The following is a 122,787-nucleotide window of genomic DNA, read 5'->3' as shown; positions in this document are numbered from 1 at the left end:
TGTAGTAATCAATTGGATGTGCATACTTATACATCCATATGCAGAACAACATTAACATTCATTTGGAGTCATGTTTCTGACTACCTAATGAATGTAAGTCCAATAATCACTCTCTTATGGCTCTGTTTTTGGTCTCCACCAAATGCTGAGGGGAAAATGTGGTTCTTTAGCTGCTAAATGCTCCACTACATGCACCAGCTACCTTTGTCTGCCGTTTACTGACTGTTAGTGGATTTATCAGAGCTTTTACGCTGACAACAGCAGCCTGCAACAGCTAAGAAAAACAAGGTTGTTAAGAGCAGTGAGAGTGAATCAAAATGGTTAAGTTGCCGGCTGTTAAATCAAAACAATTAGCTAAAAGAAGCTAAAATGCCCCGTAGTACTGAGGTGGATCTGCAGAGTCAGGTGATGAACCTCTGTGGGTTTGTCACATATATAGGTTTCATTCAGACATTTGCAGTCCAACATCATACATACTGATTTGCACAGTATGTAGACGCCTAAAACGTAATTAGTACTTTATTGAGTTTGAAGATGTTTGTGAAAAAGTGAAAAATATATAGGAAAATAGGTCACATTTGTCTCATATGCTAAACATGTAATAATCATTTCCTTTGTCATATAGTATTCATTTGGTAGCCTAAGCCTTTTGTATCATCTCTTGACTGGAAGTCAATGACTTTAAAGCGACCATTTCATACTTGGTGGCATTTGGCATGTAAATAACAGGCCATATGCAATATTTATTATGACAATGATACAATATATATTAACTAGTAAGTACTAGTTCGTTTCATATGGACTTCCTATATGGGTCCTTTATATCTCCTCTAATGAGTTACTTTTGCCGTTGCTTTTCGCTCTGCACGCTGTCTCATTAAAGCACTGGCGGTTTAGCCTATTGTGTAACCGCATTTGCATTTAAGCTTTGATTAAAACTAAATAAATAGAAAAAGCGGCCCGTCTGTCAGCCTGTAGCTGCATCTCCGCCTCGCGACCTGCTGCGATTTCCTGCTACGGGTTTCCCTTTAAAAGGGGGCAAGGCTCAGTGCTGGGAATTCACGTCATTTCGCCGTTTTACACACATCCAGATCAATGAGAGAGAGAGACAGAGAGACAGAGAGAGAGAGTGCCCGTCCGTCTCTCTCTCTTCAGTCTCGCTCTTCCAGGAAGGGATTATTAACCAGCACGCTGCCGACATATGAAGGGAAAACACACGCAGACAAAAGAAGTTTTCACGCCGACAGCCGCGCTATGGAGGCGGCCAGCAGATAAAAAAAGAAGAAAAGCAGGCTACATGAAAAAAACAACTTCTCCCACAATAACAAGCCGAGCAGTCGGACTGCCGCCTCTTCTTCTTCTTCTTCTTCTGCTGCTGCTGCTGCTGTGTGGCTTTCTATAGGAGAAGAAGAGGTGATAAAGAGGAGAGCACAACGGAAAAGTGGAAGGAGACGGAGAGAAGTTGACGGGAGATAATGTCTGAATCCTCCTCCGCTGCGAACAAGGTAACACACTCGGCTCGCTTTCTCCTCTTTGTTGCCCTTCAGGAGACACTTTCCACTTCAGCTCGTGCGGCTCGTGATATTCTGGGGTTTACGAAAGCTGCGTATCACCTCTGTCGCCGAGGAGCACGAGCTGCAGCGCCATTCAGTTGAGGCGCGTTTGTTTTGCTAGTCATCTGTTGCTCGCGGCTCCACGCTCTTTTACTTCGCCTCCACTCCGCTGGTGGGGAGAAGTCGTGACTGTCTGTGTCACGCAAAATGTTCATTTGCCGCCCTCACCCCAACAAAAAGAAAAAGTGACCAAAGCCGGTGGGCGAACGTCTTAGTAACCTACGACATAACACATTTATAACTGTGAGCATCCGTAAGGAAGCGTTTGAAAGGGTTCTCGTCCTCGTCCAGTCACAACAAAACATTAGGGGTAAAGAGCAGCTGTTGAACTCACAGGCCTAAAACACACATATGGAATACTGTAATGGGATAGGAGCACTGCCATTGACAAACTCAGCATACTGCAATTGAAGTGGTCAAAAATAAATAAATAATAATAAAGTAAATCTATGCTACAATTGACAGGTTCCCTCTGTTTTAGAGCTGAAACGATTAGTCGACGGAGAGATAATGAATGGGCAACTTTTGTGATGATCGATTAATTGTCATGTATTGAACAAAAATTCCAAACATGTGGTTATTTTAGCTTCTCCAAGTGCTTTTCATTGTTTTATATCACTGTGAGCTGAATATTTGGGCTGTTAGTCAGACAACAACACATTTGAAGACATCCCCCTTGGAAATTGTGATTGGCGTTTTTCACTGTTTTGTAGACACGTTATTGACTAACCGACAACTTGATGAACCGGAAAAATAATCAATAGATCAATCATGAAGGAAGATAATCGTTAGTTGCAGCCTACTTACTTTTGAAAGTGTAATTATTAAAAGAATATTTTGGCTTTCATGGCTGCGGGTCAGACTGTGTGAACAGTGTGAAGACACTTTGTGCTCGTGATGACATGTGTCATTATGTATGACATTGCAATCTAAATATTTTGATAATCAATTTCAGCCATTTTTCAAGCACAAATGTAAAACATTTGCTGGTTGCAGCTTCTTAAATGTGAGGATTTGCTGCTCTTATTTGTTATCCATGATAATAAGATGAAGAGTCTTTGGGTTTTGGACTGGACAAAAGAAGCAATTTGACGTCACTTTGAGTCCCAATAGGAACTAGATCTGAAAAATTTGCTGATTAATTGGCAACTATGTTCATAATCTATCTATCCATCCATCTAATTGTTTCTGTTGTGGAATCAAGCAAAACACACACTCACTGGTTCTGGCTTCTCAAATGGGATCAAAAAAGGATCTGCTGCTATTGTGCACTTCTGTTTTCTTCATTTGAATGTCTTTGGGTTTTGGACTGTTGGTCAGACAAAACAAGACATTTGAAGAGTTCACCTTGGGCTCCCAGAACTTGTGACGGGCATTTTTAAAAAATAAATTTGACAGGTTTATGGTTGATCTAACCGTTAGTTGCAGCCCTAATAAGCAACATGATTGAAATATTCTTTGGGATGTCAAGGTCAGCATGAAATAACTAAAAAGCAATGCTGTTCAGTGACAGAAAGTGGAATATGGTGTTTTGTTTTATGAGGGATGAGGTCTCATTGCTGAGTCTGATGTCATGCTGGATTGCAGTTGATCCACTTCGCTCACATTTTTCACCACAGCCGCTAGTGGACCGGACTCCCCCTCATCTCCGTGCTGCAGCTCAGTTCTGTCACTAATCACTTTGCCTTTTCTGCAGCGTCTTTATCACAAGCGTTGTCCCAACTGCCCCCGTCGCCTTGCCACTCACTCAACCTTTTTCTGAGCAACTGAATCTTTAGAAAGTGGATGTGAAGCGAGGGAGGGAGAGGAGCCTTTCGCCTCTGAGAGGAGGAAATAAAAGACTTAAAGATTATTGCTTGGCTTCCACAGGAAATTCCTGGTGCGTACAGTTGGTGTGCAGGTCTCAGAGTGGCTGGGTGGTGACAGCAGGCTGAAACTGGAGGGAGAAACAGCAAAAAGCAAGCTTCGTTTCCTCAAGAAACTAAGGGGGCTTCATGCTCTGCCCTCATTTGCAGAAAAGGAAACCAGTCAACAGAGAAAGACCGCAAACTGGAAAACCTCATACCATAACCTAGATCCAATAAGTGTGCTGTACGATAGCCGAACTAGAGTATGTAAAATCTCAAGAGTATCCTGGAGAGGGCTGCAACTAGCAACTGTTTTCATTATGGAAAAATATGCTTGTCATTTTCTGAAAAGAAGTTACATATTCAAACAGCTGGTTTTGTCCAAACAACAGTCCAAACCCCAAAGACATCTAATTTAGAATAATAAAGCACATCTTCACTTTTTGGAAGCTGAAAGTGTTGAATGTTTGGCTTTTGAAACACATCTCAGTTGAGGGTTTATGTTCTTCAATACATCTAAATGCTTACTTGAGTATCCTCAGTTCAGACAGAGATGGTTGTATGTCTGTGTCGTGCTGATGTAACTGGCACGGCTTCAGGTGTTTCGGTAACAAAGATAATTGGGAAAACTATTATTAATTAAGTGCTAGAATTACTACTAGTTGTTGTTGCTGCTACCACATCTGGCCTGTACTGACTCATTATGAAAAGGGCACTGCACTGCAAGGGACCAAAATACAGACTGTCAGTATATATATATATACTATGGCTCATTTTCGCTCACTTGTTTTCTTGTTGTTTTTGCCAGTATGTTTATTTTAGGGTATTTAAGGCATCGGTTAATCAGCTGATTATGTAAATTAATTGATTGTGGAGTCTATAAAATGTCAGAAAACAGTGTCCATCATAGTGTAATACCCACAGATCCTCAGTGTAATCTAATATAAAACGAAGTAAAACGGCAAATGCTCATGTTTCAGAAGTTGGAACCAGCAAAAAAAGGACAAATTGGTAATCGATTAAATTACTTATCGTTTCAGATCTAGATTAGTCGATTAATTAAAATGAAAAACAATATTGTGAGCATTTGCTGTGTCTTGTCATTGTAAATTTAATATTGCACTGTCGGTCAGACTAAACAAGCAATTTCAAGTCATCACCTCAAACTCTGGAAAGTTGTGCCAGGCATTTTAGAGACATTTTAGAGACTAATCGTCTATCTATCAAGTAATTTGTTGTAAACTGCCTACAGTCTGTGTGTACAGTAATCAAATGTTTTTGCTGCAAAAAGTGCCAATTAGTGCTGAAACAATTAGATTTTTAGATTAGTTGATCTCCAAAATGTCACCAAAAGATTTGATTATATATAGTTTCATTTATTGAGTAAAACATCAAACATTTGCTGGTTCCAACTTCCCAAATCAGTTGCTTTTCTGTTTTTATATCACTTGATATTTAAAATGATATGTTTTGGACTGTACACTTTATAGATGTCACCTCAAGCTCTTCGAAATGGTGACGGAAATGTTTGACTATTTTTGGACATTTTACAGAGCACACGATTGATGATGAAAATCCAGCTGGGTTGTTTCTGAGCCACTAGTGCATCTCGAAGACTTGGTCAGTTTAGGACTTTACTGCTCTGCAAAGCAACACATGTGCTAAAGCATATAAGGCGTTCTGGATATTTGCGTCTCCACAGCATGACAGGCCTTTGTATCAGTTTATCAGAAGCACACACTCCTCTGTGTACAGAGATGAGACCAAGACTAGCCGATGTTGTGGGTGCACGGCGAGGTGAGGCGAGTTGGCGTGGGGCTGTTTGGGTTCAGGGCCGGTGCGTCGTGGAGCTTTGTGAGCCATGCTTTGTGTCTCTGTGTCTATTCATAGCAGGAGAGGAGCTCTTTCAGTCCTTCCGCGAACCCGCTGCCAAACTCCACTTCCTCCCCCGTCCATGCTCCCGCCGCGAGGCCAGCCAGCCGAATGGAGGACGAGCCTGCCAGGCTGCCTGCGCACCTGCGTGAGTCACACACACTCAAACACACACACACACACACACACACACACCCAGATGAGCAGTGACTCCTACACACATTGATCAGTCGGTCATTTGAAGAGGACACATTGATTTTTGTCAGTGTTTTTAGCATCTCGCACTGTAAATGTTTGGTTGAAGTGATAATCTGGGAAGTCATATTCTTATTTGTCTCATCCCTGAAATCACCTGTCAATCTAAATGTGTGGGGGCGGGACTGTGTCGCTTCCGCAGGTGGCGACATCAGAGAGTTTAGAAGAGCAAACGGAGGCAGAGTTATCAGAGTCAGAAGAGCCAACATGAATAAATAAAAATGTTGCGAGATATCGCTTTAATAGTTAAAAACCCATCACATTCAATTATGACAACACACACACACATCATTATCTCTGCATGAGTGCCGGCCCAGTCATGCCGGACCTCCCAGCTGGGAGGCGTCGAGGCAGATCTGGGGTCAGACACTTGAACCGTACACGATTCCACTGGACCAGAACTGACAGGCCAACTGTACTGGAATAACCAACAGTTACACAGCAGTCAGGTACAGATAATGTGGAGCGGAGGACACACGGGCTGGGAGTGATAGAGGAAGAGGAAGGAACGACAAACTTATAGGGAAGAGAAAGGAGAGAAAGAAGAAGAAGTGGAGGGCTGGGGTAAGACCCCTGCAAATTTCAGCAGGATTAAGAACGCAATCCCAACAATTTATTGAAAAAAAATTCATTGTCATTGTTGGAAAGCCAGAGCAAAATGATGCCTGGACTGACGCCTAAATTCATCTATTGTGCTGTTTTCCTCTTCAATGATCATGTTTTGATTAAGACCATTCAATACACAAGATGTTGACTTCACATTTCCTCTGACCATTGAATTAGAGGAGTCCTTGAACTTCCTTGAATACATCATCAAGGTGAATCAGTCCCTGCTTGCAACTGCATTAAGAGTAATAATGGGAGTAATGATTGGGAAAAATAAAGGCAGTGAAATGTTTGCAGTTATGGAATAAAATTAGGTCTGAATTGCTTCCGACATCTCAGATTTTGTTATTGATGGTTATAGCTTATGGTGGCTAATATTAGCTAATGTTAGCAAACTTTAGATATTGTGTAACTCACATTACTTGGAAGTCATGTGGCTTTTGTTTAGAGCACTGATTGTCTATTAATTGGCTTCTTTGAATCAGAACAAACCAAATATATAGTAAAAATACAACAAGGACAACTTCAGACCAAAGAAAACCAATTGCAGGTCTTAGATTTACCTGCACAGGTCAGCATCTGACACTACCTAAACTTTCCGGTGTTACTTGAGAGAGAAAGCGAAGTGAGACTGTCTGCAGGTGAGGCAGTGAAGGAAGTATGTTTTGAAAAGGTGTAAGTAAATGAAGTGAAGCAACACTGTGGCATTTACGGCCCTTCTGGGCTTTGGTTCGGTTGCATTGGCTCACTGTTGCTTAACCAATCATAGAGCAGGCGGGGCTGGAGCTGTGCCAAGAGATAGGCTCGATGTTCAAAGAGTAACCATGAGCTGCTTTGTCCAATGCGTCCGTCAATATTTAACCAGTTTATTTATTTGTTTCTAGCAAGTGTGAAGTTTAGGGCTTTTGTGGGGGAGCTGGGCTGGACGGTTGCACAGGCTGAGGCTGGAGGAGACGCACAGGAAACTCCCTCAGCCCACTTCCTCTTTTGCATTGTTGCAGAAAAAGGAAGAACGCTCAACAGGTCCGCATTGAGTTTCCTGTCGAGTAAACCGATGGGTCAGTTCACATCCGCAGACATGTGGAAGTCCTACTTTGTTTTAATCAGATTTCAAACACAGTTCCTCACACAGACATGACTCTCACACATCTGCAGGTCAGGAAAATGTCCCCCCACCTTCAGTGTTTAGTTTATAGCTGCCGCTGGTCGGGATCCACTCTACTCCCTCAGACAGACAGTAACATGTCTTTGTCACTGCAGCCTGAAACACCTCTGCTCGTCCTTTCTCCTCCTGCCTATCTAAACACACATGTGCTGGAAAACAAGCTGTCCATTAACCCCCACACTCAGAGGGAGTTCTGTCCTGAGGGGGGAGAGGGAAGGAAGAGAGCAGGGGGAGGAGGAGGGAGGAGGAGAGGGGGGGAAAAAGACAGAAAGAAAAAGAATGAGGGAGGAAATTGCAGTGTGGGCAGAAATCCGCCTTCTCCATTTCCTGGGGAGGAAGTGGATTAGATCGAGGAGAGTTGCAGCCTGCTCCTCACACTAAAGAATGCTACCAGGCTCCATCTTAACCCTTTCAGCCAGACATCACTGCAACCCACTACAAACCCTAATGTCGTGAAAATATCTCGCCTTCTTTTCTAATCACTCCCTAAAATATATTTTCACTTTGTGTTTAGATCCTTTGCTTCATCTTTTTTTGGGGGGGGGTTCTTTGTCATCCTGAGTGTTAGCAGGTTTTTCATATTGTTTTCTCCATCGTGGTTCCTGTCTGTTGTTCTGTGAAACACTGAATCTTCTGTGAAATAATTGTAATGATTCTATGCATCTATGCTGATTTGTGTGGCCAAATAAGGCATAGTAACTTGTATCTAAGATAACATCAGAGATAAGATTTAGTTGTTCTGAAGAAAGATTTTGTTCCCATGCTGCTCGATATCCATGGTAAAATATATACATGTGTACTATAAATATACTGTGTGCATACATAAAAAATAATAATATAGCTATGTACCAAAATAGATTAAAATGAAGGTAAATGGAATAAAAATCTCAACAAAAGAAGCACAAATTATGGTGCAATGCCTGAATTACAGTGCAGTTACAATGTTTTGAATTATAAGCAAGAAATAAACTGTACAGAGAGGTGCATCGACGTTACTATGCTACAAAAATATATAGTATATTTAGTTCATAAAGCGATGTTAAAATCACACCTAAATTGCAGTTTAAGAGCATCGTAACTTCTATAATGTGGTGCTGAATCCAGATGTGGGGGTGCACTATTCAACAATAAAAAAAATGTCATTACTAATAGTAGTAGTTTAATAGTTTCCATGGTATAATATCTAATAAGGGCCAGTAACAACCTCAGACAGCTTCCACTTCTGATTAGTTAATATAGAGCAACTAAGATCTGTGCTTATTGGTAGTCAAGCTATGGAGCCTGGAGAATACACTTCCTAGAGTCAGCGCTGGTTGCCTGGTAACGTCACAGTGACAACAAGACTTCAGGAAGTCAAGAAATAGTCGAGCACATAACCCCCCCGTAAAACCTTAACTTGTCATTTGTCATTTTTCTGTTACTTGAAATAGACAGAGCCCCACTACAACGCATGAATTGCACATTTGTAAAAAAATATTTTTTTGTATTCTATTGTGGCTTTAAAAATAAATTGACATTAAACAGGTGATTAAAGGAATCATCCAGCAGTATTAGTCTGTGAGTAGACAAATGTGCAGCTTTAAGCAGCTAGCGGAGGAGTGCTGCCAACCACCCGTGACGTTTTGCTTGTTTTTCTGTGTCGAGACAAGTACTAAAAGGCCTGGGAGGGTTTTTTTCTTACAATAAAGCAGTGCTGAGGTTCACCGATGAACTGGATTTGTCGGGATTTAATTCAGTCACAATCCAGGCAACGATATGGTGCCCACGTACTCGGGAGCATGACGCAACTGAGAGCTCATCAGTGGGAAAACAGTGAATTATTTAAAAATACAGTGTTATTTTACCATAAACATGCAGGAAATAGAAAGAACAGTGGCTGCAGGAGTAGAAATATCTTACTGGATGATTAAAAAAAAATCTTATGTCCATGGAAACAAGACTGGCTGGTTTCCTTGGTGTGTGTGTGTGCGTGTGTGTGTGTGTGTGTGTGTGTGTGCGTGTGTGTGTGTGTTCACAGCTGGGTTTGCACTATGCATGCTTGTACGAGTGGGTGGATGAGTGTGAGTGAATCTTGTGTCTTTGTGCAAAGCTTGCCAGAGGTAGTGTAGGTGTATACTGTATGCGTGTGTGTATGAATAAGTGTGTGTGTGTGTGTGTGTGTGTGCGCGCGCGTATGTGTGTGTGTGTGTTTTACTGTACATAACTGCAAATCCTCTCACCAGCTTCCTTGGGTCGCTGTCTTTTTCTCTGTGGTATATTACCAATTTTGCTGTGTGGGGGAATTGGTGTTATAAAGTATGGTGTGTGTGTGTGTGTGTGTGTGTGTGTGTGTGTGTGTGTGTGTGTTTGGTCTTTCTGAGGGGAAATTTCCTGCCCCTGGAAGCAGCTCTTGTCCTCAGGAATTTCCTGAGTGGGCAGACGGCGCTTCCTGAATAAATGTTGTTGTTGTTGTTGTGTGTGTGTGTGTGTATGTGTGTGTGTGTGTGTTTTAACTGGCTCTCTTTTCTCCTCTGAAAGGGAAACTGTTCTCACATGCCAGCGAGCGAGCTGAGCGCAGCCCCCTTCTCTTCCTGTTCGCAACACACTCCACATGGCGTTTCTAACGGGGGGGTTGCTTTACTCTGAACGTCACAATGAACACACACGACATCTTTCCCATTTGCTCTATAAACGCTTTAGTTTGGTTGTTGCTCTTTCCTGCCACACAGGAGGTGATGTGTTTTATATTTCCCCTATAAAAAAACTAAAAAACTACTAAAGTATTTCTTTGTATTCTTTGTATGCATACTGACTTATTTGAGTGTAATTAATGTTTTTCTAGCATGAACACACTACAGACTTAGAATTAGCATGTAGTTTGGAATTTGGAAGTGGTGCATGTCTTCTTTTTTTACATTTGACAAAGCTCCTCCAGAGCCACAGAACAGACACAATACAACTGTCACATGTTTCATAGAAGTCCCTGTGACTAGTATACTGATTGCCCCTTTAAAGGACAGGTGATTCTGGCAAACGCAGTGTTGGAACACTTACCAACAAAGATGGAGACGACATTCCAAAATGATGATTTGATGGATTTCCACTTCGACCTTCATTGAAACTCCTTTTAGCTCTGCAGTGTGAAAAAGAAATAAATGACATAAATCGGTGAGCAATGGTTCCCAAATCTGGGGAAAGGTCAGAAAAAGCTAAATGAAAGCATATTTCGGCTACATAAAGTTGCTCGTGTATAGGTTTACTTTAGATGAAACTATCTGAGAAGTTGTAGACATGTGCATCCTGGGATGAGCGTTCACAAGCAGACATGGTTTAAGACATAAAGGTTGTGAAACGCTGCTGTGGTGGCTTTGCATTTGAAGTGGATCATCTAAGTGTTACACTGCACAAAATGCTGACTTCACTTTGTTCACATGGAAAGAAAAAAAGAGTATACGTTGCTTATAAGGTGTGTGTGTGTGTGTGTGTGTGTGTGTGTGGGGGGGGGGGGGGGGGGGTTCAGACAAGCAGGGGCCTTTTGATTCAGTCAACAAATGTCTTTTGAAGCTTCAGCATTTTCAAAAAAAAAGAAAAATTGGCTCCTGAACAAAAGGACGAGTGGCAGTTGAAGCTGGATTCAGGAACTAACCTACAAGAGCCGGCTTGCTCCTGCGCTCGACAACAAGCTATCAAAAACAGGTCGCGCTACTTCCTGGCCATAAAAGCTGCGTGTGATTGATGATCTGTTTTATGTTTGTTTTGACTGGATGAAGTCCAGATTTGCTGGACGGGGACAAGCACGTGCATGCTGGTGGAGGAAGCAGAGGATGAATAAGAGGGGGGGGGGTCTGTTCTCTTGACTGAAAAGTAAAAGTGTGTGTGTGTGTGTGTGTGTGTGTGTGTGTGTGTACGTGTGTGTGTGTGGAGAGGTGGATTTTCCCCTGCCACACCCACCTGACAGGGAACCAATGTACAGAGAGACACACAAAGCCAGGGGAGATGAATAGTGTGTGAGGATTAACTGTGGAAATGTGTTGCTCTCATGTCCCTGAGTCAGGGAGTCGGAAGGTCACGGCCAGCCCTCCTCTTCCTCCTCCTCCTTCCTCCTTCCTTCTTCCTCCTCCTCCTCTGTCTGGAGAAAGAAAAAAACTTTTCTTTATTGAGATAGCAAGACCAATATCCGCCTACTTCTGCTTTGAGAGAAAAGGCAAACATTTACTGAAGAACTGAGTGACTAAGGAGCTTTGGGTTTGGAGAGCAAAGTCCCAGCCGTACTGATGCAGCAATGCCTCCTTTTTGTTTATTTAGTTATAGTTCAGTCAGTTCAGGCTCTGCTGAAATCCTCTGTCTGAGATTTTTAAGTGCATCTGTCGTGTCTTTGTGTGTGTTTTAGACTGTTGAAAGTCAGGAGTTTCGAACAGAAAACAATATCTCAGACTTTCAGATTCGTGTATGACTCAAAATACAGCATGTGTGCAGTTTTGTTCCACTTAAACAAATAAAGAGAAAGGAAACATTTGACGCACTAGAAAAGCTGAACTCATTCCATCAACAGCTGTTTCGAAATGATTAGACATGAATTTAAGCGTCTTGTATTATTTGTTCAGTACTTTAGTTGAGTTCTGACTTTTGTGTTTTTAATGTACATATGTATTGTTGAGCTTGTGTTTTATACTGTCTCTTGAGTATCTGTTGTTGAGTTTTATGTATTTTAAAGGCCCATCTTAAATTAGCTTAGGCTTTAAATGCTGTGGTGTGTGGCATTGATTTATGCTACTTTTTGTCCCTAAACAAATTAACATTAAATAAATAATACATGACCTATGGTGGTAAAGACATCATCTTGGGCTCTGGGATGGACATTTTATAGACTAACTTAATTGATTAATCAAAAAAATTATCGATAGATGAATTGATAATGAAAGTAATCATTAGCTTCCCTAGCTGGCGCAACACCAAAATTGTTTCACTTTTATCAGCTGTGAGTAGGTCCTCAATTTCCATGTATGTTGCATTGAGGAACAGTAGTGTTTCTAACACCACAATCAAATATACAGCGATTTTTGTTACGAGCATTTAATATGTAGTTGGCAACTCAGCGATACAGCTAACGTGTTAATTGGAAGACTTCGATGAGTTAGCTTGCTAACAAAGCAACATAACCTAACCTGAAATCAGTCAGATAGATCAGTGACGTAATGATCAGTTCCCAATCAGAAAGAGACAGAAAGAAATGAACCCTGTCTGTTCATCTTTGCTGAGCGTGGTAAGTTATACATTTTTTTGTCAGTCTGAGTATCAAGAGGCTGTCGTCGTTGCAGCTTTCAGCTGGGTGAGAAGAACATAAGCAGCAGTATGGCAGTAGTGTGAGTGCTGGTGAGACGCGCAGAGCTAAACTGTGATTCTGGACGGGACCTTTAAGCTTCACAGCAGGACGGACCTCATTAACTCGTCTGGCTGCGAGGGGAAGTTGAGGGCTTCTGTACCGCAACAACGAAACAAGATACCAGTGATCTCATCCTCCTCTTCCCTTCATTCATCTCGAGCGCTTATGAGTTGCCTTGGCAACTTGTGCGCGCCGTGTGTGTATGTGTGTGAGCGAGCGTGAGCGGGGGCCTGAGAAACCACAGAGTGAAAATTATGTGTCATCAGAGAGGATTAGGAGCCCACGGTTTAGTCGAGGGCTTGGGATCGTGCTGCTGTCGTGCTTGAGGGTTTTATTCAATGTAAACACACACATGCTCAGAAACACACACACCTATATACACTACCATGAACACTGTAAACCTGAGATGTGATACAAAGGCAGAGACTGATGACAAGGAAGACTGAAATTGATTTTCTTCCTGCAACCTGCAACGAATCTGTAACAGATTCTCTGATGGAAAACAACCACAGAGGACAAATTTATCTCGAGGAGTGTGAATGTGTCGAAGGAACAGAGTGTCAGGGTCGAGGGTGCTCTCTCTGTTCTCCTCGCACTCCCTGTCCATGCCATCCATTTTCCTTCCCACCTCTCAGTAAGCTAAAGGATGTTTCACTGGCTGCGCCGCAACAGAAAGTTTCCCATCATGTTTAGAGTCAGTTTCTGTCTCGATCACATGGACATAAGATACAAAATCAGATCCTGAAACTCTCAGCTTGAATGGGACTCAGGTTTTCAAAACTGCAGTCAGCCTTGACAAGACTGCAAATAAATAATCTTCGTGATTCACCTACGACTGTCATATTTTTGGCAGCTTGAGCAACGATAGCATGGAGGACAAAGAGACACGTCAATGGAGAGAGAAAAAATGAGCGACTTGATCTGTATTTGGAGAGACACTTGATGTCATTCAAAAGCTAAAGATTCAGACTGAAACTGGTTCGTAGGTACAGTGCAGTGATTCATCTGAGCTCTTTAGTTTTTTGTTGCTTTATAATACAATAAATGCAAAAGTTAATCTAAATGTGGTATTAATTTCTAATTTCGAACCGGCTATTAATACAGAACCTTAGATCAATCAGCCAACTCACGTGGAATTAATTATTATGTCAATACAGCATTGATATTTGCCGTCTTGGCGCTGGCCTCGTCACTCTCCACAAGTAAGCACCAAGTTCAGCACAGCAGGGAGCCCACAGGTGGATGCTGTGGTGGAGTTGGAGTGTTTATACGCTGTATGAGCAGCTGCAGCAGTGACGACACAGGTGTCAGGTGAGCGATGTGGCAGCGCGCAGTTCGGCAAAAGAGTGTGCACAGCACCGACTGCTTCAGTACACCACCGTAACCGAAGGGCACGTCGGATATATGTTGGAATAAGAATAGTGAGTGTGGCGCGGCCTCCAGTTGACTGCCTGAACTAGCTTCATATATTGGTTACATCACAGAATAGGTATGAACGGTCAAAAGAATCAGATATGAGCAGCAATTCAGGCCTGAGCATGATGTCCTCTTCTGTGGACATCTGAGTCGTGGCTTAGTATCTGTTTCCCTTCCCGTTTGCCTTTCCTTCCTCTTGTTAAGTCCTCTTTTTCCTGCTATTTTACCTCATGTGCCTTCGTTTTTTCCCCATCGTCACACACTATCCGCTGCCGCTCTCATCACTCTTTCCTTTCTGTTTCCACTCTTCCTTTTCTCGTCTGCGTCTCGCTGCTGTCTGTTTATAAACCCCTCCGGCGTCACTCTCTAACCTTACCGCAGGAAGTTTCCTGCGCTGAAACGGAGCCCACGCTGGATTGCTTCCTGCCAAAGTGCGTTGTGGGACACGTCTCCTCCTCCTCCTCCCTTCTGCTCCCCTTGTTGCTTCCTCCTTTGGGCTCTGTGCAGATGGCTGAGGCCGGCAGACCGGATCTTGGAGGGGTTTTGGCAGGGCTGCACCTCTCTCCGGCCCTGGAGAGAGCATACCGCAGCCATGACCTTGCGACCCGTGCTGCACTGCTGCCCGCCCCGGCCTCGCTGCTCTCACAAGTCAGCCACGAGAGACGAACGTACAGCTGGTGCATGCAGTGCAGATGGCAGCTTGATTCAATATTGATAGAAAGTCAATGTAGTCAGGCAGGAGTATTCCAGTGCATCCTAAATCTATTCCTGTCATATAGTCCAGTTAAATTTAAACATAAAAAGGGACACATTTTAGGTAAAAAGCCCCAAAAGTAGAAACCCAGTAAAAAAAATATGAAGAAATAAAGTTCCTTATCTGCCCACCAGTAGCTCCTGTGGTTGTGAAACACCTGTATCCCATTCCCTGACACTTTCTTAGGATGTCTGTTGACAAGCTGAGGGTCAGAGCTTGACAGGCTGTAAGCTGTGCTTCAGATAACCGAGGCCTTCCCGGCCTTATCGGCAGCGCTCGTGCCACTATCTGAATACAGAGGACTGGAAGGGAAGGGAAGAAATGGGAATCTGACAATCTAGACAGGGTTTCATTTAATATTGATTGCTCTCTGTGAAAACTTCCTCTGTTTGACGGTTGGGGTGGGGGTGGGGGGGCTGAAAGGGAGGAGAGGCCTGAAAGCGAGCACAAGGTTCCTATTACTTGTGTGACAGTGACATTGGCGGCCAAAGATAACAGCTGTCCGACTCCCAGAGGAAGTGTTTGAGGCCGGGCGATAAGTGAAATGTAAGAAATGAGTAGTAATGCTCCGCATGGGTGTCACGGACGTACTGATCGAAGCCATGCACTGTTGCAAGTCTGTTTTTGTGTGTGTATGCATGTGGAAGATAGAAGGAGATAGAAGGAGGTGAGTCTGAGTCATGCAGCAAATCATTTGGGCTGAACTGAGAGTGCAAAATGATGAGGTGGCAGTATCTGTGTGAACCAGGATATATAAGGGTCACAGATGTTGATGTGTAATGCTACAAGTATACGTCCTTTTATGTCAGATAATATCAAGTATATCAGCGTTTGAGAACATTTCAGAAATAATCTCTGGTTGAAATAAACCTCCAGCAGTATGGCAGTGGTGTGAGTCATCTGGCTTGATAACATTTGATTATAACTTGGACAATAAATGGACAATTGGTAAAGGAGGAGAAAGCAAATATAATGAAGCCTAGTGCTCTAGTATTAGCTCAAAAATGTTTTTATATTATAATATTTAGTTTGTTGTAGTTCTTGAGGCACAGTATCTGTGTAGTGGCCGTCACCATCACTGGTGCCAACTCTTTCCCAGTGAAAGTAGCTATCACTAGCTGCAAATGTCGCTAAAAGTCAGCAAACAAACTATATAGTCAATCAGTAAAATCAGAGAAGAATCCGAGTGAAAGTGTCAACGTAACCATAGAAACTGTGACTACTCTGAGCAACATGAATGGGAATGAATGTAATATATTTGAATATATTTCTTGCCTTTCCCCTGAAGGTCCGAATAAGTAAATTAAGTCGTTTAAGTTAAATTTGTCGTTTGTCCCTTTTTAGAAATAAAGTCGCTAAGAGGGTCTGAAAAGTGAGAAAAGCGCACACATTAGCCTTAGCATTTAGCCATGGTGGTTGCTGCAAGTGTCAAATTAGCAATACAATTGTGTTGCTTTCTAGGTAAGCTAGTTGGTTAGCACTTCAACATCATAAATGAATGAAATAAAATGTTTCTTTTTTGTGTTAGCTAACTAAATCACTCCATGTTCTGACAACTTAAATCCCTTTTGCACAACATTCAGATGAAATGATGAAACTGAGCTTCTGCTCGGATCTGTATTCTTGCCTCTAAATGCTTGTTGGTCACCAGTGCAGATGTTTGACACTCCTGTTCCCACAGCAGTGAAAGAAACATTTCAGAGTGTGAGGGAGGGGGAGAAAGAGAGACTGTCACTGCTGTTTCCTCTCCTCTCTTTCCCTCCATGTGTCCTTGTCTGTTTATACACAGACTAATAAACTGTCCGTCCTCTGATGTGCCTGTCTGGAGTTCAGAGAGCAAAGAACAGCACAGATCATAGCAGATCAAATAAAATAACAGTTTGACCGTCTTTCTCATATACTCCCCTCCCCCTCCTTTTTTATCCTTGTGATTCATTCTGTATTCTTCCCCTTAACCTATCATCTTTTAATCTTTTATTCTAACCTCCTCTCTCTTTCTGACTGTGTCTCCTCCTTCATCTTTTTTTCTTTATCTCCGCTGCCGTTCCCGTAATCACTCCCTCCTTTTGGCTTTTATCTCCACTTCCTCAATATCCTTTTTACTGCCTCTGCCTCCTTCCTCCTCCCCCACCCTCCCCTTCACCCTCCCCTCCTTCCTGCCTTTCCTTCTTTCTTCCTTCCTCGCCCCCAGACCCCCGTCCTTCTGCTTCTTCTTCTCTGAGCTCATCCTTCTTTTCTTCCATCCTTTCCCCTTCACCTCCGCTTTGTTGCTTCTTTACCAAACCTTGGTCTCGACTCCCTTCCCGTCATCCTCTTCCTTTCAGTTCAATTCAAAGGGATTTATTGGCATGGGAAACAGGCGTTTACATTGCCAAAGCAAGTGTGAAATAAAAACATGTACATAAACGGAAGTATTTTCCCTTCTGCCCAAATCCTTCCAACTCCAGGTTTGCAGCCAGTCTTTTGGAACAGGGAGGATGTGGCCCAGTGGCTGCGATGGGCAGAGAAGGAGTTCGCCCTGCGTCCGATCACCAGCGGCTCTTTCCAGATGAACGGCAAAGCCCTGCTGCTGCTCACCAAGGAGGACTTCCGCTACCGATCCCCTCACTCCGGTACCCGCCCTCTTTCCACCCCTACATTCATTTCTTGGACATATTAGAGGTGTATTCCAGGCTGGGAAAACTGAAGCCACCAGTGAAAGTTTTACAAATGAGTCACTTTCATTGATTGCATTAGATGTTTTTTTTTGGGGGGGGGGTTCACTCCAACTGGAGCACGAACAAGACTGGAAAACCAGATTTACCAACTAGGAAGGAAGAGCAGTTTTAGATCATGGAAACACTCAGACTAGTTGCAGAAACACATGGAAAACTGGTGCAAGTATACATAGAAGCTCCTTTTCTAAAGGAAACAATTGACACCTGCTGTCACAACATAGGACTAAATCAAATTTGAAATGGATAGTTTGGGGTCCTCACAGATGAGTGAAACACTTGATAAATGTATATGAACATGACCACATTTTGTGGTCAAACACACAGTCAAACACTTTGACAGCTGATGCCCTTTGTGCTTTAGACCAATATTATAGTTTAGTTGTACATGAGAACCTGCGGCGGTGCCGCTTTAAAATCAATGTGTTTACAGCAAAACTACACCCTTTAAAAATCAATAAAGTCAGCTGGAGGAGAACAGTGAAGGCAGCAGTGTCAGGCGACAGTGGAGGGAGGCAGCTGTCACAGCGAGGCTGCTGGGGGAGGAAGTAGGAGACGGTTGATCAGGAAGTACAAAACCAACCTCAACTGTTGCCCCGGCAACGCCAGCGGCCAGGCGCACGAAAATAAAGCAAAAAAAAAAAGTTCTCCTTTGCAGAGTTGTGGATGGTCTATTTTTCACAGGAATTGAAACAGGATTCAGTGTCTGAAAGTGTCTCCTGGAATTTCTACACCACACAGTCAGTCAGGGACGAAGTCAGAGCCGTGAGGAGTGATTCAGGATGAGAGTCATAAGAGTGGGATGAAATGAGCGATCAGCATTGTGAAATATAAAAATAAGACATAGGAAAATAAATTTTGACTCCAGAAGAGTGTGGAAATTGTATGGAGGACAAAAAAAAAAGAATAAATGCTGAAATGAATACAGGAAAAAAGAATGAATGAAGAAAAGAATACACAAATGAAAGCTGAACTAAACACATAAATAATTCAATGAAAAAATAAACGTTGCTAATTAATCAGGAAATAAATAATTCAGAATATATTCCCACATTTATGTATTTCTACTTCCTCATTTATGTTAATGATGGAAGTGTAACTAACCTCACTGTAAAAAGTGATTGGATCCATTCAGCTCTATTACTTTTGCCTTGCTAGTGGTACATAAAGCTGAGCTGTATGCTGCTACTGATGTTAGCTAGCTGCAAGATCTTGACCAATATATGTATTTATTCATTTGATTATGCGTCTTTTATTTATATATTTAATTAATTATTATTAATTATTTATTTATTGCTGCGCTTCTTCATGTATTCAATTTGAACATTGATTCCTTGAATAAGTCATTTTTAATCCTATTGAACAGAAAGTAAAGTTGCTCCGCTTCAGTATATATTTCCTACAATCAGAGACCCTGATGTGTCCCTTTAAATGAGGGGATGTAGTTATAGAGGGACGTGGCCCAGCTGACAGCTGTTGTCAAGCTCGTATCATGATTTCCCATTTCATTTATGCAAAAACGTTTTCCCATTCTGTGGAGAAATTGAAGTCTGGGAAATATCTTTGGGAAAATGTGATACATCATCGCAGGTTTTATTAGCTGGATTTAGTTGTCTCTAGGTGACACTGAGGTCATTTTGTTGTAAAAGTGTATCAGCAACTTTTGGTGTTTGATCACGTTTTGCGTAAAACAAAAACAAAGGGTGTCGAGAGATAAAGCCGTCAGTGATCGATTACATTTCAATATTGGTAGTTGTTTTGGCCGTGTTGTCGGTGACATCAGTGAAAACGTCATTTTAGGGAACAGAGCACTTTTTTTTTTTGGCTTGTGAAGTGTGCATTTCCTCCTTTGAGAGACTGTAAGGGTGTAGTTCCCATCAGTCCCTGCTGTGTGCCATAGTTTCCTTTTGTTGAAACTCTAATAATAATAATACTTTTTAAAAAATGTTTTTCCTGGAATGTCTTAACCTCACTTCCAATAATCAGCCACACAGTTTGTCGAGCCACATTGCAGCTACATGTTTCGACCTGAATATGTTTAATGGGAAAACTGTAAAGCCAAAAAGGGGGTGTTGCATATATCAGTTACGACAGGACACTTTCATCTGCATCTTTAATTTTCTAGTAACTGTGGTTCATAGTGAAAGTGATTTTAGACGAAATGTGAAGCTCTTAAGTTTAAAACCGGCGTTTTAAATCCAGAATCAAAGCAAACTTTAATGCACCAGCAAGCAGGAATTTTCCACACACAGCAACTCAATGCCACAGGACCAGAAAGTGAGAACTGAAAGGGGTGTGTTTGTTTGTGTGCGCATGTTCACCATCACTTCCTTTATGAGAACCATCTCCTTGTTATGGTAAGCCTGATCTTTTTAGGTTATGTGTGATGGCGAGGTTTGTTAAAATCACATCCACTGTACCCGTGGTTATCTGTGTAACATAACCATGTCAACGCACCGTGACGCCAGGAGACGAGCCGCGGCCGTCTGTGTTGAGGCAAAACAAACAGCTGTTAATCATTCAGTGAACTTCCTGCTCAGGCTTTGTGCCTGGTGTCAACACTACTGTATAACCACTTTAACTGAGAATACCAGAGTCATATAGACCCACAGCCCATTCACTTGTGTCAACATCTAGTTCATGTTAAGTAGTCTGCAATGCCCGTAGGTATGTCGTTTTTTTTAAACACACAGTCTTGTTGTTCTAAAAATCCAAGCTTTATATTGTGAACCCAAGAGAGTTTGCCTCTGGGAAACTTCCACTTCCAATCATAATAAGTAGAAAATATTTCCATGCAGCTCATGGTTACAACACAGATTTTTGGGGGGTTTAAATATGATGGATTATTCTGAAGGAGGAAACACACTGGGTGCAGTCACCTGAGAGGAAACCTACACTTTCAGCTGTGAATATCTAGAAAATGTTCTTTCTAGATTTGCCACAACAACCCCGTCCTGAAACTCGTCACTCTAACGTGGTGTCTGCCTCCTCAGGGACTCTTCCATTATTGCTCAAGCTCCCTGCTGCCTGGAAAGCAGAGCGACAGAAGGGAGAACATGATTCTGTGGATGACACCAGCGCTAATTTCCCATTCTATGCAGGCGTGAAATGCTACCGGGAAACGTGTCGTAACCTCTGGCCTTTGTATCCCTGCAGGGGACGTCCTATATGAGCTGCTGCAGCACATCCTGAAGCAGAGGAAGCCTCACGTGTTTTACCCGTCTGCCTACTTCCCTGGGAACTCCTTCCACTCGCTGCCTGAAAGCGCTGTGCAGCACCTGAAGCTTGAAGGTCAGTCCAATCAACGGCATTTTCAGCTCTTGATTCGATGGTGTTGTCTAAATCATACTGGGAAGCACCGATAGTTGACATTTACTGTACCATAACCCTTAGATGCCTAGGATATTGGAACCTGCGTTCCTCCATAAGTGGGTCCAAAATGATAATAAATACATGCTATCTTTGCAGTTTTGCTCAAAATAATTTAAATTCCAATCAAGAATGACTTAAAAACCCAGCATCTGTAAGACTGTATCAGCTGTATCTCGCAGCCATGTCAACACAGTAGAAGGAGAAATCTAAAATAAACAATGTACTGAATCCTAAATTGACCTGCCTGCAGCTATACACACGTGTCGAACTATACTGTCTACAATCAATGAAGATTTACACCCATCATCAAAAGATCAAACTAGACAATATTATGGTAAGTAGTTAAGCTACTTAGCTAAGTAGCTATATCAAGTGGGCTAACTTCATTATTAGCAGAAACTGTGAAAGGTAAAAGACATATAATGTAAAAATGTCTTGCTGTGTAAAATAATGTAGCTGAGTGTTGTTCATGCTAATGACAGTTAAGGTGTGGTGACAATACAAAAACTTGATTCTCTACTTTGCCAAGTCGCTAAACATTTGCAACAACTACAGTCATTATATTAGCAGCCATAGGAAGGCTAATTTGATCCTCTAATAGCTCTAATAGGCATCAATTAAGTGATGTCACGTTTTCTGAGGGAAAGAATAAAGATTATAATTACGTGTGCCAAATGTAAAATTGTAGCTGAGCGTTGATGATGACAGTTGAGTTGTGGTTCAGTAAATATACTATACCTGACAGAAATAACTGATCAGGATGGACACAGATGTCCCGAGGAGTTGTATCAGGTCCATTTTTGAACCACTTATGGAAAGTTGACGTTAAAATACAAAAACTTTATTTATTATTTGAGGAATATGAAATGCGGAAATATTTTTCTTGCAAAAACATAAACCAGACCAGCCAGGTCATTTTAGACACACCTATGCGTCTGAGCCATAACTCTGATTTGAGTGAAAATGTAGATCATTTGAGCTGATCTTTTTCGAATGTGGTGATTAAGATAGTGCAAGCGCAAGTCATCAGTTGGTGTCATTCCTTAGAAGCTCCGACGTCTTCACTAGGGCACCCGTGATTTGTTTTTGCCAAGGAAGTAATTATGAAGTTCAGTGAAATACCTGAGACTGTTTTCTGGCTCTGATCTGAGGAAATGTGACACAGCAACAATCATCACAGCCTCACATGTTGACGGTAAAACCCGTTCCACGAGGAAATGCTGCTTTATTTAAACAGGCTGCAGGACGACACTCAGCACGCGCTCCAGTGGCTTAGGCACAGATTGCCTCGTTGATATTTGTTGCGGCTGTCTTCCTTGTTTTCGAGTGCCACCTTGTAGATGTTTGTGCTTGTGGATGAAGGAGCAAAATTCCAACTACTTCCAAGAAAAACCAGAGAGCTTTTACTAAACCTCATCAAACATAATACAATGAGCACTCTCAGCCAAACTGTAGGATAGTAGCGACACCTAGTGGTCTTTTCCTGTGTGAAGCCAGCGTACCAGGAACTAACAGTAATAAACACCTTAACTTACTGGCAGTAGGGACAAATTATGGCACAGGTAAGGGAAATAGCTAAATGACACCACTTCATTTCATGCTCTGTTACTTTTCTAGTAAGATTGTTGTATTTTTTTTGGCTTTTCTGCCACTTTGGACAAAGTAGAGACCGGCTTGGTACAACTTGAGATACATGTACAATGAAAGGACAAAATAATCGGGATATCCTAGATTAGACTGAATGCATGCCAGCACCACAGGCCTGAAGTGAGCAATACCTCTAATAAGCTCATAATATTGAATTTGAGTTGTCGCTATCAGGGAGGTGTTGATTCAGGCCAAAGCCGGTCGCAGTCTGGTGCTGTTGCTGTTTTATTACTGTACTGTTGATAGCCAATATCTGTGTATGGTTGGCACACCTGTATGGCAAACACAGAAAATGGTATACACCCAAAAGGAATCACTGAAATGCAAGCCTCAGGCAAATGTGCTGAACAAACTAATTCACTGATAATTTGTTCTCTATCCAAGTTAATCAAACTGATAATGATGCCGATTAATCGTTGAGTCAGAAAAGAGTGAAAAATGCCCATCATGATTTCCTCAAGCCGCGGGCAACGTCTTTGGACGGCTTTTTAGTTTGACAAACAGTCCAAAGACATTCAGTTTAATGTAAAGAGGCTAACTGTCATGTTTGAGAAGCTGGAACCGTCAAATGTTAACATTTCTGGTTGAAAAACAACTAAAAAGAATCACTTTTTTACCTCAGAAACGGTACGGCGGGCTCCACGTGGTACAGAGCCACTCCCCCAGCATCCACCAACCATCGAGCTGCGGCACCGCTCCCGCTCCCCTCACCATCCAACCACCAGACGATCCCCTCCGGAACCAAACCACCCCCGCCCAGCCCATGAGGACCCCCTCCAGGCCTTCTCCCAGCTGCCCGACAGCAACCACCACCTGCCCGAGGAAATGTACCCTCTGTCGGTGTCTCCGGCTGCACCCAACGGCCGCTGCGCGACGCCCCGAGAAGCTCCATGCCCGGGCAGCCCTGGGGGCCAGGAGGCGGGCCCTCCTCGCGTCATCCAGCTCATGCCCAGCGCCATCATGAACCCCCTGCTCCTCAGCCCGAGCAGGAGCGGCGGGGGTGCCGCCATGGACTTCAGGCACAGCCGCGGTGGACCCCCGTCTCAGGCAACGCACGAGAACGGGCGTGAGGGGAAAATCCACACCCACCACCATCAGATACCACTGTCCCAGCAGCAGCAACAGCAGCACCTACTGCAGCAGCAGGAGGAGGCGATCTACAGGAACCACGTCATCATGCCCGTGTCTCCTCCAGAGGAGCAACAAATACCCATCGGACGGATAGCAGGTAAGATTCAGCCTTCACAAGGTTACAGGTTAAAGCTGCACGAGGTGGCATCTTTATTTAAAAACACATCTGTAGTCACAATGTGAGCAGATAATTACAGAGACAGCAGGACGTAACTTATCTAGTCCCTTTGGTAGTCTCTGACACTACGCGTCACGCGTAAAACATAATTCCATACCCAATACCCAATGCAAACTCTGCCTTTCCCTGTTGTGTCCTCGCAGACTGCAGGCTACTGTGGGACTATGTCTACCAGCTCCTGTCAGACAGCAGGTACGAGAACTACATCCGCTGGGAGGATCCAGAGAGCAAAGTCTTCCGCATCATGGACCCCAACGGCCTGGCCAGGCTCTGGGGCAATCACAAGGTAAGCTCACCGAACCGTGGGGGCTCCAGGTGTTCAGGTATTGCTGACTTTGATCAGGCTGCAGGTGGCTCAGTGAGCAGGGACCTCCCACATCCAGGCAAGAGAAAAGACTCTACAACAGTTTAAAGCTGCACTAATCAATAGTCTTTATGTCAACAATGACGTAAAAGATGACACGTGATATGAAATCTGTTGCTCATAAAGATGACTTCACAGAGAAACATCACCCAACTCTGCAGTTCACCTTCAGCTCGACAGTTTCTTTGAGCCGCTTTTAGCTCATTGTTTTGTTTTTTTACAGCCAACAAACTCTGACGCCAAGTGGCCAGGGTTAGGGTTCCAACCTCAGGCACAGAGTCCCGTGATGTAGGATACTAAAACATGAAAAACCATAGAGACACAACTCAAATTATATTCACTTCATAAGAAACAAGCAAATAAAATCTCCTCATTCATCCCATTGGGAATGAGGGTATATTCCTCTTGGGATGTACTTGTTGTGCTGGTTGCGTTCCCCACGTTCCCCACATGTGTATATTGATCATGTTTTGTGCCATTCCTGCTCTACAGACGAGGCTTTAAAGTGGCTCAGAGCATCTAAAGATGACACCACATTATTATGAATAATGACAGCTTTCTTCTCTTACCGCTTACAGAACAGGACTAATATGACGTACGAGAAGATGTCGCGAGCACTGAGACACTACTACAAACTGAACATTATCAGAAAAGAGCCCGGACAAAGACTTCTATTCAGGTACATCAACTTAAAGACTTCATCAGGCTATTCATGATATATTGAACTTTTCTGACTCTGTTCTTCCTGCGTGGGTCACCGGCCACACATGGTAAAAATACTCTTTCAATAAATGTCCTCTTGTTTCCTTTCAGGTTCATGAAAACTCCCGACGAGATAATGAACGGACAGACCGACCGGCTGGAGCACCTGGAGTCCGACACAGACGAACAAATCTACATCAAAGAGGAGTGCTGAGGAACTCTGGGGGGGGGGAACAAAACGAGTCCATGAACTACTTACTACTACTACTACTACAGCCGCTGATGCCTTTCAGAAGCAGCCAGAACAATCGTTGTTGCATCCAGAGCGCGGGGACGTTCGCTTGTATTGGACATGAAATCTGATCTCTCTTAAAGTTTGCCTTAGGATGATGTTTTCCTGAAGTAAAAAAGAAAAAAAACCAAACAGCATCAGTTGTTTTGATTTTCCCGATGGACCGAGCTGACAGGACTTTCTAAGTGTTCCCTTTTTATTTCGGATTGAACTGCAAGAAGCCCATCACCTTGTGCTTATGTCACTTTTATGATTTTTTTATTTTTTTTGTTCTTGTCCCCTCACATGCATTATACTATGGAATTTTGCTGTTTGTAAAAAGAAAATTGGGTGTGTGTGCGTGTGTGACAGGAATGTTTTCACCATGGAATAAACATTTTTGATCAAACTGTATTCTCTCGGCGTGGACTGTACTTTAAGATATTTACCTGAACATAAACAGCATTTTCTCTCGTTTCTCTGCACAGAGAGCGTCAGTGAAGTTTGGTGAAGTGCATCAAATGTCCACATGATGGCAGTACTGGACAAGTGTTGATGAGGCGCCTCAGGGTGTTCAACAGTTCATCAAACATGCTGCTCAGCTTCCCGCTTTAAATGGTCATTTCTAGCTTTAAATGTGGCTGCAGTTCATCATGTTGGATATATTATGGTCTTTTGTGAATTTCTTGCTTTTGGTGCCATTGATGTCTCAGTGGGGGGGGGGGGGGGGGGGGGGGGGGGGGGTCATCACTGTCAATCAAATGCAATTTATGACTTCTTAATTACCATTTTAGAGCCAGACATTACAATATTTTAGATTTAACACTTCAGTCTTCTGACAATCACAATAATTCACTTTGTGAATTATTAATCTAGTAATTTCCAAATGAGCTTTGTGGCGTAATGGTCACGCAGTCTGTTAGTTTGAGAGCGTCATAACATTAGTTGACCTGTTCTGCCTTTACATGTCTAATTAGATGGTGATTCATTGTCTCATTGGGGTTCATTTGGAGGTGTATCTGTCAGTGTGGCACTCGCATGAGCAGATCCCATCTAAATATGACACAAATGCGCCACCAGTAATCAGAGCGCTGTAACGCGTTACCAGCAGAGGCAGCGGCGGTGCGCTCTGCGCTCCGGAGTCTCCATAAAAGTTAGTGCGCGCAGAGCTGAGCTGTCAGACTGTGAAGAGACGCGGCGGAGCGAAGACTGGAGGCTGGAGTGATTGATCCGGATCGATCCCACTTTGAGAAATTCATATATTTATTTAAAGTGTGCGGCCCGATCCTTTGGGTGGCTGTCACCGAGCAGAGGCGCGCCAACAGGACGCAATTAAAGCGTATCGCCCTCCTGAGTTTGAACAGGCGGCTGGCTGTTTCTGGACTCCATCGGAATAAAAAAGACTCGGGAGGTCTGGCCGCAGGAGAGTCTCGGCGGAGGAGCCCACGCCTCCACGTCAGGAGAAGAATAATCGTGTCTGATTCTAATAAGGCTGTTTGATTTCATCCCTTGGGGGGGAAATAAAAAAAGAAAGCCACGACTCCCGTTTCTTCCGCCAGCCCAGGACGCAAATGTGTCCACATCACAGACACGCCACTGGATTGTAGCAGCAGCCCCGCCGATGGTCTGACAGGGCGTTAAGGTGCGGGAAGGGAGTGGGACAATTACAGGTAAGAGCCATTCAAGCGACCCCGACGGTCATGTTCTGCCCTCTTTCTGTTAGGAGTTTCCCCGCCGGTGAGAGCGCACAGTCAGGCACAGGGACCCACTCAGCCTCTGCGAGTGTTTGTAGATCATCAGCCGCATCAACATCCAGTCAGGGCTGAGACACTTACAGCAAAATGAGCATGAGGCCTGGTTCGACTGTCACTCCCCTTTCTTTTGGGGAAGGCATGAATGAAACGTGTTCATTTATCTGTGACTGGTTCCTAGAATATTATATTATATGAAGCAGGTGAAGACATTTCCCTTCCTCCCTCTGACAGACATCCCACAGTCTGCTTTCTTGCAGTCATTTCTGTACATGCTTTACGGTGCAGTGATGCCGCATACTTGTTTCAGGTATATTTATTTCAAGAAAACTGGTGTTTAGAGAAGTCTTTTCATTTTATTTGACTTTTTTATTATTATTATTATTATTATTGCAGGGTCTGTAAAATTGCAGAATCTTTCACGAGGCGCTCTTTGAAAGTTAACCTCATAAAACCAAACTCCTGTGTAAAAACTAAAGAATTTGAGTTGTTTTTGGCTTTGCAGTGATCCAGTTGTTCATCCCAGTTTTCTTGGAGCTTTACCATCAATTCATTTCACTTTATGACACTAAAGCAGTGCTGACTTCCACAGAGCCAAGTCAGTTTTATTTATATATATATCCTAATGTCACAAATCACAATTTGCCTCAGGGGGCTTTACAATCTGTACAGCATACAACACCCTCTGTCTTTAGACCCTCGATTTGAATGATAATAGGGAAAAAATGGAAGAAACGTCAGGAAGAGCAGCAGAGGAGGGATCCCTCTCCCAGGACAGACAGTACATATACAGCCAGGTTGGGTTGACAGACATCAGACTGTTTTACAAAGTCCACAAGTCTGGAGCAATCTTTACTGCAGCTGTGTGGTCTTATAAAAGTATTTTGTTTGAATCTACATACTGTAAGATCTCGGTTTTGGCTGTTGTCCTCTATAAGTGTCCAGAACCAATACTGTATGTAGAGCTACATCTTATGGTTCGGTGTTGTTGGTAGGCGTGGCGTGACCAGCACACACCCTGTAGGCTAAGTCTAACGACCAAACTGCTGTCAGGAATTCAACTAATTTTAATAGCGACGCATCGATTTGACCTCCTGCACCGAGACTAATGCCAGCTCACCTCAAGCAAATCGTGCCGAGTCCTGTGATGATGAAACGCAGTGACACAGTGGCAGGAGGCACAGGCGAGCTTCCTCCTCCACCTGCTGCCTCAGAACCGATGCTTTTAATTTACTCCATGCAACAGGAACAAAAAAGGAATTGGACATGCTGACGCTTTACGAGGCTGGTGTGCAATTCGGGGATGATACAGAGGACGGAGGACAACGGGAAGAGACAGTAAACTGCAAATGTGCAGCATGTGTAGCATCATTTGGAAATGTCTAAAGTAACTAAGTACATTTACTTAAGTACTTGTCCTTTACTTGACTATTTCCATGTAATGGAAATATTGTACTTTTTATTGCACTACATCTATTTGACAGCTATAGGTGCTGGCTAATTTTCAGATTCAGATTTGACATGAAAGACAAACGAATGATGAGCTTTTAAAATACACGGCAGTGGCTTGTTTTTGGGCTTGTGACCTCTTATAAAAAGCAGTGCCTGGTTGGGTCATGTTTCAGCAGTTCCACTAAAGAGACATTTCCTCTCTAAACTTCTCAGATGGTTTCAATTGTATAGCAGAACTTTGTTTCCTATTTCTTTGTTACCCCCCATTTAATCCTCTTGGGGCCCGACCCCTAGGTTGGGAACCACTATATAGAATATAACTACTCAATGTAAAATGTGATATCAGAATAAAAGGCAGAATTTGTACTTTTACTTTTGATACTTTAAGTACATTTTGCTGCTAATACTTCGGCACTTTTACTATTCTACATGAATAAGTTGGTACTTTCGCTTGAATAAAGGATGCGGATTCTTCTTTCACCTCTGCTTTCTCTCAGCACAGAACAGAGGGATGCAGCAAATCACACAATGACGTCATCTGGCAACTTCTAGCTAGTTTGTAGCAGCCAATTCAAGCTCCTTCCCCTGGCAGTCCCCAATTAGCTGGAAGCGTTAGCAGCAGCTCCTCCACCGTGAATGATCGGGTTTTTAAGCTCTGGGCCGCCTGGCTCAGGTCAGACCGGTTTCCTCTCCAGCTGGGCGACCCGGTGCAGACTGTCTGGCCAGCTCCGGCGGATCAGCCAATGTCACCTTTTTTTTTTCACGTGACCTCGTCCTCGCGCTGCCTCCCCATTGATCCAGAGCGATGACACGGAGGCTTCATGGTCCGCTGCTCCTCGCCAACCAGGCCGGCTTAGCGCTGCCTCTGAACAGCTGTGACACGCAATACACCAGCAGCGGGGGGTCTTTGAATTAGCCCAGGTCTTATTTATGAAACTTCTTTTTTTTAAATATTCTCATAGACATAGCAGATTTTGTACCTACATTGTCAGCTACACAAAAACCCTAACAATCCCAACAGTCAAAGGAACAGCAACGTTTCCATACGCTCTATCCCATCAATCTGATACAGAGGGACTGGGCACAGGTGTAAATAATAAAAATGAATGATGGCTGAATTCCATTTCGCTGCTTCAGTTTCAGAGTATTGTGGTATTGTGTTATCAATAACACCTGTGCTTTTCCTACTATGACAAGTCAATATGTCAGCTGTGATAAAGGTCCATCAGTGAGCTTGAGAGGTGCTGCCAGGTGGATTTTGTTACCTCTGGACAAAACCAGGCTAGCTGTTTCCCGCTGCTTCCAGTCTTTACGCTCAGCCAAGCTCACGTCTTTTCCCAAATATCAGAGCGGTATCGACCCTCTCATGTAACTCTTGACAAGGAAGTTTCCCAAAACAAAAAAAGGTCTTTATATAAGTGAAGAATGCCAGTGGGGTCACTTGTTTTCTGTCCAGATTAGCGCAACTCATTATCTTAACACTGGTGCAGCAATCTGCCTTCAACAGCACATCATCGCTTGTCTGGGAATCACTGGCAGGTTCTCCTCTTTGTTCGAACAAAAATAGTGTTGAAGATGAGACATTTTTTTTGCAGTAATGTATGAAAAGCTTGTGACCGTGTCAGATGAGACCAGTAAACTGCCCGGGGGTTCGTTGAGAAGAGGTCGGGTGCTCGGCCGTACCGCCTCGATAGGCGACTTTGCGCTCTCTCCTCCTGAAACTATTGAGATATGTGTAAAATATCGGCTGATTGGCGCCCACTGTGCGGGTGTTTGATGCAAGTCGGAAGCGAGGGCTCCCTCCCCCCCCCCCTCACTCTCTTTCACATTCTATTTGATCTGCGGCTCGCTCTGCTCTCCATCGTTTCATTCCAAGCAAAACAAATTCACCAGCCGCTGAATAAACAGGAGCTGTGTGGAAATGATAAAACAATAGCAAAGGGTTCCTCTACATATTTCACATTGACCTCTGTCTTCTTCTCCTGACTCTCCCTCTTCTTCTTCTCCTTAGATTTTTTTTTGTCTTACTTGCCTGCTGACAGTTTTTGGCAGGGCTTTATTTTGACTGGTCATTTCACTATTTTCCATATTGGCTGCTGTGGACTTCAGCCAGATGTGTGATAAATGTGACCCTAATTACCATCAGTGATTTGTACTTTCTCTTGCTTTAACACCCCCCAACCACACTGCTGTAAACTCTGAATACCCACACTGTGACCTGGGGGTTGTTTTGTAACACCTTAGTGTATATCTTTGCAGTATATTAACATTTGATAAATGGTTTAAAACATAATGTAGTTGGAAGCAGTTGTTCGCATTTATTAAAGTGTTTATAGTTGTATAAATATTCCTTTAATCCCTTAAATGCCCATTGCACGTGATTTGATGGTCTGTATTTCTTGTCGTTTACTGCCGTCCCAGAAACCTCCTCTGCTGGGACAGCCCTGGTCTTTGTAGTTGGTGCTCGCGCTGTACTCCCCCTCACCCAACAGTCCTACTCCAGTTAACTGTGATCCTGTTTCATGCAGAGGGACAAGGAAAGGAAGAGGCGAAAGAGGAGCGACAGAAACTGAAAAAGACGTTGAGAGGAAACGGTCTGTGTCCAGGTTTTTACCCCCCGTGTGGCCGTTTTATTTCGTCAGCAGCGTCTTAGCATTGCGCTGTGTGTGGCCCAGTGGCTTATAAACATGTGCCCGTCACGCAGGATAACTCCAGCCTCCGAAAAGCCTCCAAACAAACACCAACGCAACATTTTGGACTGCAGAAACATCTTTCCCACCCACCACCCCCTTCCCATCTCTCCTCTCCCACCCATCCCCTTCCCCTTGCGTTTCATTTCGATGGCTGATGCTTTGTGCAGAGCTGTGGGCCTACAGTACTTTCATGATGTGAGCCAAACCCATCTGGGACTCAATATCCTGTTTACCAGCTCTCAGCACTCTAGAAACCACAACAATACTGAGCTGAGGCAGAAGTTCAGAACTCATTACAGTTTGTTCAGGTCACGGCCAAGGTCGAAGTCTTCTCCTTCTCCGTGACTCCGTCATGTCGCCTTCAGAAAGCCGACTCCGTTACTGCTGCTTTTTTTCTTCTCCTTTTTTTACGATCTATGTATGTTTTTGTGTCTGCCCACAACCACGTCTGAAATAGTTATGGTGGTCCGCTAGACAACTGACCAAGCTCAAGAAAAGGTGAGCTATGTGAGGCTTGTAGATTTGAAACATTATCGGAAAAACATCTGATGTGTTGGATTTCTCTCAAAAATGCAGTTTACTGTGACCCAGTTAACCTTCATTTTGTCTTTCCCTGAATGCCTCTCTTATTTTGCTCTGGCCTTCATTCTTATCGCGCAGCTTATTGAGGATATTGTCAGCTACTGTATTTCTTAGTCATAAGGGTGATGATCTGTCTGCCACATTAAAATCAAATTAGACCGGAGGTAAGCCAACAGAATGAAGTAGAAAAGACTAGGAAATTGTCTATTGTGGTTACTGTGACACAGAAAAGCTAGCTTGCCTGCAGGCTCATGTAGCGACGACAGTGATGCCAACATTAAGATGGTCATGCTAGCTTGTTTGATAGCCGTACGTTAGCTAATGTGCTCAATACATGATATTGATAGTGGCTTGTTGCGTTTAATCACCGCGGGGGTCTATTCAGAAAGGAATGAGCTAAATCAGTCGTTGGTGACACAGACACTAGGCTACTTGTTCCAGAGTGAGACAAATTCTTTGCTGGTTTTGGTCTCATCATAGGATTTTGTTTGACAATAATCCATCAACAAGAAGACACTGGCTGTGTCCTAAAGGACTACCTCACTCATTATATATTCCTTGCATAGTAAATATTCAACAATTGACTCCATAGTGAGTAGTAAATTGAGATTTTGGACACGTATAAATCATAATTATTTAGCAGCATCAATGAGGTGTAGCGTGCACATGCACCAAAGGCAAAGCGAGTCATTGCATTGTGGGAACTTAAATGCTATGGATGCTACATTTTTCATTCATCTTTGTGGCGCTGAATGAGTCTGAGGTTATGGCAGAGATCATTTTACTGTAGGGAAGAGTGGTGGAAAACTTTTGTGCACCTCTGAACTCACAGTGTTATGTTACTCTACTCTTGGCTCCTCCTGGGATTTTAGTAAAAAAAAAAAAAAAAAAAAGCAGAAAACAGGCCATGTTAGAAAATTATTATTCTGATTGTGTACATGTAGTCTGTAGTAACTGTTGGCTCTTACGCATTTGGTGTGAGAATTTGGACAAAGTAGCAAAGAGGGAGGGAAGGGGGACTGCATGTATTCTAGCCCATGATAGTGTGTTGAGATCGTATGGCACCTGTCTGCCTGTTAGAAATCAGAGGGGAGAAACAGGCTTTGAAGTACCGATATAAACTGCTTCACAGGGAATTTGTTTTGTTCATTAGACATGGATATACAATAGGAATATATTCTATTCTATTTGAGCAATCCACATATATGAACAGCTTTTTGAACACAGAAAAGTATCCTCTCAATGAATCTCTCCCATCTTTATTTATGATGACGGTTAAATATTCATTTTGCTGTATGTTGGTTATGTGGAAAACATACAGAGGTGCCTTGTGTGTTTCCCTCTGGCAGAGTCTCAGCCCCTCCACACACTCGCACTGAGGCTGTACGCCTCGTTTGGCTCACTCTGCACCCCCGGGCTATTTAACCCGGGGGCTGTAACCTAAAGACCTGATACTGGCAGCCTGTGGCTTTCAATCTGACCGCTCTCCCCTACTTATCTGGCAAATAAGCCGTTTTAATTGCTTACACACAGAGCCCTATCAGGCCATGTTGTGAGCATGGAGATAAGGGTTACACAGAGTCAGGCATTAGTAACAGGATGAGAGGACCGCAGAAAAACAGAGCTGCAGGATCCCAAGAGGAGGAAGAGTCAGGAAATAGCTGTGGCCATCCTATTAATTTCAAACTCACAGAGCCGTTTCTCCAGCTAACTGTAGGGCTCAGGAGACGGCAGTCGTTGCACCGAAAAACACAGCAAATTTGACTTATCTCCTTAAGAAGATGGTGCGCAGTGTACCGACATTATCAATGGGCAGACTGGGAGAAGCAAATGTGTAAAATCAAAAGGTTATTGTGCAAAATGACCTTGATAATTTCAGCTTTGTTCGTGTATTTGTGCAGATAATAAAGAAATAAAAATGTGGAGCATTTGCTGTTAATTCAGAACCTTAATTCATCCAACCAGGGATTTGTCTGACAACTTACCGACGCTGAGTACACACAATACAGCAAGGACACAAAACATCATTAATGGCAACGCTTCACATTTTCAACTTCAATTCAATTAGACCGTATAGGTCATTTAGAAAAGAATGTGCATGGATTGCTTCTTTTTTTTTTACATTTCAAAGCTTTATTTTGGTATTTTACTGTTTCTTAGCCGACATCCATTCATTTCACAGCCTCCAGTGACCTTCCTTTCCGAAGAGATTTGGATAGTTGAAGTTTCACCGTGTATTGTTTTGACCCGTGTGGCCCGCATGAAGAGCTAGTCAACACAGCGGCTGGGTAAATGTCAGCCACGCTAGGCTTCTAATGAGACCAGAGACTAAGGAGAGGGCTGACACCATCATAGTGGTGTGCTGAGAGGCTCATTTACATTCTACCAGGCGACAGCTGGAGAAATGAGGGGAGAGAGATGGAAGCAGAGAGGAAGGGAGAGAGAGCTGGAGAGAACGAAGAGGCAGCAGGGGGAGAAAAAAAACGTGCGTTTTTTGGTTTGCAAACATTTGTCAGAAGAGGAAATGATTTCATTGGCTGAGTTAAACCTCAGAGGGTGGAGCCTAGATTGTCTGGTTAAAGCTGCACAAATCTATGTTTTTATGTTAATGGAAAAAATGACAATGACATTCCCCCCAGCAATAGCGTTTTAGCATCTTTCAGCTTATTGTTTTGGTTTTACACTCACAACTTTATTGTTTTAGGTCAGTCTCACCACTCTCATCATAGACAGAGTTAGCAACTGGCTGATAAACATGGTGGTGCATTTAGCAGCTAAAGAGTTGGTAGAGGACAAAAACAGAGCTAAAGAGACGGTGAAGATTGGACATGAATTTGCAAGGTGGACAGAAACACAACTGCAAAATGGATGCTGTGCCTGCTTAATGTTTAAATAGGCAGCCATATCAACTTAAAGAGGTGATAATATGTCGATACTAAAAGGGTAACAACTTGTTACACTGCCCCCAAATGGTAAAAAAAAGTCAGTTAATGCAGGTTAAAGTAACTTTAGACTGAACTAGGGGTGTCTAGGTGTTACAAAAGAATTGTGCCAGAGCTAAAACCACGAATACGATACCTTCTAAATTACTTTTTATTATTATCAAAAAGCTTAATTGCTATCATGCAGAGAAGAGCAATGTTTCATATGAAGTGAATGCATCATTGATAATGCTACTCTGAAATACATTTTCATAACCGCAGGAAGACGATATCGTTTGACATTTTGGGAAATATGAAGCTACAACCAGCGGCCAGTTAGCTTAGATAAGCATAAAGACTGGAAACAAGGGGGGAACAGTTAACCTGGCTCTGCCCAAAGGTAACAAAATCCACCTACCAGAACCTCTAAATCTCTAAAGTCTCCCTCCTCTTTAATAAAATAAAAATGTGTACAACAGAAAAGGGAGACAGATCAATTTTTGTATAAATCCAAATGATGGCAATAGCAATACTCCAAAAAAGTATTGATAATTTAGGTATTGATCCACCCAACCCTAGACTAAACCTCAAGAAAAGGCATGACATCAGTGAGCAGAAAGCTAATATTATAAAGCCTTGAGCTCCGCTGCTTAATACAGTAGACCTTTCAAGTTCAGGCCAGACAAATTAGCCCACAGCTATCAAGCTAATCTAGTTCACTAGCTTGGTGACTTTTCAACAACGAATGCCATGATCATGAATGAATAATGAAAATAAATCACTGTATATATATCTATATATATATATCTATATAGATATATACACACACACACACACACACACACACACACACACGCGTTTGTCTTTTGCTTTCAAGCTTCTAGTTCATGATCTAAACCTGTTAGTTTTGCATTTCTGCTTGAAAAATTAATGTAAAATTAAAACTCGCCTGCACTATGCCAAATCTGCTCTACTCTCGGCCTATTGTGTTTAATCAAATGTCACGCACAATGTCTTGTGTATGTAAGTGTGATCCTGTGCTCTTACATCAGCTGCCATTCTTGTAGTCTGACAGAAAAAATAAACAAACAGAATATCTGACAGAGAATAAGGAGCAGTGGAGGCGGTGATGAATAAACTCTACATCACGTCCTTGCATCTGTAGCTCCCTATCCACTCTGGCTCAACGTCAGGCTACTATACACTTGTGGGAGAGAGAAAAAAGGAGAAATGCAGTCCCATTGGCTCGCGAGTACAGTAACATGCCAGACATGAGTAACAGCAAGCCTCCAGACTGCAGAGCCCACTGAGCTCCAGTCTCAAGGCTCCGGGATCTGTTGATTTGTTGATGTACGTGCCAGATGTTCCAGGTGCCACTTGAGATGGTTGCCAATCTGTTATATATATATATATATATATATATATTATACAACAGATTCTTGTTCAAGTTATTCAATTTGCATTGTGTTTTGGCCTGTGGATAGTATCACAGAATGAAAAAGAGGATTATTATTTTTTTGTTTGTTGTTGAACTGAACAAACCAGCTTGAACCAGACACAGACTGAACTGTAGACCGTCAGAACCAGCACCAGGTCAAGGTCTTGTGCAAGGTAATCGCTTATGATAATGAGCGATAATGTTCAAACCACGGATCAAAGCGAGGTTTAAAGCTGCACCAATCAATATTTTTATATTAACAATGGGTTAAATGACTACGTGTAATGTAAAAGGTGTCATTTTTAGTTCCCCTTAGCTGTATCTTTGCTAATCTTTGAACTGAACAAGGGCAGGATGTGACACAGCGTCTGGGAAATGTGGTTTCATTTGGACACCCAGTTGCACTAACAATACCAATAGTGTGAGATAGAGGTGACCTATGTTCATGTTGAATTACAGGCTTTCATAACGGCTTTTTACAAATAACATTTCTTATATCTCAGTGTCCAACAGCAGAAGCCTGGCTTCTTAACCTTTTTTATAACAGGATTGTCCGACGTCATTCCAGTCCACTTTCAGGATTGTTTGTTTGGTACAGCAGATGTCATCTCTAGACAGGCTGTGGTGTAATCCAAGTCCAAAAATAAGTGATGTACTGCACTGATGGAGGGTGTCACATTTGTCTGTGATAGATGAAAAGCAGTGCCACACAAGTCAGTCAGTGCTGGATCTGACCGTTAGAGAAGGATGACCCAGTAAGCTTCACAGCTGTCTTCCTCTTAGCTGCCTGCACACTTTGGTGGAGGATTGGTTTGCTCCTGATAGCTCGAACGCGGCGGTGCACTTAATGTTTCCTTTTCCGTCAACCTTTTCTCAAATTGTCAAATTTAATGAGTTTAAAGCAGCAGAGGAACCAATTACATCGTCAAGCTCAAGGTGCTGACAGCTAATTACAAAACCCAGAGTGAGGAAACACTAGCAATGAGCAGTCTATCTTCCCCAGACAGCACACCTGACTGTTGAGAGGCATCACATTAAGGTAGTACTGTATGTGAAAATACACCTCTTATCAGTCGAAATTGTAATAGAAGAGACTGTCCCATCCTGAGCAGGTGAGCCGCTACAGATTCTCCACATTAGCCTACTAAGTGGAGATTTACATGTTGGTTTGCCCCACACAAGCTACTTCTTTTGTACAGATGAGTAATTATTTACACCCAGTAACCGCTAGATGTAACTGCTGCTTAGCTCACTGGTAAAACTAACGTTAGCTAGCTAAATAAAACACATTTAAACTGTCAAATGAAAGGGGTAATATGGAATATGGTTGACCAGTCAAAATGTTGCAAATTATATGGACAGGGAAGATTTTTCATTGAATTTCACAATAACATAAAATAGCTCAAATTACAAAACCCTTCCAAATCATGTCATTTAAGTTAGCACAATTGGAGCTTTCCCACTCATTCTAAACTGCATGACTACATATGTCCGCATGTATGGATATAACACAAAGTCACGCGTACATTTACGGTGTCTCTAGAGAGAGCTTTCTAAAGTGTGAATAAATAACCCTGATGATTACTGAGTTGCATTATGGGATCTGTAGGATTCTGCCTTTTTTGGAGCTTGACCTATACTAGAAATTGAATTGGTATCTTGGCATCTGCTGCATTGATTTTGATCATTCATTTGAATCTGCCCTGTGTTGAGTCCCCCACCTTTATGGAAGTGGAATACTAAAGATGTATTATGTGCTTATGAGTGAGTGGTTTTACTATTTCTGTCATTTCTGTTCTTGTTTAAGTGAGCTCAGTAAGACAATTCCAGTCAATAATGTTGATATGACAATAAAGTATTGAATCTAAAGGAGTGCCTCTTTAACTTGATTCAAGATAACTGTCGAAAGGAGCTGTATTACACTAAAATTGTGGTAATATTTCATTTACGGGCAGATTGGGTTTAGATCATGAAAAGGATATGAGGACAGAAGAGAAGACTAAAAGTTTAATAAAATGTAAATGTTCTCTTAACATCCACTTCATGAAAGCACTCAGGCTATCAACACACTCCAGCTATTTACAGTTGCTTCCTGAGGTGTTGTTTTCTTCACCAGCCTTTATTCAAAGGTGTAAGATCTGATACACACTGAGGATACAACTGCTCTGTATTTGTAATGAGACTGAGGAATGTGTGTGAGTGTGCACACGAACGTATCAGAGCCCTGTTATTAAGAGCACACTTCTATCCAAAGCTAACGACGATTCATCACAGCTATTAAGAGCAGTTTGGCAAACTATGTCTATTGATTTTTGATTTTGCTTGATCCTGGGGTGAATTTAAAGAGATTTGCGTCGGTGACATACGCGCAATTTGAAAAATACAACATCTGTTCTGACAGAATTATTTCTGGCATGTAAATGAAACTCATATCAAAACATGCTCTCTTGAAGCAGTCAGAGGATCTAATTTCAGATTTTTTAATTTATTTTTATTTTTAACACCCTAGAATGGCAATAATAAGGAGGGGCGAATCTGTGCAACATTTTCCAGCACGTCTTCCTTCCCCTGTATTGAACATGCCATTTTTGGTGGGTGCCACAGTCTTTATTAAGCTGAAGGTTCTCCCTTTGTTCTACTATAATGTATACACTAATTCTTCACTGTCATGCCATGTGTAACTTCTGGCTTACTGTTTGGATGAACTTGAGTAATGAGTGTTTGAACACGTGCTCCTCTGCTCTATTTGTTTGACAGTGAAATTCTCTAGCTGTGCTTTATGGGAATTATTAGGATGGTCAGCAAGCATCTGTGACCAATCAGATTGTATTGTTATTCCTCAACCACAGAGTTGGACTGCCCACTTGGATGTTGTTAGTCTGTCCCCTCCAGTCTTTGGCTTCGGTCTGCTGAGCAGATAATCACAGACAAAGAGACAGTCGACTCGTAAATGTGTAGGACTGTTATCTGATCATTGACTTGGCATCTATTCGAAAGCTTAATGATGCCTCCCAGTCACAGTGTTGTGTACAGAAATGTAACCACTTATCAGAAATGTATGACTCAATAGCATGACAAGATTCTAGAAGTTGTCATAGAGACATTAAGTAATTATCCCTTTTGTTGACTACTATAGGAGCTGCAATTACATCAGTTACGTTTGTCTCCACCACCACCACAATATTCTCTCATGCCCTTGGGCTACTGGTGGCTTGACACAATAGTCCTTTTATACTATTGTACAACAGAATAGTCATTATTAGCATCATCTCTTGTTGCACCGTCCTCCACTGCTGAGCACTTGAAGCTGTAAGACCATTGAGCATGGAAGTTCATTCTTGACCCTGGGAACAGTATGTACACAGCAGCCCTGTGTGAAATAAAAAAATGCGCAGCTCCCATATTCATTTGAATGAAGCTCACAGGTAGAGAAAGGGAGTGTTGTCTGCAAAAAAGTTGGTGTGGCGTCATTCGGCAAGGCACAGCATTGGCTGATCAAATACGTTACGTACAAATACATTCCTGGTAGATTACCTTGCAACTGTCGTCCTGAAAGTTGTGATTGTCCGTGTGACAACTTTCCTGAGATATACCTTGATTTTCCTCACAAGCATCGAGACGGATGAGAAAGTCATTGCTCATTATTCCTCCATTCTTCATTAATGGAGTATAATGTAAACTCATGCAGTGTCTTGATGTCTGACAGGCCCTTAAACTGGACTCTCTGGTTTATATTTTCTCACTGGCAACACAACAACACCAACACAGACCCTTGCAGTAATTTGCTGAGGGCTAAATTCAGCCTGAATAGCCCCAGTGGGTGGCATTTTGGTTGGTCAGTTAATCAGAAGGGTAATCACAACATCCTGCTTTCTTAGTGGAATCTTTTTCTCTTTCCATCCTTATTGTTTGTCTTAAGTATCTACCAACGGCAAAAATGCCTCCAACATTACCTAATGAGCAAGCAAAAATGTATCTGGTAGGTATTGAGGGTAAAATTTTAAACAGAAACTGCAAATGAGTGGAAAGTGATGTTTCGGTGACAGACATTTCACATCTGGTAACAAACGTATTGTCGGCTCACTGAAGCTGATTAACAATCCTGTTCTACAAACATTTTGGGCAATAAAAGCAGAAAAAAATCAGACCTGCTTTAAAGCTGCCGTCAAACAGCTAATATACACTTGTTTCATGAAAGGATTGACTGGATCTTATCACAGGTGCGCATTTGCATGCGGTTGAACCCGTGTGTCAAACCTCATGCTTTCCAGGCTTACAGCACGCTGAGCGCAATCATTTACCCGTCCAAACAGCACGTCAACAGCTCACAGAGCGACAGGCCCTTTAAAGTCAGCATTTCAAGAGATTTCAGTCGCCGGTTTACCAAACGCGTAGAGGCTGTGGAGGTTTGTAAGGGGAACTTCTGAGTGATAGTAATGAGCACTAGGAGACAGCAGCGCTGCGGTTGTAGCCGGCAAGACGCCCAATTATCTGGTAGCACCTGTCGAAGTCGGTCGTGGCTGTACAGAGTGGCGCTTTCAGACGGCATGCATGCAGTCCCACCCCTCTGCTTTCTACTGTATGTCCTCTACTCTCGTCTAATGAGAGGGGGGATGCTATGGCACAGGCACACTGAATTGTAAATTTTAAAATCAGTTTTAGATGACCATCAGATTGGTCCTGACAGGTTCTGCTCACTAAAGAGTTTCAATCAGTGTGCAGCGTTTAAAGCGGAAAGATTCCACTCAGCAGGTTTATCTCACTTGAATTAGAAGAGCTGTTGTCGTCAGCTGCTGAGTGCTGCTGCATTCACATGCGCCGCATCAAAAGGAGACAACAAACTATAAGCAAACACAGATGTCAACTTCATCAAGTATTTCATGAACTTTGTTTTTGCACATCATAGTTATGATGCAGAGCCATTACATGCACTCAAGTAACAGTCAGCTTTCTGCAGTCATCTGATTTCTTTAACATCATGCAAGCCCATTTCTTGGCCACGTATACATATAACCAGGTCGCAACGCATGGGCCTGGGAAAATATCAATGTGACAGCTGAGAGGCAAGATGAGAGGAAGAACTGACACAAAGTAACCTCCAGAAGTCAAGTTGAAAGTTTGACTATGTACATTCAGGCATTGGTGCTTTCAGGAAAAGCTGTGCGCGCTCACTTCAGAGCCTGTCGGGATCTAACACATTGACACACACAATCAGGAGGTCAGGGTGGATGGATGGACACAAGTACAAAGTGCTTGATTTTCAATGGAGTTTGCATCTGGTCTCAAATCATGCAGGTGAACTCTCCTTGACCAGGTAGTTTTAGTTTCCAGGACGTAACCATGAGTGGTTTTGAAATGACCCACTGTGTTTGTTGTTTAGATACAAACCTGTTGGGCAAAGTATGAATCTGGAATAAAACACGGCTAAAGACAGTTGTCAAATTTGTAACTTTGTAATTTGAATTTAGTTTCTCTGATGTGTCAGACTAACACTGCTGGTTCTCACACACACACACACACACACACACACACACACACACACGCACACTCAGCCCTCTGGTCTTTTTGTTGATAGATGATGTAATAACTTAGCGAAATGTAATAAATTGTGTCTTTACATGGCTTAAAAATGCAATAGAGTTTGGTGAGGCAATCAATTCTCAGATAACATAACATCATAGTATTACATTATCTGCTATCATATCTCCATGTGAGGCATAACGTAATGTTAAATGATGAGCCAATAATAATATTCAGGGCCACTAATGTGATGAAATTCTTGCTTTTCTTACAACTTGTCACATTTATACAGTATTATTACAGCACTTAGAATTAGAAACTCGCTACAACATTGACTTAATTAGCACTATTAATCAATAATCAATTTTTTTGCCAAAGCACAGTAAAAATCTCACTTTTCTCTCCTTTAAATTGCTGAAATAAATCATGTAAATCTTTATGATGCAAAACCGTCTGCGATAACGAATTCATTTCACTCATAATTAATCTTGAAACAAAAATTCTGTTAATAGGGTGATAATTTCACAAGTTTCCACGTTTTAAAGTGTTTTTAAGCCAGCGTTGCTTCAGGAAAACTTTTCTGGAAGGAAAGCAGACGAGCACACAGTGTGAAAACTTCATCATGATGATTATTTGAGTCAGTCCACAGATTAACTGATGCGTGGACATTTGCAGACTCCTGCTGTCCCGCACACCAAGCCCTCCGCATCCCTGACATTTTCAACATGATACGCATTCAAATAGCATACATTTTCCTAATCTGGGACGTGAATGGTACCCTGGATTCTCTACAACAGCAATGAGGAATTTCATATTTCAGCATTCATTGTCATATATTACATTTTCTCCGACAAAAGAGGGACCGGGGGCCACCGTGTTCTTAATCACTTAAATCCACATGCAATCTGGCTCAGCCATCTTAGCCAGGGCTGCGGATCCATTAGTCCCTTCTCATTTCAGGGGGGGGAGAGCTGCCAGCCCATTAGTTCTGCTATGCTCGGCTAGATTTCCATATCCTTCCATTTCAGCATTTTCTACAAGAAAATGGGAAAAGTTGCGGATTAATTCCAACTAATCCTCCATTTTTCTATTGCCTTTAATTACTTGTTCCGGCCCCTGACACTCTCAATGGTCATCAGCAATAAGTTGACTTAGCATGGGTCACATCTTATTGTTAAAGAAAGCGGTCTTGTGTCTGTGTTTAAGGGTATATCTTGAGGCTTTAGTCTACGTGTGTATGTGTGTGTGTGTGTGTGTGTGTGTGTGTGTGTGTGTGTGTGTGTTAATGCCAGACTTTGATTTCATCTTGGAGCGATTTTCAACTGGATGTTTTTGTCTCACCACTGAGCCATGTTAACACCACTAGAGTCGCCTCTTGTCCCTTTGATGGATTTCCACTCCTGCAGAAAACCTATTTTCTCATTCCATGGACCTTTAGTTCAATTTAACTCTCATGGCTCATTACTGTATAAACAGACTAAATTCAGACTGTGATTAGACTGAACAGTCAGCTGATCTCGTTTCCCCGCACAGCTCCGGTTTTCGTACCTTCGGTACTCAATCCTTCTTGCTTGTTCTCTATCTGCAGTGAGAAGATTGAACATGACTGAGGAAATATGGCGTCTGAGAGCCACTGTGACCCCCCCCCCCATCCTCCTCCTCCTCCTCCTCTCTTCCCACTTCCACCCCCCGGCAGTCACACGGCATACAAGTCAATGTGACCGCTGAGGCAGAGCAGCCTTTTCATATCGCTAACGTTCAAAGCAGGCCCAAACGACCCGATGAAAGCAATCTAATACCACAAATTAGCCTGTCACTTAGCCTGGATTATAAGCCTCTCGAGGGCCACAGCCAAAATAACTTGAGCCTCGTTGTTCTGTGATGTTAAACAGCAGAGAGGAGTGTAACACAAAAAATAACAAAAAAAACCACAGGTGCTATTTAATTTTAAAGCCTGTGTGCTCTGCTCAATCGCTTTGTGTAATTAAATAGATTTTCTTTTTACCCCCTCCCCTTCCTCAGCGTTTTGCCCTGGCCATTCCGTCCCAGCAGCCCTCGCCGGCCTTCCGATAGAGGAGCAGCCCTAATCGGAGCCGGCAATGGGCCGCTGCCGGCGCTGTGCTTCCGCTCTCACACACGTGTGAGAGGTCGATGTGAAAGAACAGGAGTAACAGGGCGCGAGTTTGATTTATGGCTCGTGTCGGCGGAGCTTGCCGTTCACGGCGCATTCATGACCGCCGTTGGTGTTGTGCTACAAAGACGGTCGGAATGTAAATACAGCCTGTGCAGGAGTGTGTGGATCAGTTATGATAAGCTGGCAGGGCTGTTCTCTCTCTCCAGTTTCTTTTTCTTCTGTTCGGCTCTCTTTTCCTTACACACACACACACACACACACACACACACACACACAGCATTACCCATTAAACACTGTCCAGCATTTGTTATTTCTTTTTAGTAGTAGTTCTACTTTTCCCTCAGCCGGCCTCATCTATCTTATTTAGTGATTTCCTACATTTCCCAGAATGCTTTCCAGGGAGGTGGTGTGAAGCTGTTGCAATCAGCAGCTGTTTTACACAGAAGGAGAGAAAGACAGTGATGGCGAACGATTTCCCAACTGACTCTGACTCAAGCCCGTCTTTGTTGCTGCACTGCGTGCTAGTCTTTTTTTTCTTCTTCTGTGGGTGTATAAATTGGCCTCTGTGGCTCTTCCACGATGGATTTCTCCCTGCATGAGTGTTAAACATCAGTCCAAATGGAACGGTGGCTGTAGAAAGATGGCTGTAGAAAGATGCCTTTGGTCTTTACAGCTGACGTTTTTAGATCACAGAAGCGTTTTTTGCTACAGCTCCTTTGTAGCTGCTGAAAATATCTGGACAGGATGTCTCATTGTCTACGTTTTGCTCAGTTACTGCTCTCTATCCCACATAGATGTCCACATGTATGTTGACAGCAGCCGCAGTGGGAAAGTTGATGATGACTCTGGGGTCTCATGCTGCTCATTTTCATTCCATGATTCAGTGGGTGAAGATAGAACTTGTGCCACCTTGTCATGAAGTCTCCACATGAAAAGTCCTGCACAAATACGTACTATGTCATGAATTTAGTCCCCATTTCCTTTGCTCTTCGACATAAAACCAGGGTGGGAGGCATCAAATGTGGCGTTCAGTGATGATAATTGGCTAACAGATATACCAGAGCTTGGGAGCTAATTAAAGACTATCATAATCGCCTGTCAACTCCTCTCCTGTCGTCGGAGCGGCACTGAAAAGTTTCATTAGACACCTAAAAATAGATTTCCCCCGTGCTCCGACACTTCGCTCCTCACCTTTTCTTCTCATCAAAGCGTGCAAGAGCCGACTATACTCATGTTTCCCCCACGCTTATTGGCTGCAACTAATCCGAGGTGGGAATTTTTGGGTTTCCGATCACACATACAGGAAGGAAATGCACAGAGGCTGAGTGCGCCGAGCCTGTCAAAGAAAGCATTTATAGTCACAAGTGAGAGTCGCAAAGAAAATAAAAGGGAGAAATAAAAAAGCAGCCTCTGTTATTGCTCTTAAACATGGCTGGCAAGCTTGAGAACTCACGATCACTCCTTTTCACATCATCTTGTCTTCTTCTGTGTTTTTCACAGCCGCGCGGCTCACGTCTGAATTTAGACACAAATTCTCCCCTTGTTCATATCTGCTCGCTTTATTAGCCTGTTTAGCTTTGCAAAGAGCGAGGCAGCCTTGACAGCTATTTCAGTGTGCACGAATATCACAATGTTTTGACTGACACTCGACTCTTCTGTGGCCCTGTTGTTAAGTGTTTCAACACCTTCCGTTTTCCTTCAGCTCCATGTTGAAGCTGAATATATATAGTAACTACATCCATAAAATCTCCTGCTCCTCTCTGTAACAACACTGCAAGGATTTAAAGCCAATTATATCAGTTTAGACTGTCGCCTAGAAACCCAAAGAAAACTTGCCAAAAGCTCCTCGAGGTGCTTTACCTTGTCAGGGACGAAAGGTAAGAAGGGGCAGAGAAAGCATCCAGAGAGCATTATGCTGTGACACGTTCAGGCACCAGGCTCAGGCACTGGCTGTTTGTTAAATAATGATGATAAATGGCGGGCTACCTCAGAGTGTAATGTATTCCCATTCTCCTATGTGATTTCTTAAATAGCTTTTCTTCCGTATTTTTATAAGAGAAGCCGGCCCCACTGTGAATTTGAAATGAATAGCAGTTGTGTTACAGTAGCAGTGATCGGCCCCTCCACGCTGCAGTCGACATTAGCTGTAATTTGATTGTGTTTAAATGACATAAAGGCTCGCCCCTGAACAAAACTAATCACATCAGGTTCTTATTTGTTCTAGTAAAAGGGACAAAACTCTCACAGACACATAATCAGCCAAGTCGAGGATATTATATGAGATTCAAACTCACATTAAAGGCTCTCAAAATGTATTTTCTCCATCAGCTTCTTAACAGGACAGATGGGGGTCCTACATGAACACACAATAATCACTTTGAGAAATGTTTGAGTTTTTGTCTGTGCACTTCTTTAATAGTTTTAAGTAGGTGGGGCTCATTTGGAAAAAAGGTGATGTCATGTATTTCAGTGAACCAATCAGAATTTAGCAGCATTTGGTTGTTGGGTTTTTTGCTTATGTTTCTACTACTGTCAATCAATTCTGCTCAAACCACACAGTCCTGAAGTATTTGTGTTAACTCTTAATAAATAAGTGAGTTCCTTTAACTTTAACTTTGCTGGTCACTAATTTAGTCACAAATACATACGTATATACATACATACATACATATACACACACATATATACATACATACACACACAAAAAAGGTGCTTTAAAAGGTGTGTGTAAACCAACAATGCTGTCAACTAGAAAAAAAACTACAATTAAGAGTGTTAAACAATAATCATCTACTTAAAAAGACGTGCAACATTATGACAACATTATGACATCTTCAAAAAACATGTAAATAAATAAATACATGTTCTATGCTCTAAACACCTCAAAAGGTAGAACTGAATTAAATAATTAAATTAAACATAATTGTTTGCCTTTAGATGCATACCTCATGCTGGGACCCCATTACACTTCATTTTATTCAGTTAAGCCCTCAAGACCCTTCTAACTATTTTAAAAACTCTCTGGTGTCCGAACTGTTTTTGAATATTTTTCTCCAAAAGGTTTGGTGGGTCTCCAGAGACCTGAGGTATACAAGTATAGTTTTTTCTGTCTTTTTTTTTTCCCGTGAGCAGATAGTAAGTAATGGCAGGTGACGTTGTGTTTTCCTGTTACTGATACCATCAATGAAAGTTGAAGGTTAAAGACGTCATAGTCATATGATGTAACATGAGGGTCACTGCGGAGCACCAATTTCTGTGATACTGGAGGGGTTTTGCGGCAGTTACTTTGATGATGACGATTATATTTTGGACCAAGTGATCAGTCAGATCATGTAGAAGCAGAGTGCGACAATACTAGCTGAGAGATCATGAGCTCGACAGTGAACCACTGTGGTTCATGCTTACTAATCTGTATTGACTAAATGCCACACAATTTGTATGTAAACATAAAATGTAATAGGCTACATGGAAAGATATAGTATATATAGGATATAGTAAGCTTTGAAAATATTCTTTGGCATTTATAAAAAAAAAAGGTATATCTGCTTACAACTACATTATAATACATTGTAAGCCATTTATTGTTTATATAGTGCTTATAAATGCTAAATGGGAAGATTAAAGTATAATGTAGATCAAAACTAATATAAAGCAACTAAAGCAAAGCAGTGTTGTTTGTGTTTTGTCAAATGTTAACCACCTCTGTCTGCGGTCAACCCATCTAATAAACACAACATTCTTTTAAAATCATTTCTAAAAAGCCAACTTCCACCACATTTAACGTGGAAACCACAGACCTCCGATCAGCTCTCTGATACAGAATGCAGTTTCTCTACTGTCATCAAACTGGGACTAAAGAAAAAAAAATGACATTTAATATTCTGATACATGTAAAAATCAAACAGCTCTGGCTTATCACGTAACTGACAGCAGAGCCGAGGGACAGCAAAAAGGCTCACACTCAGGTTGCCATGTCCCGTTATCCCCCCTTTTTATCCTGAGGAACAACTCCAGAAACCACAAATGTAGTAATAATCATTTTCTTTCAGGTGTTAGGGAGACGGAAGAAAGACAATAAGCACTGCAGCCAAGTGAATTTAATCAAATCAAACATCCCAGCGCATTAGAAACTGCAATAGTATGAAATTGTGGCCCACAAAACTGAAATTAAATCAGACCGAGAGTTTCCTGCTGACTCCCACACACCTGACTGGCTGTCGGGGATAAATATAATTTTTCATACATCATTTATTTATTATCCTCCATGTTGTTCTGCAGTCATTGAGCTGACACACTCATCCACAGCGATGCACGGTGACAGAGGGTTTCAGCGGCTCGCACAAGGACACCGGGCTGTCACGGGGATCAAACCCGTGTCCTTCCAGTTACAGGACGGACTCTGTGGCCGCGAGGACACATTGACACCACAACGCGACACTGATATATTTTTTAAAAGAGCTGACAGAAATGCCACTTGGTGATTTAACCTACTTTGGACCTTGACGCAGTTTTGACAGCGTGACTTCATTTCCTGCATGCCCCTCATAGAAGTGTTTGGGTTTATGAAATTGGACACTTTTGTGAATGCTTTGCTCAGAGGAATACTCGTTTCTGACTTTTATTTTAGTATTGAAACTAACTGATTTTTTGTCTCGGTACCCCTTTTACAGGCAATTTGTCTCTATTTTGTTGTGGAAGATGACAAGGTTATGGTATATCCCCTTCCAAGTTTAAGGTGGAAATGAAGCCTCTGAAACACATTTAGACCATCGTGTCACATTAATACTCTCCACTGAATCTGGGACGACTGACATTCATGCATTTTTAGTTGTATGTTTTTTTTTGTTGTTGTACTATTGTTGTACCATTCATTGACTAAGTCACTGGCCTCTAAATCTGAAAAGAAAGTGCAATTTCACAGCTGGTTTTCCCAGATTTTTCTTGACAAATCTGATAAATAACTGGAGCTGTCAAATGAATGTAGTGCAGTTAAAAGTCAATCTTTCTCTGAAATGTATTTAGTAAAAGTGAAAAATAGCATAAAACTTAAATACTGCAGTAAAGTACAAGTATCTCAACATTGTACCTGTGTAAAGGCACTTAGTTACATTCAAAATGATTGATAAAAAAGAGAGTTTTTCTGCTCTCTATTGTGACACAAGCCTGCTTATTTTTCCTAAAATGTTTAGGACTGTACTCATTGATAATTCATAACGCCTCAGCTAAGAGAGCAATCACAGGGAGGCAAACAATAGGCTGTTGTGTTACGAGATCTTAACTATAAAAAGACAGAAGAGGTGACTCTGGTTTTAGAGAGGTACACTGTGATCTCTATGAATGCTGCTACTCGCTGACGGTGCCAGGCAATATTTGAAGTTGGGGTTGGACTAAAATAGCACACTAGATGGATGGAGATGCATAGACACTTTGATCAAAGGAAAACTAAGGTTGGGACCATTTGGCTGTTGCGGTTTTGATGAGCGCGGCCTCTCAGATAGCATCTCGACGTGTCGTTACGGAAGGTCGTTTTGGTGGTTAACTCTCTGAGAGGGCACTCAGCATCAGTGTCGGGTAACAGCGCTGATATTTGCTCTGCCTAGGCTTCTTCTTTGGTGAAATTTGAAATCAAGGCCTTCCTTGCTTGGGCTCCATTCACGCCGCAGCTGGAAGCGTCCCAATCAGTTTTACCCCCTCACACGTGACTCAGAGATTGCATTTCAGTGTGAGCACGAAGAAAAGCTGTGTGGTGTCACTTTTTGCAGTTTTGATCAGAACCAGACGATTTTTGTAGGCTGAAATCCAAAGTAGATCTATCATCAAGTCATCATTTCTGCAGCAGGACAAACATTAGTGCGGAGGACAACTAGACACTGCAATTACAAGCAACTGAAAAAATGTGTAGCTTGAATGGTGATTGGAGGAGATTCAGAAAAACTTGTGAAAAAAAGGCTCAACTGAAATCTGTTAGAAACAAGTGATACAAAGATACAAAGACATATTTATTGCATGTGGATATTTCACAGAGCTGTCAGATCCTTGGTTTGTGATATGGATTACATCCTAGAATTGATATGATCAGTCATGCAAGAATAAATCAGATATGAGCAGCAAATCGGAAGTGAGCATGAAGGCCTGAGGAGTGAACCGAGTCAGTTAACAGTTTCTTGTAACAGAATTTGGATTGTGGCTCACACAGCGGAGCAGCTCGGTCCCGCTGCAGGCTGGTGTATAATGATTTGATTAGCAAGTCGTCAGGACAATGTGCTAAAGCGGGGCTCCTTTTATAGTCTTAAGTTCATACATCAACTTCAACACGGCCCTGACAGCCGTCTTGTCGTGTTTATGAAGTGAACTGAGCAGAATTTGTGGCAGATGCTTCACACGGCGCGTGACAAAGAGTGGGCAAACTCCCTTGTTTGGCGTGACAGGGCTGAGAGCTTCACTTCTCAGCTGTCAGAAGGGAACATCTGTGTTTTGGCGACTGAGCGATGTTTGTTCTGCGACGAAGCAATCGGCTCCCTGCAGCCGTCCGAGGTGACAGTCTCTGTCACGGTCCAAGTAAAGAGTGAGATAGCGATGGAGGGGAAGGGAAGCGCGGGCGGGGGTGGGGGGTGGGGGGGTAAATCCCTGTATCGAATCCAGCTGCAGAAACAGAGAGGGAAAGTCCAGCTTTTTACGGTTTAGTGACTCTCCCTCCGCCCGCCCTGCAATCTCTGTGATACTGTGGATTACACACTTGCCTCGTGCATTTCCAGGGTGCATCTTTCTATAATTGAGGGAAACTGAAAATTGAATCTTATAAAATGATTACTGGCAGGAAAGTAAAAAACACATTATGGTTTACTACTAAAGCTGCTTTATAAGCAAGATATTTATGGAAATAATGCACCAGTCTTAGAGGCCTTAAAGTAAGAAACAAGGAAGAACTTCCCCTTCCCACAAAATGAGACACTTTAAGTCCTTCTCCACCCAAAAATGTGTTTCTCTTGCTACTTCAGAATAATGGATGTGCAGTTTGATACTAGAGGACTGATTTCACATTCCTCAGTTTTAAATCTCGTATGTACGAGCAGGATTTGTGACGTCCCATCTGGCCCCGTATTAATCTTACACAAGTGAGATGTGGAAATTTAACGCCTCCCATGCACGTACACTGAAAATGTTTCCGTGAAGTTGGAGACATCTTGTGTCCAGCAGCAATGTCTTTAACTTTGGATTTGTCCCATATTTTGTGCTTGACCAAACACCAGACTCGGACCAAAAGGTTTATTGTTAAGAAAACAATTTGAAAGGCTGTCCGAAACAGCACACTGAGCTCTCTGAACTTTTTGACCACCTCAACCCACCACCCACTGAGAGGATGACGTTTAGTTCACTGATGTTACTGCACAGTGTTTCAGGCTAATGAAGTCCTCCAAATGAGTTTGAGATTAGAACATAAATCTTTTCAAACATCTTTTATGTAGTGTTATTGATATTAAAATACTTCAAAGTAAACGTTACATTTTTTTTAATGGTAAAGTGTTTTATAACATCCTGTAGCCCTCTAAATATACTTTCTTTTACACCACAATCCACTTGAATGCCTGGACTTTAATGGTCGAATGAGTCATGTTTCTTCAGTTGTTTCATTTATCTGATCAGACATCCAGACCGCCTGCTTCAAAAACTCTTAAAAATTCTATTTGTCACCTCCTGTGTTTGCATAATTGACCATATCACCAGAAATGTGTTTTCCCAGAAATGAGTTTGGGCAAATAAGGTAAAAACTGTGTCTGCAAGAGATGGTACCATTCTCATTTGAAACAGACTCAACAGATGGGTGTACTTTTACATAAAAGATTGCCTACTGCTACTGCTTCATAAAATAGACATACATTTTACTTTACATTGCCTCCTATATACAGCAGTGTGATCACTTCTCTATCCACAACAATCACCTTCAGTTCTAAAACATTAAAACAGTTGATGGTAGGATAATTTTGCCGAAATCAATTAGTAACATTTAGTAAAGCCTTTGATTGTAAATCATTGTCTCTTTAAATTATTGCACATGACATATTACCTTAGGTTTGCATGCTGTAGAAATGATTTGCATTGAAGCTACAATCACCTTAAAACTCTTCCTCAGCCTGCAGAGAGCAGGTGAAGGATGAATTTCCTCCATTTTTTTTCTCCTTCGCAAATAACATTTTCTATTAATAGGCCAAGGACGATAGAGTCATTCCCTCGCTAATGAAAAGTATTGTGTAAGCCCATCAAAGTAGGAAAATAAGTGACACAAATGGGACAACAATGAGAAAAGAGATCAGAATCGGGATCTACTTGCAGTCCTTCATTTTACTTAAGTGTTCAGCGTTGGTCTGCCATATCAAATACAACAAATATTCAACTTACACATCCTCTTCTCACATCATAACACTATTCTATTCATGACTGCATAAGAAGATAGCAGCTTATCTTTCCCTTTGGATGTGGAACTGAAATTGACTTTGTCCTTGGTTTTCGGTTGAATTTTCACTGAGAAATCTTAGCTATTAGGTACGGAATATGATTCTCCCGTCTGTTAGTGCCAGAGTTCTGGCTTCAGCTCTTGTCAAGCAAAATACAGTAGTCAGTCTAAATCTTTGTTAAGCTCTCACCTGCCTGTGCAAACAAATCTGCCACCAGCCAAGTCTAACTCTGCCATGGAAAATCAGTATAGAAATGGCTGTTAGTTAATTATATCAGACAACCACGAGAGTTAGCTAACTGCTAAACAAGCTAAGGTAACTGTATTTCAGAATTTAGGTTACTGTAAGTAAATGTCATCATCCTTGTCTCTACTCCAAAACAACCTGAGTGATAACCTGAACCAACACTTAGCTAACTGACATAAAGGCTAATTTAGCAGCAAGACAAATAACCTAATGTCCACATGCAACACATGAGTTGGTGTGTTCAATCAAAAAATGGCTAAATGAAGTACAAACAATATTGCCATCAGAGCTGTAATAGAGGAGCTACTCACTACTCAATGGTTTTGGGGAAAGGACAGCTAAATAAGTGTTCTAATCGGTGATAACATTCTGAATGTAGCAGCAGTTAGCTATTAGCATATGTTTACAGTGTATCCTGTGAACACAGAAGGATACAGTACACTGGTTTCCTTTTTACTAAATGCTAAAATAGTTCACTGCTGCTGCTGCTACTGCTGCAGTACAGTGTTCTTTACATTTAAGTGTGGATTTGGGACAAGTTAATAGGCCCTCGACATGGTAGCTAGCATGCTAATGAGCTGTTAAGCCCCAATATGGCTGCCGGGAGCAGCAGAGGGGAACTTGACAGAAGGGAACATAACCTGAAACTTTTTTTTAATATTAATTGTTCAGTCTCACTGTCAGTACAGGAGAAAAAATATTGGGCAAAGTGTCAAGCTCGGGGGTTGTTCACCGTGTCTCTAGGCAACAGTAAACCAAATGTTATTATTTCTCCATCGACAGCTATAAAGCTAAAGTAGACTCCGGGCAGTGCTGCACTTTGCCCTGTCAAAACTTTTCCATTCAACTTGTTTTTCCTTTAAAAAACCTTCTGTGAAAACTGGAGCTATCTAAAAATGTTAAATTAATTCATACTGTAACAGTGCTTTAATAGAAAACACAGTAAAGAAAATTAATACATTTTCAATATTCATAGAAAATCATAAGTAATTTGCTTTGTTCATAATTTATGTTGAGTTATTGGACGGGTGTATGGAGGTGTGTGAAGTGACATTACTGCTACAGTACATCAGAGATGCAGCGTACAAATACAAAGTACTTGTTTTCATTTAATTGAGGTGGGAATTTGCTGTGGTTGTCACAGTAAGATGTTTGTGTGTGTAGAAGTCTTTTAGAAGTGACAGTTCCTCAGTCAGTGTGCCCACTCACCAAGGTCAGGCCTCAAGTGGAGTATATTTTAAAGCAGGCTCATTGGTCTGCTGCCACCCAATTCGTTTCCCTGAGAGGAAGGGAGTGGGAGGGCAGGATGACACGTCTGAGGACCATCAGAGTTTTGGTCAGAGACGGGGATTTCTTGCTTCATTCAGTTTTAAACAAATTCACTTTGTACTCTTGAAAGGAAATCCGATGATCTACACCACAGGCTTATACGGCGCACAACAGAGCCAACTCATAACAAAGGGATAAAAGTCCAATCTCTGGATAAATTTGAGCACACAAATTCAGGAGAACTGCTGAGGTGACACCAGTGAAAGGAATATGCATTATTCCTCAGTAAAGGTGTTCATTTGCATTTGAAAGTGTCCTCAAGTGCAGCGCGCAATATACTGTAGATAGGAAAACGTTTGTCTCTACTGGCAAGAGGAGAAATAAAGCGCTGCAGACAATCAGAGGATAATTACTCATTTCATTACAGCTTCAGTTTATTCATATTTGCTTTTCATCTGCTATCCCCTAAACTTCAGTGTGCAGTTAGTGTTTCATGCTTATGGCAATCATCTGCATACATTATGTGTTTCACTTCAGGGCATACAGTATTCTGTGTCAAAAGGTATACATTATACATGAAGTATTGTCAGATTAAAATGCACAATTAAAACTTCCAAACACTGTCGACAGTTTCTAAGTCGGAGTTTGTTTCTGCCCAAAACACCCATTTGAATCTGTGTTAAAATCTGCAATATAAAGTCCCCAACGGCACTAACAGCTCCTCCATTCAAACATGTATAAAATGAATGAAGAAAACCTGTAAAAATACTAAAGTACTTCACCAAAGTAATTATTACCAAGAGAATGATCTTTATGGTTCTGGCCTAATGAAATTCCAGGAAATATTCTGATTGTATTTAAAGGAACAATTTAACATTTTTGGGAAATACACTTATTTGCTTTCTTTTTTTGAGAGATGAGGAGATCGATATCAATCTCATGTCTGTGCATGAAGTACAGAGCTGGAGTCAGCACATGGTTAGCCTAGCTTAGCATAAAGACTGGAGGCAGGGGGAAAACAGCTAGCTTGGCTCTATCCAAAGTTAAAAACTGTGCCTACAAACACCTCTAAAGCTGTCTTATTTACACAGTGAATCTTGTTTGTTTAACCCAAACATGAACGTAATGTGATTTTAGGGGGAGTTATACATTCAAGCATTCAGCTTTTTTGTACAGTGAGAGTGTTTAGGTGCTCCAAGACAAGGAAGCTATTGCTTTTTGCTGGATTAATTTCAAGTGGTATTGATTGATTTAATTAGATTTTGTCTTTTACAGCACTGACATATTATCAATTTATAAAGTTGTTAGTCTAATCATGTTTGCAAATAATTACCTGATTACACATCCAGCAGACATGGAGAAAAATCAGCATTCATTCTGTGTCGCGTTTCTGGCCACCTGACGAATGTAACTCCAATTATCCTTTGAGTTTTGGTTTGGGTTTCGCCAAATCCTGAGGGAAATATCTGGCTCTTTAGCTGCTAAATGCTATGTTATTATGCTCACCAGCTAGTCGCCAACTTTGTCTGTCTTCTGTTTGGTGCTGGGCAGGTAGAGTACAGTGGAGTTTTTTCAGCTGCCAGCTGTGTCTCAAAAGGACACTGATGCTGCAGGCCGTAAAACCAAAACAATGAGCTGAAACGCTCTGTAGAGCATAGTCAGGTGATTATTCTTAGCGGGTTCGTCATTACGAGTGCACATTACACATGGTCATTTGGTCCATTGTTAATATAAACACAGTGATATAATCAGTGCAGCTTGAGGTCCTCATTGGTTTCTTTAAACCATGATATAAGGTTCCCTAACCATAACCAAGTAGTTTTTGTTCCTAAACCTAACCAAACCATAAGCATGGAGGTGGCAGATCAGAAAACTATCACATGACTCAATTTTGTAATATGAATCGTACGGCTGTAACAGTTTGGAGAGCTTGAACGTACAATGTATCAATTCCTGTGCAGCAGAAAAGAAGTTACAAAAACCTCTGAACTGGATACAGGCTGAATCACTTTGTTGTGTTACATCAGCAAGAAGAGATCAGCTAAACAGACAGTTGCTTACAAGGAAATATGGTGATAACTTGGTGATAACAGCAGGTAGTTTAGATTTACGCAGCAGTATTTTTGTATTTCTCCAAAGTTGCTAAAGATTCAAGGTCAAGTAAACAGCTGTAAAATGGCCACAAACTGTAACAAATCTTCAGCGACTCGCTCTGCTGAGCACACCGCTGCACCGATGACAACACAGCACATTCAGGGACAATGAGATGTCATTTATAGAATTGCAGCCTTAGACAGCACCCAACAAATGATGCTGTAGTACTCTGCCCTGCACTCTGTCACCAATGACCCTTTTTTCCTCACACACACACACATCACTGTGAATTGCACAGCAACATCGACTGGCCACCATTTCAACCCATCCTCCAATGCTTCGGCTAACCAGCAGCTATAAATCTGTCACCATGAAGGTGAACATTAGCACCCAGTGTACAATTTGAAGTCCATTTGAGCAAATACATAAACCTCACCATTACGTTGCTATCACACTCAACATTTGAGGGACTTTCCCTCTCATCTCTCAGCTACCTTGCATCCCCTGCTAAGTGTCATGAAGCTGGCGATCTTGGCCTCTGTGGAGGTTTACATCATTTTGGTGATCCACCATGAAACCATAAAAGATCAGTTGGGTTATGTGTGTTTTTCTTCCTCCTGTTGATAAGTGGCTAAATGACATGATGGTCAGATATTTCCAGCTTGCCCAGTGTGCATTCTGGGAAATGTAGAACATCACTCATAAAGCAGATCAGGCAGGTTGGGAAAAGCAGCGTTATGGCAATAATGACAATGATGAATGATCTTTAAAGTCAGTAACAAATGAAATGCACATAACATATTATTTTAAGTAAATTCTCAATGAATATAGCCATTAAAAACGTGAATTTCATGTTTCAGTTACACAAATCGGCGTATGTCTTTCTTCACCAGGTGTTTTCTCACATCATTTCAGAAAAGTTAAAAGACAACAAGACCCATTGTTTGCAAGGTGTTTTTATATGTGCATATAGTATGAGAAATGGTTTCCCTAGTTGCCTGCATGTCTTGAGGATAGTCATCTTATTTATAATTTTAGAGGGCACCCTAAACATGCAAGCCCCGTCTGTGCTATTTTGACACATCACTCGATTCTAATTCCTGTGCGACGCTGGGAGGTATAGAAAAATCTGGTCAAAAGCTCATGTTCGCCTTGCCAAAATAAACCTAATTACACAAATAATCTGAGAACCCCAACGAGGTTTAGCCAATCTATATGTCAATGAGGCAGGCAGATAAGAGGTGGGAGGCGGTAAATAAGGCGTAAACGCAGCTTGTAACATTGTACGCTCACGCCATACGATACCATGCCTCTTCCAGTAATTACCGTACCACTCCCGCACCCCCGTTTGAAATTTGATCGTGGTCTGTCAATGATAACACACTGGGCCAGATGGTTTATGCAGTGTGGCCTCGCCTCCACCACACTTCATTAGGGAGAGGGAGTGCAGAGGAAAAGGTACTGTGGAGGGATGGATTAGCCACTGTGACCTGCTCGCTCTCTTCCACTCTGCCGTAGAGCCTAGAGAGGCTTATTGAAGACTGTTGGGGGCAGCACTGGGTCTTCACCTTTTGTTCATGTTCCTGCTGTAAGAGCCTTCTGGTGGAGGGGGGGGTGCAGGGGAAGAAAGAGAGAATTTGGAGACCGTGAACTAGGGCACATTCACAGCTGTAGTTTGTTTTGAAAAGAAAGAGGAAGGATAAGAGCTGGTATCTCTTCTCGATAAGAGCAAATATGCATTTCAGACAAGCTAAGCTATTGTGAAGTTAAACTGTGAGCTAGTCAAACAGCACCCTCTTCCTGTTCTGTGCCATAAAGCCTTCAAATCCAACCCAAGTGATCACACTGCAAAATGGCAGTGGAGGCTAACAGAGATGTTAAAAGGTTGGTAAATGTAAATAATGTAAATGTAAATAAATCAAAGTCTGGTAAAATGCTAAATATAGGCCTTGTTTAATGCTGTTCTAGAAAGGTAAGAATGTTATACGTTTACCCTGCATAGGTTAAAACTCCTGCTGTAATTTATGACCTACCCACGGTAACATCTTGACACCTCTTTGTTTCTTTTTCCCAGGATGAGTGAGCGATACACGCAGATCGGAAGTAAAAGGGCTCTACTTGTGATGGTGCTTGTAATCAGTGTCTGGGAGATGACCCTACCAACGGAAGGAACTAGAGGTGAGTACATTAAACCAAAATCAACATCTGGTTCTCCTTAAGTGTCTTTTTTTTCCCCATGCCCACACTCTAACGTATACATACTTGATTAAACACTTGTTTATGATGGGAACAAATGCATATTCCTAAGAGGCAAACAAACAAAAGGTTAAAACTGTCACCTCCTGCTTTTGTCTTTGTGCAATTTGTGCTAATCCCCAAATCATCTAAATATCTTCATGATACCACTTAAGAAGGTTCCAAAGCTGTTGTAGTAACGTTGTTGTAGTTGGTTGAGAAGCATTATTATTATATGTCTGACAGACTACCTTGATCTTACTTATTGCTTTCTTAGGGCCTGTGTCCACATAGCGTTTTTTTCTGGCAGAAAAGCGCTGGGATCAAGCACTTTCAAGTGGTTTTGTTTCTATGACAACAATATCTTAACACTAGTTAAGGGTTTACTCTCCAGCTAACATCAAGCTAACAACGTGTAGGGTGATAAAAGCACTCACACTCACCAGCAACATGTCCGTGTCCAGTCTATCTGCGCCTACAAATGGATTTTTCTCTCTCTCCAGCCCCTTTCTGAAAAGTTCAGAAATTTTCAACTCAGAGCGGCCGCACAAAAATGGCGGACACTGAGTGCAGCACCTTTTCCGTTGGCGGCTGCGTGCGGCTCCATGCGGCAGCATAAGCTCTCTTCTCATTGGGAACAACTTCAAAAAGACACTGGCGCTCATAACAAACGCTATGTGGACACGGGCCCTTAAAGTGAGCAGCTCGGTTTCTGTGTTATATTGTGATGCTCTATCTGATTGAGGCTCTGAATCTATGTAGTAGTCTGCAGCTAATATTTATAACATAACAAACTACATATTTATACAAAATCATGTATTTTGATGTTTCAAAATGTGAAATTATTTTCACAATGTTAAAGGATAAGGCTGGTGATATTCTGTATTTTTATCATTGCCAACAAATCCCATGAAAAGACCAATACAGTGTTGTCTGTGTGGCCAAAGCCTGTTCTAGCTTATTCCTCTGTGCCATAGACCTCCTGTTTACATCATGTTCCTTCATTACTACGAACACACACACACTGCAGTTTATTTTGAATCAATGCATAAACTGTCCTGCTGCAGTAAACACTCACTAGAGCACCAAAAGTGTATTAATCTGCAACTTAAAATAGATTAAACAAATGCACTTACTCCTGTTTGAGTAACATTTGCTAGAAACAACCGTGCCCAGCTGTATTTACAAGATTTACATGGTCTTGGGTCTAACAGAGAGTGTAGGGAAGTCAGAAAGACGGACTAATGAATCATCGGTTTTGATAATGCCAGCCTTATCCTTTAAATTACTTTCATCAGAGCCATATACCCCAAAGTAGCTAAGTAGCAAGCAGCAATCAAAATGATTCAGGAGCTTTCCATCAATCACAGCCATTTTTAAAGCGGTGTTCCAGAGAATACATTTTACAGTGAACTTGAAGCAGCAGAGCCCGAGATGTGCTGACTTCCCTAGTCCCTAGTGTTAAGTCAAGCCCAAGGTAAATCTTACATCCTACATTCCCCATAATGCAACTCAATAGATGGATAGATTTTTATTGTCCTCAAAGGAAAAATTTGTTTCCACAGAGTGTGCATTATGTGTGCCTCCAGAATACATTGTACAGTGCATACTCTCCATCACTACATACATACATGCAGAAAAAAAGACATGGGCTATGGAATTCAACACAGACTGTGTTGCTGCAGCATTCTATTAATGCTGTTATGTGTTTTTTTATTCTCCCTGCCTGGTAAATGCCTACGTCAGTCAAACTCCACACACGCAGTTGCTATAGCATTAAAAATGTATTCTCCAAGCCCAACCTGAGATATCCCTAATGACATCATCAAGGGTTGTTTTCTTAAACTTGACAAAGCTCCTCCAGAGCCAAAGAACACGTCAAACAACAGCTTTCACAGGCTGAGTCATACTCTTAATGACTAGTGAACTGATACTGATGTGTAGAAGCAGAGTTCCCCCCTTTCAGATGTTTACTCCAGTAGATACAGGGAAGCAGAAAGCTCTGAATGGCACGAATCATACCAAGTGAACTGCTGTTAATAGAACAAGGAAAACAAGGAAGGAGCAGAAATGTGATGACAGCCCAAGACCATTGAAAGTTCAACTGGCTGTCAAAAATGCCAGGGTTCAATATTTCTATGATCTTATTGACAAAAACTCATAATCCCAGGGGAATTTTTAGTGCGTTAAACTCACTCGTTAAAGTCACCTCCTCTACTCCCATCTCCTGCTTAGAAGCGTCCGTCTCTAAATGTGAGGATTTCCTAAACTTATTTTTAACAGGCAAAGTTCAGAGTGAGTATTATTCCAGCTGTAAATAGTCTATCCATCTCCTCTGAGAACACTGCAGGTCTGAATTCCCTTTACTCCGTCATTCCAGACCCTCATCATATTATCTCTTCTGGACATTATTTCGACCTAAACTCTTCAAAGAAGTTATTGGCACCATTCGTCCCGGCATTCTTTCAATGAGCAATAGCTCCCTGGAAACCAGCCATGTTCCAAAATTACAATCTGGTTTCAGAGCTCTTCACGGTACTCAATCTGCATTACTGAGAATAACTAATGACCTCCTTCTAGCTGCTGAGTCAGGCAACTGCCCCATCTTCTTGCTCCTAGATCTGGCTGCAGCCTCTGACACAGCAGATCATTCTGTCCTCATTCACAGATCAAGCCAGTGGGCGGGGGTCCCTGGTTTTCTTCATATTTATCCAACAGATCTTTCAGTGGCTCTATTAGCAACTCATCTTCTTCCTCAGCCCCCCATCTCCTGGTGGTTCCATGCTTGGTCCAATCCTCTTCTCCATCCTATCCTCTAAATAAAGCTGAGTTGATTTGTAAGCAGTGTATTATATCACTCTACAAAGAGTTGTTTCAATAAAGAAAGAGCAACTCAAGGTCAACTTAGGCTCAGTCAGTTGTTCCAGTCCCATCATGTGCTCAATGTGAACATCCGGCCAGGTGGCCCGGAGAGGCTCAGAATAAGGTTTAAGTTTTCTCCTCCGCGTCTGGAGAACTTTTCTCTGTCCACAAGCTGGTTGAGTCTCCATCCATCTGTTCACTCAGCTCTGTAAGAACCAGTTGGAGGCTTAGTGTGAAGCCTCGGCTCTCCATCCCAAACAGAGTGACCCGCTGCAGTTCCGAAATGAATTTCTCTCTTTGCAGCATCACACTTAAAATGTCACAGTATGAATGGGGGAGTAATTGGATTGAAACTGCTATTTTGAAGGTACGAGTCAAAAACATCTCCCCTTGCCTCATTAAAAGTGTTGTCGAGTCGTCACTAGTAGACCCAGGGAGATCAATTATGGCAACTCAGCAACATTACAAGTAGAGGCCAACCCACATGTTTCATCGCTGGGAGTCCCGCTGACAATACATAGCCTCAGGTAATTGGTGGTGTACAGGCAGCGCTGCCGCCGGACAGTATGTCCATTTCTGAGCATGATAGAAATTGTGCGTACCTCTCGTCTCTTTGTCGACCAATTAGATGGGAGCGCGGCGCTTTGATGTGCGTGGCTTTGATTGGCAGCGATCCCCACTCAAGGCGCTCATCATTTCAGCGGGAAGTGGATCAGAATAATCTCGTGCACATTCAATTTCTCTCTGATAGCCACCGCAGCCCCCTAATTTCCCCCGGGTGTTATTTCTGTTGCTGTAAACCTGTTACCATTCAAGGGATGAAATGAACCCTGAACACGTCCAAAATAGAGAAAATGTATTTCTTCCCAGACAACACAAGAAGAAGAAGAAAACTAAGCCTACTCTCTGACAAGCAAGGAAAATGTAGTTCATTTCAGAAAGCAGCTGCACATATGAGCTTTCACTTCTTTAAATAACCGGTTTGTGTCAGCAAAGACGGGATCATATTTGCGCCATCAAACGTGCTTTTCTACTCCCTGACAGTTATGCAAATTCAGTTTATTTTCCTCTCTGATATGTGAGAAAAGGAGGTTTGCCTTTGCGCCCTCTTGTCAGACAGTGATGCTGCAAAGAAGAGTCTGTCCTTTTACTTCTGTGGGTGTTCACAACACTAACTTACAAAGTGTCAGTGGTCATCCTGTCTGCCTTTGTGCTCGTCCTTTATTGACCAGAAGGCAGAGCAGAGAGAGGAGTTGCACGGGATTCAGTCCCAGACTCCCGGCTCGGCTCACAAGTTGTGGGGACATCTGATTTATTTTCATTAGCATTTATTGTAATCGATCCTTTCAGTTACCACTTCTCCTGTGCTTGTGCCCCCCCCGCCCCCAATTCAACTTGTTCTTCCTTTCCTTTTTAGTCTTCTTACTCTTTTAGACTCTTTTACTCTTCTTGCTCGTATTAAGTGGAAGTAAAAACAATTTATGCTTTATTACCTTCCAAAATGCTAAGTTTAAGGCTGCATTCAGCTAGTAACTTTTAATTTACCTACTGGGATCACTGTGTTGATTCTACTTGTGTTTTATGGTGTGTACAGGAAGTGTTGACAGTGGTGAGCATGTATGACAGCTGGTATCAGCGGCAGCAGAGTCGAGTCAGGCGGAGTCATGTATTCGGGTTTGCAGAACTGAATCTCAGCAGCGGACGCATGTAGCTAGATAGATAGATAAATGATTGTTCTCCATTAGAGGAAATGTGTTTCCACGGCTTGTACGCACAGAAGAACAATTAAGGAGCTAACACAACAACCATTTGTCCATTTGAGTGTTATTGCTACAGTTTGTTGAAGGCAGTGATGGCAGAGGGCACAAAGCTCTTTCTGCGGCCGGATGGGAGAAGTGTGCAAGCATGAGTTCAGGGGGTGGCTGGGGTCTCGTGCTATGGTAATGTAGGTGATGGCTTTTGTTAATGTGGGACTCGAGGAGAGAGAGGCTGAGGCTATTTCCTAGAAGCAGCCGGTACATATCGAACTAAATAATATTTGTTCATTATGTTTTTTCCTAGCACTGTTTGTTCATGTCATGGCCCCTTATCTTTCTCCCCTCAATTCTTGTCAGCTGTCTCCTGTCTAATAAAGGCATAACATGTCTACAACAGAAGGAAGCAGGTCAGTGGTGTAGACATTTGTGACCCTTTAAAGCAAAGCGATGTGTGACCCTCCTGCTGCAGGTTGCACATTTCTGGTGAGCAACTCAACCAAAGACTGATGTTGCCTTCTCAAATTGTATCATTTAAAATGTTTTAGGCCTTTGGAGGTTGAATAGGTGTAGAAATGTGTTTTTTTTCTTATTCCCTCGTTTTAATAATCTTACTACCACTCAAGTTCATCTTACAAAGATCAGCTTGGCTGACAGTTACACACTTCCCGAGCCAATACTGGTGTTAAGCAACAGGGAGGGAATTGCTATTCCATTTTGGGAAGAAAATGAGGAAAATGCACAAAAAAAGACAGTCAAGGTAGCTGAGCATAGTTTTGACATGCAATTTGTGACCGATATGTTAGCGTTAATCCTCAGTGAAGTAGGCGACATTAGCTTACACGAACACATACTTTATCAGTCATGTAAAAATCAACTTGGTGATTGAGACAACTTTACATCATGAGAAAACTGGCCAGGATAAATCACCTGACTTTCAGAGTGCAACACGTCTCTGGACACTGCCTCCATACTTTATGGTTGCCCAAATGGGTGTAGAGAGTTTAAATTCTGACCTTCAAAATGTGCTGGCGTGATCCCTGCAGACACATTACAGCCTTGAGTTTCAGTGTCCACAATGGGGAACCACTTAGCAAGAATCAAAGCACACAGGTTGCTAAGGGGGAACTTGAACCTGAGCGGAATGAAATATATTTGATGGTTCATACTCAGTAATTTTAGACATGTAGCACTCAGGTGTAGTTTCAGTTTGCAGTATGTCTTTAGAGGTGCTTTCCTTACTGTAAATGTTGCGCTGACGTATGACCTCGACGTCTGACTTGTGTCTTGTGTTATATGCATCAGTGATTGTTGCTTGCTCTGCACCTTCGACTTTCCGCACTTTGTAATAAAAATGACTTATATGATGCATACGAAGCATCCTGCCAACAAAGGAAAACACTGCCTGCACCCTTGAGAGAGCAATAACTAACAGTCATAGACATTACAGGATTCCCATGTTAAACATAACAATCAATCCACATGCTCAGTATTTTACAGGCTCCCTGAATCTGGCTGAAAGATTGTGCTTTAACTGAAGCGGCTACAAATCTGTCACTCTTCTAAACTTTCTAAACTGCTACTTAAAAAGTAACAAACAGTTTGAGGTGAAAATCTGTTCATCAATATTAACATAATAGATCTCCACCTCATTATGTAGGTTTGTACAGAGGGAATTACGATCAGTGAGCTCATCTCAATATGATAGGTAGTATTTTTGGCTACACACAACGCAGCGTATAAAGCAAAGCAATGATTACATTATTATTCACAACAGCTTCATGAATGATACAAAGTACGTATCATTTGCAGTTTATTCTCTGTCTCCAGAGACCAGAGTATAAAAGCTTCTCAAGCAGAGACATTCCAGTGCTGCACAGAGAGGAATGGCCCGTCGCCTCTCGCTGAAAGCAACTTTGGTAAAATGTCTGATAACAACATAATACTGATAGTCAGCATCGAGTGTTGGGAGTTCACATTAGAGTTAGTTCTCAGGATCTGATCTGATTTCACTCCAAGCTGCTTGTGCTTCACCTTAATTTAAACAACATGTTGCGGTTTTACAAAGGGTAATACGCCAGAGTATTCCTCGGCCATGACCAGTAACTCTCTGAAGTCTGTGCTGGTTGCCTGGCAACCTCACAACGATGAGACAACACGTTAATTAGTGAGCTTTAGAGGTGCTGGTGGGTACTTTTTACCTTTGGAAAGAGCCAGGCCTTCCTGTATTTATGCTAAGCTAAGCTAACCAGCAGCTAGAGAGCAAAGAGGTGGATTTCCCAAAATGTCGACTACTGTTTTAAATTTAAATCAGTTCATTTCAATAGAGATTCGGCAGTGGGGCCGAAGTAATTCAGCACTAACCCTAACTTTGATACATGAATTCACCTTGTTATGTTAGCGACCAATCTAGCTTGGTAAGTTACAGTTAGCTGGCTGTTTGGCTGATTAACAACAGTATTTTTCTGGCTGACGAACGTGTTCAAGGTTAGTTAGCCAACTACTGTAGATGTCTGTCTGTCTGTCTGTCTGTCTATCTGTGTCTCTATGTCTATCTCTCTGTCTCTGTCTCTGTCTCTGTCTCTGTCTCTCTCTCTCTCTCTCTCTCTCTCTCCCTAAAACCCAACCGGTCAAAGCAGATGACCGCCCACCTAGAGTCTGGTTCTGCTCAAGGTTTCTGCCTCTTAAAAGGAAGTTTTTCCTTGCCACTGTCGCCAAAGTGCTTGCTCATGGTGGGAACTGTTGGGTCTCTGTAATAACATTATAAAGAGTCGGTCTAGACCTGCTCTATTTTGTAAAGTGTCATGAGATGACTTTGTTGTGATTTGGCGCTATATAAATAAAATTGAATTGAATTGAATTGATGAGACTGGGTATTGGTATCTGGTATTGCCTTTAAACCTGACAACTGCCTCAACACTTAAAATACCTAGTATGTGACATAAAATTGTATAAGCACAACCTAAAATAAGCTTAAGATCTGAGAGCACAGACCTTACAAGCAAGTAGCAGTAGAAAGTCACCGTGCCTGGGAAAGAGCCCTACTACACATATTACTACATCCTGATTATGCAACAGAAAGGTGCTATGAAGGAGATATAAAGAAGTGAGAGTTAAGTTAAGTTTTTTTTTTCAAACTTCAAGATAAGAGCACTTACAGCAGGTAAAACATGAAGATAAGGTAGAGGCGATCATTTATGAGGAAGAGGAGGTGAACGTATCCAAAATGTCTCTTTTCTTCTCTCAAAGTGATACCTCAGTTCATTTCAGATCTTCAGTTGTTCAGGTTTTAGAATATCTTGTAATACATGTATCTTGAAATGATATCTTGAAAGCACCTGGTTGCTCACTCTGTCTAGAAGATATTCAGGCTTTACGTCAGTTGTCCTGTTGTCTCCAGCGGGTTAAATATTTATAATATTTGCCAAAATGATGTTGGTCTGATAGCACTGAAAACAACGGGGCATGCATGCAGTGTTTTTAACATGAAAACGTAATTAAAAGAGACATACATTGTTTTTTATTTTGCTCCCTTGTTATTTTATGGAAGTGCCTCTTTCTTTGTACACGATTTTCTGCCTTTCACCTGCAGGCAAAGCAATGTAACACGCCTGAGGGCTTTTCTTTGTAACTGGCTGCGTTAGATTATTTTCAACTGCAAAGTCCCCTTTTCCTTTTTACTCTTAAAAACTGTGCAATCAAGTCGAAACAAAACTGTAGTAAATCATCCATTCGGGCCAGGCGCTGTGTTTCATGAATCCATGTTATTTCCTTTTGTCAAATACTTATTCTAAAAATCGGAGGTAATACCGTTGGTTTGTGGATTTCTGTTCTACTTCTTCTACAAGTTCTTTATTTAAAATATCAATTCAAAGGATTGTGACAGTGTCAGAAGAATTATGCATCTCCACCCTGTTACAAAAAATGTGAATAAAGTGCCATTATTCCCCAAAACAACAAGACAGTCACTCCAGTGGTTTCAAAAATGATAATCCAAGAAAATTCCCTGAACCACATCATTTTAACGGCCACCCCCAGGTTTTATTTTTCAGTTTGAAGAACTAATAATTCAAGCCTTTATACTACATCAAAATGACTTCTCAGGAAGTGGAAGGATTGAATTGCAGTTTAGAGAGAGAAAAAAGTCATATTATCCCAAACTAAAAGGCGGTCGGGAAAACAGTAGATAAAACCTACTACTGGTCAGACAAAAGAAAAACCAACACACTCTCAGAAAATTGTACAGAATGAGCAGAAATTGTGACATGATGACCAGTTGTTTTCTGAAAAGTGGTACAGTTTAGGCAACGTTAGTGTTCACTTTTACAGTAAATGTCCCACTTACTGTCCACCATATAAATGTTTATGTACGTGTCTCCCAAAACAACTACTTTTGCTGTTTTGCCTTTTTTGGACAGCAACAGTTGAGATGGAGATTAGAAACATGGGTAAATAGAGAGAGAAGGGAACAATATGCAACTAAGTCCCAAGACAGAATCAAACAGGGGATGTTGTGGTTATATGGCATATTTCCACTAGGCCACCAGCATGCCTCCGAATCCTGCTTTTTAAATTTTATGGCATCATGCCTGTCTTATAAAACTTTCAAAGCGAAAACACCAGCACAGCAGCAGCAGTAGTATGTCCAGGGCCGGAGGGATCTCTCCCTGTCAAAGCGGCAGCGCAGCAGGTTTAAAGCTGGACTGGGTTTGCAGGAGAGACTGATTCCCGAGTGAAATGCTTTTTCTCTGTGTCTGCTGGCAGGAGAAGCTGAGTAGGCATCCAAGTAGAAGTCCAAATCCAGTCAGAAAAACCACAGCCTCTCAGTGTGAAGCATGTCTTTTAGACAGATACTGGCAGTGCCTCTCTTACAAACATCTAAAGCAGCTCGGCTCGCTGCGTGTTTGTCTTTTATATCTTTTATGTCTTTTCTTGTTTGGGGCAGAGCATGAGTAAGCATTCCGCTACTTTTGGACGACTACCTGCATTATTTTTGATGTATGAGGATGGACGGAAGAGAGGGGGGGGGGGGGGGGGGGCGATTGTTAGAGCAGACATCAAAAGTTGAGTGCATAATCAAAATGGAACCTCCTTTTCCTGTCTCTTTTTGTCCTTTTCTACCTGCTGTTCGCTCATATATTCTGGCAGCAGCCATCAGTGCAATGTGTGATGCTACCCGATCACAGACAGTATGGAACCCAAACACTGGAGAACGAGAAAAACATATAGTGCGATTCATTTTAGACTGCCAGTTATTTTTTATGTAAATGTCATGTTCTGAGTTGTAGCAGGTAAAAAGGTATTGTGACGCTCAACAGCTGTCTTTGTCAGATTTGATATCACTCAGTCTCAGCAGAGCAGCTGATCCCATCACTGCTGCTCACTGTTGCTTTCCACCAATATAACACGCTGAAGTGAAAACGTAATTAACTGGGTTCAGTTGAGCCGCTACAGTGCGGGCAGTTAGGACCACTTTTCGCGCAGTCATTCCAGATTTACTGTTTACCGCAGCAGCGAGTATCTCAGCAGAAGGACACCTCAAGAAAATGTCACATGCAATTAAAAGAGAATGGAGCAGCTCAGGCTCTAAATAATTCAGACAATGGAGCGTGATCTGGAAATTGGCTCCAAATACAGCAGCACTGCACTTTCCCGTTCACATATCTGAATTTTTTTAAGGGCTGCTGCTTGTTGTGGGAAATCTGGAGCGGTATCAGTTCCAATCATTACCATCTCATACTTGAGTTATTATTTATTTAAAAGGTACCTTGTTTTCTTATCACATACACCGATCAGGATACAAATAAAGTTCCTCATGATGTTCACAATGCCAGATCCTGATTGCGACACTGCTTAAAGCTGCTGCTAGTACTAAAAAGGGACACTTGTGAAGATTAGTTTACTCGTCACAAGCGGGAATATGTGAAAACAGTTGCACAATGTCTTTTGTGGCTCTGAAGGGAGCGCCCTAACATCTGAAAAAAAACAACTCTCGGATTGAGTATATAAAGGTGCCCAGTGGAGTTTTTGTGAAAACAGATACAAGTTGTGTTTACATTCAGGGTTTTTTACAGTTTTAAATTCTGCATTGTTTATTAGAAGTCATTTTCTGCCTTGCTTTTGCTGGCCAATTGCTGCAATTCTCTGGCCGATCAGTGAGCGATCAGCAAGAGTGTGTATCGCAACGTCCGCATGTACATAAAACAAACAAATCAGGGGTGCACTCATAAGAACATTGCTCCTCAGTGCTATTATGTGGTCAAAAACTCTCCTTTAAGAGAATTTACAATAGAAGACCTGTGTTACAAATTTAAACGTGGGCATTTACCAGTCAGGGAGGGTCTAAGGAATGACGCTATGGAGTTGCATTGTGGGAAATGCAGGCTCTATTGTTTTTTTAGCTTGACCTATACTTTTTGTTTTAAATCCTCAACAAAAACATAGAGTTATTGGTTGCATTATGGGAAATCTAGGATGCATCTTTTTTTAGAGCTTGAGCCTTACTAAAAGACTAAAAGTCAGGATATCTCTGCCTCTGCTGCTTCTATTAATCGCTGATTTTTTTTCTTCAGTCTGTCCTTTGTGAGTCCCCCAACTTCATGGACATGGAGAAATAAATCGGTGCAATAGCTTACTTTTCCAACTAGGAAATTGGTCAAATTTAAAGACAATACAAATCAGCATTCAACCTGAAAAACTTTAAGCCACTCAAAATAAAATGATACTTTAAAAAAGATTAAATGCATATAAAGAGAGGAAAATTGAACCCTCTGTAATAAATGGCCCCTTTTAAGGAAATTGGTAGTCTGGTCTCTGTGGTAATTTTTTCCTGATGTGAGGGATACAGAGCAGCCAATAGAGACTCAAGAGAGATTCTTATGGGACTCCATCCAAGGCCAGCAGTGTGGGTGTGTAGATGAGGGGATGACTGAATACTCATTATTCCATCTTTCCTGTCATTTCTCCAGCAGTGCACCAGGTACGAACGGGCACCTGCGAGGTGGTGGCGCTGCATCGCTGCTGCAACAAGAACAAAATTGAGGAGCGGTCACAAACTGTGAAGTGCTCCTGCTTTCCTGGGCAAGTGGCCGGCACCACCAGAGCCGCCCCGTCGTGTGTAGACGGTACGCACCAGCTGAATATTTCATGGGCTATATTTATTTTATTTTTATTTTTTTTTTACATTTTTTTCTGATACTTCAAAGGTTGAAATGTCTCAAGACAATTGCTACAAAACATTTCTCTAACCTAATGTTTTGTCCACATTAACATGCTGGATGCAGGGTGTGGATGCTAATGAAAATGACTTGTAACAGGATAATGACAATGGTCATAATTTGTGATTTTAGTCAAATCTCCCAACAACTGGCTTTCTTACTTCAAAAATCAGTTTGGGGAAATAAATGTTTATGAGTAATGGTAATTCTACAGCACATTATATCAAATCAAGCCTGTAGTTTATCATTCTTCTCTTGAAAGGTTTCAATAGCTTAATACCTGTTTATAATGTACAATAATGTGTATAATACTGTACAGTAGCAGTGGAACTAGTTGTGGGCTAAGAATATGAGCAGCAGTAATAATGTAGTCGTAGAATTAGGTGAGGTGATCTTTTTTAGTAATAGCAGCACCAGTCGTGGTACTAATTGAAGTAGCACTATTGTGGTATAAGAAATACTGTAGCAGTGATAGACGCATTAGTAGCAGCAGTGCTATTACTTTCATGCTTTGGTCATTATTATCCTGTCTAATTCTCTGACATATCAGACTGATGTAACCTTGCTGATGTGAATACCCAGTGAATACTGTCTGGTCAATCCAGGGGGCTTACAAAGAGGCTCCTGAAGGGCTTTTTAATCACATATGAATGGACGTGAAGCTATACACTGCAGACTGTGAAGTCAATGACTCAGAGCATCTCTTAGCATGCTAATGTGTCAGATCCCCGACTTGGCTAAAGTGGCTGCCTCACTTTGGTCTGAAAAACGCAGGTTTCGAGTTAAACTCTGGACCCAATCGTCTTTGACCTATTCCTTGACATTTTAGTATCGACATTTTCTGCAAATTAGAGCTGTGAGCCACTGGCCTCAGTTTAAAGCTCCGTGGGTGATCTCAGAAAAAATGATCAGCACTTAACCTTTTAATTATTCTTTCTTCTACAACCAGGGATTACCTTTAGCTCCACTCTGTGTGAGACAATCTCCTCTTCATATGAAGATAAATGAACCTCCAGACATCTCAGAAAACCTGAATAGATTTAAATGTGTAATTAAGAGAGGTAGCCACAGAAAATACCTGCAAACTGAAGGTTCTAAAAACGTGTCTTGTAGTGACTTTTGACTTAAACCCACATTCTGTTGAGATAGAAGTAAAGAAAACTTAAAGGGCAAATTGTATCACAGAGCTTACTACTGCATCATGAATGGGAAAACAGGTGTGCATTGGCTGAGCCATTGATTTCCTATAGAGAGAACAGAATCACTGACTGGGTGTAACACATGGCAGAGGTTTCCCATCTTGCCTCTGCACTTAATGTCAGATCAACATTAGACTCTCGAGAGACCACTACAACCTGCAAGGCGATGGTCACGTGTCTGGCATACATTTAATAACTTTAGCGGAAATTCTGTGTAATAAAACTGAACTAGAGAAACTAGAGAGTAACTTTTATCAAAGGGAAATTATTTGCTTTCTTGGAGAGAGTTAGATGAGAAAATTGATACCATGTCTGCACTGTAAATACAAAGCCACCGCGAGCAACTGGTTAGCTTAGCTTAGCATAAAAACTGGAAGCAAGGGGAGTCGTGTAAAAATGACAATGGGCTGTTTAACATTGGGTTATATGCCAGACTATTTATTGGCTGGGACAAATAACTGCCTGGAGTCACTGGTTGCCTGACAACTGTCAACAAAATGTCTCTATTGTATACACACTCTACACTCTATTTGAACTTTAACCCCATTTGCTGCTGATTACTTAATTCATAATTATCTTACCAGTCTGTGTAAGGTGCAGCAGGCTTAGATATGGAGGAGAAAGTTATACTGAGCATCAGTATATATGGAAAATCTTACCATGACCTTCAGACAGTGCTACCACGTTTGGTTTCCAATTTTGCACTTGACAACTCACTATGTGCTATACTGTTTGAGCTAGCTAATGTCACAGTCCTGCCAAAAGTACATGCTGGCCACACTCCAAAGACACTCAGCCTTAACACTTGCATTGCAATCTTCTACGCTGACGCATGATTATAATTACGGCATTTGAACTTTTGATGAAAAATGAACGTTTTGATTTTCAAAAATAACGTTTTTGAAAATATGGTGATGCATTAGTGTGGGTTCATGTGGCCACGCAGCTCAGACCTCTAACGGAGTTGAGTTGTTAGCTCTTTACTTTCATCAATGTGGGAAAAAACACATTTATGAATATGAGCTCAAGGTCAAAGCTAAAAATTTGCAGGCATTTTTACAGCTGCAATAAAAAAAAATTAAAATTAAAAGAAATAAAAGTATAAATCGATTTTTTGTTCCCAGATGTTTTCAGTCTGACAGCCTTTGTGTTTTTAAAGCATCATTAACTGTTAAGTGAAATGTATCCCATGCAGTTTATGTATGTTTGGTTATAAATACTCCTATTTCATTTCATGAGAAATCTTTGTGGCTTTTTAATAGCTGCTGTTACACAACGACCATCTGCTTGCAGTTGACCTGATGCATGTTTTACACCACACTGCAGCTATAACCATGGCTGTGTGGTACAAATTGATTCCCTCATGTCATAAAGTATCCATTCTGTGCAATTTACTCTAGTGAGGCTCTGGTGTTATGTGTGGATTATAATAACCGTCCTCTTCATTAGGAAGAACACTAATGCTGGTGGAGGGGGATGTGGAACGTAGATAATGACCTCTGTAATATGCCAAATGTAAATGATGTCTTGTACAATGGAGTAGCAGAAGCTTAATGCTCACTTTTATGGAAGCAACTGAAGAGGTGTTTTCACTGCAGCTGAAGGTTTTTTCCCAGTTCCTATCTAGAGCCCATGATATATGAATGACAAGGCTCTCAACACCCCATGTGACTTCTCAAAATAGATTCAGTGAATGTTGCCAGTCAAAAAGCAAATCTTACATCACTTACCTGAGACAGCTGTCAAAATGTGACATGACTTGACTTGAGACATAGCTATGATGATTTGATTGGTACTTTGAGGAGACTCCTCATTTCAGGCTTGTAACATTATGTGTGCTTGGAACGTAAACACAAAGGTCATATAAATAAAATTTGTGCAGAAAGCCACTTAATTTTGATTAGACTTCTGATGAAAGTGGCAACAAAACAGCTAGGACACAAATAAGAAAACATGCAGGCCAATGCGGCAACATTGACAAAAAAGGTAAGGTAACGTAACATTACCATCACAGAAGATTTACATAGTTGACCGCCTACATTAATCCTGCACCCATTCCCACAAATAGCAACACCAAAGATAGCAGCCTGAACGTCACATCCACAGCCCTAATGTTACGTTAGCTTAACTTTTTGTAAGGCCTTCTTGTCTTATTTTCAGTAGGACCATAGTCCTTCCAAGGACCGGTTACTTGAGCTAACGTTACTAGCAGAGACGTAACTACGAGATGCTGCTAAATCAAATTGAAGAAGACATAGTTTTGGGCTTTGGATAATATAGTTTCACCAATCAGGATCATACAATGTGTGATTTTGCAGATGCATGCAGGTTGCTGAATACGATTTTGTATTACAACAATAACTACTTATCCATTCGTTCGTCTTTCACATTATCATTCAGTTTTTATTTGTTGACAATACATTTCTTCATTATTTTAATTTACTTTTTATATCATTTAATCTCATTTTCTTCATAGTAAAAACAGGTCGGCATTGCATACTTTTCGTATAGTTTTTGTTGAAGTAATTAAAACTGGCATGAGGGCAGCAAAGACAACATGAACAGAGATAATTCTGATTCTTTGCCCTTGGACCTCTACGTCTCTTTACCAGCCTCGATAGTGGAGCAGAAGTGGTGGTGTCAGATGCACCCGTGCCTTGACGGGGAAGAATGCAAAGTTCTTCCTGATCTGAAGGGTTGGAGCTGCGCTACAGGGAACAAGATCAAAACAACTAAGGTAAGTTTAGGAAACGATCATTTTCTTGATAGCCCATTCAAACCTGTTGAATCTGACCTTGCGAACTTCAACTCTTCAAGGTCAACAGGCTGTGGCTTGTGTTACAGTCGTCTGCCCTGTCTTTACCTAAAAACAGCCAATGTTTGCAGTCGGTGCTTGGACCCCCGGGGGCCTGTAATCAATGGGCTGCCATGTCTCCTTAGCACTTTCAGGCCATTTTGAGCACCCAAACTGGCCAATTACTCACTCCAATTACCTGCTTTTAACGTTGTAACATGATGCCCGTATCCTTCACTGTGTTATGACGACCCGTAGACTTCAGTTCTGCCTCTCTCCATGTACTTAATTATTTAAACTGCCCGCACCACACCTGCCTGGAGCCGGGAGCCTGGAGCCTGGGGCTATTGATTCAGGGACTTGTCGGGACCTCAACATTTTTTTTCTTTTAGTGGTTCTGAGACAAGCCTCAACGTCTGGAGATGTCTGGAAATAGATTTAGGTAATTATCAGATCTTGATAAGACCATAAACTATGAAAGTTAAAACATATATTTTCTTTTGTTGTCTTCTTTAACATGGATGATTGGAAAGATTTCCGCGGACAGAGACCAGCTTTGGTAACGTCAGATGCTTCACAGCGGAGTCCAGGTAATAAATCTGTTTTATATTTGAAGGTTTTACTTGTCTTTATTCATTGTGGTCCTAACTTCCAATTGAAAAATACGAGGATATTCCCGGTAGGAATCATTAAAGTGTCTCATTATTACGTTACTGTACAAAAAGAATGCATGCTTCACATTTTAATTAAAACATACATGGTAAATGATCCAAAAAGACAACAACCTCTTCAAAGCATCAGCATTACCCAGCTGACTTATCTCGCACACCTTTGAACTCAGCCAGAGAAACAAGTTAAGTTTCAAATCTTTCTGCAGGCTGCTTGAAGCAGCAGGGGGGGGCAGGCTCTCTCCTTCACCTCTGCTGAGCTTTTGGGAAAACAGCACAACATAAGCCTGGAACCTCCAGCTATACTGACCTCTATCGCTCTGTATCATCAATGCATTCATATAGACTGGAAACACCTCGAGAATTCAAAGTGTAAACAAAGCAGCAACTGACTACTACAAAGCCCGGGACACAGCACGGAATACAGTGTTTCAGTTTGGAGCAAACCTCAGAGTGATGACCACACAAAATGTGAACATTTGCAGCCCCCAAATGGCAGCGAGAGGGAACAGTTTAAATTGTCTTTTGGACTTTTAGACACAGGAATCTTGGTCAGAAGACTGCACGCAGCCTGTGATGCTTCACACCAGAGGGATGAGAGAGAATAAAGATCTTATGATGGAGAGTGCAGCTTTCTGCGCACAGAGCAATCATCATGTTTACAACACTGTTTTGTAAACAGTTTCTTTCAAATTATTCTGATGTTTGCGGAAACAACAAGACAAATTGGTGCAGATAGAGTACAGTAAGATATATATTGAATTGTTTGCCCATCAAATTAGGGGAACATTCACTATCAAAGGCACACCATCTTGTCATGGTCAGTAAATTGCACAATTTTGGAATCTCTTGCCAGATCTTAAGAGACAAATTAACAAATGGGTTTGCCCTGTCCCAGGGATGTTGGAAGTATTTCATCGGAAGCAATGGCTTGAAGTGGGACCCCATCAGTCATTGCCAGGTCTGACTCCTTCCACCTGGTACAATACACAGGGTAGCACCAGCATGAGCAGCCTTAACTGACTAACTAACTGCCATTCCATATATACCTGGATAAGAGTTTGTCATCTTCTCCACATACTGGAGATCCTGATGCAGAACTAATATGTTGAAAAGCTTAAAATATTGGTATGATATTCAGTTTGACTGGGAGATTAGAATTAGATCCTGCCTTTGAGAAGAGTCACCAATGTGTTGGTCATGTTGAACTACAAAAACATGCAGTCCACTCGCGGACATACATGTTTCAGATCAATGTTTCGCTTCACTTACAAATTATCTTTGGCTAAGCGCAGCCACTGGCTAGCAAAGAGCACATTAACCACACAACAGCAAACATTTTCCTTTTAGCCATTATGGATTAACCTGTTTGTCACTCTAACCCATGAAAGCAACAGTCAGGACTGGCTGAAGATGACAGGCCTCCAACCCAAATGCTTTCCATGTTGCTCTTTGCAAATTAAATAGAGCATAAAAACAGCTTTGATATGAGATTTGTTAACAAGGTAGCTGAACAAATTTTCAAAGTTTCAAACTTTGCAGTCAAGGTGCAAAGTTTTCGAGGGCAACTTCACTGTGAATACCCAGTGACAACAGCTTGATGCCTCTCAACACGATGACTGAGTGCTGTTTGCCTAGTGGGTGTGTTTGTATCAGAGGCAGGTTTTCATGTCATAGTAACAGGTGTGCCTGACAAATGAATGCTGAGTATTTTCTCCTCCTACTGTCCTATGTTCTCCTACCATTTAAATGAAGGCAGAGCCGCATCTCGGCTACGAATTTCCCTCAAGAACGCTCACTCAAGTTTTGATTTGTGGTGATAACTACCCTTTAGTCCTGACAGTAAAACTTTGGTTTAAGGGGAATCTGCAGTGTCCCTGCTTTCTATTTTTGCTGATTTTACAGGTGGATTCTCACATAAAAAATCCTGCCTAGCGCAGCTTTAAAAAAGGGCCATAATATGAAAATCCCAGCCTCGGCAGTTACAACACAAAACATATTGCTGAGAAGGACACTGCTGTGCGCCAATTACACGGCTGAATTACACAAACACAAGCCCGTGTACCTGCTGTGTTAAATCTTTCAGCCAACCTTACTTCAGGCACTAAATGGGAATGAATCCTTTGCCAGTTAAATTAGCACTTGTCAGCCTCCAATTAAGCAAACGCAACACCCACTGAAGACTTAGCTTTCCTCTCAGTATTTTTAGCATTGTTTCAGACAGTCACTCAAATGCTGTTAATGATCCTCCCCCCTCTTGAAGTGAGACACAGTGTAGATCCATCTCGGAAGACATTTTGTCCTCTGACAAGAAGCGGCTCCGCTCTTTGTCTTTTCAGCGTGGAATTATTCTCAAATTAGTACCACATTAATCACAGTGACAGCTCAGAATGTAAATGACTCTGTAAAGGGAAAAATTTATTGCAGCCTGTACAGAGACCAGCAAAGTGCTGCCACAATCTAAATTTATGGAAACTATTTACCCTGTGTTTGATATGATTATGCAGGTTTTCTTGTCAAGTTATGGCCTGATGGTTTTTGGATTGTTTTGCTTTTCTGCATAATTGAGGATGATTTATATGACACTGCCTGTTCTGTGTCAAACGGCCCATTTGCGAATTAATCTAACCAGGCTGTCAGAACTGTCTGTTTCCTATCAAAAGTTCAGCATCGATAATGGAGCCCTACAAGTTCGCCGACGGCTTCTCTCAGTCCATCAAACCTACGTGGCTGCTGGAATCGATAGCGGACGTTGTAATGAAGGTTGTTATGTTGTGTTCCTCGAGAGTCTTTTCCAGAATGTACTTTTGGAGTAGCAGAGGAGCTGCCAGTCAGCCACTGAGCTTCATGACAGGCAATTTAATCTCAAGGAGAACGGAGGTCTTCAGAGTATGTGACAGCATCGAACTAGGAGAGAGAAAACCTTCATGTGGAGCACAAACCCAACTCACCAGCATCCTCTATCCTGAACAACGTCTAACATTCTAACTGATCGATTGATGTCCTGATACATGAAGCCAATATAAGTCTTTTATTAGGTACTGGAATGATATTGAATCTGAAAGAATTCCACAGTTGACCTTGACCTTTACACTTGACTGTTGTCTTTCACCCTGTCAGAAGGAGCCGCTGCACTGTCCGGACTGTGACCTGTGTAGATGGCGTGAAGAAGCTCATTCTTGGTGTTTGTGAAGGAGCTGATGATATTGCTGTCCAATACAAACACAGTCTTGAGTTCTTTTATCAAAATTGTTGTTTTGGGTCAGTTTTTCAGTCAGTTAAGATGATGTTCTTCCCCTGCTAGTGTCATGAACTAAAGGGGATATAGGTCAGTCGGTTCACTCAGACTTTATACACAAGACATTTAATGGGGTGATTTTCATTGTATTTACGAAGCACATTCATACTCCCAATGGCATAAACCCTTCTGAGTTTAGTGACCTCATGGCCTATGCCCATAGCCCCGCCCCTGTGGATAAACCAGTGGTACGCCTCCACCAACAGCAAAACTATTGGTATGCTGTTTGTTTCATCCAACTCTTCTACACTCTCTAAGGGCCACTAGCAGCGGATTTAGACCTTTAGCCTTATTTTTCCTCAGAAGATAATGAGTTTTCTCACAGCGGCAAACTTAAAAAATAAACTGGAAGAGTGAGGCTTCAGTGTTGAATAATACATCTGATTTTGTAGTTGCTTGGCCAACATCTTTGTCATGTCAATCAGTGTGGGCGGGAGTCTCATGTCTTCTTTCTTGGAGTTTCTATTGTTAAAGTGGAGTTTGATTACTGTAGGTCATGCTCTTTTCTTTTTCTGCTCAGCCATGGTATCAGTCTCTGCTTATGTCAAATACTGAATTTCATTTGTTACACAACTCAGACAGAATGAAGCAGACATGTATGTTAAAAGTATGGGATTATTTAAACACAAAAAGATATTCAGTGTTGCTTGTGGGGTCACTTTCTCAGATGGCATTTTGATGTTGCCACTGCTTTGACAGCTCCGATTTAATTTGAACACAATTTTCTTTCTGTCACAGGTGAACCAGCAGTTCTGGTCTTTGTCGGATCATCAAAGGAGAAGAAAATAACACAAAGGACCTTTCTGTAAATAGAGACTTCCTTTCTTCTGGACTGCAATTAATCTTTGGAAAACTCGGAATGCTTCTTCTTGACCTCTATGGACATCAAAAAGGGGAGCAGATCCTATTGAAGTCATTCAGCACTTCTTTTTGAAGGACTCCATGTGATTAGCCTTACCGGACAACAGGATTTATTCTGACATTGTACTGCTTGTAGTGGAAGACAATGGTGAACTTTGCCTATATGTTAATTTCTAGAGTATTTATGCCCTTTACAGGGGATTTTGCATCACAAGTTGGCCAGGGTGAACAGCAGGTCAGTTTGTTGTAAGCATTGCAAATATTCAATACAAAATGTGATTTTGTTTTATCATTCAATTGTGGCTTTCTTCTCTTACAAAGTGTAGTTTCAAAAGGTTCAAGTAAATGAAAATATGTGGCTGAGCAGCAAATATTCAGGGTGACTTTCAAAGAAATACACAACCACATTCATCACTGTATCATTCACACTGTGTGCCATAACACAGAAAGGGAAAACAAACTGAATTCAATTTGAAACTACTACACATTATATTGTCTGTGTATTAAGTGTTCAATTCAACCCAGATATTGTTGAAAATGTAAGGACGCTGAACTACACCAGTGCTGTAAAAAGGTATAAACTGATCAAACCAACAGCTGTTAACAGGCAGAAAGTTGGAGCCAGTCGTGGTTTATTTTTCCTCTGGAAATCACTCTGCCGTTTCCTGTCGCTTCTGCCAGATTTTGTTTTTGTATCACAGCTCTGGTGTTCAGATTCTAGACAACAGCAGTGTAAATTAAACACACAGCATCTGGCCGCCGGCTGGTTGTTGACAACAATGTTCCCAAAACTGTTTTTCAACTAGTTACTCAAGTATGATTTGCTGATCACCTTTCAGTAGGTATCGCTGACACTTCCTTTGTCTGTGTAAGTGATGACATCAGTAATAAACTATGGTTGTGTAACTAAAGCCTTGTGTCTTTTAAGCATCTGTATGCTAACAATGATTCGTTTCCAGCCACGTTAGCAGCATAGCTCTAGGGATGGCAATGCCGGTCTGTCAGCTGGTCCAACACTTTGGTCCAGACACAAATATCTAAACAGTAGTTGGGTTTATTGACATGACATTTTGCACCAATGGTCCCATTAGGATGAATTCTAATGGCTTTGGTGATCCCCTGACTTTTCCTCTAGTGCCAGCAGTGGGTCAAGTTGTTTTCCCTTATGTGTAACATCTCAACATCTACAGGATGGACTGGCACAGAATTTTGTACAGACATTCATGGTCCCCAGAGGAGTAATCTTCATGACTTTGGTGATCCTCTCCTTTTTCCTCTAGTGCTGCCAGCTGGTTGACATTTGTGATTTTGAGTGAAATACCTCAACAACTATTGGGCGGATTGACATGAAATTAGCGACAGACATTAATGTCCCCCTCAAAATCAAGTGAAATAACGTGGGGATACCTTAACTTTTCATCTGGGGCCACCATCATACTTAATACTGTCACTGGTTTATCACCAAATTCCTGCAAAACTAATGAGCTGTACTTTATGTTTAGTGCTAATTAGCAACTGTTAGCATGCTAGCACACTAAATCAAAATGGTGAACATGGAAACATTATACCTGCTAAATGTCAATATGTTAGTATTGTCATTGTGAGCATGTTAGCGTGATGACATTAGCATTTAGCTCAAAGCACTGCTGTAGTACAACCTCACAGACTCGCTAGCATGGCTGTAGATAGATGTATGTTTCAGGCCCAGTCTTAACTCTGAAATCAGCTGAAAAATCCTCCACTAGTTTAAGATGGGGTTTGGGATACATATTTTTTATTCCTTTGTTTTGCTCTATGTGCTTTTGTGCATGTAATTCAAAAAGCCTACAATTCTACAAATTCAGAATCGAGCCAGGTACATTGGGATTATAGTACATGGTATGCGTCTTCACCACTTTGCCTCCACAATGTATCCCTCACAGTGGTTGTTATTTACAGTATTCACAGTGTCTTATAGATTTCCAAGGGGGATGATCATGAGGAGAGTTACCAGGTTGTTAGGCACACCTACCTAAATCTAATCTAATACAATAGCCCTGTAATAAACTCTACCTTCATGAAACTGATGACTTTCAAGTTTCGAGGACACTGTGTCAGAGAGGTGTTGATTCAGCCGTTGATTGTGGAGGATCTACTCAGTGCTGGTGTTGACTGGACTGATATGTACAGAAAGATAATATGATGGTGGATAAAATGGTGTTGACAGATTTCAATGCTTTGTAACACAATACACCACCACCATTGACGCTGAAATGACAGAAGAGTTGAAACGATATCATCAAAACCTGAAAATGATAGCCTTGATAAAGGTTATTGCAGGGCTGCTGTGTTGGATTAGATTCAGTTCTGTGTACCAAACAGACTGGCAGGACACTTTTCTAGTCTCAGCATTATTACACTGAAAATACTCAAATACTAAACGTATTTCTTGCAGTCATTTGGCTGTGTTCCTGTTTGTGTGTTTTGATTAATTTATCCCATCTAATAACATCTCTAAACAACTTCTATTACTGTTTTTGAATTGAATGTCGCCATGCCGAATTTACAGATCCATAATGTTCAGACCCAAACAGCTGCACAAAATGTTTCAACTCGCCTGATGACGGAATGCGAGTTCAGTCAAGCTCGCCTGTCAATTCAAAACTCCCAAGTAGCATCAAGGATCCATTGCAAAATCTTCACCTCAGAGGGGATACTGAAGTTATCAAATCAACAGCCAATGTTGGCTTTTCCGCAATTCTGAAAAAAAGATAGTCGTGACTCCTGTTATCACGGTGGGTGAAATCACACAGTGTCGAGAAGTGAAGTGGTTTGATGTAAATCAGCAGGCAAAATGGTCAGTTTATTTTGAAATGCACAGCCCTGCGACAGATTTATCCCTGCTTTGTACTTTCTTATTAAATTGTTTCAAATGATGGTCTTTTTTATTTCTCTGCCTTCTGCAACAAGAGTACCATCTGTTATCAACATGTTGACCCATTCTGAGTCCAATCTTTTTTCTTTGAAAAATGAAACAATCCTGTGAATAATGACTTTGTCAGTGGATTTGTCCTTTGAAGGGAATTGCTCCATACCAACAAGCTCCTACTGAAAGTGTTCCAAAATTACAAGTTGATGACTCATCACAGAAACACACTACATTTTGGCAACAATCTCATAGCGTGAGGTGACAACAGCACAAAGCTAGAGTCTAACGTAAAGCTGCTTTAATCAAAATGTTATTATTAATTTTATAATATTTAGTTATTTTTATTCTTATCAACAAGGTGTCACTCTTAATGATGAACCCAGACAGAATTATCACCCAACTCTGCCGTTCCCCTCAGCTCTACAGGGCGTTTTAGCATCCTTCAGCTGACTGTTTTGGTTTTACAGCCCACAACTTTTTTTTGTTCAGTGTCAGCGCTCACTTCAGCAATGTTTCCGGCTACAGCAGGCAACTGTTTTTTAATGAAACATCTCTGATAAACCCACTGTATACTACCTGCCTAGCACCAAACACCACACAAAGTTAGCAACTAGCTAGTGAACACAGAGAAGTATTTAGCCATATATTTTTCTCAGGAGTTGGTGGAGACTAAAACAGAGCTAAAAGGAGAGTGAACATTAATAGAGACTTTATTTGTTGTGTCAGTTTTGTGTTTACAGCCTTTTGCTCCCAAGTGCCAAAAATCAATAATGCAAGTTTAATAATAATGCAAGGTCAGCAGCTGCTGTGACATGGAGAATACATTTTTCTAAGCATCACAACACCCCCCCACTCTTTCTATCATCAGAATTTTAACCATTCGGTCCAGTTACATTTGGAAAGTCTAGAAGAGCCGTATGATTACATTTATTTTATCCTTTTAATGTGTGCGGGGAGCCAACAGGCGGTCAGCCAGCTCAGCCAGTGGAAGTCTCGGACGTCAAAAGGACTCGAGTGTGCATACTCTATGGGCCAAAAAATGCTGAAGTGTGAGGAGTGTGCGCCCAGTGAGCAACATTCATAGAAATGAATGGGGGGCCATCTTAACGCGGTACCCAGTTCTCCTTAAATCATCCATGTGTTAGGCCTGAGCCGCAATTAGCCTCAAAATCCGTACTCCTTCTCGGAATCATAACTCAGTCCGAGGCAGTTGTTTCAGATTAAATTTTGTTTACTTTATGCTACGTACACTATGGTTGTTAACCTCCACATTAGGTGCCCTAACAACCTGCTGCAAAGTCCTGCACATATACAGACAAAATCTTCCCATAAATGAATGCATGATTCATGACACTATCTCACCTACAAATTTCCCAATTAGCACTTAATTCTGTTGTCTAGGTGAGAGCTTCGTAAATGTTTTTAGCCGAGGACCCCAGTGAGAAATTAGCTTTCCTTGCTCTGGGAAACAGGCTTATTAAAAAATTTCATATGCTTGTCATAAAGGGACCCACCAGCAACAAGCCTGAAAGTCAATTTGGATCTCAACCCACAGTTTAAGAAGCTCTGCTCCAGATTACTGTTGAGGATTTCCATTCTTTTTGTTGCATTGCTGACACCTCTCAATTTCTAAATGCTTCTCTTTTGGGAAATTACAAGATAAAAAATGTTTCCACAATGGAGGAAATAGTGTAATCAGGAGGTTGTTCAGCTGCAGATGCTTGACAGACAGAGAAAAGAGAATTTGAAAAAGGGACATCGCTCTTGGTTCTTCAGGTTTTTAAATGGACCTTGGTTTTTCTTTTATAAACATACCCTCTGCGCTTGCTGTAGATACTGTTGCCTGTCTGCGCCTGTCAAACATAGTTACACTGAACGACTCTGTTTCCCAGCCTGCTATCCTTTTCCAAACAGCGAGTCTGTGAAATGTGTTGCACTGAGAACAGAAGACAAGTGCCGCCTAAAGCGTCTTTCTCATGTTTCACGAGGAGCAAGCACTTCCTTCAAACATCAAGCTTAATTCTTCTTTACCGAAGGCGTACTTTGGCAAAACGACAAACATTCTCCATGAATCAAAAGGCCGTGACACCGCTGGCCTCGGCATGTCAAAACAGTTTGACATTTTCAGGGTCAATGCCAGACTCCTGGTTGGTATCTGAGTCAGTTAAGAGGAGTCGGAGGAGTGTCTGGGGGTGGAGGAGCTGCAAAATACAGAAAACCTCGCTTTCAAAGCTTTGATTTCTTTCAAGAGATTCAAATGAAGTAAGGGCAGGCAATTCTGTCTTCTTTTTTTCTTGCTGCAGTCATTACAAGAGCACATCAAAGGAATCTCCTCCTCTCACCATATGCTGTATAGTTTCATAATCTAATGAGGGTTTTGTAATTACACAGTCCACCAAGGGACTGGAGCTCATCGATTCTCTGGGAAAAGAATTTTCATTACACAGACCCACTGTAAACCGTTGATGCTATCAACAGCTTTGTACTTGAATTTCATGTAATCGTTTTACATGACAAAAGGACTCGTCAGAGTTACATGTTAGAGAGAGAATTACAGATGTGAATGGAGGTCTCTCTGATATGGAGTCTTTCAAAACTTTCCAGGCCGGAGTTGAAAAGTAGAGAATGTCACTTGCCAAAGGTACCAACATACCATGTCATTTGTTTTCCCGGTGCAACGCAGTAGTCTGTATGACATTTCAATATATGTGTGATATACAACTAATGAATGCTGCTTCTTATATGGATGCGCCTCGCATGCAGCAATAGGAAATCCTCTGATGCATTCATCAAGCCATCAAATGACAAATGAGACACTGGCTGTTGTGGAATTATTTATATGTTTCTGTGGGTATAATAAAGGCTATAGCTGTTAGAAGTGTTGATTCACAGTAGCCTTCTCACTTCTGTGTGTGGAAATCCTTTTAAGTCAAGCCTGGGAACTGCAGTCTGAAACTTTACTTTGTCTCAGCTGTGAAAGCTACATCTTCTCCAGTCGTGACCAGAATGCAAACAAACAGCAGCTTATAGAAAGTTGTGTCTGAAGTCTTTATTTTATTCTATCCATCCATCCAGATCACAAAAGAAGGAATAAACATTTAACAATCTATTTATCTGCATTGTGTGCATCTGTGTATCAGTCAGGTTAACATAAGCATTCATTTGCAGTCATGTGTCCAACATTGACTTTCCTTAGCTTTGTTTTGATACCCACCAATTTCTGAAGGAAATATTTTGCTGATAAAGGCGTTACTGTATTCACCAAGTACTTGCTAACTTTGTCTGCAATTAGGGAACTGGGCAGGTGGGTTTATTATTATCATTATTAACACAAAAACAGCTGCCCACTGCTTCAGTAAACAAGATTGATGAGAGCCGTGAGAATGAACCAAAACACTAAAGTTGTGGTCCCTAAAAGAAAAACAATGCGCAAAAACATGCTAAAAAGCTCAGAGGAGCTGAGGGGAACTGCAGTGTTGGGTGATAATTCTGTGTGGGTTTGTCACTATAAACGACCCCTTTCGTATTACTGGTTACATTTAATCTATTGTTAAACATAAAGTTATTGTTTAGTGCAGCTTTAACCTATACATTATTTGTTATTTTTGAGATTTCAAGCAGCTATTTAAATTTACCAGGGTATTACAATGAAAACAGAGGCTCTTTGCCTTCACCCGCTGCAGATATTATTTGCATCACATCTTCTTGGATTATGTATCGATCACATAATCCAATCTGGCTTGAACAAGTTCCCAGACTATACCATAATGTCTTAAATCGCCTCATTGCTGTAACACTTTGTATTTGAGTTGTGCAAATGAATATGATATAAATGTCTGCTTTCATTATGTAATTTTAATATAATACAAATGGTTATATTATAATACAGCTGTGGTAATGAATTCTTAATATAATACATCCATCTTGCAAATTAGCATTCCCAAATTAGTGCATTCACTTTGTACATTGTAATTACTTCTGACAGGAGAAGTAGGTTGAGCTTTTACTTGTGATTTCTTTAACTTGATTCATAATTTGTTGATTTATTTCAGTCTGTTTCCATTTTCGATGTCATGCACTTGCTACTGTTTTCTGCACTGCATTTCCCAGAATTCACAAGCTAAACTTTCTGGTGATTAAGTTAGAATTTCTATAAATACATGATTTTAAAAAAGGAAAACATCACAGTGTTCAGAGCAGGAAATATAAAAACTGAAATCAATACTTTAAAAATTAATCTCTAATTCATGGTGTAGTAAAGTCTTACCTCAGCTGTGAGAAGCTGGAATGGAAAATAAAATGCCCAGAATAAATATGAGGCATTACTCTATTTAATCAACAGGTTCTGAAGTTTCACCCAAGCAATGTAAATGGCTAAAGACGTGTTCACAACACTGATGATGATTGCCACGCACAACACCGTAAAGAATTTCTTGTATTCAGACCACATGCATTGGTAACTGCTGCATACATGCTGAAACCTCCCTGCAGACATTCTTTACTGTTATTATAGGTGCTACCAGTGATGCATCACTGTTGTACCCATTAATGTCGTTAAGACTGCCCTCAGCGGTGTTATCGCTATATTTACTTATTGGAAATTTGATGAGGAATAGATCCCTGAGCACGTACGCCGACCAGAGCTGACGCTATGAACAGTATCCGGTCCTTCTCGCGCCAATAAAACAGAGACGCCTCTAATTAGCACCAAGATGGATCACGCCTATTTGCCATGTTCCCCTGAGCTGTGTGTGAAACATCCCTCGCAGCGCAGTGTTGGATTACATGCGGCTGAGACAAAGGAAGCAGGAGGGATTCATGCAAACAACACTTGACTTCCTGTGCCTCGTGTCATAGTAAGTACATCCCCCACCCTGCTCGACATCTCATCACACCAACCTCTGACCAACCCCATTGGAATGAAACGGTTATTTTTAATTAAAATGGGTCATATCTGTCCTACAAAGAGTATGGCAAAACAGTCACACAACAAACTCCAGATTAAGCCAAATATATCTAGAGCACTTATCTGGAAGCGTAACCAAAAGTGATCACACCTAAAAAAAAAATAATGCTTGCTCAGGGCGGCTGCTGCTCTGATGTAAGTCCACGGCTAATTTCCACTTTTCCATTCCATGACTATGGCAACTACAAGGACCACTCTGAGAAAAACAATGGAGTAGCCAATTATACTTGTATTTGAATACCCAGAATTATCACTTATCACTGCTGTACAAAGAAATCAAAGTGGCTTAAACTTGGGTCTATAAATTGTTTACTGTGTACTAAACTTGCTATATTAAATCGTATCATATTGCTAATCATTCCCTGTATCTAACCTACAACCCCTTTTGCAATATTATATGATAAGATGAAGGTCGGCAACTTGTAGTGTTGAGGTTGAGATCAATTTGGACAGAGTCACAGCAGCGAAAATATTGGGTATTAAAGTTATAATCCTTAAGATTTTCATCACATCAATCCAAATTTTTTATTTTTTTACTATTTAGGGTTGGCATTTACACTGCGATGGCTATTGAATGTATTTACACAATTCAGTTACCTTTCCATAGAACAGTATGCATTTCTAATGGCGGGGTCCGTCGTACCTGTTCTAGATTCAAATGGTGTGCACATGCACAAGGGATTCACAGGACAACGTATGCACATACTGAATGAAATTCGGAAGAGTCTGTGTTATGTCACACGTCATGACGTGATCTGGGGGAGCTGGTCCCGTGCATTTCAAAGAGGAAACATATTTGTACAGCAATTCTTATCTCCCTCAAAGCTCATTTTCTCCCTCAGTGATTCATGAACATGTCATTTTGAACAGAACTCTGGCACTTGTATTAATGTTTTCAGTGTTACCACCAGTAACTACCGCTGACCTCTAGTTTCCTTTTAGCTGAGTAGGATTTTGTTAATGGATTTGAAAATAGACTTTCAACTGTAACTCTCCTGTACGGAGAGGTACCTGCACCATGCTGTAACAGTCGCATTGCTACTCAATACATAATACGTACATTCAGCTGTTACAGCTGACCTCAGACAGTGACTGCACTTTTGGTGACTAAATCACAAGATTTTGAGCCCAATCAACTGAAGGCAAAAACTACGAGGATGTGACACCATTAATGTTTATTTTCTGCCACACTTATTCATATCTGCACAAGCTTTGTGGGGGAAAAAAGCTGTCAAAGCTTTGCTTTCAGAGAAGTGAGCAGCTTTGCATTATGCTCCAGCGAGGTTTAGTAACCAAATTAAGTCATGGATACAATGAACACCAAGGCATCTGGCACTGCATAATGTCTATAGAAATCATTTTTCCTCAAAGCTGTCTCTTCATTGTCTGCCCGCCAACACAAATTTCTGATTCTATTGTGAAGCTAAAAATTGGTGAATATTGGTAAAAGCAAGAGCAAATGAGATGTTACCGAGCATTACATCTACTACTACAAAGCAGACAAATGGAAGGCAATGATGATTTGAGTGAGCCATCAGTGTCATCAAACTTACCTGTGTGCAGCATGGAGAGGCAGACAGCCACGAGATAAAGCACAGGCTCTGATAGTCATTTGCTTTGCCATTGTGTCGACCATTGCTGCTCCAGTTTTATTATCTGGGCAGGCTGGGATGAATTTGCTATCATAAAACCAGGCCTGCGACAACAATAGTGCGAGGAGACTGACAATAACCAAATAACACGTGAGTGAGGAAACACTGGCTTTTCATGAAAGCAAGTCATTTCAATAACTGTCAGATTTCTGGTGACACATCAGAACTGAACCAATGTGTCTTTTGTCAGTTTTGTCAGTGTCTTTGTTTCCTGACAGTGTCTTTATCTGACTGATCCAAACATGTCGTCTAGGTATGCCTCTGTGTTCATAAAGGCCCAGCTGAGATATTTTCTCCCACTGTGACTGGCTGCTATATATTCCAAGCTACAGAACCATAATAGAGTTTCTCTCTCTATTCCCTTGTGGTGGCTTTTCTTATTTTACTCTTTCAATTATGAAGAATGAAATATGGGATTAGATGTTTTCAGGGCTCTTTTTCCTCTGTGCACAATCCATTTTTTTTCCTTACAATTTCACGCTTTGTGGATTTTTCCAGTCACAAGTTAATTAATCAGGTAGAGACGGTGGGGTTACTGCATCTCACGACTAAATGACCCATATTTAGCACAAAGAAAAACTTCACTCTGAGGTATCTGAAGAAGAAAAGCAGCACCGGAAGCCAGGCCCTTAGTGTTCAGCGGCAGTGGTCCCTGTTTCATCTCAGGGCCGCTTTTAACGAGATAAACCCTCGACTGACAGTGACCTGAGATGAAAGTAAGAAACACAAAGCCGGCAAGAGTTCAGGGAAAGTTCCTTAGAGCCCCACCTACCCACCCACTCACCCCGCCTAAACCTCTCTCAACCCCAGTCCTGGTGCTGCTGGGGGAAGGGAGGGAAGTGGGGCGGCAGTGGACTAGAAAAGTTCCTTCGCCTCTATTACAACTTTGTGGTTGATCCCACAAGGAGGCCTCGAAAGGTGCTAAAGATGCCGGGATTGACGGCTCTAATCTTGCCGACTCTCTCCGTCTCGCTCGAACTTGGCCTCTTCTTTTGTTCTTTAAGCCCCGGATTCTCTTGTTTCTACAACTCTATTTGGACGCGGGGCTGGCTTTTGACGAGGGGAGGGGAGTGGAAGACGCTGCTGCAGGAACCTTGGAGGCATAACGGAGGTTGAGGCAGGAGAGGTTCAAAGTCCTCTGAAGAGACAAACGTGTGTGTCAACCTGCTGACCCATGTGAATGAGTTGTTTTCTCCTGACATACATATAAAAAAATTTAAATAAAAACAAACACAATAAATGAAAACACATTACCTTCAGATCAAGTTATTAAATATTCAATTTAATTCTAGATAAGTGGTCATTTAGAGGTTCTCAGTCTAGCTGCTTTTCATTCTGTCTAATCAGGGAGTATTTTACACCTGGGATACAAGTTGAATGCAATTAACTACCTGCAGAGGCAGAATAGAAAGACAGCAGTACTCTGGGATCTAGTGCATTAATAACAACAGGCCAGATAAAAACTCATTTGTTTTGGCTAACACAGGAACAGTTTGTTAACAGCTAGGTATTTTATTGAAAGGGCTGTGAACGTGTCTTCAAGAGGTGATTCCAAAGACAATACTGAGTCACCTGAAGTGTAGGGCCTACACTGTAGAGTGTTTTTTCTCCTACCCGTGTCCTATAAGTGTCAAGAGCAGGCACAATAATGTCAGTGAATGTTGACATGAACACTGAATCTGGTAATTACTGTAATATTTCATGAACGTAGCATAAACCTAGAGCCAAAAAATAGCTTTTTCCTGCCTTGCTTGTTACACAGAAACAGGCTTAAATCATGTGACCTCAGTCTTTTACTGAGACATCTACTGAGAATCCTTTTAGGCCAGCATCTGAAACAGGCCAATTACAGTATTTTTAACTTTTTCACTGAGCAATGAATTTAGCTTATGGCTCTATCTGGTTTAAGACTGTTTCAGGACATTGCCAGTAGGCACAGACCAATAAAGACAGTCATTTCCTGTGGAGCCTTGAAAGCAAAATAAGCTAAGAATTGTGGTCTAACGTGGTGAACTGAAAAATCCAGGTTTTAAGAGAGGATCTAAGTAAATACAGTGACGCCACACAAAGTTAGCTTAATTTGCCTAGTGAGTTCAAACTCACTACGTTAGTCTTAGCTCCACAGAGGTGAAACTACTGAGTTGGCTGACTTGATGCAATTTAAATTCGACTTGTGCACTTTCATTGCATTCTTGTGGTTATCACACTTCTCTAGTGAGCTGAAATATGCTATTTCTTAAAGTACCCTAAGCTACTTAGCTAACTTGTAAGCAAATTAGCTAGTCTGTTGACCCTCCCATTAGAAAAGTCATGATCATTAATGAACAGAAATATATTTTGTTATATCCTTTTTTAATGTCTTTATGTCTTATGTAAAGCACTTTGAATTGCCTTGGTAGGTAAGGTACTTCATGTCATTTGGTCCAAAGAACAACATGGAACTTCACACGTCATTTTTATGAATTAGACACAATTAACTTGACGAGCTGCACTAGTGTCAGCATGAATATGCACTCCAGTGAAACCATGTTTGCTATTAGTTACACTGTATAACACTGCAGCACCTCATTAACAGTGTTTGAGGAGTTGGACAACAGGGTTGCTAATGAATATGTCCCCTGCTGCTCGAATCAACATATGGGGGAATGACAGTAAATCCTGACCCCCCCTCCTTACTAACCCTTTGTTCGCTGTCTAATCATGAGTGTGTGAAGCCATGGGCAGAGCACTGATCCCCTCTCTGCAGCAGACAGCCTGTTTGTTTTGCAGACAGAAACCTTGGCGAGCCACAGCGCTGAAGTGGACACCAGGCTGCTACTGTGACACATTAATGACTGCTCATTTCCGTGGCGTGCAGGCTCTCTCATTGAGAGCACTGCATGGTAAGCACCTGTAAGCATCAGCCAAATGACAGGATATCCCCTCATCCTCACAAATACCAGCACACACACAGCAGCTCAGCTGAAGACAGAAAACCAAACTCAGATACTGAAAATGCCCCTCATTGTTTACACTCTGCACATTGCCAAAGTCAAGCTTGCCAGGATATGTCCCAGCTATCATAACAACCCATGAAAAATGTAAAAATTCTCCATCTACTCTTCTTCATATTTTGGATCTGCACTCAACTGCATGCAGTCTGGGAAGCTGTGTTCAGTAACCACCACTGCTTATTTTTGGGTAAACCTGATGCCAGTGCCTGTTGGTCAAATTATATGTAAACGGCTGTAGCAAACTGGAGGAGACCCAGGTGACCTTGACATAGTGGAGGGATATTCGGTTTAAATATAGCTGGAAAACATAAAATAAATGTCCTATTTTAGTGGTAATAAGAACAAACTTGAGAAGTTGTGGCTTTAATTCATGACTTACTTTGATCATTTCTGATATTTAGGGCTGATCTGTATGTTTGCTGTGCTTGATTTTTGGCATTTGTTACTGCAAAAAGTGCTTTTTGTGTTTTAGCCATGCTAGCAGTGTGGCTCTAGGGATGGCAAACTCTTCAGGATTCATTGTAATGGAGATCCCTTCACTTTTCATTTAGTGCCAACATCAGGTCAACGTTTTCATTTGTCCAATACTGTGTTTTATGACCAAATACCTACAAAACTATTGACATTACCATTACCATAACTGTGTAATTAGCAATGTTAGCATGCTAAGATGCTGAACCAAGATGGTGAACAAGGTTGACAAAATGCGTCATCATTCAGAGCATGTTAGCATGCTGATGTTAGCATTAAGCTCAAACCACTACTGTGCCAAAGAACAGCCTCACAGATCAGCTAGCATGGCTGTGGCTATTGTTAAGTTACTAAGTTAGCTACAAGCAGCAGCATGTTGTTGTCCTTAATAACATACCTTATTTTTGCCTTTTAAAATCGACTCACTGTGTTTTTGTAAGATTACATCTGTCTTGTCTTACTAGTTATCATATAGCAATTTATCCAAATGTATGTAAGTAATAAGGAAGTAATGATTAGTTATTACTTATGTGCCATTTCACATCTGATTGATAGATAATCAGAAACAGTTAGATGTCGACAAACTAATCATTAGTCATGGGCTCATTATCATATCAAGCAGCCTGTTAGTCATGGCCTACTGATTCTGAGATATTCAGGATCTATTTGCTTTATTCATCAATTTGTTCGTTAGTTCCTGATTTGTTTCTGACATGGTCATTGGTAACTTCAGTGTCCATTGTGTCAAGTGTTACCAGTAAGCCAGACTTTTATTCAGTAAACACCACTTGATTGGTGCTGGGGCATCCAAACTTCCTGGACCTTTCCACAAGAATGAAAAGAAAGAATTGCTTTATTGGCTTGCAGGCTGAGGCTGGATGATTCTGTCTGAAGCAGCAGATGCCGTGTTAAATTGAGAGCCTCTCTCATCTCAGCAGCGCTCTCAGTTAAAACCAGAAGGCATGCTCAGTCTTCCCCTCCTCAGCACTTTGGAGGGAGGAAGGAATGAGCCCCGCGGTTGGCTGGAGATCACTGTCGGATCTTGACTGGAAGTGGCGGTGCAGCGGTGCTGAGTGTGTGATCTGTGTGATTGCGCCAGGCTACAGGAACTGTCTGGCCAAAGTCACAGATGGTGTTTGGAGCCGTTGGCGCTTTGCAGTCACGTAGGCTCAAGACGCTCTCAGCTCCAACGCTGTCTTTATTGTGGTTGAAAATAGACAGCAGCAGTCGAACACACACTATTATACAACAATGGTCAGGTACTTTAAAGCAGCCTTGAATGTTGTATTGCATTTAGCAGCTACAGAGCCCAATTTTTTTCTGGAATTGGTGGAGCCCGAAACAGAGCTAAGAGGAGAGTGTTGTGCTTAAGTGTCCAAAATTACAACTCCAAATGACAGCTAATGTTGCTACGTGTCTGATGAATGTGTAAGTAGGTGACTTTTTGCAAATACATATTGTTTGTTGAGTCATATCAACTCAACAAACAATAATGCAGATTTAAGTTGTTAAACTCTGGATTATTATAAGCAGCAGGGTAAAGTAAACAATCTAATACTTGTCTTAAATATGCCAGGCTGATTCTAACTCCATTTGACCCATTGCTTACAGTATATAATGCTAGATGTCTGCTCTGTTAGTGTCTGCTAGCTATTAGATACTGTTTGGTACAAAAAAATGCTAAAACGGTCCATAAATTGATAATTTAAGATTGGTAAATTTGCCTGTTCCATTTAACCCATTTTTAAGGAATTGATCCCAACTGATGCTGATCTTTTTCTTGGGAGGACAGTCTCTATAATCCAGGTGTCCAGGGAAAAACTTAAATTGGGTACTTGAATTTTCTTTCTTGCTTCTATTATTAGTATCATTCGGTGTACTTACTTATCTATCAAAAAGGATGCCATGTTAGTATGCATGCTCCTGAAAAGGAGATGAAAAGCACAAAAGTAAAAGCTTGTAATTTTATGAATGTTCTGGCGACGCCATGGCTTCCCTGTCCTCTCGCAGTCGTCATGACCTCCATGTCTCCAGGGGTTGTTCTTGTCTCTTTATCATACATACTGCCACTGCTAGGGACAGGAAGTCAAAAAGGTTCAATAGGGATGGTGGCACCTCACGGAAACCAATTATACACAGGCTCCAAAGCCTTCATTTCTGTGCTGGAGCTTTGAATGGTTTTGATATTCCATGATGAATTACCACAACCAAATGAGAAGGAGAGAGCCAGGAGGGGGGGACGGGGGGCGCAATAAAGCGAGAGAGCAAGGGACTGAAAGAGAAAATCCAGGAGGAATTCTTTGCCTTAACTCCCTTGAGGCGTTGAATGTGTTGGTGGAGTACTGTACGTTTCTCTGGCAAGCGTATCTCCTCTCTTCCACCCACGCGAGTCTCTCAAACCGAATGAAGTCCCAGCGGAGGAGTTCCTTCATCCGAGTGTGCGTGCTCTTGTGTAGCACACCTCCTCTTAATTAAACAATGACAAGCACTGAAAACGTTGTTTGACAGAGATGGCGGAAATGAACTTTGTCTGTGACAAAAGGAAAATATAAAAAAAGTTAACGCTAATCTCACAGGATGTAAAGTCATTAAGCAGGGACAGTTGGACTGAGCTCATTGTACTTTACATGTCGCCTCTCGTTGACTCAAGTGCTGCTTTGACTGTATTTCAAGTGACTGCTGGACATCATTTAAACATGGTGTCTTTGCTTTAGCTTTCATGGATCCCAGGATACTTTTGTCTATGTATACCCCACTTTATATCAAGCAGCAAATGCATCATTACTCAAACAATGCGTAGACAGCTGCACTAGTCCTCTAGAGACTGCAACCATGCCAACCAATGCCAGAAATTATTCTTATCAGAATAATCAGCTTGGAATAAAAACTCTGGTTTAGCTGTATATTTCTTTGGTGCAATAGTCAATTTACAAGCACACAAACTGTATATCCTGATCACTAGCAGCACTCGGCTTAAGAGAATGCTTTGTTTACAGTGTTTGAACACTGCAGTTCAAAGTAATGTGATGTGATGAAACACTTTTTATTGAAATTATGTATATAGTCGGTATAGTCGGTCTAGTACCCGACGCTCCACAGCACAGTGACATGTGGTTAGCTTTGTAAATTAAACAACCAGATTCCTCTGTCTTTTGATGGCACACAGTTTGGAAAAGCCAGCCAAGGCATCCACTGTACAAATATGGAAAGACTGAGTAGAAATCTAAATGACTTACTGGATACTACCAATCCAATAACAACCATTCACCTATTAAGGATAATCCAGACATTGACATGATTAGGATTTAATCGGTATGGGTATCAATACCAGTATTGATCAATACTCCTCAATAATCTTAGTGGGATTAAAATGTATAACAAGGCCCATTTTTTCACAAACTGATCGTGGCATACTCCTTTAATTGTTGTTCACTGAGAGGTGGTGAGAATTACTGTGCGTGATCTAGACTGGTGACTAGCTGCATACAGGACAAACAATAAACTTTCTCTTCCAGATGGAGTAGTGGCTCAATATATGTGCACAGGTAGTAAACTGTTCAAAAGTAGATAACAGATTTAGGGCATACATTTAAGGCAACAAGACTCCAGTTAGCCACTGCACCTGGCCACTGGTTGCCAAGAAATAGTTACAGCTCATAGCTTGTAAAACCACACAGACCACACAATCAACACACAGACATGAGATTGGTATCTTCTCATCTAACTCTCTGTAAAAAAGTGAAAAAGCACATTTAACAAAATGTCAAACTATTTCTTTAATTCAAAGCATCAGAAACATTTGCAAACTCAAGCCGGGGGAAGTGGACAGTGGAGCAGCAGCCACTTTGCTCAGAAAATACAAAATTATTACATGCCATATTGTCCCACTTTAACCCCTTTTCAAAGCGTTTTAACCTGTCCACTATAACTATGTAAACAGAACCACAGTGTAGTAGTGCAAAGCTAATGAACACAGACTGCCCAGGAGCTTCTGACCAATCAGGAAACACCAATTTAAGACTGGTCCTCAGGCCCAGACTGGCCATCAGGAGCACAGGGAGAAATCCTGTTGGCCTGCCCGACTGATTGGCCCGGAGCGTCAGAGCAGACTGCAATATGAAATGGGTGAATCAAAGGGAAAACAACACGGGCAACTGCAGTCACTCAGATCTGTAGACCGCCAGCCCCCCCTACCTGCTTTTAACTTGATGGTAGGATCTCTGCCCGTCATCACACACTATTGTTCGCATGCACATACTAATCAACACAACGTTCAGTCAGTGAGTGGAGTGTGTGCGGCTGAGCAGTGAGGAAAAAAATGCACAATGCAGGAAAAAGACAAAAAGGTGGAGCTGAGACATTACAGATATATTCTCGAGCAAGGGACATAAAATAATTAATGTCATCACCACTTTATCATGCTATGTAGGAGATAATACGGAAAATAAAGGCCTGTATTTCATATGTTATGGAATTGCAACTGACTTACTTTTGAAACAGAAGACACTTCAGGCTGTTTTGAACTATTTTGGATGTAGAAAATAGATATGATGCTGTCATATAAATAGTAAAGCGTAATAATATGTCAACAAAACATATGCAGTATAGGTATATACTGTATAATCCCAGTCCGGCCCTGCTGGTCCTCGTTACCTCATCAGTTATTATTATAATTGTCAGTTATCACTGTATGAACACATTCAGTGAGATTTCTCCTTGGTTTCGTTTGAACTTTCCCATTAATTGTACTGCAGGTAGAATACTACTGCTGTAAACCTTGCTAGCTTGTAGAAAAGTCTTTGTGATAAAGGCCTAAGTTCGCTGTTTAAACTCAGGGAGTTTGGCTGTAACGAGGTGGAGTGCTTCACAGATTCTGGCCGACATCTTTGCAAATGTGATTTATGCTTACGGCGCAGCGAGGAGCTCAAATCTTTAATTACCGTGCAAATTACTGGCCACTGTAATTCATCAGTACACAACCACCAGAACCTCATTTCCACACTAATTTAATGAATAATTGCCTTCTTGGAAAACCTGCCTCTTCTAGTATAATGGCAAAGGCCTTGGAGGATACGGCCACTAGTGTGGAGCCAAGTTCACGCGTTCAACCAGAGCTCTGATGCCTGCCTGCTTTTAATGCAACTCATGTTGTGAGGATGAACTGGCTTTAATTGCATTGACGTTCACATCTTCATTCTGCAGGGAATTCAGCTATTGTAAAACAGGTTGTCCAAGATCTCTGGTGCTTTTATTTTCCGATTCAGACGGCAGAGGATGAAGGAGGCTCATTGGCTGCCCGTCTTAATTTGTTCCCAGCTTCAGAGAGGCCACTGACCACAAACTCCCATCAGTACTTGAAAGATAAAGCCTGGCAACAAATTACTGAAGCTCATGCGGCTGAATGCTATTCTGTACATGAAATGTATTACAAAACCCTTGAGTCCAACTTATTTCTACAACCACAATGTCTGTCACCTACTGCAGTGGAATCTTTTGAGAAGTCTTTTCTTCTTCTAAAACAGTTTTTCTTTTATCATAATGCCTCAATCTCAGTGTAAATATTTCACTTTGATAGTGAAAGACATATCTTACTGTGCTGTTGAAATGAAAGTGTGATTACTGAGTACAACCTCACAAACTATGTCTTTACCCACAGAGAGACCCCAAAACATAAATCCAATCCCTTTTCTATTGATTCCACCCTTCATGTTAACTCTACTTCCTTCAATAGAAAGAGTGGAATCCGAAGGAAAGCTGGTACAAGCGCGCTGACCTTCACTCGCTCTGAAAACACAAGATCCTGGAGCCGTGGACTCGTATCCAATCAATTACTCGGTGGCTTAATTGATTTGCAAAGGTAATCACTGGGCACACATCCACCAGGGCGGAGTATTTGATGTTTTAATAAATGGTTTTACAGCAGAACTGGATGACTGGATCGATTCAGCCACTGCAACCTTGATTATAGCACAAGTTGGGAGAAAAAACAGCAGCATAGCAGCGGGACGATTGGTCGGGCCTGCCTTTACCGTTTACACTGGAGTGTTGTACAGCAGCGTGGTAAAGATCAAAGCCGACCACATTACTCAATACTTGTACACGTCCCTTTTACAGGAAGGAAATTGAGACCAGGCGCTTACTGTAGATCTTATAACACTGCAGAAAATGCAGTAAAATGTAAAAATATATATGAATCAACTCCAGTTGACATTTACCATGATGGATATACAACACTTTCTTACACTGTTAGGTCTCAAATTCTTTAACACTAGAAAAAGCTGAGTCACTGATCACTGCTTTTTAAACTTTAATAGTATGGATGATAATCCAATTTTTACTTTTCAGACCTCCAAAATCCTTTGTGGTTTTAACTTCTGAGAGGTCTTAAACAGTCAAAGAAATTAAAAGTGTACATCCTGGCCATAATTCAGTAATTAAATCCTGTGTGACAGTGCTGTCAGCGGCATTGGCAGCTTCTGGTTCCAGAGTAGTTTAGCCAACTTCACTGGCGTTTCGCTGCTCTGCGTCGCTCTGTGTCGCTCTGCACTTCATTTCCATCACAGTAACTTTTGGAGTTAAGCAGTGCATGTCGTCATCCTGCGTTGTTTAAAAAAATGAACAAAATGACAAAATGAGGTTTGACTCAGGGGCTTCTCGACTGTACGGGGCAGCTCTACTGTGCACCCAAACACTTGCTCTCTGTCTAAGAGGGAAAAGAACAAAGCCCACCTTTACCACTATGTGACCATGACTGGTTCCATGGTTGTTGGGCTATCAGGTGGAATGGCAAGCTATGATTTGTGAATTTATGACTCTATAATCATCAGGCACAGTGATCATCAGGCAAATTGTGTAGTCTGATCTCGGTATAAGACGTTGAACTTCAGTGGGAGATGATTCATTTCAAATAAGATGAATGCAGGTGCATCCTTTGAATTTACTCTATTTCTGTGTTGATAATTTATGCAAATATTCAAAGAGTGCTGTTCAGTGAAATAAACACTTCGTGACTTAAAGTTTCGAAAGAGATTTTAATGCTTTAATGCAATAAACTTCTCATGGGATTCTTCTGCAGAGCTCCTCACATAGTTTACAGTCTCAAACATATTAGATTAAGTGTGATCAAGGTGCAAAATGAACACAAAAGCCTTACTTGTCAAAGTAAACGCTTTAAGTGTGCTATTTTGCTGTTTATTCATAAGGGCCAGTGAACATTAATCAAATCTGACATTTTCAAAAACAATGTAAATGTGTCAGGGTTAGCTAAACAACTCAACTGTAGCTAATTCAACAACAAGCCACAGCTTTTATAAACAAATAGATGAAATGAGTGTAATGACACTGAAAAAACGCAACTAGAACAAATCCAACAAGTACAATGACGAGACCTTTTATGATTTGTAGAACACAAAAGAGTTACAAGTGGAACTAGACTAACACACACACACACACAAATACAAAGACTTTTATAAGCTTAATTGCCAATTGTATATCACAAATACAAAATATTTGTAGCAAAGCATCAGCAAGTCAAAACAACCACCTCAACAACATTGGAACGCAACTATCACCAACCAACCAAAATCAATACCAAAGAAAAAAATCAAGACGAGTGGCTTTTACCAAACATTCATTTAGCCAGGCTGATTTGCATATGTTTTACATCGTATTAAAAAGTAATTGTTTTTCAAAAGGTCTGGTTGTTGACGCGCTTTATATCACCACTGACTGGTCAAAACCTACAGGGGACTGCTGGATGATACCAAGAAAGTTAAATGTAGAAATGGACACAGGTTTAGCTCACAGTGAAAACTCAGCTCTGTCCATTCTGCTATTCGCCTTCATTGGACAGATATGATCATTCAGATATGATCACCTCACAGTATTATTTCCCAGTGGGTGCTCACAATTACCTGCCTTCTTGAAAAACCTTAAAATAACTTAATTTAACCTTAACCTGGACAGACTGACAACAAGAAGTGCCTGCTACGACGTACTTTGGAGTCACGTCAGCTACATATTGTAGATCTCATTTAACACAGGCTAATGGGAAACGAGATAATCTGTTCCACTAAGTCACTAAGTTTACTATGAAACTTTGTTCCCATTAGTTTTATATGAAAGTCCTCTTGGATCTTTCTTCAGATAACTTGAATAAAAACTATGATAATTTAAATGAGGACAAATACTCTGAAGTTAAACTTGACGCCTTCACGGCTCATCAGAGGATCCTCCAGCCTCTTTGTACACAGCACCCCACCTTCACAGTCTGCCACAGTGCAGAGGAAACAGTGCCTCTGGGAGACATTTCTGAAGTTTAACATTTCCGTGGGTTTACTAGTTGAAAGGCTGCCCACCAGACAGTTTTAATTGCCTTTGGGGGGGCCATTAGGGCAGGTCATCCGTCACTGCGGTCCAGGGCTGCATCTGCACGCCTCCCTGTGGGATCAAACAGTCTGATCTGAGCCACATCCTGGTGAGACCACCACTGCAACTCCAACACGAGAAAAACAAGGACATGACCAACTGTTTATGAAATAGGTACAATCACACCTGGAATTGGATTGCTTTAGTCTGTGCCACCAAATGTCACCTCTACACATAATCCCTTGTGATTTGGGGTGCTCCCTAAAATTTGTTGGGTTTACGTTCTCGCTCAATTTTCAGTATTTCAGTGTTGTTATATTGTCACATTGTTCTTCTTTTCAGATGAATATCTCCTATTAAAATATGAGCCATTTTCTGGCTACCGTGAAGAAACCCAGTTTCAGGCTGATGCATGTAAAAACTACCAAGGTTACAATAATCTGATGAAGCCAGACTGCAAGTTTAAGATAAGATGCCTCAATTGTGGAAACATTTGATTACTCTTCACACAGTTTACCTTCCAGATTCACAAGGGTCCATTATGATTTTCAGTAGAACATGGCAACACGGCATGAATATTATCAATCAATTGAAATTGTGACTACACAAAGAGAACTATAATGCAACTTTGCAGTTCCCCTCACCTCTGTGGAGTGTTTTAGCTTGTTTCAGCATGTTGTGTTTTTTGTTGTTGATTCTTTCAGCCCATAACTAAACTGTCTTGGTTCAGTCTCATTGCTCTCATCGGGGGGCTTTCCACTTGCAGCAGGCAGCTGTTTTCAGTAAAACTCTGATAAACTGTACCCTACCTGCCTAGCACCAAACAGCAGACAGACAAAGTCAGTGACTAACTGGAGAACATAGAGGACCATTTAGCAGCTAAAGAGCCAAATATTTCCCCCAGGAGTTGGTGGAGAAAAGAAAGAGAGCTTCTTTTTACCTAACAATTACCATCTCATCTTTTAATTTAAGAGTAACCCTAACCCCTATTTTATTGTATTCATCCTTGTTTTCATCCTTGTTTTTTTAGTTTTATTGTAAATGTCATTATTCTTTGCTTTTATGTAAAGCACTGTTGAATTTTATGCATAAATTGTGCTATAGAAGTAAAGTTTATTATATCACTATTCTTATTAAAAAGGAGAGTGAACATATATATGTTTAAGACAAATATATTGTCTTAAATATTGTATGAATAAAAGGCTTCTCTTAAAGTCTTACACCAAACTGTTCTGAGCACATAAAAAGCATTTAGATTATATTATTTTTAAACAACAGAGATGACTGAGAACCAGATCTGGCCAAAGATGGTTAATATAAGATATAGTTAAATCCATTTTCAGCAGTACTATACAGAAGTTAGAAAGGATACCTTGCCATCTTCAAAGCTGAACCTGAAATTTACACTTGCAAAGGTCGCAGACTGAGATGTAAGAAATGATTTATAGGAATAATCAAATCGGCCGAGAGCAAACAAGTAATAAGGCGAGTCAGCGCTGAATCAAGACAGGCATAAAAACAAATAAACAAAAAAAAGCTGAACTGTGAGGGAGCTAATGAGAGCTGACTGAAGGTAAAAAAGTCATTTCTAAAAGGAGAAAGTGATGTATTGTTGCATGGCTGCGCTGGCTGCTGCGCCCGTGGCTGCAGCGGGCCCTCAGAGAGCCGCAGTCCACCCTCACCTGATTATTTTTCACCTTGTTTACGGCTGCACTCCTTCATGGCACTGCCTCCATCTCCCTCCCTGCATGGACCTGTCTCATTACGTCCATCTCAACGAGTCACTCAGCCGAGAGAGGGAGGGAGGGAGGGAGAGAGAAGGAAAGAGGGAGGGATGGTAGGGGACAGGTAATACAAGGACAGGTGAGGAAAGACGATTAGAAAGAAATGAATATAGTAGAGGAACATGGTCTAAATCCGTCCTGACAAGAGACGAGAAAGTGTTTAGTGTGGAAATCACTCTGAGCGTGTAAATTCATCTGAAGAAGGACGGCCAGGGAAGGACAAAGTAGCACCTTTCATAAAGTGTGGCTCTGCTTTATACCAGGAACCACGTCTTGGGTAGGAGTAAACAGTTGTTACAGAGCACGTTTATAAGCAGACAGTTCCGCAGCACTTTCAGCATCTCATTAGTCTTTCCTCATACGCTGTCAGTCACAGCCCAGGTATGAGCTGACATGTAATATTGGGAAAATGAATGTGTGCCACACTTATTCTCTGTGAAATTTTCATGTTTGGAAAGCAGCCTGCGCAGACTTTCAAACACGATCAGACCAGATAGTGCGAATACTTTTACGTTTTGGCATGTACTGAGTGGTGCGTACTTCTTCCAGGAAATAGCCATAGCCTTGTACTGAGTCCAGAAGGCTCTCACCTTCTCCTGCACACTTAGCTTTTACATATTACCAAACTAACTGCCAGTGATCAAATGTCCTTGGCCTGTTGCTAGGAAACCAGCAGAAACTCCAGGAAGTTACTGGTCCTGGCCAAGAAACAATCCGGCACATAACGGTGGATGGTTTTACTCTGTATTTTCTGGTACGGATTAAACAAACTAGATTTATCTGGTGAGCATTAGAGGTTGGACAGATGGAGGCAAGCTACATACATGTTGGTACATTTTTGTCTATTTACTGGAAATAAGACACGAGTCGAATCAACACAATTAATCATGAAAGTAAGTAAACTAAAACAGTTGCCAGCTTACCGACTTGATGTTTTGGAAGGATAATGAATCGTAAATTGCTTTACTTCCACTCAATACCAGCACATCCTGTTAGCTGCCCTGCCCTCTTGTGGCATAAAAGATACATTGCACCTAATATTCGAAAAATCCAAAAAACGATCAAGTTTGATATATGCAGAGGTCTGGGCCCAGTATATACTGACGCAACATGAGACTTTCTACAGTCAAGAGACTCTAAACTAAATTACTGATAACTGTAAAGAATGATATAAGTTGTTCGGATTGTTTTAGGGTTTGCTTATGGGAATAAGTCAAAGTCAGTGGTGGTTCTCGCAGGTATAAAACAACAGGGGCTAGACTGAGTCCATCTGGTCTTTAAGAGGTCCCCTTCAACAATGGCTCAATGGGTCATTTTACCAGCAAAGTTGACAAATCGAGAGTTGTACTACTATTCTATTTTGGTGGAATACATGAAACCACATAGCAGTCGATTGGCAAACCTTAAGATAGCATATCATACAATGCACATTTCATAGGCGCGCAATTTCCACACGTTTCTTGTGCATCTTCTTAGCATACAAAAATATATATAGTACTACAAAGATTAGAGGTACAGAGCGGTCCTGAATACACGAAAAGCAATTGCAGATTTAAAAGCTGCGTTTATGTATCAAATACATGACTTCTTCAGTCTTATTATAGCGACTAAGTGATTAAAATGACTCATTATGCGGCACAAGTTAAAAACAAACCAAGGACAACAAGAGTCTCCCAAGCTTCTGCACAGGCTCACCCACAACTCACACAAATCAACAGGTGACTGCACAACCAAGAAATGCAAAATGGTGGAAAGTCCTGATAATTCAAAGCTCTCCAGGCTCTGACTGACTCAGATTGTGTTTGCAGTTATCAGCAGCAACACAACAGCTTGAGTGTACAAGCAAGCCAAGCACATATTATAACCTCCACAGCATCAACATCTGCACAGCAAGGAGTGACAGCCACAAGGAGACATTTAACCATCAGGAAAGAAACCAGGCAGCAAAGACAGACAGACAGAGGGCGTATGTGGCTTACCTTATTTGACGTTTCAGACCATTCTCCTTTCTGTCATGGAGGCAAAGTGTCCCATATCCATGTCATATAATGTCCCACTGCTCTTGCTGTGATGGCCATTTGGTGTGTGGGTTGACAAAACTGCATCACTGCTAGCTAGCTAACTAGCCTAACAGTAAACTGCTATCAGTAAAACTGGAAAACAGGCTAGGTCTCCTGGCTTAAACTTTGCTAACTTTCTATAGTTTGTTGTGAGACCAGAAAGCAAACTAACTTGCTTCACAATTCACTACAAATTATTTCCAGAACCCCAGAGTCCATTTCGCTTCGCGCAGGCAGATAGCGGACCGTTACTCACTGAGTTTTTAATCAGCCCCACCTGGCTTCTCTTTGGTACAGCAACGTTACGTGATTGCGTCAAATGTAAGAGTGCAATATCATGTTTGACCACCAAGGCTGGCTGTCCTTCGCCAGCCATTACAAACCAGAGGGGCGCTGTTTCACTCATTTGAGATTGACATAAAAGGAGAAGAACAGAGTGTGTTTTAGTATGTCTTCATATGTAGAGTTACTCACAATCACCTAATCATGAAGTGATTATAGGCTGATAACGTTACAGCTGCAGACTGTGGCTTGATTTTAGAGCCATCTGATTTTGCAGGCTTGTTCTAGTTGAAGACAGGAATTACATCACGACAGGAATTACATCATGCAGTGCAATGGTCACTATCCCCTGCACTGTATATTAACAATTCCCCTTAATGCACACACCATTTTCTCCTTTCTCCTCTGCACTGCAGCAGTCATTTGTATGAGTGTGTAAGACACCAAAAACCTCTGAACCTTTTGAAGTTGCAATTACCAAATCAGAAGTGGTGTTGTTGCAATGTCTTCTGATCTCAGCAGTGAAGCTGTTTAATAAAATATAACAGAAAATGAAGGCAGAAACTACAAAAATAATAATTAATAATATAATATAGTATGATAAGTAATAATAATTCCTGCAGCAGTATCTTTTTCTTTGAGGCCTGTCATGTGGAATCTTTAACCAAATCCATTTAAGTTTATTGTGGTGGTCCCTTTAAAAAAGTTTATCAATGAAAATAAATATATTATTAAATATATATATTGTGTAAAATAATTCAGCCCACCAAATCACCATTGAGGGAAGGCAATTCATCCCAATAAGCAAAAGAGTTTCACGGCTCGGGCAAAAATTAAGTGTAGCTAGAGTTTGAGACCAGAGGCCAACAGGGGAAACCATAAAGGTGTAAAATGCAAATGTGTCAGGTGTGAAAGTGTTTCCTGGCAGAACACACCAGGGGGCATGGTTGACTTTACACAAATGTTTCCACATACACTGGTACATTTGGAACATGTTCTCAATATATGGGACTATGTGGGACTAGTGGCACAAAATATGGAAGTTTCTCGGTGCAGTTTTGACGTTTTCCATGATCCATATAAAACAACGCCTGGAGTGCACAAAGCATCACAGGTGGAAGTTATACAACAAAGAAGGAGTATGTTTATAAAAGTCATAAAACTGTTACATCTTAATCATGATATGACAACAATATGTCCTCCATGCAGCTTGTCATTGTACCGGATGAAGCCGTGCATCTCCTGCTGTTGCCGCCGAGCCCGCGGATCATCGATCTGTCCCTCCAGTCCTTTGGAGGCCTCTGTTCGCCGCCGCCACGGCTGCGATTAGCTTGTCAATCTCCCCATTTCTGGAGCAGAACTAATCAGGCTGGAGAAGAGACTTGCCCCACTGCTATCCATGCCTGACTTGTCTTACCAATATATGCAAGAGGCGAACAGAAGCACAGCAGAATTGGATTTTATTTCCAGAACCTCTCCGGTGTGCTGACGGGGAGCCAATCTGTTGCACCGTTAGAGACACGTGGAGTTCATCTGTCTTCTGAGTAATTGATCAGCAAAATTGATTGAGTGTATCAAGAGGTAATTATATAGTAATTAACAGGTTTAGACTGATATATTAGCCCATTAGATACTGACTGTTGGCCAGTCATGTTGTCTGTGATGTGGAAAAACAGTCTGGACTTCTGTGAATGAAGTTAGCTGAATCATTGTTGTGTTATGTGCAGCACACATCTCTATGAAAACATTGATTTCTAACTAAAGCGATTGCATTTCAAGTGCTTTATATACACATAAATACCAAAAGACCTGATCTGAGAATCACTATGTAAGGCTATTCAGGTGAGAACTAATGTGGTAACACCAGTTGGTTTTTTCCCCATGATTCAGTGACTCACACTGACACTGAGGCCTGTGGGAGCAAGCAGGGATGCAACAAGGCTCTGCACACGGACAAATTAAAAATTCAGCTTTGGGATGAAAGTTTCTCACTTACATGCTTGGCCCCGCAAGCCCTTTATTCTATGCAAACATTTCTCTTTTGAAATTAATTCAGTGCCGCATATGTGGCCGCATAAAATATTAACAGTATTTTAATATTTTACTGCAAATAATGAGAGCTCTTGACCTCTGTATTTAAATTTAATCATTACATGCAGTATTTATTAGCTGCATTTTTTCCCTTGTCTGTCTAGGAAATGTTCCCAGTACATTTCCCGTGGAGTGATGAAAAGCTCGTCTCCCCATAATAGATGAACACAATTGAAGAAGTACCCATTTTCTGAGGGTAAAAAAAAAAATCAATCCTCTAAATGAGGAAGCCTCAGAAGCATCTGATTACTTAACTAAGAATCAAACCAAATATTTTGCCTTTGGACTCTTTAGTTATGAACGATGGAAACAGTGCGACTGTGATGAGGTAGAAGGGGCCAAGCATGAAGCGGGTGACAGCTCCATCACAGGGCGCGCCACATGCACAAGCTGAAGGTCAGCCGCAACGTAATTGCTGCGTCCCGTTCCCATTTGTCTAAACCGAGGCGTTTGCGCTAAGAAATCAGCTGCAGGTGAAAAGGCATTTGGCTGCCTGTCATCCTCAGTCACCTTCATCCTGGGCTGATATCAGCGCAGAGCCCTGACAGGAGGCCACAGGTAGAGCTGCAGCTCTTATCGTCAGCCAGAGACACATCCCACCTTGAATGAAAATCACATATTCATTCTATATATTTATATCATGGATATACTGAGTGAAATTGCACACATGCACACACACACACACACACACACGCTCACACACAATGTAAATGATATCTTGCAATGCAACAGGACAGTGAAGCTAATATAAAACATTGCATTCTGTCTGTGATTGAGCATAGAACCAAAGCTGCAAACAAATGGGGTGATTGTATCATGTACTATTGCCATTTCCAGATTAGAAATGACACATCATTCATTCCTATTTCTTTAACGGTTTGGGTCACCCAACTTACATATTTTCTCACTTTCCATTAGTGGTATTCATGCAGTATTGCATAGATATTCACCAGATTCTGCCTTCATCCGAATATAATGCACGGACATTACTAACAGTTGTCATTGGAATTGCTGTATGTTCGACCAAAGAAAACTATTCACACAGAGGTCTCTTGGCGAGCTTGGGTAACAAGGACACTGTTACTGAAAAATGAAGTTACTGTGGAATTTTTCAAAGCTGTGAGCAACACATTTCACTCAACTCTTCTGACTGACCCTTAAACCCTGATTTGAAAAAATGCAACACATACTCACTGCTTTTCTGCTTTCTATCACTGCTCATAAAGTGAGTACAATATTGGACATAAAAAACAATGGAAATGAAAGAGTCAATAGTTTATTTGCCCTGCAAAGAGTGGAAAAATGATATTTATACCAGGCACTGCAAGAATGCGGTCGGGAAGAAGGTACCGGATACACCAAGGCGTGACTTCCTGGAGTCTTTTCGATACCCTGAGGTTGGTTAAATTTTGGAGATGACTAAGCCGGCCGTTAACCCCTGTTTCCAGTCTTTATATTAAGCTAAGCTAATGGCCTCCTGGCTACCACATACACGGATTTTCTTCTAACTCTTGGCAGGAAAGCAAAACACCGTTTCCCAAAATGTTGAAATGCATTAAACTTTGTAACTGGCGGGCTGTGTTTTCTTCCTGTAGCGTCTTTAATCTTTGCTGCTGAGTAGCATATTTCTGAGCTGAGTTTTTCCAAACAAATCAGCAGCAGACAAAATGCTGCCACTGTTTAGCTGGTCCGTTGCTCTGCTTCTCCATGACAAGTGACTGAGTGATTAGCAGCAGCTGCAGACCCGTTTTCTGTCAGTAAATTAGCGAAACAACATCCAACTTTATTAAACTTGCAAAAGTGAGAATGCCAACAAGTGACAACATGAGGAACAAGGACATTATCCAAAGTATGTTTGGCAGTAATAATTGATTACAATCTTTGGATCAGATCAGATAAATAAAGCAAAGCTAATGAGCCAGTGTTCCAGGTTACTGTACTCTTCTGAATGAGCGCCTCCTACAGAAGAAGCCATTTGCTGCTGTTCACATACTTGTTCACCATGAAAAATAGCTCAAGCACAGTGAGATAATCCATCACGGCAAACGAGGAGAAAGTTTGTTTTATCCTTACTTCGCTGAACTTTGCAAGTTCAGTGTTTCAGCACTGCATAATGTTACCCTCTGCTTGGTATCAATCATCTGAAACCCACATAAAGAAGCAGGTCATTTTAAGCAAGGTTTGAAACTTAATTGCATATACTCCGAACTGCTTGGGGGGGAATGTAAACTATACACAGACAGGAGTAGTTTATTTCTCATAATCTGTTTATTCAAAGTATCCTGCCTCTCTTTCTCTCAAGCACTCTGTAACTAGTGTTTTGAAAAATCTTACATAAATGAGAAGTAATCATTATAAATGGGGTGCAACACCAGGCCCAGAAGACGCTGGTTTCTCCTCTAATACAAGAATAAACTGCAATTTTTGTCACTTTAAAGAGACATTTGTCTTGTGCCCGTTGTTTTAAAGAGGTATTATAGTCTCACAAATCACAGAAATGGCTCAGCACCAACTACAACACACGATCACACATACTGTATACAAGGTTGCCAAGTTCAGTAGCAGCAATATTCTGCTCTGCCCTGTGGAATTGGACACACACACCCCGACTGCAAGGTTACATGACACAATGTACAAACAGTTTCAGACATGCTCTCCATCAAAAGGCCGTGTCTCTTCTTCACAATGGGATAAACCCTGTCAGCAAGTGACAGCAAAGTCCCATTTTACTCACCTGGGTTTTGATCACATCAAGACCTGCACAGCTTTTGTTTAAGAGAAATTCATCAAATTAACTTAAAAGTAACTTTATAGAAAAATAAACTAGGACATGAATAACCAAGGTTTTTTCTTCTGCTTCATTCTTATGAAGTAATTATGAGGTAAAGTAATTTCAAGTGACTTTCCCCTTAACATCAATATCCTGATATTGATCAGCTTTGCTGCTGTAGTGGCTACATGCTAGCTAATGATTCTCAGTAATTCAGTTTTATTACTGGCGGGATGTTTCAGTGTTTCAGTCATAAAAATATGTTTGGACGCAGAAATTAGTTAAACCTCAGTGGTTGGACCCAAGAAACCACTTAAAAGTGATAGTTGAACGGTAACACTGGTTCTGAAACAGTACAAGGTTTACAGTGTGTGCAGCCCAGCCAGCAAGATCACTACCGTAGCCTACCAATGCCTCCTGCTGCCTGTCATGTGACCCTCGCCTCAGGGGACGTAGTGGTCCCTCGAGAGTCTCCACGTGGACAAGGAGTCCTAGCGGTCATTTTGCATCCACACAAACAGATCCAACTTCGGTTGAAAGCTCTGGAAAAAGATAGTAAGTGGACCTTGACTCGGGATAGTTTTTACAAACACATCTTCTATGTCTTATCAAATAACGTTGATAAAATAAATGTGACACAAGATGGGAAAAATGTTATTGATTCTAATTGGAAACAACATCATGTACACCATAATCACGGATAGAAGGAAAAAATGAAGTCGCTGCCAGTCATGTAGTTTTTAATTATAACTGACCAGATTTCCTTCAGTTTTCTAAATTGCCATCTCAGAATCTATGGCTGAGAAATCTGATCTGTTGAGTTAAGGGAATGCAATATAGAGTGTGTGGGGGCAGAGTTAGAATCAGATGGACAAATGGAATAAATTAAAAGAAAAAACACTAAACCAATAAAAAAGTGTGATGAGTGAAAAGATATGAACATATGGGTGTCTGAGCCCCGACAAAGAAAAGCCCTAAGACCTTCATTCCACAAGAAAAGATGAATGGGGCATATTGATTCCTAGGCGTCTTTCACCTGCAATCAGATACTGTACAAATTGCCTTTTGTCAATGCGTAATTATATAGGTGAATGATTTCCTGGCAACTGATAAAATGCGCTTTTTTGCTGATGCCTGGGTTAGCCATGCGAGGTGGAGAGAAAGCAGAAAGGCAGGCTTAAATCTAAATAACCGATGGGGGGGGGGGGGGGGGGACTCTCTATCCCCGAAGTGTGAATATCGTCTTAATAACAAATCTCGGCCAGTTCAATGGGACAGCGTTACGGTTGTCGTCAACAAATTTCCATCTCAGTCGACATGACCTCGGGCCTCCGACTTTATCCGTTGGGAATGTAAAAATAAATCTGTTGTGGTTCAAGTTCATGCTTCGACTACTGTCTGCGGCATGGGCATTGGATGTGATCTGTCTTCATTGAGGAGACATTTGGGGTGGGGGGTGGGGGGGGGGGGGGGGTGATGAAAACATTAACTTATTCTGTCCTTTAAATCTTTGTACTTTACATTGCAGAGGATCTGGAGACAAACGGCAGACAACAGCACATCAAATGGTTCATTGTTGTTCATTCATATAAAAGCTGCACTGGACTCAAAAGTGAAAAATGTTCCTGCTCTCCCACTGTGGCTCGGCTGAAATCCTAACACTGCCCTGCTGTGGGCCTCTACTCCTTCAGTACATTTTTTGTTCTGCAGGTCTGTAGTGTAAGAGCAGGAGGGAAAGAAAAATGGCAAAGGGGATAGTTCTCGCCTCATCTGCTCTGCTTGCTGCCACCTCCGTCTCAGGTGAATTGCATGGGATTTACTTATTGTCATGGCAACGCTGAAATATTCCAATTTGAGTGTTCAACAACTCCAATGCGGGTGGCATGTTGCAAGATCCTTGAGGTGCCTCAAGAAATGAGTAGCACATCCAAGCAGTGCGGATTTTGGACACTTTGAGCTGCGATACTGTAAGGGCCTAAGCCTAAATTAATCTTTCGTTAAGTCACAGCAGTATTAACTTGTATGAGGACAATACAAACTCAAAGCTGCACTAATCAATATTTTATGATAATCTAACTAATCATTATTTTATCTTTAAAGAATAATACAGGTTTATCACTACTTATTTTTGTAGGTTGGCCATAGGTTGGCCTTTTTATGGTTGTTATAAAGTTGTAGTCACTGAAAATGCGGTTACATCACAAAAAGAGTCTGGCTTGAAAACAAACTGGTTTCAAACAAATCCCTAGGTTAGCCTAACGGGAAAGAGAAAATGAAGGCAACTTTGAAATTATGACCCAAACTGTCCATTGTAAACGTCCATCTCAACAACCTCCTTGTTCAAATTTGACCTTCTGCCCCATAATCAGGAATTATTACCATCGCTACGGCTACAGTCACTTCTGGTTTTTGCCTCCAAATAAAGTTACAGATAACAAAATAATTGTCTGACCTTCTGACCGCTTTTGGAATAAATTCTAGCATTGCCACCGCATTTCCCAATCGCAGCTATTACTTTGGTGAGCACAATAATATCTGATGAAGAATTATGATGGCCAAAACCAACTGAATAAAATCCAAGTTGTAATAAATTGGAAGTATCTTTGGGAAAAGGGGAAAACAGCTAACAAGGGGATTTGGGGATATTTTGCTGTGATTTCTCATGTGAATCTTTCTCACATTGCTCAGTGCATACTGGCATACTGGTTTCCTCCCAGAGTAGATACCAACAGTGTGAACGGAGGCTTAGAGAGGGCAGCATCAGCTCCTAAAATCCTCCTGCTAAGAGACGCCTGGCTATCTCCTCACCGTCCCACACCAGAGGTTTGTAACATGAAGATGATGTGCACTGGATTTCCGGATTTGCAACTTCATTCATCTCTGTGTGAGAGGGAGAGAGAGATATTGTCTACCTACCCCGCAGCCAAAGTAAAAGCCCAGTGGGGGTTTGGAAGTCAAGACACTTTACATGCAAATTGCTTCCTACTTTCAGGAGCACTTTGTAGTATAATGACAGAAAATAGCTGAATTAAGAAAAAAAAAATTTTTTTTAGCTGGATGATTTTGCGCCCCATTTAATGTAGCTGTGTGTTGTCTTCCTTGCTTGAGCTTCGGTTTCGTTTTCCGAGGGTGAAATGAGGCCGGCGATAAGACTGCGAGAAGGAATTGTGTCTCTGCTGTCTCACATTTTCCCATCGCAGCGGGACTGACCCCCAGCCTCGCCGCGGCAGACACATCTTCAGATATTAAAAGATTATGCCGGTCAGAGGTTACAAAGACTGTGACAAGTAACTGAGACATGAACAACAATCTGAGCCGGGATATATCTCATATTAGTTTCCCGCCACGTCCCTTTATCTCATTCCTGTGGGACGACGCGTTTGTAAGCGTCAGTCAGGGTTCAGCAAGTCTATTTTGGCTGGTGTATGTGGTTTTAGCGGCTCACAGCCAGGATTCTGTCTGAACTCTGCAGTGTTTCCTTCTGTAGTTCGTCCAGCTGTGAATGCTGCAAATGACAAAACAAAGGGCCCTGAAAAGGAGAATTTAAATCCTCTAAGAAGAGAAATGTGGTGTGGTTAGTTAGGAGTCAGAATGTGCTCCCAACCAACTGACATCAGATTTGTTTTTTTCCATAGATATGTGTTTAACAGTGCTGATATACAATTTAGTAGGTTGTATGTGTAAGATCGAGAAGACATGAGAGCTGCTGTACACCGGGTCCAGACTGAAATACCAATGCATAAAAAAGCGAAACATTTTGTGCGAGAGCCCAGCCAGAGACTAAATTGCACACTTATTTGTGTTTGCTGGGTCAACTGGGTCAACCAAATCTTGGAGTGGCATAGCATGGTGGAGAGTTTCAGTGACAGGCGGCAGATTTGAGGTAGAATCATAATGTTTTCCTTTGTATTGCAAATTAGCATAAAGAGGACTCTTTCCTGTAATGTATCTTTATCTGACAGCTTTTTTCAACCTTGAATATCACAAAATGTGGAGTAGGCACGATGACAAACAATGGAGCACTCATTTTTAACAGCTACATTTCAGAAGAAACAAGCAATTGAAAGACAAGGCTTGTCCGGTTATCTCTTCCACGTAAATGGATCAAATGTCTCACTACGAAGCTGACTGAACTACCAGGGAAGCTGCTTATGGTTGAGAAATATGATAACTAAACAAGGGGCAACAAGCAGAACTACAAATACTGTCAAAATACTAACTGGAATGGATCCATTAAAGTGTACTTGGACACATGGAATCTGGTGGAGGTATGAATTGCTCTGATTATACGCTGCTGAGCAAATGAGTGTTTGGCACAGAAAGCAGCATTTGCATTTTTTATTTGCTCATCAATCCGCGGTGCCCAGAGACACAACTGTGGTTAAGAGTCTTCACTCTGGAGTAACGTGGAAGCCTCGAGGCCTGCAATTCAGCTCGCAAGAGATTCTGCTGCACAAAATTGAGTGGGCTAAACAAGAAACACTATTCCAGAGGGTGACATGTGATGTAACAGTGCCTGAAACTTATGGTTTCAAACTGAAAAGAAAAAAAAGAAGACATCCAAATACAAACACTGATTAAAAAAACACAGCTAAATAAAGGCAATTAAACCGAATGAAAAGAAAAATATCCCAAAAATGCCAGCCACAATGACGCGCGAGAACATAACTAACCCAAATAAGTCTTCATAAAAGCCCAACAAACCTTGATTTGTGAGAGTTTGTGAGAGTTAATTATCTCTTCCTCTGTCAGGATTCGTGTCTTGGCAGCGTATCATCACTCTGCAGTGGCCAAAAGAAAGAAATGGAATATCTGAATCAGAAATCTGATCAGTAGTAAAAAGTCCTACTTCTCTGCCTCTCAACGTCTTCATACTAAAATTACTCAATATGCAAATCTAAGAATTAAGAAGTTTATTTAATTAAAATACAGCCCATCTGTGACTAAAACTGTCCAACAAAATGAGCTTGAGTCATGTTGTGTACGAGCGCTTCATGCCGTGTAATTGATCAGTGTCGAACTAAATGAAACAAAAAGCAAATATACACCATGGTGAACTGGTCTGGTCTGGACTGAAGAAAATGAGCAGCAGGTGTGATTACACCCTCACTGCTCAGATGGGAAACGGCTCCTGGTGTGGCGCATCCTGCCCTGTGCGGTTCGCATGGCAACAAGACCCTCCAACCTCAAGAGGTCGGCCACACGGGGATCCTGGGAAGCTGGGCTGTCAGGTCTGGCAGCCACTCAAGTGGAGTATAGGAAGTAGCAGGGGAGAACACACACACACACACACACACACACACACACACACACACACAGGCACGAACACACACGCGCTCACTCAAATTCCCAAAATCCATCAGCGTTATTCCCCATCCTGCATTACTGTCACAGCAACTCTGTGCTTGGTTCCAGAGCTCTCTTCCTCCTCCCTGGCAGCCATCTCGGTGTTTTACCCGGGTTAAGCTGATACTCTCAGGGGCCGGGTGGGTGGCGAGGGCCCAAACTGGCAGGTGGGAGCCAGGGTTTCAAGGGATGCAATTAATCTTGATCAAAAATCCCCCTTTAGGTGTGATTAGAAACGAGCTGGGCTAAGGAGAGAGGCAGAGCATTCCAGCAGCGGGACGCAGGGTGAGCCGTACACCGAGACCGGGGATAATTTGTCTCACTAACGAGGATGTAATATTGATCAGGATGCAGACTGAGATCATACAGCACCTCGGTAACATTTTCTCCTTCATATTGATTTCAAATATTCGACCAGATCACAGCTTCAAATAGTATCCGATTGGTTTAGGACAGTTTTAGCTCGAGTAGTATGGAGCCCTACAGTGGTCAATATTAAATTGTATAAAATATGTAGATGAACAAATTAACAAGGAAGTGATTGAAACTAATTATTATTTCATTATTCTTTTATTGGTGGTTCTTTTTATTTCACCATATCCTTTTTACCCAAATGCCCTTTTACAGCCTTTACAGGCCTGTTTTTATTTTAGAATAGTATTTTTTCCAGCAACATTTTTATTTCATGTCATGTCTAAATATATTCGCAGTTACGTGTGAGAGGCAGTGATTGGCTAAAAGGTGAGGGGGCGATGACTGTTGCGATGACTCCGTTGTCATGAAATCATGAAATAAAAGTTATTTTGTCATATAAATGACAATATAAACTAAAAGCAGGCATTTGAAATGAAAATGTCTGTAATTAAAAAAAAAAATGAGGGAAATGAATTCCAATAAAATGTCATAAAATATTATACAAATTATGAAATTACATTTCAAACTTAAATTAGTAAGTTACATTTTAAACTTAAATGTTATAATTATTTAGTTATTTAGGAAATGTATATTTTGTAAACAATGCCAGTATTTATTTCATAATGTCTCTATGTAATAATTGAACACTTTGGGGCTCCATACATGAAAGAGAAATATAATGTTGTTAACGTTTATATGTGTGTTCTTGTGTTTTATTGCTTATTACTTGCATTTATTGTGTATAGGAGTGTTATTTTTGTGCTTATGTTGTAGTGGTCTTCTTCCTGCTGAGTACCATCACTCATGCCACTGCAGCAGCCCTATTCCCCCACAGGGATCAATACATTTTTATTGGATCTCATGTTCTGTTTGGACTTTTGATTCAAAACCAAACACTGAGCAGAAACAGAGAGAAGACGCTCGGGTTGCGGCGCATTCATCGCTTTGAATTCAGCGCCCTCCTCTGCGATAAAGACCCTTGATCCCTCTGAGCTGAACCTTCCGCGCCGACTCACACTGAAGTCGTCCCATCAGCGCTCGGCTTTGATCACCATGTCAACAGATATATCTCTCACTCGCAAAAGGCAAAGGTAGGAAGGAAGCGCGACACTGGGATCAGAAGGCGGCATTTTCAGCAATTAATAGGGCGTTCTACATCATTAGTCTGGGTGAGTGTTAATAAAGCGGAGTGTTTGAGTGGGCCACGAGAGGTTATTTAAATGCAAAAGAGCCCAGGAGCCCTTACCAATCCATCTCATAAACCTGACTGTGGACTAAATGTTTGATTCATAATCTCCTAGTAATGACTTTGCTGTCAGAAGAGGTGTCAGAGTCAGATTTCATCCCAACCTTGTTTGCATAATGCTGCAGGGCCTTTAAGGTGAAATACAATGACAAAAACCCATAAAGAGCCATTTTGCTTCTAATGGCAAAATTCACTCTGAAATCACATTATTTAAGGAATGACTTATGGCACATCACAACCAGCAGGTTCTAAGCTGTTTACCCGAATCCTGCTGTGTTTCCTTGTTTAGTTCTGTTTGTGTGGATAACACCAGCTGACATTCAAACTCCAGTGGCAGCAACAAGGATCCCTGAAACAGCAGGAATTAGTGGCTCTAGTGTGCGCAGGTAGCCTCCCATTCACTTCAATCTCCTCGCACGCTAAGTTTTGAGACTTCATTTGCTATCATTTGAATATCACCCAACACCAATAAGTGACTTTTTGCAATGAAATCAGATAAAATACATAGCTAAAAAAAAAAGAGTCTTGTTTGTGGTCAGGAGATGATTTTAGAGATCCTCTGACATTTCCTCTAGCGCCACCATGAGGTTGACATTTGTGGTTTTTGCTGAGATGTCTCAACAACCAGTGAATGGATTGCTGTGACATTCGCTACATAGTGTAATGTCCCCCTCAGGTTGAACTATAATAACTTTAGTGATCCCTTGACATTTTGTCTAGTGCCATCATCAGGCAAAATTTTCAATTTGTACAATACTTTGGTTTATTAACAAATACAAAGCAAACCTAATCACATTCCCATTAGCCTCAGCTGCAGTTTTCCATCATACTGTATAATGGCAAAGATTAAAGCAGTGTTTCCATCTGCAAGCCATCAAAGCCAGCTCAGAGTTCTCCCCACACTTAGAAGGGAAATTTTACTGGACATTGGCTGTACTGGAAGTAAGAAATGGAACTAATTACTGTGAACTTTGTCTGAGTCAGACTGTATCTTTAAAACCAGATACTACACATAGAGATGTGTGTGGTTACCCATGTGACCAGGAGCAAACACACGCACACACACACATGCAATCAGTTCTTGCCTTGACTCCTGCGCTTAGTCACACAAAACACTTCTTTATTCACAGCAGCTCAGGGACTCCTCATGTGACCACCACTAACGCTGTGGGAATTCTCCCACCATCACAAAACACCGTCAGACCTTTGGGTTTGCCAGCTGTGTGTGCTGACAGAGGACCTCGAGGTGAGAATAATCAGCTTCTACTGTATGTAAGTGGTAGGGCAGCAGACAGTGGAGTGGTGTTGTCACCTAGATGCACAGGATATGATGTTGCCCGATCGATGCCAGGGCTGTTGAATGATCTAATGAAGAAGCGCTGGGAGTTTCTTGGACTGGAAACTCCTAAATTATGTATGTTACGTATAGTCCTACAAACCATATAATCCCCATTTTCTAGATGGGATTGTAGAGGTGTTCATTTGCAGTAAAAACTAAAGGTTGATAGTTATACTGTCACAATAACGGTTCTTACATTTTATGAGGTTCTGCAGGTGCCGCAAACCCTGACAAAGTTTGGTGGTGCAGATACACAGAGGAGTGAAATATCCCACTGCAGACTGATTTGAATTGATGCAGAAAGCTGAAATGACAGCCCACGTAGATGTTTTCAATGCTTCAAAACAGAGTGCAGCATTTTGAGGGCTGGAGGTACGAAGCTACTGATGTCATTAGCTTCTACGTTCATATTCCAAATGCCTCACAGTCGAGCAATTACTGCCAAGCTTGACAAAAAGCAAGAGGAGAGGAGCAACAGTGACTGCTGCTCACCGATTTATTTGCCAAAAAAAAAAATCAGCTTTGTGCTCGATGATTAAAAAAAAAAAAAGTAGCACCCATCTGATCTCTATCTGCTCCATGATGTGAGGCTCCGTCTGAAGCGCCAGCCTGGTGCGGGACTATCCAGTGCAGGTGATATGGAGATCAAATGGCCTGCCAGCCAGCCAAGGCGACCTGTGGCAGCCAGCGCCACCACTCTTGAAAGGAGACACAATCCCGATAAATGTATTCCTGTCAACATTGCTGCGATGCCTTTTTAATACAGCCCCCGGAGGATTCAGGGCAAGAGCAGCCAGAGTCAAACTCCATTTCTCTGGGCTGAAAGAGAGATGTGACAAGAGCCATACGCGGGTCAGGGACAGTCAGGGACTGTCTGGCAGCAAGGGTGGTGAAAGGCTGTTACAGGTTTTGGTTTTTGTGTGGTTTGTTCTTTTAAACTCAACTGAGTCAACCCAAACCAGCACGAACAGAGTGGAGGTGCACCTTTCAAGCTCAAACTCCATCAGCTATTACTGACTATTATTAACTGGGATAGTGGCTTTCAGGAACGGGCCAGAACAAGTGTGAAGAGAGCAATTTAGGTTGCAGTCACACTTCCAGCACTCGGGTAAGGTAACCTCAGTCTGAGCGAGAGTGGAGAAGCTGGTTTTGTTGCATTATGGGTCGGTTCGCAAATGTCATGCCCGCAGCTGTAACATATAATAGAGTAGAACGTGGCTTCTGGTGCTCATATCATTGATAAAATCTTGCACAAAAAAGAAAAATTACATTATTGTTTCTTTCCAGAAACAGTATCATCCATAATACAAGTGCCCAAGACAACATAAGCAAAAACTCAGAGACTACCTGCTCTGGACAGGACACCATCTTGAGAAATGAGGACATTGACAAATTGTCCGAGTCCATCTTTCCAGAATCAATTTTGTGAACACAGCAAACATTCCATTCACCCTCAGTTGTATCTCAGAAGCATCCCTGACCATAACCATCTTAAAACAGGGAAACCAGAGATTCGTATTTCCAGGTGTGTCATCATTTGCTGCCACCAGAATTCAAACTGTAGCATTCTCGCCTGGAACAAAGTTTCAAGTGTCACTTCAGATTAAATCCACTTTTTCCCCTGTCCTAGTCTTTAATGTTCATTGCTTTTCCCACATGTAATTCTGTCCTCTAGACCTAATAAAGATATGTGAGAAATATATGATGTTGCCTTGTACTCCACGCCCCCTAGTTCAGGGCAACATCCCATTCCCCCCATGGGCTCTTTATCCAGACATTCAAACAGAGTTCTATTTCATTCTTCCTCACCGCCAGAGACCAGTTGTTCTAACTTTTTAAAGTTGGCGGGGGGGGCTAAATAAACCTCTTAGATGATGTTATCAGTGAATGCAGCCTCACTGCATGCTCCATACTCTCATCCTCATCAGGACTATGGGATGCTTGAGTTTAAAAACACCTCCATCGTTCAAGAAGCCTTCTGAAGGTCCTTCACCTGGTGGCCGATAATCGAATGTTCTCGAAGTCATGCCCCGACATTACAGTAGCACAGCTTTCATGATGGGCCATCCATCGATTTTATGCCAGGGAGGAAACAATAAGGAATTGATTATGAGAGCCCCTTAGACCTTTTTAAGTTCAGCTAATCCTATATGTTTCTTGATGGGGTTACAAGCTAGTTTATAGCTACCGGTCGGCCGTAGCAAAAAGGTTTGTTACGTTTTGTGAGGGTTAAAAGGTGCAGCAGCCAACAGAACATAAGGTGGCTCACAACTTTTGGGGCAAGTGCAGGTCAACTCTTGTATGCCTCTGTACTCTGTGTCCTGATCTAGCCGTGTTACGCCCTCAACATTTATCGACATCTGAAAGGTTACATCTGAGCGCTGAATATTGAGCCTTGTAGACACAGTAAAAAAAGCAGGGCAACAAGGTTGGAAGAAGGAAGGAAGGAAGGAAGGAAGCCTGCCGGAGGGCAACACTTCCTTTAGTGTTTGCTTGTCTGGGTGAGATAGTCACGCATTTTTATTACATGGAATCACAGAAAATATAATGCATGTGTGCATAATATTGTGCACTAGACTGAACTGGTTCAGAAGATTCCTGATTACAGCTAAATTAGAACATGGTGGTCAAAAACTGCAGTAGTGTTTTATTGTATTGTTGAATAATGATTTTTTTGGTAAATCAATTATTCATTTAAAAGGCAGTAATTGAATAGGTTTGGAGAGCCCCTCATCATGAAAGAGATGCTATAAATAGAATAATTTCATTAGGCCTTAATGGAAAGTGTCCCATGATGATTACTGTTGTTTTAGAGGTTTTGATTCTGTACTTCTGCTCAACTTTTAGACATAAAATGTCCTCATTTAAAGATATTGGATTTCATCCTTTTATTGTTCCTGATGTATTCAATTTAATGGAGGAATTTTAAAGTCACTGTCTGTTTGTGTTGTATTACACTGGTACTGTAAGGGATTCTTATAGTGAGTCACAGTTCAACATATGAACTATTATACATAAAGAGACATTATTGTCTGGCTGAAGATGTCTATTAGCCTTTCAGAACACATTAGCCAAACTCTAACATGCACACACAAGATCCACAACTTTTGCATTAGGTGCCTTTTGGAGTGCTTGCCCTGTCGGAGATCAGAGTGGACTGGAGGTGCAGCCACAGAGTCAGTGCAGATTACAGTGGACTGCAGGGCTTGGTCCGCTGCCAGCGGGCTACTTTGGAACAGTGGCAGTTTGCTGTTAGAGGGCTTTTCTATGGTAAATCACTGACAGGCCATATCAGTAATCACACCCATCAGTTTTCTGGGGGGAAAAAAAGACGTATATGTAGCCCTTCAATTATTCTGCACGTACACCCTTCACTGCACATCTGCACCTGCTGCTACAGCAGTGAAGTCCACTGTGAATTACAAAGAGACCATATAGTGTTAGATGTTATTACAGAGGTTTAATGATCAGTGTTAGGAAAGTCACAAGTTCTCTTTTGAACAAGTAATTACTGTAATTACTACTAATTACTCCTACTTACATCATGTTAAATCTTCTGTATTTAACATATGTGGAAATACAAAATGAGACGTGGTTCAACAAGCAGCCCTTTTGAGCTATTTTTACTGGCCATCGAGCTGACGTTGGCTTGGCCCCAGTGACTGCACACAACACCTGAGAAGTCCGCGGGGGTTCACACGCCCTTTAACTCCGAACCAAAGCAGGTGATTCTGAGCGTAGGCTAACCCGGGGCTAACATTAGCAAGCCAGCTAAGATGACAGCGCACGTAAGTTAGATGACTTTGGAATTACCGGGAGCTGCATTTCTCCTCTTTTGGTAGAGGCGAACCTCCACCAGCCCCTGCGCCAAGCTAACGAATTGCTTGCCTGCTTTCGACTATTCATACCTCTGAGTCATGGACAAACACTTGGCACTGCCTCTACTAAACCACAGAATTATACAAGCCCTTGTACTGTACAATTTTTTGAAATCAGGGTTTCCTGCAATTTCTACATGGTGGATGAAACAGACAAGTGTTATTTTATTGCATTTCTTTCCGTCACATTATGAAAAGTGCTCTACAGTTACATTTAAGCATCCCTGCTATTGAGAACAGTCTGCATTTAGGCCTGAGAGTTTAGATTTTAGTAGAGTCAATGTGCTTTAGGGATGTACAGCACTGCTTTATGTACCATATACTGTGTATAAGGGTTTTTCATAGTACAGTTCATAGGTATATGATTTCACATATTTAACCGCAAAAGGTAAGATAATAATATGAATATCCAATGAACCTCAACCTCAAATTTGATTAAAGGTCACACAAAACATTATAATCCCAGCTACGTACTTGTGCTCAATCAGACATCATATATTCAGAGCAAGCGCAAGATAATTGTGACATCATTGTGGGTGGTTTTGTGAATTCAATCACCAAATAAAGTCTAGATGAAGACATGGCTGCTCACGACCTTCAGCTGTTTTTATCTTTTATCGAGCCGCTGCAGCTCTGACAAGCTTTGTTTTCTTTGTTTTGAAATTCTAAACCCACTTCTACACTCAGTTCTGAAGAACTGAGTGTTCTTCAAAAAAAAAAAAAAAAAAATCCGTAATTGGTTACAGCAACAGGGCTGTCACAAGTTATATTTCAGCCTGCTAATGATTACCACGGTATAATCACAGTCTCTTGGGACTCTTTATGTCGCAAACAAGCAATAATGCCATACGAAATTGCTTAGTTAGGTATATGATTGAGTATTCAAACTATATAAATATTTATTTCTCACCCTCACAGCTGGAAGATAATTTTTTTGTGTGAATAAATGTTTAGTTTCTGACTCGTTATATACAATAATTCTAACATACTATATATTCAAATTCCTCTGCTGCGCAGAAAGTCGTGCCATTTTCCTATTTCCAGGCCGTCTCCACAGGTGAACACGGTGAGAATAAATATAAACCCATTCTGTTTCATGTTGAGGCCAGAAATCAGCAAAGAAATCTGCCTTTTATTCTAGCGAAAAATCTCGTTCCAACTTAAAGAAATTGGACTTATCCTCTGGAGTTCAACCATCTGAGTTGTAATCAACATCCCTGCAAACCAAACATCCCACATCTCATTTCAACAAATGATGTGCTGACAAAATAACACACAGGGTACAAATGCATTTACATATAAATTAAACCCTAAACCCAGCGATGGCTGCGCAGAAATGCTGCGTTACAAGACAATAATTTAGACTAATGACGGCAATAATAGCAGTGTTACTGCTAAAACTATGTAAGTGGGATATCACTTTGCCGTAGCATGTTTTCCCAACATCCTGACAGACACCAGCATCAGTCTTGTGTATTTATTTTCTTAACAGCTTACAGAATAATGTGTG

General features: G+C 41.5%; 2 protein-coding genes across 3 annotated transcripts; both read left to right on the top strand.

Annotated features, from left to right (window-relative positions):
- Positions 1 to 1,185: 1,185 nt before the first annotated feature.
- Positions 1,186 to 25,683, top strand: etv6 (ETS variant transcription factor 6). Of its 2 annotated transcripts, none has more exons than XM_070928888.1 (8): positions 1,186 to 1,505; positions 5,354 to 5,480; positions 17,338 to 17,502; positions 20,761 to 20,895; positions 23,246 to 23,851; positions 24,076 to 24,218; positions 24,875 to 24,975; positions 25,110 to 25,683. In XM_070928888.1, exons 1-8 carry the CDS (start codon positions 1,476 to 1,478, stop codon positions 25,210 to 25,212), a joined length of 1,410 nt encoding a protein of 469 aa, XP_070784989.1. In that variant the 5' UTR covers positions 1,186 to 1,475; the 3' UTR covers positions 25,213 to 25,683. The 2 variants fall into 2 exon arrangements, with proteins under 2 accessions (XP_070784989.1, XP_070784988.1); XM_070928887.1 differs by having other exon boundaries at positions 5,351 to 5,480.
- A 921-nt stretch (positions 25,684 to 26,604) lies between these two features.
- Positions 26,605 to 79,597, top strand: LOC139304976 (chemokine-like protein TAFA-2). The gene is made up of 6 exons (XM_070928904.1): positions 26,605 to 26,939; positions 57,897 to 58,000; positions 69,642 to 69,797; positions 73,702 to 73,826; positions 74,417 to 74,473; positions 78,588 to 79,597. Exons 2-5 carry the CDS (start codon positions 57,898 to 57,900, stop codon positions 74,444 to 74,446), a joined length of 414 nt encoding a protein of 137 aa, XP_070785005.1. The 5' UTR covers positions 26,605 to 26,939; position 57,897; the 3' UTR covers positions 74,447 to 74,473; positions 78,588 to 79,597.
- Positions 79,598 to 122,787: the final 43,190 nt, after the last annotated feature.

The sequence above is a fragment of the Enoplosus armatus genome, chromosome 22 (assembly GCF_043641665.1).
Source record: "Enoplosus armatus isolate fEnoArm2 chromosome 22, fEnoArm2.hap1, whole genome shotgun sequence".
Taxonomy (NCBI): Eukaryota; Metazoa; Chordata; class Actinopteri; order Centrarchiformes; family Enoplosidae; genus Enoplosus; species Enoplosus armatus.
This window is presented reverse-complemented; position numbering and strand designations above follow the sequence as displayed.

Bases quoted from the DNA above. Each gene is read 5' to 3' on its own strand.
- etv6 (XM_070928887.1), top strand. From the start codon at position 1,476: ATGTCTGAATCCTCCTCCGCTGCGAACAAG. The intron at 5,481-17,337 runs GTGAGTCACACA...TTCCAACTCCAG, and splicing joins CAGGCTGCCTGCGCACCTGC to GTTTGCAGCCAGTCTTTTGG. The intron at 23,852-24,075 runs GTAAGATTCAGC...GTGTCCTCGCAG, and splicing joins ACCCATCGGACGGATAGCAG to ACTGCAGGCTACTGTGGGAC.
- LOC139304976 (XM_070928904.1), top strand. From the start codon at position 57,898: ATGAGTGAGCGATACACGCAGATCGGAAGTAAAAGGGCTCTACTTGTG. The intron at 69,798-73,701 runs GTACGCACCAGC...TCTCTTTACCAG, and splicing joins CGCCCCGTCGTGTGTAGACG to CCTCGATAGTGGAGCAGAAG. The intron at 73,827-74,416 runs GTAAGTTTAGGA...ATGATTGGAAAG, and splicing joins ACAAGATCAAAACAACTAAG to ATTTCCGCGGACAGAGACCA.